Below are 144,179 nucleotides of genomic sequence, written 5' to 3' on the forward strand. Positions count from 1 at the left end.
AAAAATAGAGAAGCACATACTTACATAATTTTATAACGAGATTAGAATGTCTTATATAAATGTATTTAAGGAACTATTTAGTAGGACATAAGTTCAAATATTAATTAAACTCTTCTCACAACCTGTTGTAATGAAATGTAATTATTTTAAGGCGTCATTGCAGATTGATGATCACATTTTGCTGCAAGATGTGTTAATTATGACACATTACCATGAGGAGGCAAAATAAGGTCTGAAATTGATCTGCCATTCATTGTATTTGGTCTCTACTGTTTTTGTGTATTTGATAAAGGGACATCACCACAAGAAACAAATTTTATGTTCACCACAGAATATAGTAATGAGAAAATTTTTTAGTAACTACACGGTATTATTATTATTCAACAATTTTTAACATTATTAAATTAAAAATGCAGTCATAACTTGTTAGTTATCTTCTAAAAATATATGTATTTATTAGTATATAATAATTTAAATTCAAATCTTAAAAGATTAGTACATTAAATTTGTACACCTAATATTTTGTTTTAAATCCAACTATTTAAACAATATATCTGTGTTAGTAAGTACATATAAAAATTTCTTCTATTCTAGGTAAATTTACTTTTACAAATCACACATTACAAATTGTTAAAATAATTCTTCACAAGAAATGCCCTGGTTTTTCCATACTGATTATCAACTTCATTTATGTTGATGTCCACATGTTTATTGGCTATTGCTAGTTCCAGTTTAGCAGGAACTCCTTCATGAGGAGGTAGTTCTTCGTTGTTTTCGACACATATGTTGTGGAGAACGCAACATGCCACAATCACTGCCATGACTGTATCAACAGAAACACGCATGGCCACTGCAAGTACGGGGAATTTCCGCTTGAGCACCCCATACTGGCGTTCCACTGTATTTCTTGTCCTTATGTGCCTTTCATTGAACGTTACTTCACCATTGGTCCGGGGATTCAAAAGAGGAGTCAGAAGGTAATTCTGAAATAGAAAAAAAAAATTGATTTACAACAGAAATAGCACACTTTGGTCACCACAAACTTTGTAATGTACATAATATTTTCTTCAAAATAAATTTAGGTACATTCTAATTGTTTCCTGCTTTAAAACAATATGGCATACAATACGGTAGAAAAATGGCAATAACCTTTAGCGGGTATCCACTGTCTCCTAAGAGGAAAGCATCCCCATATTGACCAATTTCAAGCAATGCTCTTCTGTGGCTGTTGTGAAAAATGGCTGTGTCATGCGTGGATCCTGGCCAACGAGCAACAACATCTCTAACTTTCAGGCGTGCATCACTTATTGTCTGCACATTTATAGAAAAATACCCCTTTCTGTTCCGAAATATTTCGGCATCATCTCCACCTGCAAAAGAATGCAAAGTAATTAGATTTATTTTCCACTCGCTAACAATTTTTCAGACTGAATAACATCTTTGTCATTTCTTTCTTATTAGAAAGAAATGACATGCTTAGTTATATTAATAACCAAGCATTGTGCTATTATTAATTTAAATAAAATATATGTTTTTTTCTTTCAAATTACCTTACATTAACTTGTACCAAAACTTTGCATAACAAAAGAATTTTTGTTTTGCAATATAAGGTAATTACAGGATACCGAAACTACGTGATTATGTTTGTTTATGTTTTCAGCCACCATTGCCTAGCAACGCAACGTAAATATTTATTTTACTGGCAACAATAATGTGTTTGTTTACTGACAGTTTTATGTTTTATATAGATTTTTTAATTACAAAGATGTTGCGGCAACTGAATTAACTTTACTTACTTATTTACTAACAATTTTCAGCCCGTTAAGAACCTTTTGGTTTGATAACCAAAAACAAAAATAAAAATATGACCCAGTATGTACTTGTAGCACGTACAGACAGGCTTGCTGTAATGTAGATTTTAAATTATGGTCGTTGTGAATGCTGCTATCTTTGTTTCACAACGATATCGATGAACTAGTATTGATTATTCTGTGGACAGTAATATTTAAGTATTATCAAGTTGGCAACATGTATTCAGTATTTTATTTTCGTTTAGCCGAGTGTTTATGTTTTGGCATTTCAGAGTATTTGTGCAGTGTTAATAATTTTATATTATTTTGATTGAATTTTCATGTGGTAAATCACATTTCCTTTATAATGTTAACTAAGTATAACGCCTATACACATGTATGTAATTATTGGTGTAGCAGATCGCCATTAGAAAGTAAGTAATTTTGTTGTATCGTAACAATAAGTGTTGTAAGTTTTAAAATAACAATAGATTTGGAATTGTTTAAAAATTTTAGAAAAAAAAGAGGAGAGAACGCCAGAAAGTTACGAAAATGGCACGATGTATTATTTTGGCTGGTGCCAAATTAATTCAACTTGTTGTAGATTTTGCCGATATTTGTCTCGTTTATATACTAAAAGTGATTTCAACGAGTTTTGGCACAAAAGCAACATAAAATCTGGTTCTATTGTTTGACATTCTGGAAAATCGAGGAGATATTCCAGACTTGGCCAGTTTATTCTAATAAACATCCTCAGCTGGGAGGTAAGCGTCATATAAATACGCTATTGCCGTAATTCGAGGCAATTCACAAATAGTAACAGTGAAATATTAATATGAGAATATATTTGTTGAAAGATTTGCTTTGAAAACTTTGACTTTGAACAACTTGTACGGAATTTTCATGTTGAAACAAATTGTGTTTAATGTGTTAACAAAATGCATGATCTGAGAAAATTATTAATTGAATAGGCCACAGATGAACACATAGACCAATTTATCTTCCTTACTTTCACCTGAAAATATCCAGTGGTAGGGATCACAGATTTCTCGTTGCAGAGACTGAAGTTTAGCCGGAATAATAATTAAATGGAGAATACGTGATTTTGGTAATATGACGCATTTTATGTGCTGCGGTAATGTACATTCATACCCATAGAATTTGAACATTGAAATCAACATATGAAAGGATATACTGGAGTTTTGGTTAGCTTTTTACCAGTTGTTGAAAGTGCAAAACTGTTTGAGTCTTGTTTTTTGTTTAAATTTATAATATATCTACCAGATAAAGAGTCAAAATGTTATAGTCCGATGTATAATAACAAGCATGGTAATTGTAATATGGATAAATAATTGATTAAGGTTATGGATAAATCTTTTGTTAATTGGTGAGAAGTTATTTTATGTGTATGATGTTTCATAATTTACATGACTGAGATAAAATTCATAGAATCCTTCTTAGAGTGTTGTTCTGGTAGTCTTAGATCTAATGCCAGTTTTCTGTTATGTATTTATGAGAAAATTATTTCTATTAATTTGAGGTACTACTGTTAATCTATAACTGAGTGTAGTATCTCTGGCGCCCAGGACATTAAATGCACACCGCAGAGTAGTGATAATAATATTGCCCAAGATAAGTACAACACATATAGGTCTCATACTACACAAGAGTTAGTATTAATCCTGAAATAGGAATTTGAGTATGTCGCAGAGTGAGGCGTATTAGCAGTTACGTTAGTCGCAGCAGCGTCGTGCAGAGTTCGTAGACTGGTAACCCAGCCACGGGACCAAGGTCAACGACAACGCACAGTGCGCATCAAGTGCGCGTTCAGTTCAGAGTCGACTGAGACGACATAGAACTACAGAGTGGCGCCAGCAACGTGGTGGCCGAAGTCAGGAAAAGATAGGAGCCGTAGCAAATCCAGAGATCAGGACCGTATATTAGGGGAAAACATGTTACTCTCTATGGCAGACTTTGAGGAAAGGGAGGTACGTGCTGATAGCCTACCAGTGCTGCCCAACATTAACACAGTAGTGAGCTCGCAGTCAGAAGTACGTGAGGAAGATGCCTGCAGTGTTACCTATGTATTGGGAGGGCTCACATCACCACCACAAGATAGCCCTACTTCACCATCCCTAGTAGGATGAGCTGACATGCAGGAAATGTTCAGGGGTTTAACTGACATGATTAGACACATGCAGGAGAAGCAGGAAAATAGGGATGTAACATTACGTGAAAAGTTTGATATCATGCAAAGTAACATGACAGATATTAAAAACGAAATGCGCAAGGATCAGGTTGTTATGAGTGAAAAGTTCGATGGCGTGCAAAATAACATGGCAGATATTAGGAATGAGATGCGGCAGGACCGGTCAGCCATTAATGAGAGGTTAAATCAACTGAATGAGGTGATTAAGGATAACATGGCGGGAGTAGAGAAGTCAATCTCTGGCCTGGCTAGCCAAGTCCAATCCGTCAGCCTACGTGTCGATAGCTTGGAAACGGGCACTAGTCAACAAATAACACAGGTTAGGGAGGACTGTGAAAGTGCAGTGCAAGCCCTTAGTGAGCGTGTGTCCGGTCAGTTAAGTAGCTGGGATGACCGCACAACTCAACTGGAGTGTAATGTAGAGAACATGCAGGTTGTTTGTCGTAATGTGGCACTAGAGGTTGTGAATTATCAGACCAACCACATACAACGACAGGTGGAGGACAAATGTAGTTCCCTGGAACAAACCCAGAGGGCTATACAGGAAAAGGTAGGGCAGTTAGAGCTGCGCAGTCATTTGGCACCTGCAAATCACTCCCATCACACGACTCACGAACCACCTCCCATTGTTGAGAACACACCAGCCACGATACAGGACCATGTAGCAGTACCATCACCTTACACCATCTGTCAGGAGAGACACACCACCTCATCCCCGGAACACATTATAAGCCCAGTGACAGCTATGCATCACCCGTTGAGGCAGTGGGCAGAATCAATGCCCAAGTTTTCTGCCAACAGTAATGAGAATCCCATGCGTTTCCTTAAACGTTTTGAGGAATATGTACACAGGTTCAACTTGACCGAGGTTGAGAAACTCAAATGTTTAAACAGCGCGTTGAGGGACCACGCGTACTACTGGTGGGAGATTCAGAAAAACAATGTGAAGACATACACTGAATTCAGAGAATTATTTAAATCCCAATTTTGGAATATGAAGGTGCAGGGTAACTTGAGAGCGCAACTGCATTCTGAAAGGTTTGACACTAAAAGGGGGAGATCACTTGAAGCACACATGTCACAAATGTACGAGAAGACCCGCTATTTAGATTTAGAAATGAGTGACGAGGAATTTGTGGCCATGATGCTGGCCCAATTGCCGATCAAGTACCAAGTCCATCTCACCGGTAGGACTTTCCAAGGACTGACAGATTTTAGGGAGCAAATCTTAGCATTCGACCGCCTAGAGCGTCTGAACAGCAGCTCACCTAGGGAGGAAAATGAGAAACCACCTCAACACAAGAACCCTCCACTATACCCTGGATGGCAACGCAACACACGGGCTGAAAACCGCCAAGCCAATGTGAATGCCATTGCTTGGAAATTTAGGAATGGCAACGGCCAGCGTGAAAGGAACTATTCAGACGAATACCCCCGACAGAAGGACTACCAGAAGCGCAAATACCCTAACTACCGCCCGCAAAAGTCTCGCTATTGGTGGGGCAAGCGACATCAATCCGAAAACGAGGCAGGTAACCGATCGGATTCCGATTGCGACCCACGCGCTTATAAGATCCAACACTGCGCATCTTCGCAGGAACGGCCCCCCAGGTCACATCAGCACTATTATGACCAGCCAGCTCGTCATAGGGTTGAGGACCGACTGCCACCCTCAAATATTCCCGTTGGAAGAGAGACCAGCACCCAGGAGCTACGCAGCCAGCTGAGTCTGTCCAACACACACAACCCACCACCATTCCAAAAATCACATCACCACCTACCACCAGAAAGTTATTTTAATATGCAGCAGCCATTGCCTCCTAGTCTCAGCCCATCACGTCAAGGGAACCACCAAGCATCTACACCGCCTAACTGGGTCATAGACAAGGTTGGGGCAGCAGAGCAGGCCCGGGCATCATACAATCCGACAAACTAGCAAGGATTGATGGTGAATCGCCCCGACCATTAATCCACTTTCCAGACCAGGGGTCAAACCGGTTGGATAGGAATATCAGGCTGCCTAATTATGAATGTGTCAATTATCACAACTTATTATGTACTGTGTTATTACGTGACGACGAACGTGAGTTTTTATCCAGAGAAGAAACTGATGAGGTACTACCCAAACTTAGTGTCATTTGTCCGGAGATTTTGTTACATATTTGTGGTCAATCTGTCCCCACACTACTAGATAGTGGTGTGGAGATCTCTTGTGTCAATGAGGATTTCGTTAGACACTTGGAGAGGTTAGGTAAACACTTACCTATTATACCAGTACCTAGCATTAAAATAATTGGAGTAACGTCACGTGCCAGCCCACTGATTAATCGACAAGTCTTACTAAAGGTTACCGGGTAGGGTGAACCCAAAATGATAACCGCACTCATCATAAAAGGGTTAGCCAAGACTTTAATATTAGGAGCAGATTTTTTGACTCAATATGGTGTCATTTTGGATTTTAATGGTTTAACGTGTGGCCAACCCCCCTTATACCGGGGTAGTTGAACACGTCCGCACTTGCCACGCCAGTCCCGTATACGCGTCTCCACTGACATATTGATAATGAAAGCGTAGTAAAATTAACTTAAATAGAAGCGCATGGACTGACTTAAAATTTGACCAGTGCGCAAAAGAAATCATTAACGTACTAAATTGACCGACAGCCCTGCCAAACTTATTGTGATAGTTATAATATATATAATGAATTACAAGACATAAAATGACCCACATTAAGCAGCACATTAAGCTGTACCAGGTAAATTCAGAATCATAGGAGGGCAATAGCCACCAACGAGACGCATCCTGCGACTCTCGTTCCAACGGTACATTGCCTCAGCAGTCGTAAGTCCAACTTTCGCGACTAATCGTACAACCGCATCTTCCGCATCCGTATAGTAAACAAAACTCCTTGTATGTCTACTGATAGCCACCACAGCGTGCGGCTCGCTCTCGTACAGCTCCAACGCCTTGGTATTCATGCGAACAAGAACCACATTTTCGAAAGTCAAACCCTGCGCCTCATGGATGGTAAGGATGCGACTACCTGAAACTTTAGTCACATCCACGAGCGCCTGAAAATGTACAAGATACAAAGTATCGTCTGCCACAACGAGCTGCCGCATTGCGACGTCTCGCGCTCTTTTTGAATCATTCATTCCGCTGGCGGTAGACGCCTCATCCATCCCTCGCTCACGCGCACGATCATTCACATCAATCGCATTCATAAGTTTTGTGACAACATCATTCACACTCGGAAACCAGAGGAAGACGTATAGCTCAAGCGGAAAGCGTGCGTCCTCGGCAAACGGCGCGGCCCCGATAATGGACTGGTAGTCCTCACGCATTTGTTCACGATTCGCTTTGACATAATACGGCATGAAACGATGCTTAGCGACGAAGTCACGGAAGTCATCGAACGCGCAGTACTCATGTCGCCGCAAAAGGTGCTCCGATGCGTCCACGGGACGTACGCCATTTTAACGGGACACTCCGCTAAGTGTCGAAGAGATCTTTCAACCCCCTAGACACAACAGCATGTAGTAAGTACCCTGAGCAATTTCGTGATGTCAAAAATGCTTCCCCCGTACCGCTCATTCACACCAAAAGCCAACTTTTGCGCAATCAAGTCATTAAACATTCGCGCCATACTGTCCGTACAAGATGTCGCGTACTCTTCCAGGTGCTGCGGATCTTTGATGTCACTCCTGCCCAGTTTTGTAACAAACTTCAGCGGGTCGGGGATGAAGTGCAACCACCCTCCATCCACCACCAAAAACTTGGAACAAAAGTATGGTACATGGTACTTTCTCAACAACTTGGCTTCCAGGTTAAAAAGGTCCGCCATGCGTTGAGAGGGGTCGTACTGCACAAACACACCCCGTCTGAAATACAACACACTATCGTCGCCCGCGAAGATACCTAAGAGCACGTCGCTGAAATCGTAACATGCAGCCAAGACGCCCATAAGAAACACGGTATTCCCAAAGAAAGTACTCGCGTCCCCGGACCGCCGCTGGCATTCCACATCAAACTTCACACCATTCAACCGGTCAACAATCGTAGAGTGCAGATGCGCCTCCCTCCAAATAGCGACAAGTTCATCGCTCATGCAAAGCGCAGAAAAGAAACGACACTCAAACTCAAGTGCCGCCTGCGACTGCGACTTGTCATACTTGGACATATCAATCTCAATCTGTGCAACCATGTCCAAAAGCGCAGCGTCGAAACGGGCGTTGACCATGTCCTCGAACTCAGCGACAGAAAGGTCGCTAAATATAAGGACATGAGGAGCCAAAACCGCCATCAACCTCTCCCTCATGGCGCAAAAGATCGGACAAAAGATCACATTAATGTCCTTGCGTTGATAGGAAATGCACTGCACACTCGCATAGATGTTAGTTGCAGCTCGGTCCAAAGGCGGTTTCACATCACTCTTAATCATGAAGTCGTAAGACGAAAACCGTCGCTGACTCAGTGGTTCCGACGACTCGCAGGCAACCGCGAGTTAAGTCAGTCCATGCGCGTCTATTTAAGTTAATTTTACTACGCTTTCATTATCAATATGTCAGTGGAGACGCGTATACGGGACTGGCGTGGCAAGTGCGGACGTGTTCAACTACGCCGGTAAATAGACGCGCATGGACTGACTTAAAATTTGACCAGTGCGCAAAAGGAATCATTAACGTACTAAATTGACCGACAGCCCTGCCAAACTTATTGTGATAGTTATAATATATATAATGAATTACCAGACATAAAATGACCCACATTAAGTATTGTAAAAAAGGAAAGGATCCTATAAATTCAATTCGTGATACCATTTAAATTGATATAATTTAATTTAACGTACGTTGGTGACATTTGCATACAAACACTCTTACACTATACTTAAAATAAACCAAAGTCCCATAAAGTCTATTACGGAGGAGGGGAATGTGCAGAACGAAATACTGACGTCTAGATAGTTCTACCAGCAATTTCCATCGCCGCACTCTGTTCTTAAACACGTTGCCCGCAAGTCAAACCAGCTGAACCCAAAGTACAAATCCAGTTTTCGCACTTACTGGCTCTAGAAGCCTCTGCAGTCGATGTCCGCCGGGGTCGGATGTAAACCCCGCTCACCTTTTAGCGCCTCTAGCATCGTGTTACATTGATGGTCGGTGCACTAGGCTCACGATATCGCATTCTCCTATACCACCACTCGTGTTACTTCACCGAGGGTGTCGTGGCATTACCGTCATCTTCAATATTAATCACGTAACGTAACACTCGTAGCTCATCGCTGAAAAGCCAATTCTCGTCTACACCCGGATAGTTCCGCGTCCCGCGGTCAACACACACTCCTCGTCAAAACAGCTGGTTGCCGCCTCCCCTTCTTACGTCAGCTGACGTCACCCCCCTCCTCTACTGCTACCCCTCACCCCGCTCGATCGTTCTGGTTATTTCTAGCGGTTGCCACTACCGAATAAGAATAATAAACGTACAACAAAACAATAAATAAATAATTTACATACACCATTAACTAGTATAATATTATAAATAATATTATAAAACAATTTACTCATCTTAAAACAAACTTTACGCACCATAAAAGTTATAATAAAAATCAAGACGACTGAGGCCGCCACAAATGGCCTCAACCACCCTGACAAAAAAAATAAAAAAAAGAGATAACTTCCTTGAGCACTTTAACTATCAGGTCCGCGACATTTGGTGGTTGCTTAGCAAGCCACTCCTGAATGAGCCAAGGAATAACACTGAGCTCGTCGTCCCCAAATGACTCATACAACGTCCTGTCAACGATGTACGACTCCACAAAATTCTCATACAATAACTCACCAATCAGTTCCGGGTCCATGTCATTCGTGAGTACCGGAGCATTTGCATTCCTCTTGAGGATGCTAAGCACGGACTCCGTTTGTGATCTATCTCTACGTGCAGGCATCATCGAACGCAACACCGGGCGCATCGTCGTCTTATCTCTTTTTATGCTCGCAGCTTTCGCGACCGTCAACGAAATACGGTCGATAGACAGTTCCAAATCACTCATCTCGACCATCATCTGGTCGTGACGAGTGTTGACAAGAGACGCGCCAGGCAGTTTGTCGTCATACCAAACCTGAAGATATCCAACATCAAGATCGAACCTACTCGCTACAGATGGCCGGACGGTCCCGTCCGAAACGGCGTCATACAACTTAACGGGAACCTGCACACAGTGGCTCTGCGCCAGCAACGGTGCCACTATCCTCTGCACGCTGAGATCCACTGCGGCAGCAGTACCAGGTAAATTCAGAATCATAGGAGGGCAATAGCCACCAACGAGACGCATCCTGCGACTCTCGTTCCAACGGTACATTGCCTCAGCAGTCGTAAGTCCAACTTTCGCGACTAATCGTACAACCACATCTTCCGCATCCGTATAGTAAACAAAACTCCTTGTATGTCTACTGATAGCCACCACAGCGTGCGGCTCGCTCTCGTACAGCTCCAACGCCTTGGTATTCATGCGAACAAGAACCACATTTTCGAAAGTCAAACCCTGCGCCTCATGGATGGTAAGGATGCGACTACCTGAAACTTTAGTCACATCCACGAGCGTACGCATAACGTCCTTGTCAGCCTGAAAATGTACAAGATACAAAGTATCGTCTGCCACAACGAGCTGCCGCATTGCCACGTCTCGCGCTCTTTTTGAATCATTCATTCCGCTGGCGGTAGACGCCTCATCCATCCCTCGCTCACGCGCACGATCATTCACATCAATCGCATTCATAAGTTTTGTGACAACATCATTCACACTCGGAAACCATAGGAAGACGTATAGCTCAAGCGGAAAGCGTGCGTCCTCGGCAAACGGCGCGGCCCCGATAATGGACTGTTTGACATAATACGGCATGAAACGATGCTTAGCGACGAAGTCACGGAAGTCATTTAACGCGCAGTACTCATGTCGCCGCAAAAGGTGCTCACGATGCGTCCACGGGACGTACGCCATTTTAACGGGACACTCCTTTAAGTTTCGAAGAGATCTTTCAACCCCCTAGACACAACCGCATGTAGTAAGTACCCTGAGCAATTTCGTGATGTCAAAAATGCTTCCCCCGTACCGCTCATTCACACCAAAAGCCAACTTTTGCGCAATCAAGTCATAAAACATTCGCGCCATACTGTCCGTACAAGATGTCGCGTACTCTTCCAGGTGCTGCGGATCTTTGATGTCACACCTGCCCAGTTTTGTAACAAACTTCAGCGGGTCGGGGATGAAGTGCAACCACCCTCCATCCACCACCAAAAACTTGGAACAAAAGTATGGTACATGGTACCTTCTCAACAACTTGGCTTCCAGGTTAAAAGGGTCCGCCATGCGTTGAGAGGGGTCGTACTGCACAAACACACCCCGTCTGAAATACAACACACTATCGTCGCCCGCGAAGATACCAAAGAGCACGTCGCTGAAATCGTAACATGCAGCCAAGACGGCCATAAGAAACACGGTATTCCCAAAGAAAGTACTCGCGTCCCCGGACCGCCGCTGGCATTCCACATCAAACTTCACACCATTCAACCGGTCAACAATCGTAGAGTGCAGATGCGCCTCCCTCCAAATAGCGACAAGTTCATCACTCATGCCAAGCGCAGAAAAGAAACGACACTCAAACTCAAGTGCCGCCTGCGACTGCGACTTGTCATACTTGGACATATCAATCTCAATCTGTGCAACCATGTCCAAAAGCGCAGCGTCGAAACGGGCGTTGACCATGTCCTCGAACTCAGCGACAGAAAGGTCGCTAAATATAAGGACATGAGGAGCCAAAACCGCCATCAACCTCTCCCTCATGGCGCAAAAGATCGGACAAAAGATCACATTAATGTCCTTGCGTTGATAGGAAATGCACTGCACACTCGCATAGATGTTTGTTGCGGCTCGGTCCAAAGGCGGTTTCACATCACTCTTAATCATGAAGTCGTAAGACGAAAACCGTCGCTGACTCAGTGGTTCCGACGACTCGCAGGCAACCGCGAGTTAAGTCAGTCCATGCGCGTCTATTTAAGTTAATTTTACTACGCTTTCATTATCAATATGTCAGTGGAGACGCGTATACGGGACTGGCGTGGCAAGTGCGGACGTGTTCAACTACGCCGGTAAATAGACGCGCATGGACTGACTTAAAATTTGACCAGTGCGCAAAAGGAATCATTAACGTACTAAATTGACCGACAGCCCTGCCAAACTTATTGTGATAGTTATAATATATATAATGAATTACCAGACATAAAATGACCCACATTAAGTATTGTAAAAATGGAAAGGAACCTATAAATTAAATTCGTGATACCATTTAAATTGATATAATTAAATTTAACGTACGTTGGTGACATTTGCATACAAACACTCTTACACTATACTTAAAATAAACCAAAGTCCCATAAAGTCTATGACGGAGGAGGGGAGTGTGCAGAAACGAAAGTGACGTCTAGAAAGTTCTACCAGCAATTTCCATCGCCGCACTCTGTTCTTAAACACGTTGCCCGCAAGTCAAACCAGCTGAACCCAAAGTACAAATCCAGTTCTCGCACTTACTTGTTCTAGAGGCATACCTCTGCAGTCGATGTCCGCCGGGGTCGGATGTAAACCCCGCTCACCTTTTAGCGCCTCTAGCATCGTGTTACATTGATGGTCGGTGCACTAGGCTCACGATATCGCATTCTCCTATACCACCACTGGTGTTACTTCGCCGAGGGTGTCGTGGCATTACCGTCATCTTCAATATTAATCACGTAACGTAGCACTCGTAGCTCATCGCTGAAAAGCCAACTCGTCTACACCCGGACAGTTCCGCGTCCCGCGGTCAACACGCACTCCATGTAAAACAGCTGGTTGCCGCCTCCCCTTCTTACGTCAGCTGACGTCACCCCCCTCCTCTACTGCTACCCCTCACCACGCTCGATCGTTCTGGTTATTTCTAGCGGTTGCCACTACCGAATAAGAATAATAAACGTACAACAAAACAATAAATAAATAATTTACATACACCATTAACTAGTATAATATTATAAAACAATTTACTCATCTTAAAACAAACTTTACGCACCATAAAAGTTATAATAAAAATCAAGACGACTGAGGCCGCCACAAATGGCCTCAACCACCCCGACAAAAAAAATAAAAAAAAGAGATAACTTCCTTGAGCACTTTAACTATCAGGTCCGCGACATTTGGTGGTTGCTTAGCAAGCCACTCCTGAATGAGCCAAGGATTAACACTGAGCTCGTCGTCCCCAAATGACTCATACAACGTCCTGTCAACGACGTACGACTCCACAAAATTCTCATACAATAACTCACCAATCAGTTCCGGGTCCATGTCATTCGTGAGTACCGGAGCATTTGCATTCCTCTTGAGGATGCTAAGCACGGACTCCGTTTGTGATCTATCTCTACGTGCAGGCATCATCGTACGCAACACCGGGCGCATCGTCGTCTTATCTCTTTTTAAACTCGCAGCTTTCGTGCCCGTCAACGAAATACGGTCGATAGACAGTTCCAAATCACTCATCTCGACCATCATCTGGTCGTGACGAGTGTTGACAAGAGACGCGCCAGGCAGTTTGTCGTCATACCAAACCTGAAGATATCCAACATCAAGATCGAACCTACTCGCTACAGATGGCCGGACGGTCCCGTCCGAAACGGCGTCATACAACTTAACGGGAACCTGCACCCAGTGGCTCTGCGCCAGCAACGGTGCCACTATCCTCTGCACGCTGAGATCCACTGCAGCAGCAGTACCAGGTAAATTCAGAATCATAGGAGGGCAATAGCCACCAACGAGACGCATCCTGCGACTCTCGTTCCAACGGTACATTGCCTCAGCAGTCGTAAGTCCAACTTTCGCGACTAATCGTACAACCGCATCTTCCGCATCCGTATAGTAAACAAAACTCCTTGTATGTCTACTGATAGCCACCACAGCGTGCGGCTCGCTCTCGTACAGCTCCAACGCCTTGGTATTCATGCGAACAAGAACCACATTTTCGAAAGTCAAACCCTGCGCCTCATGGATGATAAGGATGCAACTACCTGAAACTTTAGTCACATCCACGAGCGTACGCATAACGTCCTTGTCAGCCTGAAAATGTACAAGATACAAAGTATCGTCTGCCACAACGAGCTGCCGCATTGCGACGTCTCGCGCTCTTTTTGAATCATTCATTCCGCTGGCGCTAGACGCCTCATCCATCCCTCGCTCACGCGCACGATCATTCACATCAATCGCATTCATAAGTTTTGTGACAACATCATTCACACTCGGAAACCAGAGGAAGACGTATAGCTCAAGCGGAAAGCGTGCGTCCTCGGCAAACGGCGCGGCCCCTATAATGGACTGGTAGTCCTCACGCATCTGTTCACGATTCGCTTTGACATAATACGGCATGAAACGATGCTTAGCGACGAAGTCACGGAAGTCATCAAACGCGCAGTACTCATGTCGCCGCAAAAGGTGCTCATGATGCGTCTACGGGACGTACGCCATTTTAACGGGACACTCCGCTAAGTGTCGAAGAGATCTTTCAACCCCATAGACACAACCGAATGTAGTAAGTACCCTGAGCAATTTCGTGATGTCAAAAATGCTTCCCCCGTACCGCTCATTCACACCAAAAGCCAAGTTTTGCGCAATCAAGTCATTAAACATTCGCGCCATACTGTCCGTACAAGATGTCGAGTACTCTTCCAGGTGCTGCGGATCTTTGATGTCACACCTGCCCAGTTTTGTAACAAACTTCAGGGGGTCGGGGATGAAGTGCAACCACCCTCCATCCACCACCAAAAACTTGGAACAAAAGTATGGTACATGGTACTTTCTCAACAACTAGGCTTCCAGGTTAAAAGGGTCCGCCATGCGTTGAGAGGGGTCGTACTGCACAAACACACCCCGTCTGAAATACAACACTCTATCGTCGCCCGCGAAGATACCAAAGAGCACGTCGCTGAAATCGTAACATGCAGCCAAGACGGCCATAAGAAACACGGTATTCCCAAAGAAAGTACTCGCGTCCCCGGACCGCCGCTGGCATTCCACATCAAACTTCACACCATTCAACCGGTCAACAATCGTAGAGTGCAGATGCGCCTCCCTCCAAATAGCGACAAGTTCATCGCTCATGCCAAGCGCAGAAAAGAAACGACACTCAAACTCAAGTGCCGCCTGCGACTGCGACTTGTCATACTTGGACATATTAATCTCAATCTGTGCAACCATGTCCAAAAGCGCAGCGTCGAAACGGGCGTTGACCATGTCCTCGAACTCAGCGACAGAAAGGTCGCTAAATATAAGGACATGAGGAGCCAAAACCGCCATCAACCTCTCCCTCATGGCGCAAAAGATCGGACAAAAGATCACATTAATGTCCTTGCGTTGATAGGAAATGCACTGCACACTCGCATAGATGTTTGTTGCGGCTCGGTCCAAAGGCGGTTTCACATCACTCTTAATCATGAAGTCGTAAGACGAAAACCGTCGCTGACTCAGTGGTTCCGACGACTCGCAGGCAACCGCGAGTTAAGTCAGTCCATGCGCGTCTATTTAAGTTAATTTTACTACGCTTTCATTATCAATATGTCAGTGGAGACGCGTATACGGGACTGGCGTGGCAAGTGCGGACGTGTTCAACTACGCCGGTAAATAGACGCGCATGGACTGACTTAAAATTTGACCTGTGCGCAAAAGGAATCATTAACGTACTAAATTGACCGACAGCCCTGCCAAACTTATTGTGATAGTTATAATATATATAATGAATTACCAGACATATATGACCCACATTAAGTATTGTAAAAAAGGAAAGGAACCTATAAATTCAATTCGTGATACCATTTAAATTGATATAATTAAATTTAACGTACGTTGGTGACATTTCCATACAAACACTCTTACACTACTATACTTAAAATAAACCAAAGTCCCATAAAGTCTATTACGGAGGAGGGGAGGGTGCAAAAACGAAATAGTGACGTCTAGATAGTTATACCAGCAATTTCCATCGCCGCACTCTGTTCTTAAACACGTTGCCCGCAAGTCAAACCAGCTGAACCCAAAGTACAAATCCAGTTCTCGCACTTACTTGTTCTAGAGGCATACCTCTGCAGTCGATGTCCGCCGGGGTCGGATGTAAACCCCGCTCACCTTTTAGCGCCTCTAGCATCGCACTACATTGATGGTCGGTGCACTAGGCTCACGATATCGCATTCTCCTATACCACCACTGGTGTTACTTCGCCGAGGGTGTAGTGGCATTACCGTCATCTTCAATATTAATTACGTAACGTAACACTCGTAGCTCATCGCTGAAAAGCCAACTCGTCTACACCCGGACAGTTCCGCGTCCCGCGGTCAACACGCACTCCATGTAAAACAGCTGGTTGCCGCCTCCCCTTCTTACGTCAGCTGACGTCACCCCCCTCCTCTACTGCTACCCCTCACCCCGCTCGATCGTTCTGGTTATTTCTAGCGGTTGCCACTACCGAATAAGAATAATAAACGTACAACAAAACAATAAATAAATAATTTACATACACCATTAACTAGTATAATATTATAAATAATATTATAAAACAATTTACTCATCTTAAAACAAACTTTACGCACCATAAAAGTTATAATAAAAATCAAGACGACTGAGGCCGCCACAAATGGCCACAACCACCCCGACAAAAAAAATAAAAAAAAGAGATAACTTCCTTGAGCACTTTAACTATCAGGTCTGCGACATTTGGTGGTTGCTTAGCAAGCCACTCCTGAATGAGCCAAGAATTAACACTGAGCTCGTCGTCCCCAAATGACTCATACAATGTCCTGTCAACGACGTACGACTCCACAAAATTCTCATTAAATAACTCACCAATCAGTTCCGGGTCCATGTCATTCGTGAGTACCGGAGCATTTGCATTCCTCTTGAGGATGCTAAGCACGGACTCTGTTTGTGATCTATCTCTACGTGCAGGCATCATCGTACGCAACACCGGGCACATCGTCGTCTTATCTCTTTTTATGCTCGCAGCTTTCGCGACCGTCAACGAAATACGGTCGATAGACAGTTCCAAATCACTCATCTCGACCATCATCTGGTCGTGACGAGTGTTGACAAGAGACGCGCCAGGCAGTTTGTCGTCATACCAAACCTGAAGATATCCAACATCAAGATCGAACTAACTCGATACAGATGGCCGGACGGTCCCGTCCGAAACGGCGTCTATACAACTTAACGGGAACCTGCACACAGTGGCTCTGCGCCAGCAACGGTGCCACTATCCTCTGCACGCTGAGATCCACTGCAGCAGCAGTACCAGGTAAATTCAGAATCATAGGAGGGCAATAGCCACCAACGAGACGCATCCTGCGACTCTCGTTCCAACGGTACATTGCCTCAGCAGTCGTAAGTCCAACTTTCGCGACTAATCGTACAACCGCATCTTCCGCATCCGTATAGTAAACAAAACTCCTTGTATGTCTACTGATAGCCACCACAGCGTGCGGCTCGCTCTCGTACAGCTCCAACGCCTTGGTATTCATGCGAACAAGAACCACATTTTCGAAAGTCAAACCCTGCGCCTCATGGATGATAAGGATGCGACTACCTGAAACTTTAGTCACATCCACGAGCGTACGCATAACGTCCTTGTCAGCCTGAAAATGTACAAGATAATAAGTATCGTCTGCCACAACGAGCTGCCGCATTGCGACGTCTCGCGCTCTTTTTGAATCATTCATTCCGCTGGCGGTAGACGCCTCATCGATCCCTCGCTCACGCGCACGATCATTCACATCAATCGCATTCATAAGTTTTGTGACAACATCATTCACACTCGGAAACCAGAGGAAGACGTATAGCTCAAGCGGAAAGCGTGCGTCCTCGGCAAACGGCGCGGCCCCGATAATGGACTGGTAGTCGTCACGCATTTGTTCACGATTCGCTTTGACATAATACGGCATGAAACGATGCTTAGCGACGAAGTCACGGAAGTCATCGAACGCGCAGTACTCATGTCGCCGCAAATGTGCTCACGATGCGTCCACGGGACGTACGCCATTTTAACGGGACACTCTGCTAAGTGTCGAAGAGATCTTTCAACCCCCTAGACACAACCGCATGTAGTAAGTACCCTGAGCAATTTCGTGATGTCAAAAATGCTTCCCCCGTACCGCTCATTCACACCAAAAGCCAACTTTTGCGCAATCAAGTCATTAAACATTCGCGCCATACTGTCCGTACAAGATGTCGCGTACTCTTCCAGGTGCTGCGGATCTTTGATGTCACACCTGCCCAGTTTTGTAACAAACTTCAGCGGGTCGGGGATGAAGTGCAACCACCCTCCATCCACCACCAAAAACTTGGAACAAAAGTATGGTACATGGTACTTTCTCAACAACTTGGCTTCCAGGTTAAAAGGGTCCGCCATGCGTTGAGAGGGGTCGTACTGCACAAACACACCCCGTCTGAAATACAACACTCTATCGTCGCCCGCGAAGATACCAAAGAGCACGTCGCTGAAATCGTAACATGCAGCCAAGACGGCCATAAGAAACACGGTATTCCCAAAGAAAGTACTCGCGTCCCCGGACCGCCGCTGGCATTCCACATCAAACTTCACACCATTCAACCGGTCAACAATCGTAGAGTGCAGATGCGCCTCCCTCCAAATTGCGACAAGTTCATCGCTCATGCCAAGCGCAGAAAAGAAACGACACTCAAACTCAAGTGCCGCCTGCGACTGCGACTTGTCATACTTGGACATATCAATCTCAATCTGTGCAACCATGTCCAAAAGCGCAGCGTCGAAACGGGCGTTGACCATGTCCTCGAACTCAGCGACAGAAAGGTCGCTAAATATAAGGACATGAGGAGCCAAAACCACCATCAACCTCTCCCTCATGGCGCAAAAGATCGGACAAAAGATCACATTAATGACCTTGCGTTGATAGGAAATGCACTGCACACTCGCATAGATGTTTGTTGCGGCTCGGTCCAAAGGCGGTTTCACATCACTCTTAATCATGAAGTCGTAAGACGAAAACCGTCGCTGACTCAGTGGTTCCGACGACTCGCAGGCAACCGCGAGTTAAGTCAGTCCATGCGCGTCTATTTAAGTTAATTTTACTACGCTTTCATTATCAATATGTCAGTGGAGACGCGTATACGGGACTGGCGTGGCAAGTGCGGACGTGTTCAACTACGCCGGTAAATAGACGCGCATGGACTGACTTAAAATTTGACCAGTGCGCAAAAGGAATCATTAACGTACTTAATTGACCGACAGCCCTGCCAAACTTATTGTGATAGTTATAATATATATAATGAATTACCAGACATAAAATGACCCACATTAAGTATTGTAAAAAAGGAAAGGAACGTATAAATTTAATTCGTGATACCATTTAAATTGATATAATTAAATTTAACGTACGTTGGTGACATTTGCATACAAACACTCTTACACTATACTTAAAATAAACCAAAGTCCCATAAAGTCTATTACGGAGGAGGGGAGTGTGCAGAAACGAAATAGTGACGTCTAGATAGTTCTACCAGCAATTTCCATCGCCGCACTCTGTTCTTAAACACGTTGCCCGCAAGTCAAACCAGCTGAACCCAAAGTACAAATCCAGTTCTCGCACTTACTTGTTCTAGAGGCATACCTCTGCAGTCGATGTCCGCCGGGGTCGGATGTAAACCCCGCTCACCTTTTAGCGCCTCTAGCATCGCGCTACATTGATGGTCGGTGCACTAGGCTCACGATATCGCATTCTCCTATACCACCACTGGTGTTACTTCGCCCAGGGTGTCGTGGCATTACCGTCATCTACAATATTAATCACGTAACGTATCACTCGTAGCTCATCGCTGAAAAGCCAATTCTCGTCTACACCCGGATAGTTCCGCGTCCTAGGTCAACACGCACTCCTCGTCAAAACAGCTGGTTGCCGCCTCCCCTTCTTAAGTCAGCTGACGTCACCCCCCTCCTCTACTGCTACCCCTCACCCCGCTCGATCGTTCTGGTTATTTCTAGCGGTTGCCACTACCGAATAAGAATAATAAACGTACAACAAAACAATAAATAATTTACATACACCATTAACTAGTATAATATTATAAATAATATTATAAAACATTTTACTCATCTTAAAACAAACTTTACGCACCATAAAAGTTACAATAAAAATCAAGACGACTGAGGCCGCCACAAATGGCCTCAAACGGTATCCACCAGAAACTGTAAATTGCCAACTAATATTACAGTAGACGCATGGACCATAAAGGGAGATTTTGTGGGGATGTTGAGGTTAGATGATCTAAGCAGACAAGTCATGAGTGTCCAATTAAATAATGAAGTAATAGCATCATCTGAGGACCTATTAACTGCCTTGCAGGACATACAGACTGTAGATGCAGATCAAGTTCACCAATTGTACGTCATGCTTAACCAGCATAGGGAAACATTTTCAGATAAGCCATTACCTAATAAGTTTTATCAAGCCAAGATCACGATACGGGACGACACCCCATTTCATCGCAAAACGTACCCTATCCCAGCGAAATACTTGGAGGAAGCTACAGCCTATTTACAGCTAATGTTGGAGTGGGATGTGATTAAGCGAGAGGCCAGCCCATATAGCAATCCAATGGTCTGCGTAAGAAAAAATGATGGCTCTGTACGTCTTTGCTTGGACGCTCGGGAGCTTAACAAAATTACAATCCGAGACAGAGAGAGTCCGTGTCAGACTAGTGACATCTTGAGGTTATATCAAGGAGTCCGTTACCTAACCACCCTTGATTTATCAGCCGGTTATTGGCAAATTCAACTTGAACCTTTTTCACGACACTACACCGCATTTTTATTTCGGAACCAGCAGTATACTTTTCAAGTCATGCCATTCGGTCTATGTAATGCCGTTGCCGAATTCACCCGATGCCTAGCCACTACTTTGGGACAGAAATGCAGTTCATTCACTAGAGCATACGTGGATGATATTCTTATCACCTCTAACACTTTTGAGGAACACGCACAACCACATCCACGTCGTGCTGGAGAAGCTACAACAAGCTGGCATGACTGTCGAACTGAAAAAGTCCATCTTCTGTCGTGAGGAATTGCCATTTTTAGGTCATATCCTAACACCTACAGGTATCCGAACCAGCCCAGACAAATTAAAGATTATTCAAGATTTTCCCACACCCAGGAACGTAAGACAGTTGAGAGCGTTCTTAGGAGTGGTGGGGTTTTACAGAAACTATTCAAACAGAATTGCAGCAATTGCTTTGCCACTATTTTTACTGCTAAAGAAGGACAACCCATGGAGTTGGGAGGAAGAACAGGAGAAGGCGTTCGTCGCTTTGAAGAGTATTTTCCTAGAAGAACATGTGATTCACCATCCAGTGCAGGGACAAGAGTTTCTTCTCTACACTGATGCTTCAAATTTAGCGCTTGGATGCAAGTTAGCTCAAAAGAACGAGCAGGATAAAGAGAAAGTGGTAGCAATGGCAAGTAGGACGCTAAGTTCAGCAGAGACGAACTACACCGTCACTGAGAAAGAGGCATTGGCTATCGTCTGGTCTCTCCAGAAATTTAGGGACCTTCTCCTAGGAGAAAAGATCAAGCTTCTGACCGACCATCAGGCGTTAACCTGTTTGAGAGCAGGAAAAGTTTTTGGCAGTCGACTCACCAGATGGTACTTATTACTGCAAGAGTACGACATCGTGATATACCATATAAAGGGAAAGGACAACGAGACGGCAGATTGTTTGAGCCGTATGCCAGAGTGGGAAAGAGAAGGGTTAACATCCGCATCTAACTCCAAAGAGTTTTTAGTGGCTGCCCTGAACTTGAATGAAGTCGCGGTAAACGAAAAATTAAAGGAAATCTTAGGAAGAGTGAAGACGGAGCAGGAGACGGACGAGTTCTGCCAGAAGATTCTTAGAAAATTAACAGAGAGCGAAGGCATGCATCATATACGTCAACACTATTGTTTGTCACCAGAGAGAGTTCTGTTTCGCCACGACAACAACAAGAAAGTCTTTGAAGATTACTGGAAGCCAATAATTCCAGCCAGCATGCAACTAGAAATATGCCACGAAGTCCATGTAACCCTAGGTCACATAGGATCAAGCAAATTAGTAGGAGCCTTGAGAAGACAACTCTATTGGCCTGGTATGCCTAAGACCACTGCCAAGGTAATTTCTGCATGCGACTTATGTCAGAAGTCAAAACAGCCTAAGGAGCATTTGCATGGCGAATTGCAAGCCATTGTTCCAAACCAACCCCTACAGTTAGTGTCCGTTGATTTGTTCGGACCATTACCTCCTTCCAAGGCGGGGGTTAAGTACATATTTGTTTTGATGGACGTATTTTCAAAATATACTAAATTGTACCCCATTGTTAACGCTAATGCGAATACAGTATTAAAGAAATTGAAAGAGTTCTGTGAAGTAGTGGGTAAGCCTAAATGTGTACTGTCAGATTTAGGTACACAATTCCAGAGCAGGGTGTGGCAAGAAGGAGCCCGGAAATTAGGCATAACACCAACTACATCCTCTCCCCGCCATCCACAAAGTAATCAGGTGGAGCGGCAGATGAAAACTTTAGGCAACATGCTACGACTATACTGCCATGACATTCAGCAGAGCTGGATGTGTAAACTTCCTTTCATCGAATGCGTGCTTAACCATACGATACACGCTTCAACCGGTTTGACACCCAACGAGACTCTGAGTCTGGAAAGGTCGGCGGCAATTCCACCAATATATTTACCGGAGTGTAACCACGATCCAGCCAGCAACGACGGATACCACATAAGTGCTGAGGACATCGAGGAACTCGTCAGGGAACGACTAACGTCAGAGGCGAGATTGCGGCAGCGCAGGAAACCGGCCTCTAAGATAAACCAGTTCCAGGTAGGAGACCTCGTCCTGAAGAAAACGGTACCTACAAGTAGAAAATGGGATCACATCACGAGCAAACTATTTTTGTTATATTCGGGACCGTACGTGATCGCCCAACAGCCCCATCCGAACTGTTACACCCTTATCGAACAGGGAACAGGCAAGACCGTAGGAAACTTCAACATCAACCAGTTACGGGCCTACAAACGTCCAGTTATGTGAAGAGTAGCAGCCTGCAAGAGATCCAGATAAGCGGAAATCTACCTACAGAACGAAGGATATCAGGAGATTATAGTTGAAATCTCTACGGAAAGTATAAATGGGTAATGTGGCATTTGAGCCAATTAATGCTCTGAGTTTTATGTCAGTTATGGGCCAATCAGAAAACGTCGTTATCAGCTGTTTATTGAATTGTGTCTTGTGACGAGGACAGGTTAGAAACCGCTCGCACTGGTACTTCTGCAGTATTATTGTTTCAGCGGAATTATTTTGTATTGGGGATACAGTATGTCTAATGAGTACACTGTGTGTCAGGGCTCTAGAGCCATGAAGGCTCTCGACTAGGTTGTTGTCCTAGTTTTATTATTGTTGTATTAATGTGTTTATTGTGTTTTATATATTGTATCGTCCCCAAAATTATGTAACGACACGAAGCTGTTTGGCTTAACTGAGTTCCGATCAGAAATAAGGCTCATGTCATGTTGGAAGTGTAATGTAAATGTCACTTGACTTACCGAATCACGTGAATATTCCTGAGATAGTAGTTCTGTACAGCTAAAATAAGATGTTGATCTTTAATAAGGATAGAAGCTGAAATCTGGATTGTATGTAAAGCAGTATTAAGCCCAGTAATGTTCCATAATAGATCACGAGTCCTACTGTTATGTAAAGTTTGCTATGAATAGAACTGTGAATTAATTATTAGGAGAGGTTTGTTCCGGTTTCTGTCCCCCATGCTATGTGCTGCACTTACTATAGAGCCTTGTCAATGATAGAACTTGGATACGTGTGAATATAATATGTTTTATCATGAAAGTAAAATGAATCTTATAATAGCCCTGAATGTGACAATTTTATCATCAAAGTGATAAAATTCGATTTAAGAGTATGTAATATGAACTATATATTTATATAAGAAAAAGAGGAGTCATATGATTTAGAGGGAAAAGACTCTAGCATTTTTTTTTATTATCCTTAAGGTAGATGATGATTAGATTTAGTTACTGAAGGCAAGGTATTCACACTAATTTGAAGCTATACTAGCTGAGGTATAGATATATATAATTGATGGTTTTAATTGAATGTTGAAATATATGAAAGTTTATATAAAGGAAGTATTAAATTAGGAATTGTCAGGTTATCGTCGATGTAGGATAATGTACTAGGGTAATCTGTGATAGAAATTGATGAAATGTTTTTTTTGTATGTTTGTTAAGTAATATAATAAACTGTTATGCCATCGTATTGATCATGTGGAACTTGTGAATATGTGATAACTATTGAAGTGTTATGTTTAAAAAAAAAAAAAAAAAATGCACATATGTCTTAAAGTAATGTAACAATGAACGCTGTATACTAATGTTTTGTGTAATTCAAAGGAATACTTATATAATCATGGGGAAGATAATTTTGAAATGATAAGTTTACATAGGGAATGACTTGACTCAAACAGTATTTTTTTTTGTTGGTTGGTTAGGGAAGAAAGAAACCAGAAGAATGGAAGAAAAGAACATCGGAGAGATATAATGAATAGGATGTGTACTTGCACTGTATTGAGTGACATGTGTTGAACACTTTATTAAGACTGCGGGAGTGGATTTACAGTGACTGCGGTAACAACTACGATGACTCGATTGGCGGTCATTGCTATGCAGTTTTGGCACTGTAGCATTCTGCAGCATTACGCAGTAGGGTAGCAGCACGTCGTCTGACACCGAGTGTGGCCAGAGTGTACGGCATCGACGGGGTCCATACCGTCATGGCGCAGCTGACACGCCTGTGGTCGAGCGAGTTGTACAAGGACTTCTTTGGTATGTACACAGCGCCCAAATTATTGTTGCTGGATGCAGGTTATGACAGTGTAAATCTTTGTGTCACACATGAACACTGGAAGGTTCAACATTCTATGGCCCTACGGTATAAGACTCTACGAGGAAGGTACAGGACTGGATCTACCGAGCAGGAGTCCCTAGCCACAGAGGAGGTGCGCCATCTGGAGCGGCGGGAGTGAGCAGCTCGACGCTAGCGGTCCAGCAAGCCTTCTCATTTGTTGAACATGCAACCACAGAATTTGTACAGGACAGATTTGGTGATTGAATGTGGAGCGGCTTTCTGTACTTGTAGCACGTACAGACAGGCTTGCTGTAATGTAGATTTTAAATTATGGTCGTTGTGAATGCTGCTATCTTTGTTTCACAACGATATCGATGAACTAGTATCGATTATTCGGTGGACAGTAATATTTAAGTATTATCAAGTTGGCAACATGTATTCAGTATTTTATTTTCGTTTAGCCGAGTGTTTATGTTTTGGCATTTTAGAGTATTTGTGCAGTGTTAATAATTTTATATTATTTTGATTGAATTTTCATGTGGTAAATCACATTTCCTTTATAATGTTAACTAAGTATAACGCCTATACACATGTATGTAATTATTGGTGAAGCAGATCGCCATTAGAAAGTAAGTAATTTTGTTGTATCGTAACAATAAGTGTTGTAAGTTTTAAAATAACAATAGATTTGGAATTGTTTAAAAATTTTAGAAAAAAAAGAGGAGAGAACGCCAGAAAGTTACGAAAATGGCACGATGTATTATTTTGGCTGGTGCCAAATTAATTCAACTTGTAGTAGATTTTGCCGATATTTGTCTAGTTTATATACTAAAAGTGATTTCAACGAGTTTTGGCACAAAAGCAACATAAAATCTGGTTCTATTGTTTGACATTCTGGAAAATCGAGGAGATATTCCAGACGTGGCCAGTTTATTCTAATAAACATCCTCAGCTGGGAGGTAAGCGTCATATAAATACGCTATTGCCGTAATTCGAGGCAATTCACAAATAGTAACAGTGAAATATTAATATGAGAATATATTTGTTGAAAGATTTGCTTTGAAAACTTTGACTTTGAACAACTTGTACGGAATTTTCATGTTGAAACAAATTGTGTTTAATGTGTTAACAAAATGCATGATCTGAGAAAATTATTAATTGAATAGGCCACAGATGAACACATAGACCAATTTATCTTCCTTACTTTCACCTGAAAATATCCAGTGGTAGGGATCACAGATTTCTCGTTGCAGAGACTGAAGTTTAGCCGGAATAATAATTAAATGGAGAATACGTGATTTTGGTAATATGACGCATTTTATGTGCTGTGGTAATGTACATTCATACCCATAGAATTTGAACATTGAAATCAACATATGAAAGGATATACTGGAGTTTTGGTTAGCTTTTTACCAGTTGTTGAAAGTGCAAAACTGTTTGAGTCTTGTTTTTTGTTTAAATTTATAATATATCTACCAGATAGAGTCAAAATGTTATAGTCCGATGTATAATAACAAGCATGGTAATTGTAATATGGATAAATAATTGATTAAGGTTATGGATATATCTTTTGTTAATTGGTGATAAGTTATTTTATGTGTATGATGTTTCATAATTTACACGACTGAGATAAAATTCATAGAATCCTTCTTAGAGTGTTGTTCTGGTAGTCTTAGATCTAATGCCAGTTTTCTGTTATGTATTTATGAGAAAATTATTTCTATTAATTTGAGGTACTACTGTTAATCTATAACTGAGTGTAGTATCTCTGGCGCCCAGGACATTAAATGCACACCGCAGAGTAGTGATAATAATATTGCCCAAGATAAGTACAACACATATAGGTCTCATACTACACAAGAGTTAGTATTAATCCTGAAATAGGAATTTGAGTATGTCGCAGAGTGAGGCGTATTAGCAGTTACGTTAGTCGCAGCAGCGTCGTGCAGAGTTCGTAGACTGGTAACCCAGCCACGGGACCAAGGTCAACGACAACGCACAGTGCGCATCAAGTGCGCGTTCAGTTCAGAGTCGACAGAGACGACATAGAACTACAAGTATAAGTTTTGTAACTTAGTAGCTCACAATGGAAGTAAAAGATTATTATAAATTAATGTTTGGTGGCTACTATACCAAATTATGAATTAAGGTTTTGGAAATGCCAAGTAAATCTAACTTCACCTAATGTAAAATACAAAAAGTTTTTTTTTTTCAATAACATACCTGGAGAGAAAATTTTCACATTGGTGCAGACAATGGTTCCAATCACATTAGGAAATTGAGCAATTTCATAAAAATCCCTGTGGACTTGCTCTATCTCTTCTGCACCTTCGGGAAATTTTATGAACAGTGGTTTTAAATTGGCAATCGCAGAAGATACCCTTTTAACAATTCTGCAGGCAGTACTTGTACTAACGCCTCCAAAATCACCAGCAACTATCAGGAAGCACCCAGCAGCATAAAATCTCAATGCTATGAGTAGTTGCTGCAGTGGGCTTGTAGGGTGATTCCTGGAAATAATAAGTAGGCAAATTTCACAAAAGAAATAAAATTATAATGACACAGTTCATTAAAGTTATACTACAAAATTGTTCTTTATATTAAGTTATAACTAAACAATATCATTGAATACAACACTAGTGTACTTAACTAATATTTTAACATTGCTGGCTTAATCACATAACGTGATTTATAATGATGTATTATATATATATATATATATATATGAAAAGTTGTGCTACGGTAGCAGCCTAGATTGGAACCTTAAAAACATTTAGCTAATGTAAAGCAGATACGTTCAGTTAAATAAGTTTGATTTTCAGGCAATTCACAATTATAATTAACTGAAGAGCTTAAAGTATTTTTTACAAATGAATTTAATTAACCTTTATAATATGCCAAATTCTGGTGTCGCAGCTTTTTGGACAAAAAAAATACATGAATACTAAAATTCGGAAAATATTTTTTTTAAACACCAAAGACGTTCCTCTACTTACCCTAAAGAATGCATTTTAACATTCCAACTGTGATAATATGCGGCCGCTGCTATTTTTTGCTTATCAGTGTGTGTATGTTTAGGAGAACTTAATTTTAATATTAAGAATTGTCAATTAGGTTAGCTAAATTATAAATGCTTTCAAATAAAAAATGTAGAGGGTTAGGTTAGTATGGCTACATTATCAATACTGTCAGCTGTCAATTATCTTGAATGGTTACTTAGGAATTGTCAGTTATACCTTCATTATGATGGCATGTTATTCAAGTATATTTAATGCAGCTGCACTAACCTCATACTGTGCTAAATCACAACAGCAAGCATCATGTACCACAGCATCAATATTTACAGGATCGTGTCCTCAGGATCAAGTGATCTCCTTGGATACACAATACGGAACTTTTACCAGCTATACTAACCTAATTAATAATTCACAATTTTTTTAGGTATTTTAATGTAGGTAGCTTATCTATTCTATAATTTATCTAGCACGTAAGACTATAAAAGAAGACATTGACATAATGCGCTGTTTTATTTCTTTAATGTGTGCTACGAGCATGCACAAAAGCGGCCTCGGAAAGGGATGTTTTAAATGTTAGTTTTGGTAGTGGTTGCATCAATTGCATAGGTATTGTTTATAAACTGTGATTTCTCAGAAACCAATTGGAATATAAAGACACTGTTTTCAGGGTAAACACAAGAACGTCTCTTGTTTAAAAAAAAAAATTATTTACAGAGTTTTAAAAATCTTTTACAGAAAAACAGCAACATAAGAAAATTAACAAATTCTTACCTCACATTAGCATTTTTTGACAGGCCTCCTGAACTTTTTCAGTCGTCTATTTTAGTTATTTATTTTCATTCTATATATCACTTAGGAGTGTTATTAGCTCAGGATGTAGAACAAGCTACACATTATTATGAGTTACAATCATAGTAAATGTTTAGTTCCGTAACATTGGCTATAATTGATGTATAATGTACAATTTATAGATCGTAATATTCACTTAGTATGTGAAATGTTTAAAAGGACGGATAGGTTTAATTTTATCTTGATCAGTGTAGTGCTTAATTTTCTTATCAAATTCTCAGGAATATTATACTGCGCTGGACACTAGATTAATTATTAATAGGCAAAACTAACCATATGTTCGGACAGAATTTCGAACAGTAAATATCAAAAAGTCCATGAAAAAAATTTAAACAACTTATATATATTTCAACTAAAAAACATAAGTCATTACCTGTCAGAAGGGAATTCCAAAACATGTTCAATGTTTAGCAAAATCTCATGAACAACACATTTCTTCATTCAAAATCTCATAAAGAAATCAGTTTCATCCAGTTCTTCATAAAAATCAGGCATACGTTGAAATACCCGCGGTCGTGGCAGATGTTCCACAACTTCAGCAATAACATTTATATCAAAAACATAATTTACATCTTCGGCTAGTTCTTCGTACTCCTCCACGGCATCCATTTTATTTTTCTTGATTTGGGACAGTTAGTGCGTCTTAAATAGTTAGGAGCCCGATTTCCACCATCTAAACTAAGGGATGCTTAAGATCACTTAAGAGTTCCTTAACCGTTGGTGAAACGATTCAATGTGCTAGGCAGCCCTTACACAAGCCTTAAGCAGCCGTTAAAAGTTAGGGAACATTGGTGAAACTGGCCATTAAAATCCTGAAGACATCTGTTATGTTCATGTAGCAACATCTGCATTAGATGAACTAATTCTGGATAAACGCCAGGATAAATTCCACAACGAATGTCTTTTTCATGATGTTCGTCACCAACAAAGTATGTTTGAAGAAAAGAAGGTTTCTGGGTAGGTTCAGACATCAAGCTGCCTATTCTGTGATAAACCTGTCCTTGAACTTTGAAAGTTGTGTAAGTTCTTCATTTTACATTTTTATATTATTTTACTTCTCTGTATCTTTTAATTTATTACTTAAAATTAAAAGATAATAATGAACACAATTAAGAATATCATGGATTTGGGCAACTTGTATTATAGTTAACCTAACCTGGTGATCATTAATGAAAAACAAAAATTGGTCGTTAGTCATAAAAATAAAAATAAATATTTATTTTATAATAAATAATTGACATGTGTAACATAAATGACATGAGTTACAGTTTTCTTGAGAAACCAAAGCAACAAAATAATTATGCCAAACCTCGGTTCTGTTACGGTGGGCACATGCACACAAAAGTTCATAAATTTGAAATGTCAACTTTTGTAATTATGTTTGTTAAATTGCTGCAGCTAGTCAGGCACGAAACCCTGACTCCCATGACCACTAGACCTGTGTGTGACAGTTTGTTGATATTGGCGTTTAAATTTAATAAAAATACTGAAAAGTATACACGTTACTCTCTAATTACGCGAGAGACTTTATGAATGTTTGCTGGGACGTAATTACCAACGTACGGCGTTAGTCACTAAATATTAATGCATTCGGCCATACCTGAATCCTGGTATTAGGCATAAAACTTCTAAGCCTTAAATTTCATGGTAAAGTTATTCCCGTGTGCTGCATTAATTTACCGACGCGAATGGTAATTAAATCTTGCGTTTAGCTACAGCTTGCTGAAAGTAGCAGAATTCCACACGGGAATTAATGCAGAATTACACCATCTTCCCGGCGTCAGATTACTTTCTTTTTTCATACATTCAAATTATGCATTGTCGGCACTCGCCAACCAATCCAAACATCGACGCTAAGCGTATTTGGCCCAATAGCCAATCAAAATGTAATTGTACACGGAATTTCGAACACAACGGAGCGTTGTTAATGTGATGTGTCCTCATGGCAACGTCTGAAGCTGATGGTGCTCGTGACCACGCCAAACAAAACACTGCCAAATCTGGGAAACGAAACGAAAAAAAAAAAAAAAACATTATAACAGTAAATACCGTAGTATTACAGTTGGCATAAAATCTCCTTCTCTTACCTCTTTGGGTCCAAAAGATGTCATTTGGAAACATCCATTATACTTACGGGCATTCTTCAGAAAATGTTCTGATAGTGGATCCTGATGAGTCAATAGACTGTGTAAAGGTCCAGCTTAAAAATTTGGACTTTACCACTACTGCAGTACATTCCTTAAGTCTTATCCTTCCATTTCAAAACATGACACCATGGGCAAGTTAAACGTGGACCAGGATTTACAATTTTGTTATTAGAATAATTTATTTTACTATTTTACTTAAAACCGGACAAATGTTTACAAGTCCAGGGCAGTAATTTAGTTTTTGATCTCTTTTCATGATATCTGGCAGTAGCTGCTAGATTAACGTGTGGATTTTATCTTTGTAAGCCTTTTTCATAGCTTTTTTCATAACTTCAGAGGCCACTCCAGAGGCCACTCCAGAGGCCACTCCAGTGTTTCAGGGGCACTAGGCAACCTGCGTTAACATCATAAGATTCAATGCTATTTTCATTTTGCTTAAACCTTATTAACTAATATAGATTTCGAAATGATGCTTGCTTGATATGTAAGACAAAAATGCTCTTATCAAAGCCCCTTTCTTCAAAAACGTGCATAAATTATGGTTTTATACTAATCTTTACCAATATGCATAAGTTTATTGTCTAGGTTTGAACCATAATTTATGCACATTTTTGAAGAAAGGGGCTTTGATAAGAGCATCGTTGTCTTACATATCAAGCAAGCATCATTTCGAAATCTATATTAGTTAATAAGTTATAAGCAAAATTAAAATAGCATTGAATCTTATGAGGTTAACGCGGGTTGCATAGTGCTCCTGAAACACTGGAGTGGCCTCTTCAGGATGAGTTTGATTATACTTCTGAACAGCTTGTTTTAAGATTTCAGGATGACTTTCATTATATTTTCTAACGACCTCTTTTTTTCTATGGCTTTAAGTATATCTTGAAGTAGCCTCTCTCAGTTGTTTAGTTCTGATTGCGCTAGAAAATAGTTTTCTTTGTTTTTTTCCGCTTTTTGATTGCATTAATCTTTCAGTTACAGAAGTATATTCATCACAATTCAATAGAGCTGTATCAGAATTTGATTGAGGGGGAGGCAAATTTGTTACAACTTCGATATCCGATTCAAGATTGTTATCAAAATTGTATTATGGTTTAGTAATATCACTATTTAAGGGTTCAAATAATGGAACTAAAGCATCATAATGACCATCGTTGAAGTTTCTCGTAAACCTGAGTCTTTTAATTCCATCTAATGCTTCGCCAAACGTAGCCCTGAGACAGCCATTTTGATATACTGAAACGTAAATGAACAAAAATTTTTTTGAGCTTGGGTAAGTATTATAATAAAATTTAATTGAAACAAATAGTTGAAAATTTATATTATAACCATAAATAAAATTTGATTAAATGTATTGATTATCAATAACTAGAGACATGCAAAAGGTGTGTTTATTTTGTGATGAAAAGTGATGTTATTTTACCTTAAAATCAGTGTTATTTTTACCTAAAAGTGGGTTTATTATTTTTATTTTTGATTTGAAGTGTACAAAATATGAAGTGAACATTGTAATATAATTGCACCATCAATTGAAACATAAATTAAAATTACACAAATATAGGTTAAAAAGACACAAGTTTAAGAACTCAGATTCTAAATGAAGTCAACCCAATAATTTCAGAACCAAAGTACTTTGACACAACATTTAACTTTCAAATGAAAAAATATCCATTGTAACTAAATTGCCTTGTTTCAAATTAGTTCTCTTGTCAGTGAGAACATTATTGTATTGTGACAAGAAGCGTTCCGAATCAACTTTGGCACACAATATCCACACTGCTTTCCTTCATTGGTTTCTCAACTATCTGTTTTAACTCTCCAAAACCTGTGGTCAGCTCCTGGCCATTTCTTTCAGAGTAGAAACTTTACACAACTTAGCAAGCAAAATAGGGCTCATGTCTGTAATCAAAATATTTTGTGGATCAAAGACAGTCAGTGTCACAAAGTCAAGTCTGCTTGGATCTGTAGCCATCAAGCTGGTAAGCTTCACTAGAGATTTTGTAGCCACTTGCACTAAACTTCTTTTCACAGCAGCTGCTTTCGTGATGTACATGTGGTCCAAAACTTTTTTTGTTTCGTCAAAAAAAATGCACTGCTTCATGTTTTCAAAGTCGCGCTGCACCTTGGTAAGCTTACCATGCAAAATATGAGTGTTTGGTGTAGCTCCAGCCTTCTAGCCTCGTTATTAAATTAACAAGAAACTTTCCGTGATCTTTCACAACAACCGCCGGCACTGAATCACACTTATTTCACTGTCACTTAAGAAAGAGGACAAGAACAGCACAGAATTATTTTGGGTAGCCTTCATTTCATCTGACTTGCAAAACTCTACAACCGAATGAAAGTAGTCAGCAAGGTAGAAAACCCTTCCAAACCAGGAATTCCACCTTGTGACTACAGGCATTGTAAACAACTGGCAGTTTTCACCTTTATTCTCTCTGAGGAACTGAGAATACAAGTGTTTCCTCTTCCTCGTGTTCAGAAACACATTCTTTGTTTTGAAAACTACTTCATTGAGATCTTTCAACTCCTGAGCCAAAATGTTGCCAACAAGACTTAGCTTGTGTGCCCAACATTGCACATGTTGAAGATCTTCCCAACTATAAATTTTAAGCCTTCAACACACTTTGTCATATATATAGCTGAATTTGTAGTTATGCTTTTCACATCTTCATATTTCACTTCATATGTTTTGAGTGAATCCAGAATAGCTCGAATGCAATGTGTGGCATTGGCACCACCAAGAAGTTCAGGACTAGAATCTGTCAAAATCCTAAAAAGCACAACTAACACGCACCTCCCCATTTTGTCTGTTGTCTCGTCGCAAAGAATGTCAATCTTACCTCTTCAAGACATGAACTAGCTAGCTCAGGAACATATTTTTCTCTAAGAGTTCTTGAGTGTGGTCAATTGCCAGCTCCTTCAATATATGTATCCAACGACTGATCAAGAGTTCTGACCGCCCTAGGCTAATTATGAGGACGCGCCCCCGCCAGGTGTATACTACCTATAAAAGTTTTCAGATCGATCTGCAAGTGAAACTAACGTTATCATTTAATCTGCACGACATTCAACCTTAGGGTGGCAAACCATTTTTTTAGCTGACCATACATAAAGGCAAAGCACCTCACGCATTATATGACCAAAATCATGACAAGTGACTGCAGGCTACCAAGTAGAAAACCAAATTCATGTCGTGTTTGGCCGCATGACTTGTATTGGCTTAGTTTCTATAGACAACTTAGTTGTTGCGGCCATTGACCATGAGCGTGGTCATCTAGTGTGTGAAGTTGCTTTGACTTCTACTATTTTTGAAATATTTACACTTCTGTTTTTATCTTTAAAAAAAAAAAGGGAGGCATCATACTAGTGAAACATTTTTGCAACTGATTATTGATTTTATTGAAAATTATAGTAATTAGGTAATTATTATTAGTTTCTACAAAAGGCCTTTTTCAGAGTTTAGCGTTTGCAAATCTTTCCACAGTTTTTTCAAATTTAATAGTTTGTAAAAAATCATTTTCTATGTACATTAGCGAGAGCGCTGCAAGTTTTTGCTGGCGGATTGTGGAGCGCAAGTAATTTTTTACACTTTTAAGTGCTGAAAAAGACCTTTCGCCGCTGCAGTTGTTAACACTCATTGTCAAAAAAATTCTTAATATTATCTCCACTAGGGGTGAGCCGATCACCACATTTGCCGATCATGCCGATGCCAGAAATGTGGTACCGATCATGCAGATTTTTTTGACCAATTAGTGCTTTTTTAAGTTGGTTGTAAAATATGCTCCAAATTACTTGAAAAGTATTGCATAAAGATACAAACGTGATCACTGTTGGTAAAAAAAAATATATGCACAGTATATATATGCACAATATATTGCACAGTCATGAAATGACATTAAATGTCTCGACAAATTTGTGGTGTTGAAGCCACGTGTCGAATTTCCACCACGTGAAATTTTGGCTTTGCAAAGGTTCCATCTTGCTTTCCCCTCAACGCCTACAACAACGGTAAATTGTTTCCAAACAAAGCTGCTTTTCTTTGACATTTACAATCAAAATGCAACATTTAACTGGAAAATATAAACTCCAATTTTTAACTCTGACTTTCAAAACATTAACAAAATTACTAAACGAAAATACTGTTGTAGCATGCCAGACAGTCGAGGTCAACTATCGCAGTTTGTTACACAATCGATTAGTAATGGATTGTTTTCAATCGAGTCGTCCATATTCATACCCGTGTTTTATCGCACAATCGTTGCACCATTAATTTAAGACTTCCAAATTTGGAGGGAAAAAAACGTCGCAATATTTTTTGGTCCCGCTGTTAGATTCTAACTGCTTTGTGTATGTAGTTTTCCCATATAAAACAATGTATTTTACAGTTGAAATCTATTATTCATTTGTATTTTACCGTTTACGTATTAAATTTACAGAAATACGAAGTTGTCTAATGTGTAAATTTTCCTTTAAAGATGTTTTCAAAAGTTTTAACCTTTATCTGTTTGTCTTCGTCACCGCTACGTATCGCATATAAAAATGTAGCTGGTTGACATTGTTCATGTTTAATTATGTTGATTCAGATGTAGAGCGAGAGCACGTCGTCGAATATCGATATTGATAGCTCGCCGTACGCATGCAACGTGCGTGCTCTTTCTCTTGTCGAGTTAACTAAATTTAATAACCCGCACTTTTTCATGATAAGTGTGTACTACAACGATAGTTCAGAAAACAAACCTAGACAACGTAGCAAACACAACGATGAAAATAAACAAGTAGTATGGACAACACGACGAATTGCATTTTCTTTTTTCTATTTTAAGTTGAACAAAATGTTTTTGTTGCATGACTTATTAAATGGTTTGGTATGCTTTTGTTTATTTTTTTTAAACAAACGTACTTTTCATGAATATGTTTATTTTTTTTAAGAATAACCTTACTTATTTTTTTCTGCAAAAAAGATTAAAACACGTAAGTAACGTAAATGTTACTTAAAAACGTCAAGCAACCGATTTAAAGCTAAAAATATGTCGGCGCTTTTGTGTTACGTAAAGAGATTTTTTTGTCTTCAGAAAGCGGTAATCAGCAAAAAGGCCTGGCATGCACGAAGCCGATCATGCAAATGACAAAATGACCAAAATCGGCCGATCTTAATAATCGGCAATCGGCATCGGCTCACTCCTAATCTCCACATTTGGTAATATGCATGAAATATTATAACTTTTTATAAACTGCAACAAACCCTTTGGGGTTCTGGCAGAAATAGAATGCTCGGCCTCGGTGTCAGATTTTAAAAACTGCGCTAAATGAACGCATTCTTCTGCAATGGTTTCTTCTAAATCAGTGGCATATAGTTGCTTTGCTTCTAATAAGTTCATGCAGTTTCCATAAGAAACCAAACTTTGTGGTTACTGTATTATAAATAATTTGCCGGTTTTTTAAGTGCACTTTAAGACAATCAATAGCTACATAATAATTATTAACGATGAAAGATTGTCTTCCTTCTAACTCAATATGCCCCATTTTAACTTCATCACAATGAAATTTTGGTTTCTTTCTTCTTCTTACATTTTTTTGTATGTGGTCACTTCGCATCTCTTGATTGCCTCTGATTCAAAATTTTCAAACTCTTTTTCGTCACCCAACGTATCAAGATGAGCATGTAATGTCTCATAAAGAGTAACAACGTTAGATGAATCAACAGAACTTGCTTGTAGCTGTGCACTAACGATTTTAAACTTTACGAGCACAGCATTATTGTAATTTCTAGAGTTTTATTTTTCTAATATTGCTTTTGCTTCTATTTTTCTATTTTGGTCTCTTTACTTTGATTTTCATCTCCGCAAATAGAGTTTAATGCTTCCAGAACTTGTTTATATGAACTGTATAAGGCTTTGCTTGCATCTGCTCGCGCACTCCATCGAGTTTTTGTATAGATGTTTTAGTACCGTCGATTCTGCATCCAATTCGGATAACAAAATTTGCCACTTGCTTGTAGATCCAGAAAAAAAATTGTATAGTTGTTGTTCCAGTGTAGAAAAAGCAGCTGACTCGTCACTACTTTTCACGGCAGCCGATCCCACGAGTTGCAGAGAATGCGCTGCACAAGGAACAAAAGTAGCCAGAGGATTTACAGCTTTAATTATTGACTGAAGACCTTTGTATTGACCAGACATATTGCTAGTATTATCTTAACTTTGGCCACGACAATCTTTAATATCAAGTTCCAAAGTTTTATCAATTGTCGCAAGAACAGCCTTCTCCATGTCTTCACCTTTATGACCGCAATTGGGTAAAAATGTGACAAAGCGTTCGACAGGTTCTCCGTTAGGCAAAATATAACGAATTATAAATGTCAACTGATCGGTGTGTGAAATATGTGGAGTAGAATCAATGCTAATCAAATAATATTTTGCTTTTTTTTATTTCTCCTATAATCGAAAGTCGATCTTCGTCAGCCAGAAGTAAAATTAATTCATCGATTATAGAGGATGACAAGTACGATTGAGAACCTCTGCCTTTTTGTCCAAATCTTACCAAATGCTCAGCCATGAAACGATAAAATTTAGATATAAGCTCAATACAGCCAAGAAAATTTAAGTTTAGTGCAGATCCAATAATTTCATTTTGACCGTGAAATGGAAGCCCACGCAGAGCTAAAAACGTAATTGTTTCTATTACACGTAGTAATACAATTTTCCAATAAGTTATTTCTTAATTATATTGTTTGACTATTTAGGTATCGAATCGTAAAAGTTTTCCTCTACATACATATTGTCCCAAAAATTTACGATGATCCGGAGAATTGTCATGATCGGTTATTAAGTTAGAATTTTTCCAGTCATTAAATTCACTTTTGGCAATTACGGATGTTCCTCTATATAATTTTCAAGGACCACAAAATACGTGACCTGTGGATTCTGAGTATACTAACCAGCTTCTCTTCACAATTTCGCCATTAACAAGCTTTATATCAAACTTATTTTTAGATAGAAATATTTTTTTATTTTTATTCTGCCTTTCTGATCTGGAAAAATCTTATTCTTCGTTTTGTTGCAGTCCTTTTTTAACAAAATAATCTCAAAATTCATCGTTTACTTGCCACAGTGCAGGGTCACCTGACGTAATAGATGGCTTTTCTTCTATTAGATTTTCGTCTTCATTGTAGATCGTCGGCGTCGTCGCTACTATAGGGCTGGTGTTGGACGGAGAAACGTAAGAACAGTCCGCGATAGAGGGACCAGGGCAAGAAATCGCTGGCGATAGTGCAGCATTTGTCACCGTTTTGTTCTTTTCTGCAGAGCTAAAAAAAATGTTTCTAGTTTACGAGTATGTTTTAAAATGTCTTCTATCTTCTTTTCCTTTTCTTTTGCTTTTTTTTCTCTATTCTGCTCCACTTGGCTTTTTCACTATTGAACTAATCTCATTACAACTCATAATTTTAAAAAAACACGGAAACACTAAGGAAAGGACAATAAATATCAATCACTAAAAACCAATATACTCGAGTGCGTGATATGACGGACGAACGATGATTAACGAATGAGATAAGACAAATGAAGCGCGGCAAAGTATACTAACTATTAACCACCGGGGAGTTGATTTGTTTCATCGTGTGGGGCGAGCTGCGCTGTTGCCAGCTCGCTTGACCACCGACCGATTCGAGTGACAAGTCAGTGTTTATCTTATGCACGCTTTTTAAAATTTCAAAATTGTTAAAATGAGGGAGTCCCAAGCTCTTTCAGATCACAGCGCATTTAGTTTTAGTGTTTTGTCTCGGTCTAGTTGAAATATGTAGGGTAGATGCAATGATGCTAGATTAATAGTTCATGCGAAGACACAATTTCAGCGCACCCCCCGATCCTCGCGCCCTAGGCTGCAGCCTAATTAGCCTAAAGGTTAATCAGGCCCTGATCCATCCAACTCCGAATGTTGGTATCATAAAGTTTTCCCAGTGGTATATTTGCTTTAAGGGGATTGGTGCACCAGCATCGTATTAAAAAAACAATATATTTGTTAATGATTCAGCTGCTAGAGAAAATTTGAACCATTCTGGTGTAAAATTTTTTTTTAATTTTTTTATTTTAATTTAGTTATTGCTGATTTTCGGGAATTTTTTAAATTCAAGCTTTATTAAAAAACTATAAACAATTCAGTGGTAAAACTTAGGCAGATAAATTTTCAGACACGGGAGATATGACTGTGACCATTATTTTATCTGTAATCATTATTATTTTAATGTATTTACAATTTGAATTTTAATAACTGAGCTGCTACGAAATTGCGTGATATTCATTTGCGAATTTAATAACATTCGCGTTTTCATTTTTAATTCAAACGCCAACATATCTGTCGGCTGAATGATTGCCTTTATTTTAGTCTTTAGTTTATTGCAGTCGGACCTAAAGTAAAAACGTAGCTGTAGAAGTTTGAGCAGCGTGCAAGCTCGGATACGAGAAATTATGGAGCGCGCTGGACAGTAGTGACACCTTGCGACTGTTTCCCCAACTTTTTGCAGCCAGCCCACCCTGCCACAGCTGTCTGCTGTTTACTAAGAGGAGACGGGATTTCGCGCGAAACTGATATGAAGGCCAACGTACTCATTTTCAGTAGATAAGAGAACGTGCTTGGTCTAGCTCGGCGTATAATTGAATGGTTATTCTCTGTTATTATTTAGCACAGTGATTTAGCCAGATGTTTTTTTGTTGTAAGCGTGAGATTTATTCAGGAATAAAATGCCGAAGAAACTCCACCAAGCAGAGTACACAAAAGAACAAAACTATCGAAAGCCATTAGAGCGCTTAGAAAAAAGAATAAAGAAAGATAAGAGATTATTTTATTATAGCTTTTTTTTACCATACATTTATTTTTCAGAGTTGCGTATGTACAACGCGATGGACGCGATGCGACAACAAAAAGATGTGTAAAATTGTAAACATGATTTTTTTTTTCCAGCAATGCGTGAACCGTTCATAAACTATATTCAACATGTATCCGTATAATTACGTTTGAATTTTTTTATGACAGGCATCAATGTTAACAAGTTTATTAAGCCACAATAGACTTTTTTCAGAAAAATAAGTGTAGCAGTAAACACTCAACATAGTCTCACACAAAATCAGTTTACATGAATGCAGTTTTAAGAAGTAAGCTACGTAAATAATATTTAAACATTATTTAATATCTGCTGGTAACGTTTCCAAAGTAACAGCTTCGCCTTCATTCACAAACAATTTTCGTGAGCTTATTAATTTATTTTGCTGGCGTTTCGTTGGTGACTGTTAGGACTGCAAAATTAGTAAACATTTTTCACCCTATCCTGAGTTAAATCTAAGTGTGCGCGGTTCGATGAGGACCTGTGTCTCATGCTTACGCCTTTACACTCTACTCATGCGGGGTATTAACCATGCGCGTAAGGGCGCGTTGCCAATGACTTGTACGATAGTCTCAACAATCCCCTACGGACTCGAAAAATGTCACCTGCTCATTGGCTACTTGACTTGTGACAACTGTTTGTTGTAATGCCTGTGATTCATCGTTGATTTTGTTGAGGAGTTTTCAGTGATTCAGAGCTTCCCATTTAACTGTGGCCGAATTGAAGAAGCAGTACAAATGTTACATGCTTGAATCCATAGCGAATGGAAACCACAAATATTTACTGATGTAGTGGTTAGTAAAAAAAATATATATTATTCGTTTCGCGTCCATCGCTTCGCGCCATGTTGGCTCCTATATTATATGGATTTACAAAATATAACGATTCATTTACGACACTTAAGATAAGGTGTGTAGGATTTTAAGAATTCACTTGAATTAATATTTAAGAACATATTTCAGGATAACTTGTGAAGACGCTCGTACAGACGGCACCGGTTGTGATGACTCATTGTTACCAGAGCAGGGGCCACGCATGTGAAACCTCAACACAACTCGAAAATCAGTAAGTGTTACATTGAAATGTGTCTGCTACAAATGTTCAGGAATTATAATTTTGAAATCGAGTAGAAATATTCCTGCAATTAGCATTAGGTATATTTTAATAGACATTGAAAGCGAATCATTAAGTAGCTTCAAAATCCAAATACCAGAATACAGATAGTCTGTAACAATACAGACCTCTCCGACTAGATATGGTCTAGATTGTTAATAGTAACACATTTGAAAAAAAACTGACTAGTTACTGAATATGTTGAAATTATGGTAAACCTGTTACTTTAGATGATTGGTGATGAAATAATGTCTCTTGGAAACTACATAAAATTTTAACTGCTTTTATTTCGCAAATCACCATGGCGGCCATTTTACGATCACGATTTAGTTCTTAAATTTTAAATTAGTTTATTTGTTGAGAGCCTGGTACAATGTGTCTGACCACTAAAGCGATCCGAGCCGCGTAGTGTATACTACTGCGAGGTTGCCGAAGTAGGCTCGGGTCGGGACGAATTTCACTGTGAAAAAACAAAGGTTTTTAATACATGGAAAATTATCCCAAAGCCGAAAATTTGTACAGCAGTAGAATGAACATTTCTTAGTAACACGTCAAAAGTTTAAGTACTGCCGCAAACCTTGTGCGTCACACCAAAAACGAGCAGTTAAGTCCAAAATGACATTTTTTTGCAACGATCCACAATAATGGATATTGCAAATGCAGTTTATGGATTAGACCGTCAGTATGGAACCCAAAATAATCTAGAAACATTGCCCTATCTGAGGATAGTGATAAAAAGCACAAAGTTTAAACATGTTTCTATAAAATAGACCATTTAAATCATTAAAGTTAACGAATTCACTTTCATTCAATTTTAAGGAAATATAAATACATCTTACATAAACTTAAAGATCCCAACGTGGAAATCGCTTAAAGTAAACGTTGTTGCATATTTATTCATCTTTAAATTGGTATATTTTTTAAGTGTCTCATACAATTAGTCTGACCACTAAAGCGATCCGAGCCGCGTAGTGTATACTACTGCGAGATAGCCGAAGTAGGCTCGGGTTGGGACGAATTTCGCTGTTAGGAAACAAAAAATTTTAATACATGGAAAATTATCCCAAAGCAAAAATTTTGTACATTAGTAGAATGAACATTTCTTAGTAACACGTCAAAAGTTTACCGATGAAACCTTGTGATCACACCAATAATGAGCAGTTGAGTCCTTAATGATAATTTCTACAATGATCCACAAAAATGTTTCGTAAATTTAATAACTTTAATACTTTTTTAAGTCGGTTCTCATTATGGCACCAAAGTAATATAAAAGAATGTCCTACATGGTAATTGTGATAAACACCTCAAAGTTTAAACGTCCTATTATTAAATTGGTAATTTTAATCATAAAAAGTAAGAAAAAAATATTTTTTTTATAGAAATTTGACTACATGTTACACAAATATGTTGTGCGTAGCGTCAAAATCACTTCATAAATATTGTCTGTTTTTTTTTTTTTTTTTTTTTTTTAAATGTGTATATTTTGAGTGTCTGGTACAATAGTCTGACCACTGATGTATTTCAAGCTGCGTAGTGTGTTTGCAGCAGTGTTAAAGTCGCTTGTGCTGGGACGTTTTTTGCTCCAGAAAACTAAGGTTTTTAATGTATGGTAATTACAGACTGAATTTTACTCTGAAAGAATAAACGTTTCCTAACTACAAGTGATTTTTTCTGCAAACGTAGATAAAAATCTTCCAGGATGCGATTTGCTTAGGTAAAAATGTTAGTATGATGGACTCTTTAATTTCTAAATTATAAATAAATCTATTGAACTTCCTAGAAAGTTGTGATAAACTGACGATATTGCGCGAGTAGCAGACCCGTACGTGACTACAGAGAAAGGCTATTTTCCTTGACCGTTAGGATTTATGGGACGAACACCCTCTCACAGCTAGAGTCATAAAATACGGTCAAACTCTTGCAAAAACATCCACCATCACTCTTTGCCACTAGCAATTCAACGAAGTCAGCTAGGTGCAGCACTCCAATAAATTAACTTAGAAAAAAATACTAAATATGTAATTCTATCAATACATTTTACAACACAACTTATGTTTTATTTATTTTCTGGGAAAAATAATATTATCATACGAATTATGTTATAAAAGTGACAAAACTCACATTTACGGTGTATCGTTTTCTTCAATTGTTATGTAGTAAACTAATTTTATACAATTAAATATATATATATTTTATAATATAGGCTACATTAAAATTTTGCGTAGTTCTGATCGAAAATAATATAATGTATTAGAAATAAAAAAATAATTATATTTTTTGGTATTAAAATAATTTTTAATAATTAAATTTTTATAACAAAATACGAACACACATATATAAAACCAGAGGTCCTCTAAAATTTTGATTTACAAGTTCCAAGCAGAAATTGTTTATTGTTAATTTTAATGTATCAAAAATCATTCATATAAGAAAAAAGAATATGTAGTATATCTCAATAGATGTAACATGAATACACCCTATCATATGCATTAAATATATTTTAAGTAATCCTTAAATAAGACCAAGTTTATTGAGTGTCGCAGTACGCAGCGTGTTTCTAAGCACGCCGGCCGCGAAAGATCAGTACGGCCGCAGTACACTGCAACGCTCGGGCAGCTTTCATGAGGCAACTAATTATGCTAGACTCTTTATAAATATACTATCTTAAAGCTAAAAGTATAATTATAACCATTTATTTAGACATTTTTTCGCATTGGGCTCTTCAAATCGGTGTAAATCGTATTTTTATCTGGGTGGCAAAGATAAAAAATATATATGTCGTGAATTAATCGCTTTATATCATATCTTAAATATTAAAAATTTAATTTTTTTTCTTACATTAATGGGTGTATTACAGTTTCTAGATTATTTTGGTAGGTTTACGGACAGTCAAAATTAAAAACTGTATACTTGGGTAGCATTTTAATGGACTGATGTAAGTTGCTGTCACCTAGGACTTAAATGCAAATTTTCGGTGATAACGCACAAGGTCTACAGCGGTAAACTTTCGGTATATTATTAAGCATAGTCAACTCTACCACAGTACAAAAATCCAGCTTTGGACAAATTTTTCGCAGGTTTGTGCCTTTTTAAGTCTTGGTTTCCTGGAGTAACACGAAAGTCTACGCGGGGAAGGGCGGCTACCTGATCCGAGAATGAAGGATAGGGCGAGATGGGAAGCGAAGATAAGATCTGGTTTCGTGGTTCGCTTTCCGTCCGTGTTGGAGAGAGAGAGAGAGAGAGAGAGAGAGAGAGAGAGAGAGAAAGGCGATATTGTGGAAGACCTTCGAAAGATTCCCGCTAGATGGCAGGCCTCAGAGCTGCAACCTCCGACAACCTCCCCTCACAGAAGCTCTCTCGCCACTAACTTGCCAAATCTAAGCCGCTAGCTTATATATGTGCTGGCTGGCCTTACAGTAGTAATAAACAAGCATTTATGAAACACTTAAGCTCATTTCCAACAAATTCTGACGAATGACTGTTTTTTGTCCTGCACCAATCCCCTTAACAAAAGCTTCCACCGTGTTTTCGCCTTTTTTCGTTTGCTGAATATTTTTTTTTCTTTTTTGCAGTTTGCAACACAGTTGAGAGATTATTGCTAGCAGCCAGTCTCTTGTGGTTATCACTTTCCACAAGTTTCGTGCAGGTGTCCTTTCTATCCTACGAGACAGTAACATTGCAGTGTTGACACATTAATGTTCTTTCATCACTCGCATAGAACCCACGATCACTAAATTCGCGCTCATGAAGTTTGGTGGTTGCTTGAGGTTTTGCAATATTTTACACTTTGACACTTCTGCTGGGAAATATGAAGACGTTTTCTATCACAAACTACAGTTTTTATAAAATAGTGGCACTGTAAACAACATTTTTAAAATAAAATTATAATTCTAAAACAGAAAACGTAATTGTTAAGATTGTTTACAGTACGAGAACAAATAAAAACAGTTTTCACAGTCCATAGTAGATGCAAGATGAACAGTTGTGCGTAATTCATAATTTGCTTTACGACACAAGCGCTGTAACGCACAAAATATCCAACTAAATGGCCGTACATTACTCTTTTACTCTGTAAACGTGCCTTCGAGAGTACGTGAGCATATTAGTACACGAGTGCAGTTCGCCAAGAATGTGTCGTATCAAATAAGGGGTGAGCCGATGCCGATTGCCGATTATTAAGATCGGCCGATTTTGGTCATTTTTGTCATTTTTGTCATTTGCATGATCTGCTTCATGCATGCCGATCCTTTTTGCCGATTACCGCTTTCTAAAGACAAAAAAAATCTCTACCTAACACAAAAGCGCCGACATATTTTTTTGCTTCAGAACTGTTGCTTGACGTTTTTAAGTAACAATTACGTTACTTACGTGTTTTAATCTTTTCTGCAGAAAAAAAATTAAGTAAAGTTATTCTTAAAAAATAAACATATTAATGAAAAGTAGGTTTGTTAAAAAAGAGTAAACAAAAGCACACCAAACCATTTAATAAGTCATGCATAGGGGCTTGTTCTTTTCGCGATCGTGATTAAACGACGATAAACGCGAAATCACCGTAAAATACAGTTTTTACGCGAAATCACCATAACACACCGTTTTTACATGAAATTTAGTATTAAAACGCGAATTCGCAGTGTTTTTAAGCGAAATTTAAATACTGGGTAAAATACTTGTCTCCTCACTGGTAAACAAACACCGCAACATGGCCGCCACTGAACATTAGTCATAAATGCACTAAAGCAAACAAAAGTTTACACACGCTCACGTCATAATATTAAACTCAAAAATATACTGTAAAGATACATAAAACTACGGTGTTTATTTTCCTTTCCGGCATAATGTTTGGATAGATGAGACAAACAGGCGAAGTTTTAAAGCCTACGCACACCGCTCGGGGCACTGACGTCAGCTTGGAACAGCGACACCCGATAAATACAAAAGCAAGCAGATGATTGGGCGAACGGTGGCTGTGTTTGGAACAGCCTTACGTGAGTGGCCATACCACGTCAGCCGGGGGCGCTGGCATATTGTTGGAACAGCGTCTTAATATCAAGCTGAAAGCATTTTAAATCGCACCAAAAAGCGGAAAAATGTAAACAAACATTCATTTTCGAATGGTGTGACGATGATGATTAGTTGGTCAACAGTATGTTAAAGATTTCGTTAAAGGGATTAATAAATTTTCAGATTAGTTTATGGGAACAACTAATAATCAGTGTCTAAATCAATAGTTTGTCATACAAATATGTAACCTATTTGTTTAGGGAATTCAGTAATGAGTAGTTTCAAGTAAAATTATTAACTTAAGTAATTTGGAGCATATTTTACAACCAACTTAAAAAAGCACTAATCGGTCTAAAAAATCGGCATGATCGGTACCACATTTCTGGCATCTGCATGATCGGCAAATGTGATCGGCTCACCCCTATATCAAATAAATAATAAAACGTAAACATTGGCAAGTGTAGTCTTTACGTTGGTGTTATCAATTGTGACAATGGCTGTTTATTTACTTTTTTGAAGTTACCAAACTGCAGGAAAGTGTGGTTATTCATGGTAAAAAGATGTATTTCACAAAAAATTTGCTTTATTGGGAATTATGTAAAAGTGTGGTTATTCGTGTTTAACTAACGAATTTCGCGTAAAAATACCTTTAATTGCAAATGCGAAATTTGCCTTTCCCTATCAATAACTTAACAAATGAAATAAAAAAAAAAATTATGTTTAAAAAACTTTAGAAATTAATGAACGGATGTCTTTAAATTTAATTAAGAATATAGTAATTACTATTAAATGGAGATGGAATGAATATTTCATTACTTTTTTTATAAGTTTAATTACACTGGCCAACAAAAAAATATTTTTTGTTATGTTTCCTTCACTTCGTGAGTAAATCTTACTAATTTTGGGTTGAAAAAAAATGAAAATGACAATGAAAAAATTTTATTAGCTCTAGTTTCTGTGATACACCATGGGTAAAAATATATAACGTTGACAAATTGTGGCAAATCTGTAAATTTTAAACCATAATTTTATCAACATTATAAATTAATTTGGATTTATTAAATAATGGTTAAATATTTTTAAGAGATGAAAATTAATGGCAGAATACTTGGCAGGTTGGATATTATTACCATCATGTGGATTTCATTTTTCTTTTGGCCTGTCTCTTGTAGGTGAGTTCTGGAGCATCCCTACACACGCACCAACAGTAATCTGCAAGCGTTGATTCATTCCAACGGCCTTGATATCTTTGTTCCATTACAGAAATATCCTGATGGAATCTCTCACCGTGTTCATCACTGACCGCACCACAAGTAGGAGGGAAAAAGTCTAGATGAGAGTGGAGAAAATGAATTTTGAGAGACATGTTGCATCCAAGTTCATGATATTTTTGTAGAAGTATCCTCACCAACTGGACATAGTTATCTTCTCTTTTGTTCCCCAAAAAACCTTTAATAACTCTTGAATGCATTCCAAGCTTCCTTTTCTTTCCCCTCCAAAACTCTGTCAAACGCAGGATCCTTCACAAGCTCCCGAATTTGTGGCCCAACAAAAACACCTTCCTTAACTTTTGCATCACTTAAGAAAGCAAATTTTTCCCTCAAATATCTAAAGGCCTCTCCTTCTTTGTTCATGCCTTTGACAAAGTTTTTCATCAAACCGAGTTTTATATGTAGTGGTGGAAGAAATATATCTTTCGGGTCGACGAGAGGCAGGGCAACAACATTTTTTTCACTAGGGCCAAGATTTCTTGCAGGCCAGTCTGTTTGAATGTAATGTGATTTCTTATCCCTTCTGTCCCACATACATAAAAAGTAGCAGTATTTAGTATACCCCAGTTGCATTCCTAAAAGTATAGCGATGTCCTTTAGATCACCACAGATTTTCCACTTGTGTTCAGCATATTTGATTGAGTGGAGGAGGGCTTTCATGTTTTCATAAGTCTCTTTCATGTGAACTGCATGTCCAAAAGGAATAGAAGGAAGACGGTTACCCTTGTGAAGTAATACAGCTTTCAAACTAAGCTTCTACGAATCTATGAATAGCCTCCATTCAGTAGGATCATGGTTCAAATTCAAACATTTCATCAAGCCATTAATGTTGCAGCATACTACAAGGTTGTTTTTCTTTTCAAAAAAAGGAAGGAGATCCTTCGAATGCTGTCTATACTGTGATACCCTGACATCATGCTGGAGAAGATTCCACTGCTGTAGTCTTGAGCCTAGAAGTTCTGCCTTATCCTTTGACAAATCAAGGTCTCGAATGAGATCACTTAATTCCGCTTGACTCAGTCTGTGTGGTTTATCATCTGTTTCCTTAAAATCAGGGTCGTGAGATGTGCTAGGCTGGCTGAGTTCTTCTGCACTATCTTCATTTTCCACTTCAAGTTCATAACTGTGGGGTGGGGTAGGTATTTGTAAACCATCTGAATGTGGAATTGGTCGAATAGCCAAAGGAATATTTGGGTATTGAACTGTTCTTTTTTTCTTTGTTGACAATCCCGACTTTATTGGTGGAGTCAAGCAGAAATAGCAGTCATTTATATGGTTTGTAGGCTCCCGCCAAACCATGGGCACAGCAAAAAGCATAGATCGTTTTTTTATTTTTCAGCCATTCTCTTAAAGTAACTTAACAAGAGTTACAACATATATGTGGAGCCCACGACTTATCTTGGTGACCTACCGTAACACCAAAATAATGCTGATAAGCAGTCTTAACAGCAAGAGTTAAGATTGCGTTTCTGTGACGAAAATGTTACTTCACCACAAATATAACAAAAGTTATTCACTGAATTCACACAACTTCGTGGCATTTTGGTTTAGTACACTTAAATATCACTCCAAAACATTAAATTCGAATAAGAAAACAACAGAAACCACATCAAGCACTATCTGAAGAACAGAAATCACGTATATAACCTCAAAATAGCTGAACAACGTTTGTTTTTGTCAGTTAACAGGTGTACCAACATCCAAAAACTAACTTTCTCAACAAAGTGAAAGTTGAGCATGTAAAAAGTGACATGTTACTGTATCTTGAAAACAAGAGCTAGTTTGTCATTTTCGAGGTGATTTTTGAACTCGGGGGGTTAAAATACATAATAACATATTCAGTGTTGGCCAGTGTTATTTAAAATTATGGTGATAAATTAAATATGGAAAATAGTTGAGTATATTAGAATTATATAGTTTTAAACAGACAATCTTTTTAAATAAAAACTCACTAAAACAGCAAGAATATGAAGAATAACTTCCTATGATTTCACTGACTTTAAATATCAATAAAATCACTTCTTAATTGAGTAACAATTAACTAAATTATCATCAACTACTTACTTTAACGAACATTATACTCAACTAAAAAAATCACCAAAACAAAAAAAAAATAACAAGAACATTTGAATCAGTTTTTCTAAAGGGGCTTATGTCAAATTCTGTAAACTTTCGGGAAAACACAAAAAACTGTGTTAACACTGAACCAGGTAAAACATAAGAGTTTTTTAACTAGTAGGTCGTAGACCAATAATAAACTGATGTAATCCCATGGAAAATGACACATTATAACGTACATGTACTTTGAATTGGGGAACAAAAAACGAAAAGTTACATGCATTGAAAATTATTTAAAATTCATCTAAATTACTTAATTTAATGGTCATAATGTGAATGATTACTGAAAAGCATGCAGAACCCTTTAAGAAAAGCTTACATTTAAGTACTGTGAATGCAGTTCACAAATAATGTTTTCTTTTGTTACAAATGCAAGATTACCAAAGAGGTTATACAATGTCATAATTACTGCTTGGCACTGAATATGGCAAAACAATAGCAATAAAACAAAAGAAAGTCAAGTGCTATATAGTACTATGATATCAGTGTTCATCATCTTGCTCACTGGCATTTACACTCGGCCAAGATAACAGCTGTGAGTAGTATTCCTTGTGCTCATGAGGAATGTAGGTTGTGATTTGCATTAGATCTTGTATTTTAGCTCTTTTAATAGGGATTTGTCCTGTCGGGTTTGAATGTGATGATGGATGAATTGGTGTCCCTGACGTTAGAGCAATGAAGAATGTATGGTCTATAAGACCATTCACTGAATACCCTTTCATGTAACTCTTTCGTTCATGGCAGTACACAAAGTAGAAAAGAGAACTGATTGAAAAGTTAAGTCGTTTGTTTCTAGGTTTACTCTTTGTTTTTTCAGAGATGACAATTCTTGTGTAGTAATATTGCCACCAGTTTTTGAAGTCGAGAATGTCATTCGCCATCACTTTCTTAACCACAAACTTTCCAGGAAAGCTACTTTGTATAATGTGACTAGTTAGTTCATGTGCTTTGAAGATTCTGTCATGTTTTCGATGTTTGCTGATAATAGTGAAATCTTTGTCGCATGGTAAAACGCTATGTCCCCTGACAGGAAAGTACTGTTGAATTGTCTCAAATCGACCCATATCCGTCAGCGACAGAAGAAAGCGAGAGACAGTTTGGTTTTTATTTTGTCCCGTACAATTATTAGAAAATACATAGAGCTCCGTTTTTTCATGTGGTATGTCTTTAAGAAAATCGGTTAAAAATGTACACACTTCATCTGGGGACTTTCTACCATTTCCTTCATGGTGCACGTACATGGTGCTCCTTTTTTATTTGATATTATTGATGCAGAATATGTTGACTGTAAGTTGTCTTAAATAGTATAGCTCCTGAACAGGAATCTTAGGTAAATTTACATTCTGCATGTAATCAATTGCTATAGTTAAAACATTGCTTTCTTTGTGCCCCTCTTATAAAACTTGCTGTTCTTTTTGCCACCTCATTAAGATGTGGAGATTTTATTTTGAGGTTAAGTTCTTCACATGTGCAACAGGTATCTGCCTGAGGTCTACCAAATCTATATTCAAAACGCTTGGTAAAATCACTCCAGTAGGTGTAGTATGAAACGTGACTGGACTGAGGGGTACTTTTCTTTGAATAGTTTCCACATTTTCTTTATTGAGATTTCAGAGCTCAAATAGTACACCTTTGCCCCCGTATAATGTGATTCGTGTAATGGAAAAGACCTGATATGTTCATGGATAGCCTCATGAACATCTGCAGATAGACTGTTACTAATACCTCTACCTCTTTTGTCTTAAGACTTTCCAGCCATTTTCAGTTCTCGGATTCTTCTTACTTGTTTTTCACTCACAGAAAATATACAAAGAAATGCTTGAATACATACCTTCATTCTAACTGTTCCCACCATTATATGATAACGAAATGTAGCACCTTTCAAAATTTTGGGATTATCTTTGTCTTGTGGTCGCCTCTGTTTAACTTGTTCAACGTCTATCAAGCCTTGCAGAAACAAATCTTGCACATTTTTACTTGGTAGATCGTAAAATCGTACAAACATATCCAGGCAGTTGTCTTCTCCCAAATCATCCAAGCATTTTTGTGTGCCTAAATGTAGGCCTATGTAAGAAGTTATCGACACCATGTAAAACTGAAAATAGCCAAAATGATGTTACACCCTTTAAAAAAAACAGATTCATTTATAGATTAATATTAACAGGCCATTTATTTCTAGCAATGGTACAAAAACTAAATTTTGGATTTAGTTTATGTTAAACAACTAAATTACATCAATATCAGGCACAAAAGATTTTCTTTACATTTTGTCTAATTTCTAATGGTGGGAAGTATAATTCCCATGGCCCACAGCAGGAACAAAAAATATGTAACATCATTACTTTGTCTTTCACTAGTCCTTCAAGCTTACGTCCTATGAAAAACTGTTTTCTTCCATAGTTACATAATGACAACCTGAGATGTCAAACACATGTTATTTTCCATGAAACATTCTGAAACATGGTTCAATACACAATTGTACACTGCATGTTTTGCAAATATACCTCGTTCTCTTGTCGTGCACTTTCGTACAGCAGAGACGGCACCTTCTGTATGTTTTTTCTCCAAAATAGGCATGTGGACACCTACTTTGTTATACCACACCCCTTTTGGAACAGTCTTCTTGTTGCTCAGGAAGCTTACTGGTGTTCATTTTCGTTTTTATTTGAGAAATAGCCATCAACTGTCTTGCTAGTAGTAGCCGAAAACTAAGGTGGTTATGAGATGCCCATTCTTTTCTGCTGATCTTCCACAAGATGTATTACCTCATTGACTTAGCAATCGTAAATGCATTTATGATTCTGTGCCACCATTTTCGAGAACGTCGTCCTATTGCATAACGTTCCCGCAGTTGTTCAAAGTGATCAACGCCTCCCATGATCTCATTGTATGTAGCAATACCAGTTGGGCAGCTCACATGACAACTTGTTCCATCCTTGTTCTTCCTTGAGACTGTCGTGGTGCACATAGAGTTGTTTTAGGTTGTAAGAATGGTTACCGGTTTCCTGTCCATCCATTTGATAGCTGCAATACCTTTTTTGCACTGGAACTGAAACTCTCCTAATAAACTTTTTGTTCACATTAGGCCCATCAAGAGAAACTTGTAATAATTTTTTTAGATCTAGATTCTTTAGACCTTTAAGAAAACCATTCAACAAATCTACAGCAGTTGAATGGCCCAGAAACACAGAATTCAAGTACCGTGTGCTCACCTCACCACTTTCTGTATTCCAAAAGCGAATCATTAGTCCATTTGCCCTTTTTGTGTCACAGTGTTTAGAGATTCATCTAATCCCACCACAAAATATGCACAGCTGTTACACAACTCAAAAAGCTGTGTCTGAAAATAAGGAGCCAAGCCATACAAGATAATATATTATGCTATTTTTGTTTTATGAAGCTGCATTTTTGATGCTATAGAGGAATCTGTAAACATTTTACTGAAGAGGGATATACTGTTTTCACTTCCCCTTAATGGCAAATGGTGCATAACTGTATTTATACACCAAATGACTTCTGCTTTGGTCAGATCATCATTTATCACAAAACCTATTTTAGGTGATTTACCTGAGCTTGTCATCTTAAGTGCAAAATTACCAATATTAGATTGTCGCAGTTATAGTGGTGTTCTCTCCTAGGTCTCCCTTTGGCCCCGGTAGGGTTGCATAGAGATGTTCCCTAGTGAGACGAGACTTCACTCTACATCCAAATTATAACCGAGACTGCCTACTCGGGTGGATGGGTCTGGTTGCTGAAGCTACTGGATGTTCCGCGGGGGTGTCGGAGGGAAGGGCCTAATTATTTCAGGTGCATATCCCCATCGGGGGATTCCCTTCAGATGGTCCTTGGTGGCTCGTGATGCCTCTTTCTGGGGCTATTGCCCTGGCCAGCAGGAGTGGGGTTACTTCCAACCGGGGTGTGGTGCGTAGGTACTGGCTGGAAGGGGGCTGCAATGCTCTGGCAGCGGGCCGCCGCTGCTCGGTCTCGAGCCTTCTCGTAGACCCAAGGTGCCTTGTCAGGGAGTCGCCCTCCACGGGAATGTACCTGGGGTAGAAAAGGGGTATCGAGCTATTCCCTGGGGTTTTCCGGGGGCTCTTCTGGTTTCCCCTGGGATGGTCCCTCTCCCCGAAAGCACAAGTTACTCGATTTGGAGAAACACCAGTTTATTCGTTATTCCTCTAAAAACTATCTCCTGTTTATCTGCAGCCTATATAGGCAGATCCTATCACTCTCGCCCTATATACACTCGACTCGTCTGGTTACGAACTCGCGAGCGACGCGGAAGACAGACTCCCGATGGCCGGCGCGGTTGCTCGGAGTTCTTGGTTAACGAGGTGAGCCGGAGCTAGATGACTGGAGTGGTGCGGTGCCTCCAGGACACCAACTGCCCTCCTGGGCCTTTTATACCCGGGGCGTGACGTAGGGAGGGCTGGGCGCTTCCAGGAATTCCAGCAGGGCCAACGTGACTTGGACGGCCTCGGAATGGAGGGAGAGGGGAAAGCGGGAGGAGGCGGCCGGGTAGGCGGTGGTGGGGGAGGAGGGGGAGGCGAGGGGTGGCGGCTGGTAGTAGTGTGTGCGCCCATTCGGGTGGTTGGCATGTCAACCAAGGACGCGGCGTGGTTGTCCTGGCAACGGCGATGCGGCGGTGTCGGCGGCGGCGGCTCGCACACGTGTTTAAGCAGATAGGGGCTGACGGCTTCGTGATTATTGACGTGCGCGGCACGTCGCACGTCAAGATGCTTTTTCAGAGCTCAATGAAGATGCTCCTGTTGTTGAAGTTAAAGTGGCTGGTTCTGCAACATTCTTCTCAGATTCACGAGGTGATGACAGTTTAAAAAATTTCTTAACACACTTGCTTCATCCACTGTCACGAACAGCATGTGAATGTTCCACACCTGCCATGTGGCTTCGTACAGCTCGCTTACCCATATAACTTAAGCAAAATGTTGTCTTACATTTAGAACAAAATGCCGAAAATCAGTCTTTCTCAACAGGTTGCAGCCACGAAGAAAAATCAAGAAAAATCGCTGTCAAGAAGCCATCGGTCGTTGAATGAAGTCTTTCTCATCTTCTACATTTTAGAGAGGGCCTATTACAAACTATATTGTGGTAAAGAAACCTATATCGTCCGTGAATACGTGAAGTTATACGACTTTTAAAACGCACCAAAGCCAACGCCACATTGCTATCACATTCACCACACAGCGGTCTCTATAAAGAAAGTACAGTAAGTCCTCTATTTACGTCGTTTCGGATTAACGTCGCTAATGTTTGAGTACTCATGTTTCAATTTAAGTTGTCGCCGATTCACAATAACGTCGTTTACAATGACTGTAAATCTTTATTTTAACCAAAACACCGTATATAATTCGTTTATAATTCTTTGTTTACTTCGGTAGTTAATTTATGCTATGTAGCGTAAGCTACACGTTCACCGCCTTATCTTATCATGCATCATGAGGGACGCTTCCTGCTCTCCGCTGCTCTCCGCGTGGTGATGCAATACTACCAGCCCGCCCGCTCGGCCACCCACGTATCTCGCACGTAGAAGTGTTATCTACTTCCCGCAACGACACAGCATTTTCTCCTACCCCTTTTCGTCCAACTCCTTGTCACTTCAGTCGCTATGATATCATTGAGTTGGCCGGAGTTTTAAACGTGCCGTTGTTACGTAAAATGATATAATTTATATTGTTTGCGACATAAATTTAAAGTAGTGTTTCTCATGAAAAATATTTTACATTGATTTTTATTAGAATTATTCCCGTACGTAAATTGTAAGAATTGCGCCGCGCTATTGTATAACCTCTTTTAGGTGTTTATTACTTCATGTGATTGTTTTAAATCAAGGGCTCTCAATGTTTGTCATACTTATAGTACTTTTATTGTATGTATGCATTTCTTTTGACTTTGTTCTTACCAGCCTCCTAAAGAAAACAGTTGTTTTCTCCCGCGAATGACTTAAAGTAAAATCTGTGTAGCGCTAAACCACTTTGTATCCTTACACTTTGAATGCATTATGCGTTTATATTACGTACAGTATGTACTATATATCTGTTTTTATATTTCAATCAATAAAGGTAATAAAGCAGCTGGTTAAATAACCATTCTATAAAGCTGAGAAGTACTAGTTGGACTTGTTTCCCACGCTGTGGGTTGTAATTTGCTGATAAAATTGCCCGTTGTCACGTCTGTATGCCAGCGCTTCCGGCCGACCTTGGGCCGTGGTCGGCCGGTGGCATGAAACATGGCTCATTTTGTGTAGTTTCTATTTCAGGAACGTAACCCCGACGTAAACCGAGGACTTACTGTACTCCTAAAGCTATGAACACGTGTGTGCTGGATCAGCATCTGTTATCACATCCTTTCTCTACGCTTCCGCATATCTCACTTCCTTTATCTTTGTTTGCTGCTTATGTATTTACAGGAGGGAAAGGAGTGAAGAAAAGTATTGATTCACATTACGTTGTAGCAAACAGCCTGCGTGATGCGTATCAACTGACAACCATATAACTGCAGTGTATGCTAGAGCCAGCCACGGCAAGCGAGACCAGAGTGCCGGCCGCGTCGAGACTGATGTGGCGGGCGGCACACGGCCAGTACAGCCTAGGCGGGCCTACCTGCGGCACTGATGAACCTTTCACAGCTTGTATTCAGCTCTCCTAACTCCCTCGTTGTTAGAAACATGCTGACTCCTCTTCTGGGTTTTAGACAATTTACTTGTGAGTGCTTAGGCCTATTTTACTTCAAATATCCTGCACTTTATTCGTCACCATCTTCTATTTTCTAGAGTGCGCTGGCTGTATTCTGTGCCAGTGACCATTCCTTAAAATAACGACTGTCTGCTCTTTTTTTTGTTTAAATAGGACTTTTTGAAAAAGAATTTATGATTTATAAATTATTCACAATAAGCACCGCAAATGAAAGCGAGATCATATGGTATCACAACCATGTAAATAGATGGCAGAAGGTAGCACAGGGTCATATGTAATTTTATCTACTTTATTTTCGTAACTAAATAAGTAAAGCAGATTATCCGAGGTATGATTCCCATTCATTAGTGCGGATAATCGTGAGTTAACTAATTGAAATAAAAGCGTTATTTTGCAACACAGGCAATGAAACTCACAATAAACATGGTTTTCCAATAATTGGGTGGAGGGGGGGTCGTTGAAAATCGGTAAATCGTTTTTGACGAAACATCGATTTAGCGTAAACATTTTCGGTAATCATAGCACTTCTTTAAATCGGGGCTGTACTGTAGATGTTTTGTGTCGCATTTCCACTTTTAGGGACAAGAATCGACAGTATCGATCGTATCGACTCGGCTAGCTTAGCGGAAGTTATAATTGCGCAATTTAAAAATTGTGGTAGAGTGACTACAGATGTAGTACGGATGTTCCCGTAACTACGGTATTATCGCTTACTTTATAGTTTACAACTTGATACCTAAGTTGAAAATACGATAAACGTACCATAAAACGATACTAAATTCTCTCATTACTAGCACGGCGCGGAAAATTATATGATTTCACAATGGCAAACAAAAAATCTGTAAGATTTTAGATGCTTCCGTAAAATTGTAATACCTCGTGATTTCCGTACAAATTACGGGAGAATCGTACAAGTTGGCAGGTATACATTCAAACATGTTTACACACCCAACTCAGAAAATTCCCTGACCATTAATGAATTCCCTGTTTTCCTGATGGGTGGACAACCTGTATATACATATATATAAAGTTATTTGTGTTATTGTTCAGTTGAAACACTCCTACGTGTTCTAACAGTCAGAGTTTTAAAACTTTTAACCAGACATGTCTCCCCAATCACAGAAGGGAGGCAGGCGGCACCAGCTTGCCACAACAACCACGTAGTTCTTTACACTTATTAAAAATTACTTGTGCCTAGTAAGTTACTAGTCACAAGTAACATACATAGCATATTGGATATTGACATAATGTAGACACAAGAGGTTTCATTAAAAAAAGTAATGAAGTTTTTATCTATATTAAAAAAAATATTCATAGTCTGGTTCTTGGCCTCTATCTCTAGAAGTTAAGCCACCTCATGTGAGCTGGTCAGCAAGGACACACGTGGTGGGGAAGGTAAGCGGTAGCTCTGGAGCTCTTCCAGGGTGAGGGGGCGTCCCTGAGGGCCCCGCCACCACCAGCAGCCCCTCGGGCAGGCTCGTGGTAGCCGTGGAGGAGGGCATATGCGACGGTCCCTCTTGCACCTCTTCAGCGAAGAAGGCCGCTGCAATGTCAGGAGGTATGCATTCCGCCACTTCTTCTGCGAAGAAGGCTGCCATGATGTCGGCCTGGATCTGCTCCATTTTTTGAGGGGGAGATCTGTAGAACATCACATAATTCAAGCATCGCGTTCGCTACTGTTACAACACCACATTTCATTCAAATCAGATCAGCATTTAAAAAAAGCTATCTAGCCTGAAATAATATATGTTAAGTTCAATCTAGCCTGAAAAAAAATATGTTAAGATCAAGCTATCATGTAACAGTTTACATCAGGGCAGAATATAAAAAAGGATTCTAGCCTTGCCTGAAAAAAATACATTAAGGTCAAGCCATCACGTAACAATTTGATTTAACTGCTGCAACAGGATAGATTGAATACCTCTATAGAAATTTTTTTTTAAACTTACCGACAGTTTATTCTCCACATGCATAATGAAGGGATCCAGTGGAGCAAATTGGACTCGACGGAGGGGGTGGGAGGTTCAGAGAGCGCTGTTGTATTCCTACAACCGTCCCTCGGGAGTCAGCTAGGGAGGCAGTATACAATGCTGTTATTTGCCTTTAACCCTCATTAGTCCTACGAGCAGGGGAGTAGGTGAGAGCGATGCTGTGTTCCTACAACCACTGCTCGGAGGAAACATCAGCAGTGTACCACTCTGTCCGACTACTGAACGTTAACGGGAAAAAAAAAATTAGAATGGATGAGGCGAGGCACGAGCTGGGAAAGGGTGTGGATGTTTATGCCCCCAAGGTAAAGTGCTAACACCGTCTTCAGAAAGCCAACGCTTATCGTCTCCTGAAGACAGTGCTACCTTGTTCACTCGCTCCATAAACACGGCATGGCCTCGCGATAGTAAATGATACTGAGTGCCGAAAATCCGAGAATTTTGAAGTAAACAATCCAGGTACTGAGGGAACAGGAGCGAACACAGTACATTGGCCTTAACACCCATGGCTTTACTCGTAGAAGAGCCATCCTCCATCTTAAATGCTTAAAGCTTCGGGCAAAGACCCACATACTCAGTGATTATCTTGCCAGCGACTTCATCTGTCATCACCCTTGTTGACTAAGGTGAAGCGTTGATCATTACCTGGTGCATAATTAGAAGTATCAAAACGGGAAGCTAAGTCAGGGCGAATCGAATCGTAAATGTTGTCACACACAACGTGGTAAATCAGAGTATCAGTATCCGAGTACAAGAGATGCAGAGACTGTGGAGGGAATTTTTTTTGCTTATAGTCATAAGAAATATCATATAAAATTAATTTTGACAAATCTAAAGTTGCGACGCCCGTGTACAAAGGCTTATCGAATGTTATCAAACCTTTCTGCAACTGTGAGGACTAAACTTTCATCGATGATTTGCCAAGCCTTGAATGTCAGACGAGCAATCAGCTCAGCTGCCTCATAAATAGTCATATACCTCAAAGCAATATGGATATCTCTGTGTTTGCGAGTATTCTTCAAACTTTTACCGTAGACACTGTTGGGAAGTAATTCAAAAAACTATTTTTCGAAGGGATTCGCAGCCTGGGCACGATGCTCAGCATTAAAGGCTATGTAATCCCTCATCCAGGCCGCCTGCTCAAACCGCAATACGCGGTGATCGTGGCCGATGACCGCCCCATACCTAAAGTAGTGCCGCAGTGTTTTAGCATGGACAAAATAGTTATTACGCTGTGCAAGCGTTAACAGTAATTTACTCATACACCCGTTTGGCGGTACACCATTCACAGGGGCCAGAGACAGATCTGATAGGCGATCATGACCTTCATCGGAAAAGGTCAAATCCACTTCCACGAAATAGGATGTATCACCATCAATGTCAATGGTGTTGAAATCGCAACTCGCGTACTATTCCCTGGGAACCCACTGGAAATTACCCACAGGCAGCTTGCCCAACATTGTGTAAGCATACCTTTTATGTTTTTCACTCGACACATGTTTCACCAAAGTATCGCTTCTTTCATGTTCGAGCCGGCAGTTGCAAAATTTACACATCAAATTACTTTCACACATGTAAAAACCTTCACCAACAAACTCCTTAACCCGGTCGTTTGCCGAGACTTTATTCTTCGGCATTATGAAATATTTGTGTTTCAGAATAATTTACATTGATTTGCCGTAGCAAAATTCACCAAACCTACGTTTCAAACCATTTAAAATCATACAATATAAACTGAAAACAGTACCGTTTGCTGGTTTCGTGAACTAAACAACAAACAAAACATTAGTTTTGAATAGTCTTAGATGTTCACTTAACTAAAACAAATAATTTCAACACAAATATAACATGCTACACTAGCGCTTCGCTGCGGGCTATTGCGTCAGATTGGTATCGCAACGTCCAAATATACGAAAATTGTTTAATGTGTTCACCACCATCACGCGTCAATCATGTAGTCTATGGTAAAACTTCTGAACTTGTAGCAGTACGCATCTCGTAAATTAAGGTTATGTTGCGGACTTCGTCATATTTCGCATTATTTCGCGGACTTCGACATATTTCGGTGTTATTTCGTTTTATCGCGATTCACCATAAAATCGTGCCTCTAGTAATGACTATAATATGTCAGCCAGCAAACAAGTATCCACCTTAAGATAACTAAATGTGTACTCTTTCAATGTGGCACAATGGAAGACGTCCCAAGCTATTTGAGCGTGAGTATAGTCCAGATCACTCACGTCCATGCCGCTCATTACTTATTGAACTCTTCCCATCTAGGTAGTGAAGTGCTCTGCAATTGAAGGGTTTCTGGCAAAAACAACCAATGTTGAAAAAATGAAATTTTCAGGAGAAACAAATAAATTTCTAAATGTGATTCTATGTTAAAATTACATCTGGGTACTTGTCCATACACGTGAATACAAGAAAAAAACAGTTTGTTGAAGTTTTTATTGTTGAAAGATTATAATTAGCCTTTTTAAAATTAAATAGTTTCTGACATTGGTTGTTTCTGCCTATAATTTTGATGGAAAAAACAATACATACCTTAAATTTATCAGATAATGCAGCAGAAATTCTACTTCTACATGCATATTTGAGACAGTGGCAATATCTCAGTTAACAAAAAATTGTTGATGGACAATGTTAATTTTATGTATTTCTGATAGTTTCCTTGCTTTTGGTTTTTACATCACACATGTTTGAAAACTGAATGAGAAATAGCACAGTAATGTGATGGTTCACTAAAATGTCTTCACTCGATGCATCCACCACTGTTGTCGTCTTCATCTATATCAATATCGCCACTAATACATTCTGGACTCTCTTCCAGCTGTGTGTAAAACACCATGCTTTCTGGCCTCTGAAGGAATGCACACAATCATTTTATGTCCTGCATCTTCCCTGGTGAAAGAGAAATTGGACCTCCATACAATGGAGTTAGTTCTATACTTTCAGGAAGCACAGTTTTGTTACGAATGTTGCACTTATCCCAGTGGCCAAAGTATGTATTCCTTTTCAAAACATAGCGGCAGTTATCTATGATTTCCATCAGGCGAAGATTTCTGAGAGCCAGGGATGGTCTTGGCATTTTTAAGAAGTAAGGAGCTTGTGCAAGTTTGAAATCATAAAGCATTTCCTGGGTCACAACGACGACATCAAATGGAGATGGTCTGCTGCGACAGCTACGGATAATTTCATTCCAGTCTTTGGTACTTTTGGTGAAGTAGTTCTCTTTTTCTTCTCAATCAGTGCAAAGTCTTGATCATTTGGAAGAAAGGAGTGGCCCCTCATCGGAAAAATGTGAGTCAATTTTTTGAAGAGATGGAGGTAGTGAACTAGTATGTATTGGAAATAGACCATTGTATGATTTTTATTCTGTCCAGAGCATCCATCACTCGGTAGAACTAGATGATCAGCATTTATTTTCATAAACATGCGTTGTAACATAGTTACATGACAATACAAATGCACAGAGATACACAAGTGGCAAGAGGAAACAACCAACATCCAGGGAGGTGGAGAAGCAGCTGGGCTCTCTTCTTCTCTTCTCGGGGTCGTCTTCCGGACTTGGTAAGGTCGTACTCTCTTCATACTTCATGCAGGAGCTCGATGCTGAAGTGGAACAGCTGGGCACTCTTCTTTTCTTCTTCCCATCATCTTCAGGACTTGTTGAAGCATCTTCTCTCATCTTCGGCATTGATAGGCTCTTCTTGCATAGTGGGACTTTCTCCAGATACATGACATAAAAGATTGATGTATCTTTACCCCATATAACAACATGTACGTGACTTCATTTGCTACCTTCCTTCTTACAGGGTGTCGACAAATCTGGAAAACAGGGAAATGTCAGGGAATTTTAACCTAGCCTCATAAAAGTCAGGGAAATTCTCTAGGCAATTAATAATTATTTTACTAAAATTTACAATTACTGCTTGCTTGCGCATCAATATTTTCTGTTGCGGTTTTTCTAGGACGTTTAACAAAATTAGTTGTGTAGTACCGTACTTTCCGGTAGGGTGTGCTAGTGTGTTCTTTTTGTTCTGTGCCAGAGGCAGTTTCTTGTTATGTTTTGGTAATGGCTGCCGGCCGGATTCGTGTGTGTGGATGTTATTACCCTCCAAAAATTGATAGTTTCAAAACTCTTTCTTCTGCTATTAAAGAAGCAAAGCTTGCATTCTTCATAACCGTGGCCAATCATGTTGAATCTTTTCTCACTGAATTCCAATCAGATCTACCTTTGGCCCCTTTTTTGCACAGTGCTCTCACATCTGTTTTGAACAACCTAATGACAAGGTTTGTAAAAGAAGAGGTACTTAAAACAGCAAGTAGTCCTAAATCTATAGATGTAAAAGATACTAAGAATCTAACATCATTTGAAAAAATTGATATAAGGTTTGCATGTCGTGCTGCACTAAAGACCTTCAGATTATGGAGTTCCATCGTGATTGTTGCAATGCATTAACGAAAATGGTGTCAAAGTTGTTGGAACGTAGTCCTTTAGCTTATCCACTGACAAGAGCAATTACATGCTTTGATCCTTCTGTCGCAGCTGATCCCAAACTTCGAGCACGGCGAATGACTTCTCTGCTTGACATTCTGACGGAAAATCGTTGGCTTTCTGGTTCAACCGCTGACAATGTTCTTACAGAATTTCAGCGCGTGTGTATTCTTCCTTCTGTAACAGTATCTCTTATGAAGTACACAAGAAGTTCATTTTGGAATAGCATTTTTCAAGAGAATGGTAGTAATCCATCAGTTCTAAGAGTAATGAAGATGATCATGATTCTGTCACATGGAAACTCGAATGTTGAACGGGGTTTTTCTGTAAATGCTGAATGTTTAATGACGAATCAGAAGGAGACCTCATTGATTGCACGGCATATCGTCTATGATGCTGTCCTATCCTATGGTGAAGTGAAAGATGTCCCTATCACCAAATCTCTTATTCATGCGGCCAGAAATTCTCGAGCGAAGTATGCAGAGGTGAAAGCTAAAGAGTCCATTGATGCTTTTTCCAAGGAAAAAGAAAGGTGGCAAAATAGGTATGCTGAAATTGCTGTGAAAGACTTGGAAAAAAAACAAAATTGCTGGAAGATGCTGCAAAGGAAGCAAGTTGTTTGGAAGCTGAAATAGACACACTGAGGAATGAGTAATTTTTCTGCGTAGTGCTGTGTTATTTCAGTGTGGTCATATGTTTGTGTGGATTAGTACAGATGTTGGGATTACATTTAAATGGTATTGTTTATCTATATGCATAATATTTTATTGCTTGAAATACTTAAACTTATTTTGAAAGTTAAAACATTTGTATTGCATGGTAAGTACACTATTGTTTACTTTGCCTTTAGTTTAAGTTTTTCATTATTTGCAAACATGTTACAATGCACCGAAGGTCTGTTCAGTTAAATATACATATAAGGTTTTTTATTTCCGTATAGATACTATTATGCAATCGCACGCACACACACACTTTCCCACACCAAAACTAGGGAAACAAAATTAAAATAATAATCTTACAATTTACAAGAAAGGTCAGGGAAAATCACAAATTTTGATCTGGAAAACAGGGAAAAGTCAGGGAATTTTGTAGAGCTGGTTTTGTAGACACCCTGTCCTACTACGAGGTATTAAAAATATATTTTAGAATTATTCATTATCAACAAGATAAAATATTTTACAAGAAAAACAAATGTTTTGATGAATAATTGAACATAGATGAGATGTCATATATATATATATATATATATATATATATATATATATATATATATATATATATATAGAGAGAGAGAGAGAGAGAGAGAGAGAGAGAGAGAGAGAGAGAGAGAGAGAGAGAGAGAGAGAGAGAGAGAGAGAGAGAGTTATTCATTTAAAGAATAAACGTCTATGGATAAATTTTAGAAGTTTTTAAATTATTTACAATAATCTAAACAAATACTATTATTACCTTCTTTTTTTTTTTTTTTTAATTTTGAGTGCTCCCAATTTTGTACAGTGTTGGAAGAGCTGGAAGTGATTTGCTTTTTAGATTTCATGAAATATATTACTCCTCAAAATAAAATTAATAGATTTCTGAGAATTTTATGACCTCAAAATCATAACTTGACATGTATCACCGTACACTACTATGCCAGTATTACAAATAAAAATGTTAACCAACTCAGTGGTGCTTCAATGAACTGTATTGGTGCGATCCAAAATACATGATAAGCGACTCTTCGTCCAAGTAACTTGCTTCTTTTTATTACTGCCTTCATATGTAACAAGACCATTGGATACATTAAAAATGTGTTATAATGGAGGGTGGCTTGCTGTAAATTTTTTGTAGTGACAGCTATTGCAGTATGGTATCTGGGTTTAAAATCTGGTATATGCACTAAAAAAAATTATTTTTTGTTGAAAGTTACATAGTCATACACTGGTTTTTTGATCTGATTCAGTTTTGAATACTTGGAAGTGATTCCAACAAGTACTTTACATGTGCTGGTTCATGATTTCTCTGACGTTTTATATGTAATGAGATGACGGGCTAGCGGTGCGCTTTATGTCTCCATGCCAGCTGGCTGCCTCGGCATTCTGCAAGATGGCAGATCTGGAGCAAGGGGTCAAAGTCTTTCTGAACCCGCTGGCACCTCGCTCGGTTTCTCTACAGTAGATTTAATTGCAACATTCTATAGTCTGGACTCAATGTAAGAAACATACGAAGGAAGTCTGACATACTGAAAACTATATCAAAAGAATTTTAAAATAATATAGCTAGCTGTTGCGTACTTGAAAAATCTTGCATATATAACCTCAAACCTACAAACTAATCCTTAAGTTAGCACCGTCTGCTTGTAACTAACCTAAATTTTACTTAAATGCTGACAAATGCTAAATATTTTAAAAACACTTATCCACTCAATGGACACACATTTTTAATTTGAAAAATATTCAAAGTCCATATAACCCCCGAGTTACAATAATGTTTAATTACAAAGAAGGGTCTAGCTAAAAATAAACAAAGTCAGATCACTACATTTTCACTCAAGAGGTTAAGTACACAGAAGTAGCTATCAGATAAAATGTTGAAAGTTGCTTCTATTCCTGCGGTATGTGTCGAACACATGGCCCTTAGCACACACCAAGTGCTAGTCACTCATGCGCTAACTCCTCTGACTAGCTGTTCCTTATGATAATTATGTTTTGTTTTTGAAGATGATGATAAAGAATATCTGGAGCTGAGAGTCCTTTTTCAGAAAATACTATATTTGGTAGTCGGTTTGGTCAATGAGATAATTTAAAAAATATGTAAATACCTGTGTACATGGGTTTTTTGCTGTCTAGTGAGAAAATTTTTTTAGAATGGATAATTAATTATCAGACACTTACATGGTAGTAAACTCTTGCATTGAAGAAATGTGACACAGTATTATGGAAGCAAAATTAATATGATGGGTTTCCTAACATTAAATAAATAGTACTTAGTTGTTTTTCCTATATAATTCACTGATTTAATTTTCTTGTGATGAGGGTGAAGATTTAAATAATACTGGAAACACTTGCTTTTACAAAAAATGGACTTGAAAACAATATTAAATATTGAACTTTTTATTACTAACTCCATATACAACAGGAATATTGGTCCATAAATAAAAATGTATTTTACCTAAAAAAGATGCAATGTATTTTTTGACTTATGTAATGTGAATGATTTGATTATATAAAACAAACACATAACCTGAATACCAAATTATATAAATCAAAGTGTTAATTTTTTTGGTATGGAGATGTCAGGAGTTTTTTGTAATAGAAAGATTAAGTAAAAAAACTTTTCATTAAAAAAAAACTGCAATGAAAATCATAACGTGTAAAAAATAACTCTACGTTATTGCATGTGAAATTTAAGGAATAAAACCTATGTCATTGGTATACTTAATTCATTTGCAACATATCCTGCACCAGCCATTTACAGAGGAAACAATATTTATAAACATTAGAAATATGGATTTTCATACAACCACTTTAATAACAATTGAGTGTTACAGTGGGCACAGTGCAAACCTGTATAAAATTTATCACATTTTTCAATTTGGTTTCCATACATCTTGATCAGTCTGCTGAAGGACGGACAGTTGCCTTGTTTATGTAAATCAATTATTTTGGCACTGAAAAGTTCACTCACGATACAATTTTGTTTATGTCCAAGAATGTAAACGTCGTCTTCCTCTGGGTCGACGAGGCCTCCTAGTACTGAGTTCACTTGGTCATAGTGCACATCACCTTCATTCCACGAGAGTCTGTGCACTTTGAAAGTCAGTTTACGATTATTGCTTTGTGATTGTCTGTCTAGATCAATCCAATCACACAGTGGCTTAAAGATGTATTCGTAAGTTTTGGTTTCGTCGCTACTGACGACAGGTGTCACTGTAAGTTGCTTACTTACTTACGTGGCCCTTTTGGGACATTAGGCACTGGAAGTTGCACAGAAACAGTGCCATCGTCGTACACACATATGAAGCTGGTGTGCTGGCTGGAGTGCTGACTCTGTGAGGCCGGGGAGCCGGCGTTTAGATGTTCGTAGTGGTTCCGCATTCAGGAACCATGCCTCTGTCGCTCTCGGTACATGGCAAACCGTATTTAATATCCCATAATCTTTTCTGGTTTATACACCGTGAATAAACCAGTCTCATCCACATTTAAATTCTGGATGCTAGGAAATGAAGTTTTTTTTGTATGGTTTCCATATTTTTGAATAAAAGTTGTACTCCGACCTTTTTGAACGCTGCAATTCTATTTAAGCTAATAAGTTCCAGTTTTTGCAGACTGACTGAAGGTTTCAGTTCAAGGATCCATAAACCCAATGTGGGTCAGCTAATTTAGTTTCCGTGTTGAAGGTGTGTTTAATGCCATTTGCCTTTGCTATATCAAATGCCAAAAGTTGAAGTTCAGTAATAGAAATACCAAAAAACAACCTTGATAGCAATAAAAACATGATCTGCAATTTCCTTTTCTTGTTCCGCTGTAAAAAGTGGCTTTCTTCTCAGGGTTGGATTTTCTGCTGAACTTGCTTTCAATAGGTCACTTAATGTTGACCTGGGAATGTAATATTTGTTTGCAGTACTTTTCACAGACTTACCCTTCATCACAGCATCAATAGCTTCCTTCAAACTTTCTTCTGACCATTTTGCTTTTTCAGTTCTCTTTTTCCTAGTCCGTGGCATCTGAAACACAATAACTTAAGATTGGTTGCTTGCAAATTTGTATAGGTGTAATATTGCCACCAAAGCTCCATTGACCCGTGTAGGAGTGGTGGTATTGCTCCATCTTGCATCAGTCGTTTCGTGCCATTCTTGTACATAACCTAACTAATTATTAAAACAAACAAATAGGCTAATATACTTAGTAATGTATAGTATTTAACAGTAAAATATAACTTCATGTGTCATATAATATCCAACACCACTTACCTTGCTACAAATTGAGTCCAGAAATTAGATTAAAATACAGAAAAAAAATTTTTGTTGGTAAAACCACCACGTAGCTAGAACCGCGCCGGAATAGAACACACCATGTTTTAAACTCCTTCCGCTAGATCTTGCACCAATTCACTTCACTCCATCAAGCTCATCTTGTTTGATCCTTCAGGGTGGCGGATACCCCCACTCTCCACTAGTTTAAAATAAATTTAAAAAAAAAATAGTTACAGGGAAGTAGTGATTTTGGTATTGGCATACTGTCCATGTACAATTAACTGAAAACTTAATAAAATGAACCCTTAAAACATCTCTGCCCAAAACTGAATATAATGTAATATTGTCTAGTAAACATCCAATTAAGTTGGCAATGAAAGCGCCAAAGTATAGTTCAGTGAATTAACGTCTTAGAAAAGGTGTCATTGTAAAAGGTGTCATTGGTTTATGTTTTCTTTATCTGAACTAGAGTAGTAATTATTATGTTGGCAGCATTTAGAAGTTTGTAATATTTTCACCTTTCTCCGTGATGTCTGAAATAAGTCACGTTTAGCCATTTAGCAGAATGATATAAAACAAGATAAAGAAGATAGTAAGCGGGGTTTACAAAGGTGTTCAGCTAAGGTGTAACACACAATTTTAAAATTATTACTAAGTAACTACAACAAAATACACAGAATGCCACACTAAGAAAATATTTTGTGGTCACAAAATTACTCTTATTACATTGTGTTTTTTTAACCCAAACTAAGTTATGGATATTCTATGTACATTTGTACATATTTGTAGGAAAGAAACTTGATAAAAAGATTTTTAGTTCTTAAAGTCTTTTCTGGTTTACAAATTTATTTTACCAATACTGAGGGCCATAATCTATAGCCAAAACACCCAAAACCAATAATTATGATGACTCACTAGATTCGTAGTTTCTAATGCATAGATGCTGTAGGAACAAGCAATGCTTATTCTTTGAGGTAATTAAAAAAAAAGAAGTTTATTTTCATATTTGATTACCAGCATTAATTTTATACTACATAATATAATTATGGGGTAAAAGATTAATTTAATGGCATATGAGCACAAACAGGGGAAAAAAATATACCAAAAATAGACAGCAGCTTGCATTTCTTGCCAACTTATTTTAATTTCATAAAATTAATTTTCGTGGTAAAATACTGAGGCAAGGAATAGCCTCAGAGATTTGAATACCTTGTAATTTTATCAAAAGCCCTAGAGGATACAATGCACCTTCACTAATGCCAGAAGTAATATCTTACAACTTTATGTGTGATATACCATACATATATTGTTTCAATGTGGTTCACCATCAATTGCATGTTGTGTGTCATTAAAACCGTTAACACTAGAACCGCTGAATTTTCAGCATACCTAGAATCGCTGCTGTGGTCAAATTGACCTCAACAATTATAAAATGGTTCAGATGCAAGAATAATTTTTATAATTTATATTTTATTTATAAAACATTCTTGCAAATTAGTACATAGTCAAATTATGCCTAACAGTAAATAAAAGTTTGTTTAATTAAATGTTTTTGGAATACAAGTAGTAACATAACATTATAAGTAAACACTTACTACATAGTTATATCATGTCTAAAAAGTAAAAGAAAAATGTGATTTTTAAATGTTTTATGATTTATGAATATTGGTATAAGCAACTACTTAGTATTCACATTACGTCTAAAAATTTGAATTGTAGAACCGCAAAAGTGTTTACATAATCATAGTTTACAGTAGATGGTATGCACAGTTTTCTGTCGTACATTTCATTACTCAAAAACATTCACTGCAGTATTTTAGGACTTTCTCAACACACTTGCCACATACAGATTTATGGCATTTGTCACACATGTCATAAGTTTTATTCTTACACTTGTGAAGTTGACACTGCCGACGCTGACGTTTAGCTGCTGGTTCAGAGTCCCATTCATTGCTTGACTTAACATAGGACATCTCACATCAGGCCTGTTTTGTCTTGACTGTACAGAGACAGAGCGTAACTCTACACTGTGCATTTGCAAGAAGACTCGCCTGCTAATGTCCCCGTGTGGTGTACGGGTTCGAATATCACCACAGCCGACCCGTGCTTGTCGTACGAGGCGACTAATCGGGATGCGTTCGGGACCTGCAATGTATTCGGACCTTCACCTCATGTTTCCTTTTTCTTCTTCTCTATCTCGTCATCTTTCTCTTTTCACCTCACCAGGTCCCGTCGTAACTTTTCTTTCCTCGACATCGTCTCAGACCAGGGCGATGTATTCCTTCCTAATGAGGGCCTCTCCTCGCAATTGAGTGCTGCCTTCAACTTGGGTGACCACACGTGGTGCCTTTGCTAGTGACGGTTTAGTGAACCCTTCTCACTGTCCCAGCAGGCAAGTTTAGGTGCGGAGCCCGTATCCATGCACATGTACACCCACGTAGCACCACTGGTGCCGCCCTGGCGGGGCGGTCTGTGGGGCCGACCTGCCCCCACAGCCATACCTGCTGGGGCGACGTGTTACCGCTGTGCAGGGGAGGCCGGTGTAATCAACCACAAGTCCCCTGAAATGGCACCTAGGGTGACCTCTATAGTGGGGAGCCTGGGAGTTTTTCCCAGGTAAGGGAATAAAACCGGCCTCGCCCAGGATGTACGACTTGTCCCTGGTTTGGCCCCGTGCACATGTTAATGTGCTACTGGGCCAGTGATTTACAGTGAATAGCGGTGAAGGGTAGCTGCTCCTATGTACTGATTGGCCTGTGGGAGGTTGGTCCCCCTCCCAACGGCACAAACAGTGGGGTATTCCAACTGCTGGCTTCTATTCTTCTTCCCCCCGAACGGCAGACTGACGCCGACAGTCCTATTAGGGGGGACTCTCACCATGGCTTATAAAAGCATCCAGGGTGGCACCTTAAACAGCCACAACTAAAGCTTACGGAAAGCCGACACAAGCGATTCTTCGGACAGCGACACGGGCAAATCCACCTCGACCGCTGTAAAGCTACCCACCCCTCGTTTTTTTGGTTATCCAGGGTCTAGAGGGGCACACCTTTCAAAAGGTGTCCCCCTTTGAACTGCAGGGAGTGGTTGATGGTGCAGCTGGTGGTTCCGTCAAAGACTGCAAAAAGATTAATGACCGAAAGGACATCCTGTTGGAGACATCAAATGCCGACCAGACGCGTGGGCTGCTTGCGATGAAAATGTTCAACGGGGCGACCGTCAAGTTCCCCATTGAGGTCCAGCCCCACGTGTCGCTGAACACGTGCAAGGGCATCATTTGGTGTCCAGACCTGCTCGATGTACCTGATACAGAACTCTTGAACGAATTGACACCCCAGTATGTAGACCATGTTCGCAGAGTATTTAAAAAATCTGATGGTGTTCTGTCTCCAACGGCTACTCTTATCCTTACATTCGGTATCCGGGACATCCCTCCTACCTTAAAGGTAGGCTACCTGAATCTGAGGGTTAAACAGTTTGTTCCGTCTCCGCTACGCTGCTACAACTGCCAGAAATACGGTCACATTTCCGCCCATTGCAAGAACCCTGCGGTTTGCCCGAAGTGCTCTGAACCACAGCATCCTTCTGATTCGCCTCAATGCAGCAAACCACTGAGTTGTGTCAACTGCCATCACGGACACCCAGTATGGTCTAAGGAATGCCCAGTCTTCCAAGACGAACAGGCCATCCAAAAGCTGCGAGTGGAAGAAAAGATCACTTTTTTCGATGCGCGTAAAAAGTTTGTCACTTCGTGGCCCCCGGCCATCAGTGCCGTTTAACAAGGTAGTGGCCTCCCGCCCACTGACGAAAGTCGCGTTCACCCAGACTTCCGACGTGGGAACACAGACCGATCCACTGACAGTTTCACCAAAGACTACTCCTCCCCCGAACGCCAGGACAGCAACAGTCAGCACACAGTGCGACCTGTCTACTAATCAGGAAAAGCGGAAAGCGGACCATCACAAAGGCTACAACAGGAAAGTCTACACCGAAGCGGGTTGGAAACGCAAAGTATTCAACTCCTCCCACTTCAGCCGGTACCAGTGCAGGTGAACGGAAGGCGACCCGCTGCTCGCCATCCCACCAACCTACCCCTTCGACTTCTGAAGTTGAGACAGCGATGGTATCTGACGACATCCCTTTTGAGGAGACAGACACTGAATCAAATGCATTTAAACCAGTACTCAACAGACATAAGGGGAAAATGAAATCAAATAAGTAACCTCCCACCCCCCTTCAATACGTTTATGACTCTTCTCCAATGGAATTGCAGAGAGTACTTCTGCAACCTCACTGAACTGCACTTGCTTCTCGCCTCGCGCACACCTTTGCTTACCTGCTTGCAGGAGACTCATTTCCGTCCTACTGACTCACCCTCTATTAGAGGGCATACATTCTATCGCGCGGAGTACCTGCAGGCTGACCAAGCATGCGGTGGCGTGAGTATCATTGCACGGGACACAACATTTCATGAAGCAATTCCTCTCCGTTCCCCAATTCAGGCAGTGGCGGTTCGCAGCTACATCGGCATCTTGATCAAGGTGTGCTGCGTGTACATACCCAAAGCTTACGTGGTGCCGAATTTGAAGCTCTTCTCTCGCAGCTACCACTACCGTTCATTGTTGTTGGTGATTTCAATGCACACCATGAGCTGTGGGGCTCCTCGCGTCGGGACAGCAGAGGCCGTGTGATCGAGGGGATCTTGACAGGTGGCAACCTGGGCCTGTTAAACACCGGTTCTGTTACTCATTTTACCTCTCACACTGGCTCTTCCTGCAGTCCTGCTTTAATCACCCATTTTGATTGGTCTGTTCACAACGACCTCTGTGGAAGTGATCACTACCCAATCTTTCTGGAGACCCTGACGAATCACTCACCACACCTTCCGTCTCGATGGGTGATTAAGAAAGCGGACTGGGTAAAATTCCGCGATAACCTCCATGTGCCCACCACCCTCAATCCAGATGTGGACATGGCGGTGGAGCAATTCACCACAATGTTGGTATCTGCGGGAGAGATATCCATCCCTAAATCTTCGCCCACCGGTCGGCGTCGCACACCCTGATGGAATGACCAGTGTCGTGATGCTATCCGTGCCAGACGGCGAGCACTACGACGGTTTACGGCCCGGCCGACACAACAGCGCTTGGAAGAATTCAGCATTTGCAGGGCACGAGCACGACGTACCATTCGTGAGAGCAGACGCAATTCCTGGAGAGAGTTTATTTGACAATTAAATGTATATTCCACAAGTCAGCACATTTGGGCCACTATTCGGAAGCTAAATGGACACAATACCTCCACCTACGTCCCTTATCTCCGAATACATGGTACCCTTGTGCTAAATGAAATGGACGTAGCCAACCAACTCGACCACGCCTTTTCCGAAGTCTCGAGCAGTGCCCGGTATCCTCCCGCCTTCCAAAAACTCAAAGCGCGTCACGAGGGTGCCGGAGTGGACTTCCGCTCCTCTAGCGAGGAAGACTATAACCGCCCATTCACGCTCACAGAGCTGGAAAAGGCACTGTCTCACTCGAGGCAGTCATCCGCCGGCCCAGACGGCGTACATTACTCAATGTTGAAGAATATGTCGGAGACAGGAAAGGCTGCTTTATTACAATTATTTAATAACATATGGATATCCAGGACTTTCCCCTCCGCCTGGTGTACATCGATTTTGGTACCTATTTTAAAGCCAGGGAAGGACAAATCTGAGGCATCCAACTACCGCCCAATCTCACTGACCAGTTGCATATGCAAGACCATGGAGAGAATGGTGAATTCCCGCCTGGTGTATTACCTTGAGGCATGGCGTCTCCTCTCACCTCTCCAATGTTGCTTCAGGCGTAATCGCTCGACTGTCGACTACCTTGTGGGCTTGGAAGCACTGGTACAGGATGTCTTCCTTCACAGACAGCACGTTATCACTGTCTTCTTTGACCTTGAAACATGGCGGTTTAGTATTCTTCAACAACTGTATGACTGGGGCCTTCGAGGCTATCTCCCTCTTTTTATCTCACATTTTATGCAACACCGTTTCTTTCAGGTTCGTATTGGCACTACTCTTTCCCGTGTGTACGTACAGGAGAACGGTGTCCCACAGGGAAGTGTACTGAGCGTCACCCTCTTTGCAGTGGCCATCAACAGCATTGTATCTGCCGTCCGCTCTCCAGTGCAATGTGCTTTGTACGTGGATGATTTGGCCATCTTTTGCCGCTCAGCTACGTTCGCCATGGCTGAGCGACAAATCCAGCGGCTGGAGAGCTGGGCGGACTCTAAAGGCTACAGGTTTTCCCATGCCAAGACTCAGGTGATGCATTTCTCCCGAAAGCGCAGTCTCTTCCCTGCCCCTGCGATTCAACTATATGGATCAGTACTACCGGTCTCTAGTACGGTAAAATTTCTGGGGCTCATGTTTGATCCCAAACTGACTTGGTTGCCTCACAGTAAAGACCTGAAAGTTCGTTGTGGCAAAGGGCTCAACCTTCTTAAATTGGTGAGTAGTCGAGACTGGGGCGCGGACCGAATGACCCTGCTTCGTTTATATCACGCTCTGATCGGAGTAAGCTCGACTACGGATGTGTGGCATACTCCTCGGCACATCCGTCTGTGTTGAAGTAGTTGGCGAGAGTTCACCATGCTGGTCTCCGCATCGCTACCTGTGCATTCCGCACCATGCGGAAGCTGGTGAACTGCCACTGCTGTATAGGCGAGACCTCCTACTACTCTCGTATGGAGCGCGTGTCCGTTCAGACCCCTCACATCCCCACCATATGTTGTTTCTGCACCCCTCTTGTTTAGCGCTGTATGCAGCGAAACCACGTGTTACCAGGCCGGCGTGTGTTCGAGCACACGCCGCTTGGGCAAACGCAGCGCTTCCGCATAACATGCTACCTGTCCAACATGAGCAAAACTGGGTGCAACGGGAGCCTGTGGTACACCTCGACCTGGCGAGATGGGCAAAGCCGTCTACACCACCCTTTGTGTACAGAGCAATTTTTCAAGACCTTCTGTGTGACAACTTTACTGCCTGTACACAGACGGGTCCTGCTCGGATAGAAATGTCGGGTGTTCTTTTATTTACGGCCAGGAGAGTTATTTGTTTGGGCTACACCCTATTTGTAGTGTCCTAACATCCGAACTCTACGCCATTTTAAAGGCCCTGGGTTATATCGGTGGAGGCACACACCGTCGGTATCTGGTGTGCTCCGACTCTATGAGCGCAATGTCGGCCCTCCAGTCTGGCTCGACTTCGCACCCTGTTCTTCCCCTGGTTCGCCAGAAACTGCGCGATGTGGAACTCAGGGGTACTCGAGTTGAGTTCCTGTGGGTACCTGGGCATGTAGGCATACCTGGCAACGAAGCCGCAGATCGAGCAGCAAAGGAAGCTTGTGGACTTCCGCCTAGCATACACCGTGTCCTTGTATGCGATGTTTTGCTGGCTGCCCGGGAGATTGTTTGGACTGCCTGGCAGAGGGAGTGGCATTCCCTCCCTCTGACCAACAAGCTCCGCTCCATCTGCGAGACACCACGCCGCCATTGCTTTGCCGACCATCTTACTCGCAGGGAGGACACGATCATGACCAGACTGCGAATAGGCCACACCAGCCTTACTCACCAGTACCTACTGCAGGGGGAACCACCACCAGAGTGTGATCACTGCGGCATTCCCCTGACTGTACGCCACATCCTTCTGGAGTGCCCGCATTATCACCAGGCCTGCTCTACTTTTAACATTCCTGTTACGCTTTCAGGATTGCTCGGTGAGGGGAGCTCACTATTGAGCGGTGTACTCCGCTTCTTACGTACTGTGGGCCTTTTTAATGTGTTGTTATGTCTATGTAATTTTACTTCTAGTTGCCTTTTATTCTGAACATACTGCTTGTGTAGCTATGTCTCTGTTTTTCATTGTTTTTACTTGATTGCTGCTTTTCCCCTGTGGGAAAGGTTACTCTGTTTTAACGTGTTTGTTGACATTTCCCCTGTGTGGTCTTTTAACTGGTTTTATTTTATCGAACTGTGGTGACTTTTTTTTTTTAACCTTTTTATTGGTCGTTGTTACTCCCTCTGTGGGGGCATTTTAAGGTTTTTATTTGCTTGTTTTTCTTACCCCTGTCGGGACTTTTTACCCTTTTGAATTTGATCGTCTTTCCCCTGGTGGGACTTTTTAACTGTTTTTATTTTAATGCTGTTTATTCCCCTGTGGGGACTTTTTACCAGTTTTTATCTGTTTCCCTGGTCGTTGTCATTTTCCCTGTGGGGCAATTTTAACTGTTGTTCTTTGTTCTGCTTACAATATACAAATCTGTGGGTGCTAATGGCCTTAGCTGCCTACGCGCCCCCAAAATCTCACTCACTCACTCACTCACTCACTCACTCACTCACTCGCCTGCTAATGTTTCTTAGGGTAATTTGCTTGAAAAGAATCCAAGCATTTATTCCTGAAAGGTCGAGTATGTTGTAAAAAACCTGTACTGGCCAATGCCGAGATGCTGCTTTCACAGAATATTTTCTGGTCATTTGGTCAAGTTCGTTGACTCCATACTTCGTTGCATTATAAAATGACACTGTTTCTGGAAGATTCTTCTGATCATTCCCAATGGAAACATTTGGATGAAAGGTGCTAAGCAATAGAACGTTCTTGTTTTTCTTTCCCTCATACACAGTCAAGGTTGTTTCATTGTTTTTCATCACTATGGTGTCATAGAGTGGAGCTTTTCTGGTTTTTACTAATTGAGGTATCTCCCGTCGAGCACGATTTATAGTACCTACCAATATAGTGCTTTGCATTTTCAATTTCTCCGCTAGTGACACAGATGTGAAAAAATTGTCCGTTGTCACATTTCTATCTTTTCCAAGGTATGGGGCCATTAGTTTCAAGACAACGTGTTCTGGCAGACTTTGGTTTGGTGGTCGGTTGTCGTCCTTCCCCAAATATGGAAAACCATTTACAAGATATTTTGTATCCACATCTGCTGCCAGCCAAAATTTAATTCTAATTTGTCAGGCTTATTAGCCATATATTGTGTGAATTTGCATCTTGCCTTTGTGGGAAACAGTTGTTCGTCAACTGTGATGTTGGCTCCAGGAACAAAAAAGAGGAAACGATTTTCAATGAAACTGTTCCAAAGTTCAGACACTAAAGCAAACTTGTCTTTTTCCAACCTTGCAGACCTCTGATACTTCAAATCAAATCGAATAAACCTTACGATTTCTCTAAATCGGTCTCTTGACATAGTGTCTCGAAATACTGTGGACCCCATTCAGTTGACCATAAGCTGTTGACTTCCAGTCCCTTGGCACAATAAAAGCCACGTGCATACAAGCATGCTATGAAAGCATATATTTCCATAAGTGAAATACACCAAGTGTTGTCCCCGAGTTGCTTGCGAGCTTCTGATTCTGTCCAAAGTTTTATGTGTTTGATCATTCGCTCATTGATGAAAAGCCGCCACGAACTTGCTACACGATTGGCTGTTACACTTCTCATAGCATATGGTGTAGGTCCTGGTGCCTGTCGTAATACGTTTTGTTGTGGTAGCCTTCCAGGAGTTCTTGTGGTTGTGCTTGCAATTTCCCATTTTGTCCCATCTTTCCTACCATATGTGAATAGTTCACTTGTGCTGTATTGTATGTACACTTGCCTCTTATTTGTTGTCTTGTGTGAAAATTTCCTTTGCTTCCTCCATGGCGGATGGATGTCGATAGCAATACATGCTGCACGGGGTTATTCTTTGAAGAGGTTTCAGGCAAAGTTTCATTTTCACAAGCAAAACTTCTCTCTCCTGCACTTGATTGGAGGTTAGAAACTGTTCTCTTACCACTGTCATTGTTGCCCATTGCAGTACATTTACCTCTTCTGTTTGATTTTTCATTTCTTTTTTCTTGGCGTGTAGACACTGAAGGAAAAACGTCATTGGCAGCTGATACGTTCTCTAGTGGTAAATTATGTACAAATGTGTTAGAAGAAATTTCATCTGAAACTGAATCACTTGTATCACTTAACTGAACACTACTTGGAATATATTCATCACTTTCTACTGTTTCAACTACTGTATCCAGTTCACTTCCTTCTGATTCTTGCTCCGAAACTCGACGTAAGTGATCCAAATAACTGAGAGCTTCATCTGGTGCCAAACGACGACGCGCCATTATCGACACATCACTGTAAGACAGTTCCGACACTACTGCTATCTACTGAAAATAGAGTGAACTCCGTACATGTTTACACCTTCCATGTAAGATAGCAACATGCACACTATTGATAAAACCACACAATTATCTAGAATTAGTTGAGAGTTTTGAAACAAGTTAAAATTATGAGCAAAATAAATAAATATAAACATTATAGTGTACTGCTGCTAAACTTGTTGGTGTCAGTACCATTAATAGTACTCGTTGATTTATAAATAGACCCTTTTGTTGTGTGTGTGTTGTCGGGACGATATACACTGGCTGTCACTATTTTTCAAAAAATATATATATATGTGTCAATGGTACTGTTATGCTCTTGTACTCTGACCCTTAGAAGCATGCATAAAATGTTATTATCATGAAACACACACTCTTGGACACAGGTAGCTAGGTAACATATATCAACACATAGGTTTTTATTGTTAAGAATAAAATTGCTATTCATCAGGGACAACTAACATAGGTGTAGAGATAAAAATCAATATTAATATAATTAGATAAAAATCACAGAAAAACAATCCTAACGATACTTAACATGACTCGTGGATACGCGCTTATGTAAATTAAACATCAGGAAAATACGTAGCACACATGAATCGTTCACAAAAGTTCGTTAGTGTAAGTTCAGAAAATCAATCAAATTATGTTTTTACGGACACATTCTTACATAACAGAAAAGGAATGTTTGAAATCTCAGCACAATCAATTAGTATGATTATTATTGATGTTTATATTTGGGTTCGTATTTGCCTTGGCTTAACTCAGTTTATATGGTAGAGACACGAAACTTGTACTCCCATTTCACCTCTGGGTATCACAAAATAAAATAATAATTTAAATCTTGGAAATATCAATTCATGCCGTAGTTCAGGATAATTGACACCTTTTACGTGAAAAACTAATCAGGTTGTAGTCAAATCGGAGTGATTCACGAAGAAATTACATACAGCTGGGTATGTCTATGGGCGATACAAAATGCAAGATCTTTACTTACAGATTTTCACTCCTAATAACATATCCGTCAGAATATGCCCTTATAATCTTACACATTATTTACTTATACGTCGTTTAAGCTCATCCTGAGTGTCGGATGGCATAATTTAGCTAGCTATCTTTCAAATTGAAAATAGGCCTCGCGCCTTTGCGTCGGTATCAGACGCCTTCATACAACCATTCTTTTTATTAATTAAGACGTTCTAGACGCCTCACATCTAAAACACGGCCTCTCATTGGCCGAAACCAAAATCGGTTAACGTAATTTACAATATAAATACCGTAGATAACACTTATTAATACAATTGAAAACACAGAAATGCGGTAAATTTAAAACAAAAATTTCGAACAATGAAAATTTCTTTAAGTAACACCCCGAATAAAATCATTGTTTATTCGTTAAGTTCATTAGTCCTTAGAGGGGTATACTCAATTGACTGTCCATATAAGTCCATTTCAGGTCATAGAGCATAGTTCTCGTAGATATACATAATTAATAAAAATATATTTAAATAACTTTTGCGGGCGAACAATATACAAATTAAATAATAAAATTTCATAATAATAATAACAGTCAATATAATAAGTTTTTATAAATAATAATATCATTAAAATAAGTCATAACTTTCTGTGCATTCTGAAAATAGTAACAGCACAACATAATAAAAAAATTAAATAAAACTCCAGCGGTCAATATGACGGAGCCTGCAGTTTTAGGTATACACACATGTATCTTTACAGAAATAGTTGCTATTATTTCAGTCACTAGAGCGCATAGTGTAACACTAAATAATAAATGTTTAAAAGGCCCATTTTGCTACGTTAGTTTATGTGGTTGTGATCGTTGACGAAACTTTGAAAATGGTTATTTTGACCTCTGCCGCGGTTCTAGTGTTAAGCTTCGTTGGGTGACCAAACATGAAATGTAATTGTTGAGCATGTAAATAAAGTCCCTCTGAAAATTGTTATGTTATGGTTATGTGAAGAATTACCAATTTCATAAAGAATAAACAAAATTCCAGAAATGAATAGTAATAAAATTTAGAAAAAATACAATATACCATGTTTTTATAACAGACTAAAAAGTATAAAATAATTTATCTAATCCTTATGAAGGATAAAACCATATACAGATTTCCAACTTTTTCTAAATTCTCCTGAAAATTCATACTGGCATCTTTTGATAACTACTAAAATACTTGTTGGATTAGAAACGAAAAACAGGGGGCAAATAATGTTGTATGTCCTTTGAAACCGTATTGACCAAATCTACCTAGAAATGTTATCACTTTGAGATACGGAATCATGCGCTGAAGAAAACGTCGTTCTGGTTCAATTAACGCTGCAAATTCACAAGGAATATCACCTGGAATCAAGTTATTCCAATACGCCTTTGATGGAGCATGACTGAGTTTTTCAAATACATATTACATTGATGACAAACAAGCAAATCACTTTTAGCAACAAGTTCCTGTGGCAAGTATGGTTTGGCAAATTCTAACGATAATTTACTACCTGATTAGGATAGCATATTTTTTGGCATATATCACAACACTTGTCGCAAACAGTGTTTATCGTTGAGTGCAAATCTGACTCAACAGCTAACCATTGTGCATAAGCCTCATGTAGACCTCGTAGTCTTGCTTCATGCTCTTGATTTGGAAATCGATTAGATATCAGTCGAGAGATACGCTGATCAACTGTTTCATTTGCTCGTGCTTGAGCATGTCGTCCGTCATTAGCAAGTCGAGAAGAATGTGCGCACGAGTTCTCGATAGATCTTGCATGAGCCTTACGTTCCTTATCATTATGGCGTTCAACATTATGCTGATTTTCAGGAACACGCTCATCACTGACTCACTGACACTGTAACGCCAAAGAGGTATGGATACCTTGGAGACATGCGTATCATGAAGCAAAAATATTAGCCTACTCCATAGAGATGTGTATAAAATTTAAAATGGCAGTGTTAACAATAGAGTAACATGTGAAATACATCTACATAAGTGGTACATACTTTAATGATTAAATTAAAGTGTTTGTTATATTCATCATTTTCATCATTCTTTCATCTTTATTTCATTTTCGTTTTTCTTCTTTTTTTTTAAAATTTTCATGCATTGTCATACACTTTTGAGCTGTAATCCAAATTTCAATTATCTAGCTCATCGGGAAGTTAGTTTAAATTCAATTACAAAATTCCACCCGGACAAACATATAAGAAAGCGAGTTAATAAAATAAAAACATGGTAAAAATGTAAGGTTTTCATTATTGAATTGATTAAAATGGAGTGAAATCTTTTTTTCTATTTGTTTCCATGTAAAATTAGTTTTTGAATAACATTTACCTTAAGCAATTTTCTGGTATCATTGTATCTAAAACAAATATTTCGTATCAAACACTGTTTACACATGAATTATTTATTTAGTAAGTCTCAGCATTGAGTTAACAGGTTTTGAAATAAATCTTTATGATTATGAAAATTCATTTCACATTACCCCATAAATTCAGAAAAACACAGGGTCTCATACAAAAACATTGTTTATCTCTATTGCGCAATTGCAGTGGTCACGTCTGACCAGTATTAAAACTACACATGTCAAATTAAAATTTTGCAATATTATTTACTCAGGGCATAAAACCACATTTAAACACCTATCAGACAACTACAAGGTATACCTACTCCAGCGGTTTCTTCCTCGTGATTGGCAGCCATCTGCGAGAGAAGTCATTGGCTTATTTGACTGAGCCATGCGGACGAGTTTGCCTTCGCACTGGATTACTTTGTTTGGTATTGCAACAGACATGTACCGTAAGTACCACATATACAATATGAATTCCCCTACTCATTATTAACAAACAATTAAGTACAAAACATAGGTCAGCTGTTCTTAATCATGTCAGGAAAGAGGTTATTTTGTAGGAGATTCCATTTGACAACATTCGGCAACCTAAGGTGCACAATAGACAGAAATATATCGCCCCAACAAAAAGATTTTAACATAGCTGAAGTCTTTATTTAGTGCATTTCATAATGAGGATAAAGTTGTGCCAACAATAATTATAAGACATATAAAACACATCCTTTCACGTTGTCTGTGTAAATATATTGTGTAGGAGCTTCAGAAGTAAGCCAACAAATTATTTTGTGGAAGCTCCAAAGTATTCAAAAAACTGTTTTGTAGTAATAACAAAATTCAGCTAGTAACCAACTATTAGATAGTGGTAACCACACAACATTTATTTTATGGCAATCACGGTAACAACAATATTTACTACTAAATTAAATTAGACTATAATACAATTTAAAATAATGCCTATGTAGAATTAAACATAAATTAAATAAAGTAATGTTATCTTAATTCTTAGTTCCAGCTATCAGCTGTAATGTTTACTACATGATGTTAAAGTAAACTTTACGTTTCGGATCCCGCGTATGAATCGCCACCTTATTCTGTATCAGTAGGTTATGGGACAAAGCTACCAATGTATATGATCGCTAATCAGAGTAATAGTATTTAACTGTGATGTATATTAATTGTGTACGTATCTGTAGCGGCTTTATTAAAGAAGAGAGGCGTGTACGATCATGGAATTGGGTCCCTAATGGCAATCAATATATTTTTACCCTTCTTGATTATTCTTCAAAGCTGTTAACAGAATCACACACACAGAAATCTGGCTTATTAACTTGCAACAGAAAAAAAAACAAACCGAAATACTTTCCAAGCACACCAAAGTAATTGCAGAACTCACTTTGAAAATTACATTCTTAATCAAAAACAGTCCATATTTAAGAAAAGTATTACAGAATCTGTCACTCAATTTTGAAACAAATTAATAAATTGACATTGATGGTAATTATTTTATTTAACTTATAAATATAATGCACATAATATGTTAAAATGTTTTGTGATTTTGCCAAGTTTTTACTGTCCCTCTTAAAAGGATGGAACATTTAAGATTTTTCAAAATTATGTTTTATTCCCTTGGCCTTATTTTAATGATCAGAAACAATATTGCTTCTCTGAAATTTTTAAGCATTCCATTAGTTGCAAAATGATATACACCCATAGTTGGTGTGTTGCATTTCAGTATAGTGAACAAGTCCCCTAATGAACTTATCCATGTAATACAATTAACCAAGTGCTTTAACGTATAAAAAGTAAGATTGTTAAATTAATAAAGTAACATAATTACCAAATATAAAATTATTTTAAGAGAAAAATATTCAACAAATCAGCCTTAGCATTACAATATAAAATGTTATAAGTTTGTAAAATGTAAGCAATAAATGTTTTTATTATTATTATTATTTGAGGAAAAAGAGCAAAAAGAACATATATTAATAAAATAACACACAAATACAGTTCCAGAAAAAAAAATGGCTCTTTAGATTTTTTACTACAACCTGACCATTCTTCAGTTGAAACTAGTGATTTCATTCCATGTTCACACCGAGATGAGATAAATTAAAAAAAATAGTCTAGGCTGAAGTCTCACATTGTAGTTCACAATTCGTTTCAGTAGTTTAGTGGCACAGATTGAGCCTTATACTAATATTGTTGTTAGTGTACCCATGTTGGAAAGGTAAACCAGACAACAGTACGATAAACATAATTGTACGGTTTATACGTATGTGTCATACACTATGTATGTTTAATTTCTTAACCTGTTGTATCAGAAATTTTAAAATTTTTATGCGCTGTTAGTAAAAAGCATAAAGTTTTCTGTATGGTACAAAAATACTACCCTTCCATTGTAAAGATTATTACAACATAATTAATAACATGACTCCTATCCCGTAGTTATTTGTTCAAAGTACAATGAGCTCTTAGGAATTACATTGCAGCAAAATAATATTTATGAAATAAACTGATATGTTTGAATAATTCAACCAGGTTTTGATTATATATTGGTTGATATACAAGTTATATAACAATATTCACTCGTATATGAATATACAATACATCTTTAAAAATAAATAGGAGATAAAGTAGAAAACTATTTTTATTAAGTTCCTCTGTTCGCTTTTCCAGCACACATTGAAGATTATGTTGAGGCTTATCGTTTTTTCGCCTGTCAAGCTCTGTTATGTAGGGTGGGTTTCTGACTCTCATGCCTCTGGGTATGTTAGCATCAGCCGGCTCCAGTAACATGCACTCCATGAAGAATTGTTTCAATTTAGGAACCATAATGTTCTTCCATAAGAATTCATATTTCTGAATGCAATCAACTGAGATAGCACTTCCTGTGTAACAACAAAGTCACAATATTAAGTTGTCCTTGTACTTGATAATAGTACTTATGTGTTCTGCGCAGTCTTGGTACATCATCAACTTTTACCATACAAATATTTCGGTTGTTTGCGGAAAGTCCTTCGGCTAGTTGAACACTCTTAAGTAAATAGAAACATTCAACCTCAAGCAAGCCATCATTCCCTATAAGACCATCAGGACTAGCACCAAGGAATGGATGTTTTACATCGATAAAGAAACCACATTTCCTCACATCACACCCTGTCTAAGCTATGTAAATCTCAATGGCAACAGTAACATGTACCCTTCCATACTGTTTTGCAGCTGTGTTAACTTCCTTCTTGTAAATAATGTCTTTTATTAAGTTGTGGTATGGTGTGGCTTGTCGTCGACACATTACATGGCCGAATACAGATGTGGTGATGCGATTCATGTGTATTTCCTGCCAGTTGCTATTATTGTGTTGACCACAGTACCACACTTGACTTCAATTAGTTGATCGGTCTCCACTTCAGCACTCAATTTAACAAAAAAAAGGAGAAAGTATTAGTCAAGTTCTGGCTCGGGCAAATCTGGCTACGCTGCATTGGGTCCGTACTCAATGTCTTGTTTACTCTAAGTACCCATTTCTCGAGGAGTAGCTTTTTTTTCCTACCATACAATAAGCGGCAACTTACCATGGCATTGTGGCAAACATTGCATGCATGGGGCAATATTTACCAGGACTTCGTACTGACATCTGTTTCCATGGGCTTAGATGCCACAATGGACCCAACACAGCACCTCCAGTACCATCCTTGTTGAGCATAACTAGTTTATCACCTGTGAATTTGGCTACTAGTCCCATGTACCTGTAAAAACATACTTTGCATTATTTCATATATATAAATAACTATGCATCTTAATTACATGTCACTTTAACCTTTCTACCTCTTTGGTGATTTCATTGAATGCAACTCGGTCTGCTATTCTGACAATGCAGTCAATGTATTTTATTAATTCATCAAAGAGATCATCTTCTTTGACAGTAAACAATAAATGTTCTTCCGAACCTTTCTTTTGTTTGATGACAGTTGTCACGGTTATCCAAAACATGTGGTTTGTTCAGCAAGTCTTTTTGTAGTTGCTCTACAGAAGTGTGGTACCTGCTTCTTTGATGGCTGAGTGGACACCGGCAACCATTCAATGTGACTGGTTCATTCGTAACGTTTTCTTTGCTAATTGCCTGTTTGCACTGCTTTCTGTAGCACTGTAGCACACTCTGCTAGAGAACTTGCTACGGTCCTTATAAAGTCAGCAAAATGTAAGCGACTGTTCTGTGCCTGTAGTCTTTTGTAAACAAGATAAGCATTGGCTGCTGACATGATGAGGTAGTGAAAAAATAGTTTCTTCCACCATTTTAGAGTGCGTCGTGCAAATGGGTAATAACCCTGCAGCTGATCTCCACGATCCACCCCACATTTGTAGAGATTGTAGTCAACTACAACGTTTGGCTTTGCTTTCAACACATGACCTCCTTTTGCTTTGGTTTGAAGTACAGTGGCACCATTCTTGTGCAATGAAGATAACATGAATACATCACGTGTATCCTTCCACTTAAAAAAAAGAATTCTTTGGAACGTCGAAAAGAAAACTCTCCTTTCTTCAAGGGTGTTTTCACTAACTGCTTACATAGTCCTTTCCTGTTCTTCATTACGGTCCCAACACCCAAAGTATCATCGTGCCGGAGCTTCCTCAAGAGAGAAGGACTCATGTAAAATCTGTCCATGTATATAACATATCCCTTTCCCAAATAATTATCACACAATCTGTAAATGAGAGGCTCAACTGCATTGCTGTGTCCTGCAGCTGCTCCAGAATACAGAATACAGCTCTGTGTTCAAGACATTACCAGATTTTGCTTCAGCCAGTATGTACAGTTTGTCCATATTTGTGTGGTTTATTTTTTATGTACTCTTAATCCAATCCTTCCTCGAAATGGACACATCCCCTCATCAACTGTAAGTTCTTTGTCTGGAGACAATGATGCTTTACTTTGCTTGTTGAAAAACTCTAGTATTGGCCTAATTTTGAACACAGGGTCATGATTGGGGTCATTTTTTGGAGCATACTGGTTGTTGTCATTCAGGTGCAGCATACTCAGAATAGAAAGAAATCGGTCTCTGCTGATGAGCTTGCCTGCAAAAGATGAGTGAAGGACCGGGTAGGTGCTCCAGTAATCACTTATGTTCGGCTTTTTCAACAAACAAACACATGTAAAAAACAATCGCGAAAAAACACTTTATTTCGTGAAGCTTCGCAGGAACCCACTTATTCCACATTGAATGTGGTTTCAACATTTGCTGATGTCTGAGTGCACCAATTACAGTTGCAGCATAACGATTTGTCTCTTTCCTTATGAATTTGAACAAATTTTCATCAAAGAAAAGAGAGAAACATTCCAACACTGTACAGTCACTGGTGAGATCAGCTAAGACACCACAGTTTTCCTCAATTATTGGCAGCACTGGTTGATTATTATCTTCACGCCAATCAAAATCATGCCTTGGCTGAGCGGAGGTTTTTTGTTGACTGCTTGACCGTGAAGGTCTTTTTTTAGCCGAAGTGGAAGGCGTGTCATGTGATATTTCATCGACTAAAGTGTCAGAAATATCGTCATCATTGCTGTTATCACCTAAAAGCAATATAAACATATATATTTTTTTGTAAATAAGTAATTTTTCAATGAATAAGATTATTGATTTCAAAATCCACATAAGGTTCTTGTGTAGAGCAGCAATTCACTGTAGAAATATGAAATATTCAGCCAAAGTTGTTGGATAATATAAGAAACAATTATTACTTTAGCTAGTGTTTTTACTAGGGGTAATTTTCAATATTGAAACAACCATCCATTTTACATAAATGAAAAGTATGTAAAATATATTTTTATTTGCAAATTCGAATGTTATTTTTTACATTCAACCTACAAAAAATGTCAGTACATTTATACAGCACTGCTCAGTAATATTATATAAAGAGGCAATAAAAAAGTATGTACAACAATAAACAAGGAAAAATATAACATTGTATGTTTTCCTCATATTACCTTTCCTACAGAAATAATAAATATTGCCCGAATGCAATCAGTGGTAGCGTGATAAAAGAAGCCACATACATGGCGAAGAGGTAAGCGCGCAGCCGGTTTCAATGCTACTCACCGACGCGACGTGACTAGGAAAACATTCTGAGCTGCTAACCAATTCGTATGAAGCGCAATAATAGCAGCAAGTGCCAGTCTTTTAGCCTTCCCATAAATATCTACGTGATAAGAAACACAATCTAGCTCACAAACATTACAACATTTGTACTCATGTAATTTGTAAGTTTGTAATTGTTTATTAATTAATCGGCAGAATGTTTGGGAAGAAAATTTTACAATCAGTATGGTTCTTGAATAAACAGTGCCAGAAGTATTTTTGAGCCATTATTTTCCTTTAATCAAGTGTCTACGTGTTTTGTATGTGGATAAATTGCAGTGAATTGCATTTAAAAAGCTGCTCTACTGAAATTAATACACAATTTAGTTATACCACCTAGATCATATGTCGTTTGCTCCCATAAGGAGTGTAAATTTAGATATAAAAGTTGTAATTACAGTTCTTCGTTAAAGCCCTTGAATGGTCATAGCTAACCCTTTGTTAAAGCCACAATAACATTTTAGAACGTGTTTTCGTAATGATCGTAAAATTTTAGATAGATATGTTCTGAATTTCACTTGTAACAGCAAATAGTTAATGATAAACTGGTGTAGTGTTGTGCTGTTTCATCATGCACATTTGTTCACTGTAGGAGAAATATTTTTTTTAAAAATGACTACCCTAATAAAATATTTTACAAAAAAGAAAATTGTTACGTTTAACATTGTGTTATCAATAAATAATTAAATCAAAATCAAAATGAATGTTCTCGAACACAATTACAGATGTTCTTTGAATATTTACTGCAAATTTAATCAATAACAAATTCGCTAGTTCACGTGGAAATTACACATTTGTTGTCGTTTACCATTAATTGACCCAGGAAGGGACTGCAGTGTGTGTCAAGAGGCGTTAAATCAAGCAAAACTACTGCGTATTGTCTTTACTGGACCAATAACAATGTACAGGATGTGTGATGAGAGAGAGCGAATGCTGTTAAGAACCTTAGCGAAGAAGAACCTTGATTTTGTGTTATATCTCCATTCTGCAGAACAGGGTGAGAATAGTTGTTACGACAGTGGACCTAACCTTAAAATACACATGAGCCATTCAATTCAGCATGGCACACCGTCACATTTATTGGCGAAAACCATTCATTAAGGAAACTAATCATAACCCTAAATACCTGTTAAACAACAACTTTAACGTAAACTTAATCAGTAATGAAGACTTGTAAAAGATGTTAATCACAAGTTTTTTGTTAGCTTAATAGTTAACGTTAAGACACACTTTAATAGAGAGTTGCAAAAGTTGCCCTAAGTGACCTATATGTTCTGATCACACTGTATTGTTATACTGTTTTGAACAGCCTATTTGTTTGGTATTGTGAGTTCATTATAAATCCTCCAGAAATGTATTGTTTACCGTTTCCCAAAAGGAACAATGCTGTTCATGGAAAATTGTTTATGAATTAAATTAAAAAAAAGATAATATTGTTAAAATTATTTTCTCCACTGAATTTCAGGGAAAACAAGTTTTCAAAACAGTTGGTTCAATCATCCATTCTGGTTTCAGGGTGAAAGATTTTCATAATTACAAGCCCACACAAGTAGATTCACTCCTAAAATCAACACATGTGTCAAGATTATATGTTTCTTAAAGTTTCCTATGAAAGTAAAGAATAAAATATTTGAGTTGGAATTCTTATGAAATATGTTTGTTTGCTTAAACAACTTTCCAGTATAACTGAATGTCATGCAACAGCTTTAGCGCTAATGTAGGATACATTTCAATATACAAATGTCCTTAAAATTACAAATAAAAAAAAAGTTGGCAATCAGAAGTGAAGAAAATTTGTAATATTGTAATCACATGCAGGATGATGGGAGTTTTGTAGGGGCTTGTATTAATTTTGTGTAATCAATTTATGTTTACAACATATGGTGTTGACAAAAAATTAAATAAAGCCACAGAATTAGTCACTAATCTGATAATCATGATAAACATTAAAAATCTAAGAAAGATGCTCAGCGTTAACAATAAGTAGATGTTCACTTCTGAAAAAGTAGTAAAGCAACTTACCACTACTATTTCATGTGAGAGAGATATGATAGATAAGATAAGATAGAGAGAGATAGAGATAGAGATAGAGAGTGATAGATACATAAAGTGATAAAGAGAGTGATGGAGATAGAGGGAGAGTGATGGAGATAATGAGAGTGATAGAGATATAGAGAGAGTGATAGAGATATAGAGAGAGTGATAGAGATATAGAGAGAATGATAGAGATATAGAGAGAATGATAGAGATATAGAGAGAATGATAGAGATATAGAGAGAATGATAGAGATATAGAGAGAGTGATAGAGATATAGAGAGAGTGATAGAGATATAGAGAGAGTGATAGAGATATAGAGAGAGTGATAGAGATATAGAGAGAGTGATAGAGATATAGAGAGAGTGATAGAGATATAGAGAGAGTGATAGAGATATAGAGAGAGTGATAGAGATATAGAGAGAGTGATAGAGATATAGAGAGAGTGATAGAGATATAGAGAGAGTGATAGAGATATAGAGAGAGTGATAGAGATATAGAGAGAGTGATAGAGATATAGAGAGAGTGATAGAGATATAGAGAGAGTGATAGAGATATAGAGAGAGTGATAGAGATATAGAGAGAGTGATAGAGATATAGAGAGAGTGATAGAGATATAGAGAGAGTGATATAGTTAGAGAGAGAAAACTAAAAACTATATTATAGACCTATTCCCTTCATTGTGCGCCCTGCAACGGAGTCGCAACAAAGCTTCACCATCTCGCCGCCCGCAGCGCTCCTTTCCCCGCTTCCTCCCCTCCATTTTTTGTTCAGCTCCCCTCCACTTCACCCTCATACCCCTCCTCTCGTCCCTCCCCTCTTGTCCGCCGCGACTTCAGCGCCTCTATCGGCGCACCTTTTTCGGGCTATATAAACCCCGGGTTTTCGAGTTTTGATCGCTGTCTGAGCTCACTACGAGTGATGACGGTCCACCGGGCAGCATTAGGATAATTCTGGAGACACTCGGCAAAGCTATGCCCGAATTCATAGCGATAGTTTTCAGGTTTCGGTATTTATTACGATTCAATCTTGTTAGGTGTCTTTAACGTAAGTCTGTTTCTATTACCCTCTTCGAGTGTCTCGCAGTTGTAATTTTTTATAATTAAGCTTAACTTAGGTTCTCTTATGTTCTATGCGCGTGGCTCGACGACCATAGTAGATGTTTGTTAAACTGATGTTGATATTCTGTGTTACATGTTTTTGTTAGCTTATTCAGAGCCATCTGCTCACTATGCTCGAGGACTTTACCTTTTTAGCTTTTCTTGATTGCTGCCTGGTGTTTGTTACCTAATTTTCAGTTATGCGTCGTGGCGCGCCGCAGTTAACTACATGTTTAAATACTTACATACGTTGTACTTGGGTTCGTTCGGGCGCTATTACCTCGGTAGCTACCCAGGAATTGGACTTAGTAAATGTTCAAACCAGTGAGACCACCAATGCGACTAACAAATTATTTTTATGCATTACTGTACGACTCACTTACATCCGTTGGCTTTTTATTAATTCTATTTAGCTATTAAATGCTGTTGACACAAATCTTGACGTAAATGTTACTTAAGGTGCTAACACGTAAAGTACTTATTTAATAACTGTAGTAATATGTGATTGAACTTTCGTTGAACATTTGTTATTTGTATTTGAGCGAGCTTATAAACATGTACCTATCTATTCAGACTATACGCACATTTATTGTGAATTGTTATGATGTTTACCCACAGTTATGTATAATAAAAAATTCTATTTTTTCTTAAGTTCTTATATCATTACACATCGAGACACCTCTCTTTCGCCATTGGTAATCTCAGAGTACGTTTCTTAATTTGTTTTTATAATTAACAGGAATTTCTTTCTCGATTATTCTTATTCTGAGAGTTTTTATTGGAGTGAGGTTGGGAGTACAGTAGGCTTGCTCCAACCTCGCTTCAGCCCCAATTAGGTATTTAATTAATTGATACTGTTTAGATATCAACAACAAAAACATTCTAGAGGGCAGCAATGTAAAAATGAAGACTTTCTTAACTTGAACTTTTTTACCTTTATTGCTGTCAACTTGGGTTCGCTAGTATGCAAGTACATTACAATATATGGGAGATAGAGCCAGGGTGTTTTTTAAACAATTGATTTGCTAAGTATTTGGATAACAGTGAATGGCTTAAGTTACTACTCCCAAAGCAACTGTTGAAATAGCATTCATGCACTTTTATTGGTTTTATCAGTATTCTGATTTTACAAGTGTTTGCAAGGTCTATGATCATAGCATGAAATTGTATCTGCTGCAATTCAAAAGCATTGTATTATCAATAAAAACTCGTATCAAAATAAAGTAGGGGTGGTAATGACGCAAGTGACGCCATCTTGGTGATGTCATTAATATTGTTATGGTATCGCACAGTAGAATAGTCCCGTGATTGCATACAATAAACTTTTCACGCAAGCTTCATCTTTACGCAGTATTACAGTACTTTACTTCATGTACTATAAACTCAAATACCATAATACAGACGTAAAAATTTAACAAATTGTATCACCACGTGCAGATTTGGCTACTGTACAATATATTCATGCACCTTACTAAGCCCAGAAGGATATTCAATCTTCAATTAATTTTTTTTAATACAGTAGTGTTCTTACTTTACTGATATCTGCTCTAGATACGATGATACAAATGTATGTAATCTTAAAAATAACACAACACATTTTAGCTACCATCATTCAAGAATCACAACCAAAGAAAACAAAAGAACAGCGTGATCTGAGCCATAGAATATCCTCCATGGATTTCTGTGGGATATCTCTTGTAGAAAAACATTGGAAGGATAAAATTTCAAAAATAAAAATTACAGCAATAATGAGATTTTACTTATGAAATACTTAATTAAATAATTTCCATTAAAGTACGAACAAAATATTTACCCTAAAAAAACAATAGTTTCTGATTATTTGTAACAGATTTGTTATGGATATCCATAGAATATCCACAGGCTATCAAGAATGTGCAGGACATATCGCACATAATACGGATATCTGTAGGATATCCTGTGCTGTGTGGATCTGTGATGAAGGAATCATCACTTCCTCCATTGCTTCACAGTATCTGGTACTATTCATCGTTACCTTTCACCACCTTACACTCTCCAGGACCCTCGGAGGTGATGCATCCCCAGATCATGATTACATCGCCTCCGCTTTGCACTGCTGGGGCAAGACAAGCTGGCAGAAATTTTTCAGTTTTGTTCTGAGAACCTGAACCTTACATCGGGGGGGATAGTTAAAAACAGCATTCATCAGAAAACTTTACTCTCTCCCAAGCTTCTTTGCACATTGGTAAACGCTGTCTACAAAACTCGCGTCGCTTCCTTTTGTGACAGTAATTGAGAAGTGGTTTCCTGAACGCAAAAAATTATCTTAGGCCTGCCTTATTTAATCTGTTGCTTACAGTACGATCTGTTATGGAAACATTGTCACAGGAGGCCCTTAGATCTCTCAGAAAATCACTACAACTAGCATATCTGTCTTTCCTACACAGTTACAATAACTTATGGTCTTGTGTAGGTGATGTTTTCCTCTGGCAGCCTGACCTTAGCCTTTCAACAACTGTTCCAAACTCATTGTATCACTTAATTGTTTGTTGCACACAACTCTTTGACACTTGCAAATCCTCTGCAATTTTTTTTCTGTGTTTTTGCAACCTTCAGTAAACCAATAATTTGCCATTTGGTCGCTCCAGTCACAGATGTTTTCCCCATAATGAACTTTTTGTCTCCAACTCTGTTAAACAAACATAACCTCCAAATAATGAAGAAAGAAACATCTGAATGGCTGGAACTGACAAAGCAGGTGTGTCAGCCTGCACCCTACTTTAGATCTCATTAAAAAGAACACATGTTGTCAACCTAAGGACAAGTGTGTTGCCAACATCAGGTGACCATAAAATTAAAACAGAAACTCAATTTTTTCTTTGTTTTTCCTTCTTCATGTTTTTTTAAGTTGATAATTTTTTTAATATTTTCCAAGACTTGCATACATTTTCCCTTGATATATTCGCTTTGGTGAAACAAACTAATTTCTGTATCTTAACCCATTTCGAAAGTATGATTTTTTTTTCATTAAAGTATTTTGGAATTTCTTGTCATTTCATAAAATTTAAAAAATTCTGTAACTTCTTAATCATTTTAGCTACATTGTATGCATTGATACCAAAATCTTGTACTTTTCAAATAGCTTAAGAAGGTATCAACACAAATGAAAGGTTACTAAAAATAAAAAACCAAATTACACATTTTTAGACCTAACTTTAAAATGATAAAGCAACAAATTTTTAAGTTTATAATATTTTTTTAATCTTTTCCAAGACTTGCTCTCAATTCTCCTTGGAATTTTCTCTTCGGTGAAACAAAATCATATCCATATCTTAACCCTTTTTTTCACTATGAATTTTTTATCTTAAAGAATTGCTAAAATTTAGGTCATTTTATAAAACTTTTAAAAATCTGTAACTATTGAACCATTACAAAAACATTAACTCCAGATATACAAAAAGATTCCATTTTTTATGTTTATTTAAGGAGAATTAACACAATGGCATGATAGAAAATAATTTAAGTCCCACAACATTTAAACTTTTTTTAGGAGTGGTCTTAAACATTTTTCTGAAACTGTATATTATAGATATTATATACATATATCATATAATCATAATCTATATAAATTATTTGCATATAAAATTTTTTAATAAATAGACTATTTGTCATTTAATAAGCTCATACTCAATTACACATTTATAAATATATAAAATGTATACTCATTTAAACATTGCCCTTTACAGAAAAGGATGAAAGAAACAAATCCTCTCCTGAATGAGCATGAAAAAGGGAGAAATAGAAATAAAAATAAATAATTATTACATAATAATAAAATGTTTTGTTTCTGATTCACCGAACTTATCCATTATATAACATAAATGTACACATATTAAATTGGAAAATCAGAAATTTTCACATCTATGGTGTGATCATAAGCACACACTCAGTTTTTTTTACTGTCCGTTATGGCCACCATGGTGCACTATTAAATCACCAAAAAAGACAACAGAAGCATCTATCAGTGCCTTATACGACACATTAAAATGTTTTGAAAACAATTATGTAAAAATTTGTTTTTATTAATAACCACAATCATAATTTCTTTAGTACTCTTTGCCTTTTTTACCTCCAAAATTGATGCAAACAAACATCCAGCTTCTTTATTCCTATTTCTAGGTCACTGATATGGAGTTTCATGACGCCAATTTCTCTTCCAGTGTTGGGTGTCCTCTCTTCCACCAAGCTGGATGTACTTGTGTTCTATAACAATGCATTAATCACACTAATGTTGTGAAGTTTCTCACACAAAAAATAGAAAATAAATTTGAATATGTTACAAACAACACAGTTAAACATTGATATTTAAAGCAAAAAAACTTAAATGTCTAATTATATTTTTCATTATATATTGTATTCTTTAACTCTTTGAAGGGCAGAAATTTTGATCGAAAAAATACCTGTGAAGGGCGGAAATGGCGAGCAAAAAAATACCTGACAGGGGCAGAGAAAAAAAAATTCACGAATTAATTTCAACTGACTTATATTTAAATATTTATTACTTTTTATGTATACTACTGTGAAACATTCTTAAAATAACTTGTAAACAATCATAATCTATGATCATGAAAAGTGGTTAGACAACTAACCACAGCCCCACTAGGCAATCAAATGTAACAAACAGTACAGTAATGTTTTGTTTATAACCAACACTTTTCCAAGTAACTTTATCCTTCCATAACAGTTAAGCTATTTACTGTGATAACTTCTAAAACATTCCTTTCCTGCTCTAAGGCATAGGGGCACTTTACATACAGTGCACATCCACACAGTACGTACTGGTTTCTTCCTAGAACTGCAGACTGCACATCTCCTTGATGTTGAATGAACCGGTTGGTGCCCGCTGCTTTCATGGCGAATACTCTTGTCTACAAATGGTTTATGTGTCTTGATTGCGACTGGAGACATTCCTTTGCTTCCAGATGGAGTGGATGCTATCACAGCAACTATTCTTGGAGCTAGCAACCCTTTGTAAACCTCCCGACGAAAATCTTTGTTTGTAAATTGTTCTACAGGAAGTTCCTTGTGCATTATAAATGCGTTCGTAACACAACAGTCGATGAAATGAAAAAACAACCTCATCCACCACTTCTTACTTTTCCTGTTGATCGCATAATCTGATTTGAGTCTATCAAAGTTATCGACAAAATTCATGTGTGAGTTGTAGTCTTTCAAAACCTGAGGGCACTTGATGGTTGTTACAGTTCCATCTTTCATTTTGCGGTTGACAGAAGAAACATCCAGTGGATCATGGCATGTTGAAATCAAGTTCACTGCCTTGTTGTCCTTCCATCTGTACACAGCCACTCCATCTTCACTAACACGACAATCAAATTCACCCCTTTCAAGTTGTTTCTCATCCTTCAGTGCAGGTAGGTGTTTTCTTCTAGGGTTTATTGTTCCACACGCATATATTTCACTTTTTGACTTCAGGTTGCTGAACAGATCATAAGAAGAAAAATAATTGTCCATGAAAACAATGTGATGACAACCTTCGAGACCACTTAACAAATTTTGAACAACTTTTGCACCTAACCCTACTTCTGTTGCCCCTAATGTCTTTCCTGTGTAAATGTCAAACTTCAAATTGTAGGATGACTCATCGCACAACATCCATGACTTATAGCCCCGTTTTATAGGCTTATCTCGCATATACTGCTTGAGGGACGACCGCCCCTTGAACTTTACCATCGACTCATCAACTGCCAGTTTCTGGTGAGGTTGGTAACATTCAAAAAATTTTTTCGAAAGATGATCCAGCAAAGGCCGAAGCTTGTATAATTTGTCATAGCTTACACTATTTCTGTCTGGAGCTACGGTGTTGTCATTTAGATGCAGATGGCTCAAAAGGAAGCTAAATCTTTTCACAGTCATTAGTTTAGAAATGTAATTCTCACCGAGGTCAGGTTCAGAACTCCAATAGTCTCTATAGCTTGGTTTTTTGGTTATGCCCATGTATAAATTTATCCCAATAAATGTCCTGATTTCACATGCATCAGTAGGGACAAATTGTTTTCCTGTTTGGGTAGCATAAAGGTTTGTCTGAAATACAATATGGTTGATAAGCGTTTCATCAAAATACTCACAAAAGAGGTCCAATGGCTTGATATTTGCTTTGTTCTTTATTCTTGCTGCTACACCACTTTCTTTTGTGAAGGGAGGCACTGGAAGAACACGAGTATCTTGGGTCCATGTAACTGCGAAGCTGGATGAAGCTGTACGAGAGAGTACTTTAGAAACATTTGGCACATCACTGTCACTTTGTTCAGATTCACTGCTGCTTGACACTGTGTTGAAAACTTTTTCTTTGTTCAAATTCTTATTTATTTAAGTAGGATCAGATGAACTGTCATCGGAGTCTATGACACTATCTTCTTCTGAAGGTATTTCTTCAAACAGTAAACGGTAAATTTCATCCTCCGATAAACCTTTTTGCCGAGGCATATTAGATCTGTTATTTATGCTGAAGTTCTGGGAGGGCAGTGGTTAGCAGCACTAACCACATGCAAATACGCTGTCTGGAATAGAAACGAACATTTGTAAGTGCCCAAATACTATTAAAACATTTATATAAACACATTAAATATAAAAGCAAACACTTACCACACATATAATAGTAAAATTCCTAGTAAAAAGCACTATAATACGTAGCAACGCAAGAAACAATGGCGAGTCTGAGTAAAGTGGTGGCTCGAGTAATAAACAGGACATATAAATGTGGCGCGGTACTGTTCCTGCCATCTGTTGGGTCGCAGGACAACTACAACGTGTGGTTAGAGAGAATCGCCGCGACCCGTAAAAGGGAGCACACGAAAATAATGTGGTTAGAGGAAGTAACCACCGCCCACATAACGACTTTATTTTTGTGGTTAGCTACAGTAACCACCACCCATAAAACAGTATCATATTGGTGGTTAGTTGAGGTGACCCGCACCCTTCAAAGAGTTAACACTTAACTGAGAAAAATACAAATTTCAAACTAGTCTTCCATGATTGCAAAATTTTAATGCCCACTCTCTAGTGTCAGAGCGGATGGCTATTGCCATTCCCAGTTGTTGGGCGTGTTGATAAATTGCCTTAGAACATACATAATACTGGTATTACCATCTGGCTCTGTAATTCAATGCAATATAAGTAGTATAGTTTGGGGGCTCCTGCGCCTGGGTCCTGGGTGTGGAGCCTGTGGAGCCGACCGTCATATTGGATTGTGACGTCACGGTGGCCATCTTGGATGGTTGTGACCTTGACCTTTGACCTTGACCCCGGCGGCCATTTTGGATCCGCCATCTTGGATCCACCATTTTGGATGACGTAAGTGTGTGTTCTCGAAAATTCCGGTGATGTGTTTTCCGCCATTATGGATGATGTCACCGTTGCAATTTTCGTTACGGCCGCCATCTTTAACTTTTTTATTTATTATCCAATTTTAATGAAATTTTTTTTAAAATTTATAAAAAAATTCAAATAATAAAAATTTAATAAAAAATATTTAAAAATTGTACTTTTACGACACGGAGTTCGGAGTCCTCGGTTCAAACCCGGTGAGGGCAAATAAAATGGCGACCGATCCTTCCCCCGTGGTGGGTGCTGGCAGACTGACCCCCACCACTTGTACCAATGCATATACGAACTTACACCCCTCCCCTCCCCCCCTCTCCTAAAAAATTATTTTTTTCACACACACGACAATCCACCCCTCCCCCACCGCCCCATTTAATTTTCATCATAATAACCACCCCTCCACCACTACTCTAGTTTTTTTCCCTCCCTCACTTTACCGTCATTCCCACCCCTACCCTCCTCCTCACCCCTATTCTATCTTTTAAAGTATAAATACCGGTTGCAGGACCCGGGAGCCGTCAGTTTTGCAGTAGCTCCCAGCCTGAAGGAAAGACGATGTGTACGTGTTGTGCAAGCGGAGCAAAGACCTTGACGGCCATCTTAGCATATGGTATAGTGCGCACGCTTGCGGCACTGGATAAGGAGACGGAGTTACCATATCTACCAAAGGAGTTTCTCCTGGTCTACGCCCCTCACGAGATAAGATACGTGTACAAGTTCCTATCGGTGTACCTGCAGCTAGATGAAGACATTCAAGATTGTTTGCCGTGCACCGAGTGCGACAGAGGAAGCTCCAGCGTCCCTGACACACCGCACATGAAATCGTGGTGCAAGATGCGACGAGATGTGTGGCGGCGGCAGCAGCAGCCTAGATCCTGAGCGCGGTGCCACAGTCAGCATCTAGGTACCACTCCAGCATTTCTGCAGAGCCAGCATCTTAGCCACGTCACTCCAGCCTCGTCGTATGTGTAACTGTGAGTAATGACAATATGACACTCTTTCTTGTCAACGTCCAGTGTCTTACGTCCCAAAAGGGCCCTGTAGTGACGCAACTGTCAGTGATGTTCATCATTGGCGGTGAAGAAACCAGGACTTATGAATACATCTTTAAACCGCCGTGTGACTGGACTAATCTAGACAGATTCTATCAACGTGAGAACCGTTGTCTGACCTATGAAGTGAACGGACTCTCGTGGAATGAAGGTGATGTGGACTATGAACAACTTACATCTGTGCTACGTGATCTCGTCGAGCCGGAAGACGACGTTGTTTACGTCCGTGGTAACGAACAGAAACGTATTGTGAGTGATTTGTGTAGTGCCAATGTAATTGACCTACGTAAACAAGGCAACTGTCCTTCCTTCAAAACACTGTTAAAGATGTACGGAAACCAAATTGAAAAGTGTGATAAATTTTATAATGGTTTCCACTGTGCACATTGTAATAGCCAGTTACTGAAGCTGTGGCTCTATGAACACCCTTATTACTACAGTGAAGTTTAATTTTTTTATTCCTTTTTGCAATTGTAAATATTGTTTCCAATGTCATCGACTGATGTGAGGGGTGATGGAATTATGTAAATAAAATATATATATATAAACCAATGTAATTGTATATTTTCTTTTCACCTTTATTTCATTAGAGACTGTTTTTTTTTGTAAAGTCTAATAATTATACTCTTTCGAAAAAAAATTAAAATATATTAACCATTTTACATTATTCTCAGCAATTTAATTCCAAGCATCCATTATAAAAGAAAAAATAAATTAGCAAATAAAAAAACAAGGGTAGTAGTATTATAGAAATAAAACTCAAAGTTCAAAAATTTTACAGATATATTTTCGTTAACATATACAATTGAATATATCCATATTTTATTTGACATTTGTGAGAGTGTAGATGCGCAGGTCTCCTCCTCTCTCTCTCCCAGCAGACCATTCTCGTCCCGCCGTCTCTCCATCTCACCAGCTCTCTCTCTCCTCCTCACGCTGAATCTCGCTCTCTCTCTCCTCCTCACGCTGAATCTCTCTCTCTCTCCATCCCAGCAACCGCTCACCTGCTAAAATACTTAAACAGAATATTAGTCATTTAAACAAAAAGCTTGCATCGCAGCTCTCTGTGTTTGGAACGGGCTGGAGACCGACACCGCTAAACAGGCAGGTCACGCACAAGCCCCTTGCCTCCATATGTAATATACGTCACATATGTAGCCAAGTACTTATGAACAACGTCTCTATTTAGCCGTGGCCCATTACAACGATGCAAGCCTACCAGAAAGAACTAGCATATGATACATTGACACAAAGCACGTGCTTAAACTATCAAATGTCACATACAAACGCTGAAATAGACCAGTAACAACAAAGTATCAACGCCGAAATCTTGCATGCCAACGAATGTGGAACCCAGCGGCGTAACAGTGCAGCGTTGACACCATCGACATGACACCATCGATGTAAGGAGCCCAACGTCATGACTCCATCGATGATAGGAGCCCATCGTAGTGACCCCATCATCATGACACCATCGATGTTAGGAGCCCATCGTCTTGACACCATCGACGTAAGGAGCCCATCGATGCATAAAAAATCGCATTGGAGTAAAAAAAAAAACGCATCGGTGTAAAAAAACGCATGAGTGTAAAACGCATGAGTGTAAAAAAAAAATATGTATTGCACCAAAATCAACATAGGTGCAAAACACCACCACCTCAATCCCAACCAACCAACCAAAAAAACGCAGCACCACAAATCAACGTAGGTGCAAAACACCACCACTTCCATCCCAACCAACCAACCAACCAAGAGAGTGCAGCACCACAAATCAACGTAAGAGCAAAACACCACCACTTCCATCCCAACCAACCAACCAAGAGAGCGCAGCATCGCAAACAACGAGGATGCAAAACACCACCACTTCCATCCCAGCCAACCAAACAAGAGAGCGCAGCACCACAAATCAACGTAGGTGCAAAACACCACCACTTCCATCCCATCCAACTAACCAAGAGAGCGCAGCATCGCAAAGAACGAGGATGCAAAAAACCACCACTTCCATCCCAACCAACCAACCAAGAGAGCGCAGCACCGCAAACAATGAGGATGCATAAAACCACCACTTCCATCCCAACCAACCAACCAAGAGAGCGCAGCATCAAACAACGAGGATGCAATAAACCACCACTTCCATCCCAACCAACCAACCAAGAGAGCGCAGCATCGCGAACAACGAGGATGCAAAACACCACCACTTCCATCCCAACAAACCAACCAAGAGAGCGCAGCATCGCAAAACAACGAGGATGCAAAACACCACCACTTCCATCCCAACCAACCAACCAAGAGAGCGCAGCATCGCAAACAACGAGGATGCAAGACACCACCACTTCCATCCCAACCAACCAAGAGAGCGCAGCATCGCAAACAACGAGGATGCAAAACACCACCACTTCCATCCCAACCAACCAACCAAAAAATTCTTGCATCGCAAACAACGAGGATGCAAACACCACCACTCCCATCCCAACCAACCAACCAAAAAATTCTTGCATCGCAAAACAACGAGGATGCAAAACACCACCACTGCCATCCCAACCAACCAACCAAAAAAATGCAATCTTCGTCGTTGACCACAAATGCTATATCGCAGCGAAGCTGACACATTCTAGAGACGTCAGTCGTCTAGTGAGCAGACGAGGATGCAATAAACCACCACTTCCATCCAACCAAATCGCACCACGAAACAGTGTGGGTGCAAAAAATTAAGGTAAAATAGCACCAGAAAACCATAAAAAAGTAGGAGCAAAAAAAATCAATGAAAAAGATAGCACCACGAAACAGTGTGTGTGTGGGTGCATGAACAAAACAAGAAAAAGATAGCACCAGAAAACCAAAAAATCGAGGTGCAAAAAAATTAAAAAAAAAGAGCAACACGAAACAGTGTGGGTGCAACATAATTACAACGAGCGGACTTAGGAAACCAACGATGAAAAATCCAACGGTGAAGGCTATGTACAACATCATCAACAGGTATATGAGTGGCTAGCAAGTGGCAAACACCGGCTCTGTGCTCGCACAATCCGGTTCAGATTCCCTTCAAGGTCTTTTTCTCGGCTCCCACAGCAGAAGCCTGGGACCCCGACAGAGAATCCTGCGCGAAACGAACGGGCAGACGCAAGTTTCAACATTTCATGTTATAAGGTTTTTTATGTGAAGACAAAAATTCATTAAAAACCATTCAGTCTTTATAGCATTCTCTTTCTTTCACGTATGTATATATTTCTATTCAGTCCATATATCCGTACGGTAATGTATGAATTCCATCTTCGCAAATAATTCTTTTGTCATCGTGCCATGATAGTGCTAATTTATTAATACATTCTGTATATAATATCATATTATGTGAACGTATGGACCGGATGTTTGCGCGCTTCTCCGTGTGCTGCTCCAGGACCTCGAGAAAATCTTCAAACGATATTTTATTTCTCACCATGCACTTCTGTATACCTTTGGCTCTTTTCGTTATATTATTATTGTATTTGTAGGTGTACAGCTTTGCCCTTAGGCCGACGAACTCCTCCAATGCCACTCCACCGCACTCGTCTTTGAACTTGCCTACTACCTTCTTGTTCGTAGGTGAGTAGCAGGGGTGGGCAATGGGATAGCTGCTGGTGTCGAACTCGTCCAGGAGCGCGGCGTCGTCGGCCAGGTCCTGGTAGAAGTCACGCATCTTCATCTCGTATATGAAGCTGTCCGTGTCCATGTACGCCAGCGTGATGTCATCCTTATATTTTTCTTTCATTATGTCATAATGGAACCCATACATTAACGTCTTGGATAGGTCCAGGACCGCGAACCCCGCATAATTTGGGCGGTCAAGAAAGATTGTTTCTTGCTGTAGTCTCACCAGTGTCAGAGACTCATCAGGGATGGTTCGGTCCTGGAACGCTGGCTTTGCCACAACTTTACGTAGCCTGCCTTCACTACATACAAGTTCCATACGCTGCCAACGAAATTTGTTCTCACAGAGTTTTCCAAAAGAAGAGTTGTTGGCAAGCTTAAAAAACTCCTTTTCAAAATCATTTGTAGCTGCCTGTCGTTTCAACGTATTTTTCGTAATAAATGGCTCCATCCAGGCACGCTGCTCGAATTCAAGGACTCTATGAATTTTCTTGAGTCTCAGTCCGTGCTGGATGGCCTGTTTCAGGTTTCTAAAATGAATTATATAATTTTCTTTCGATTCCAGTGTTGTGATTAATTTTGACTGACGCGATCCGGGTGGGCACTGGCTGACGGGGAGGAACGGTAGATCTTTGTGGTCCTCGTGGAGGGCAGACGGGTACTCCACATCGACTTCAAGGATGTAGCCTGTCTGCCCCTCGCCAGGTATCGACATCACGTCAATATCAGCGCCCACCCACTTAAAGCCGCTGACTGGAAGAGGCAACGACATGGTCCACCCATACAGATTGTTGGCGTCCAGGTACGCAACATGAGTTGATGGTTGGCTGGGATCGTAGGTATGGGGCAGGCAGATGTTGTTCGCCTTGCAGTGTCTCTTTATCACTTGCGCGACCCCACACCTGATCCCAGCTTCGACGAACATGTACATATCGTAATCGCTCATCAACTCAAGTCGTACCCCCGTCTGCCTCAACATTGCGTCGAACGCGAACCCTGGTGCGCTGACGTAATGGCTGCAGTCAAGGCCGTACGTCTGTAGGCACAAGTTATTCTGGGCAAAAGCCTCACCACCTCCTCCACCTGGAACTAAACCCCAGTAGGGGTGTACCAAGTGCACTACTTTAATTTCCCAATTTTTGGCCTATATTCCCATGTTTCCATTGAGTGACTTGATTTTCGTCACTCGAGGGCCATTAACCAGAATAACCTATCCAACCTGTTTTCACCGCCGGCGCTGCAGCCAGGTTATAGCTTTGTCAAATTTTCAAATATATATGCATTTCTTGTGTCCACAATTATATAAACCGGCGGTGGATATATAAAAACTTTTACCTCATCAATCCACGTGGAATCACCCCGCATGTCCCCGGTGACAGGACGATTACTAGTACCCGGCACCGAACCCATGCAGGGGCGCCGATTCCACAGCCAACAAGTGTTTCTCTTCTTTTCCTTCCATATTTTTATCATAAAATGCCAATCCAGTCCATCTGTTGCATCCGCAACCCTCTCCAACACCTGCTTCCAATTCTCTTACTTAATCATTCTAGTTCCATCAACAGTTGTCACTTTAGTGAGTTAATAAAATGCCAAATCCGAGCATGGGCTATGTCTTGATATTCTTCAACTATTGTCTCTTGTCTAACTATTCTCCACTATTGCAGATGTTATTCTCCTTCTTGATATTCTAGAAGGTCCATTGCTGCCATCCAGCTATCGAACTCTTCTAATCTCTTGCCAATCTCATTGCAATAATTTTTCCATATCCTTTGACCCTCTGGATCAGCCAACAAACCAGAAATGTTCCAGAGGGACAATTGTAAATTTGATGCAAGGTCTTCATAACGTTGCCGAATGTCATGCACCTTAGAACATTCCAACATAACATGAATGGCAGTATCTGGAAGCCCGCAGACTGCACACATTGGGTCGTCCACCAAGTTCATGGTGTACAATTTAGCCTTGAAATTTCCGTGACCCGTAAGATACTGAGTGCAGTAATGGTCCACTGGAATAGTCCGTCTCTCGAGGCGTTCTCTAATATTCGGAAGTATCCGATACGTATATCTGCCATTGTTGGAAGAATCCCAACGTTGTTGCCATGCATCAAGAGTGAGTTCTCTGGCGATCCGCTTGTCTCCTTTTGAGACTGGGCCACCGGTAGCAAGCAATGACAATTCTCCTCGTTCCTTCAGGAGTAAGTCAATAGGGATTGCTCCCGTGACTACTTGCAAAGCCTCAGTGGATGTTGTCCGATACGCCTTAGCCACAGTTAACAATGCAGTTCTTTGTGCAGTAAGCAATTTTCTCTTGATGTGAACTTGTAGTGCTGCGTGGTACCAGACCACTGCAGCATAACAAACTACTGCAATAAAGGTGGCTTCATAAATCCTCATCATGGTATTATACACTAGTCCCCATCCAGCCGGAGCCACTGAACGCATTTCATGAAAGAGGATAGTTGACTTGCAGCTCGTTTCTTTGGCATGTGTGTTAAATTGACCACATTGATCCAACCAAACCCCTAGGTACTTCAGAGATGACACAGCTTTCACTGGTCTTCCGTCGTACCTGATCACCGGGGGTCTATTTGAGCTAAGTCTTCCCTTTAGCATAACAGACTCCATTTTATCCGGGGCTATCTTAAGCTTGCACCGCATGGTCCAGTCTCGGACAATGGTAAGAGCCTCCTCCGCCTTTTCTTCGAGGAGCCGTCTTGAATTGCCTGGGATGATAAGCAGGCCATCATCGGCATATCCGAAGATGTCACACCCGTACGGGAGTTCCAATCTGAGCAGTTCATCAAACAAGACATTCCACAAGAGAGGACCCAAGACGGATCCTTGGGGGCATCCCTTCGTAAGTACCTTAATGCAGGAGACATATCCCATAGTGCACACACATGTTCTGTCATGAAAAAAGGAAAGAACCAGTTTGTATAGGTTCCTTGGACAGTTGAGCTCCTTCAACCTCCACATAATCTGCGGCCACCAGGCATTATCAAAGGCCCCTGCAATATCCAGTGTAATAGCCATGACGTACTGTGCGTTGATGGTGTTAACTTTTTGCATCATTCGCAGAATTGCCTTTTCCGTGCTCCTACCCTTCCGAAATCCATACTGCAAATCACTCAGTCCATTATGGACATCCAGGAATTGAGTGATGCGTAAGGTTATAAGCTTTTCCAAGATTTTTCCAAAGAGAGGAAGCATGGTCAAGGGTCTATATGATTTGACATGGCCAGGATCCTTACCATTGCCCTTATACAAAATCTTCAATATTCCCTTTTTCCAGTCACTTGGGAATGTCCCCGTCAACAATGCACTGTTCGTCTGTAGGCACAGCCGACGAAAGTTCTTAACCCAGATAAGACTGAGATAATTTTTTCTCTTTTAAAACATTTTTTCCTTCAAAATGGGATCAATACACTACAAAAATGATGTTCATACTATATAACAATTTTTTTCCGAACACAAAGCCACAAAAACTGCAGTACTATATTTAGGACGCCAGTCCAATCAATACACAAAATGTCCTATATATAGGACACCAGTCCAATCAATGTCAATTATTTATTTTACTATCAATATTATTTACTTATACTAATATGACAAAACTATTTATTTTACTGTGTGAAAATCTTTGAAACATTTCACATGAACGCCAACATAACATTTGAAACATCTTGTTGTTGTTTTCGCATGACACATTCTGCAGCGAGTTTGCTTATCTTGTGGTACAATCCAGTGGTCCTTTCTATCAAATCTTGAATCTCGATGCTCATTCTTTGATGGTCTGCCCTTTGACTTCCGTGGAGTGGCATTTTGTTCGAGAACTGAAATGGCCAGTCTTCTACGGAATGATAAGTGGTCCAGTTCGCCGTAGCTTTGTCTATGAAGTTGCCAGGCATTTTGTTCAGCAACATCGATGCAATGAGCTATCAAACTGAAATACCACTTTTTGCCACGAATTGAAGTTCTGTACAAGCTAATGTTCTGATCGGCTGTCGACACCGCCCATGTATTGGTTGTAAACATGAATGTTGTGTGGTTGGGTGATACGGATCCTCTTTTTTTTGCTTTTGAGAATACCTGCTAACATGGTGTACTGGAGATGCTGGAACACTGTTTGAAGCAACAGTCACAACCCTGTTATCGTTCCACTTGGTCAAGACGATATTGTTAGTTTTCTGTACTTTTGTTTCACTTGTTCCTCGAGCAGTTTTCTTGAGTGCTTCAGAACGTGTCAAAGGACAGCCCCCTACTCTATTTTCTCTTATGGTGCCCGTTCCTTTTATGTTCCTTTCACGAAGTTTGGCAAGTAATGGCAAGGAAGTGAAGAAATTGTCAGTGAACACGTGGTATTTGAAAGGACCAATGTTTGATAGTACATCGACATACTGCAGGACAACACTAGCACCTAAACCCAAGTCTTTATATTCTGGAACTGCGACAGTGTTAGCACCTTGGTATGGGTCTGTCCAAACAATGTAGCCACTGCTAGTCGCACCTGTCCACAACTTATATCCATAGCGAATGGGCTTTCCTTTTATGAACTGCTTGCATCCATGTTTTCCAAAATATGGCACCATGGTCTCATCAATACTGTGGTTTTCACAATGAGGGGTATGAAGAAGTAAACGTTTATTGAGTTCTGTAAACAATGGACGAACTTTAGCAAATTTATCACTTTTGTCAAGATTGTCATTGTTGCAGACATGTATGTTCCCCATAATAAATTTGAACCTATCTCTTGAAATAGCATTTGATACCAATGGATTGTGAGTGTCCGGACTACATTCCCAGAACATATTCTTTCGTGGAAGATCTACATAACCACTCAGCAATAAAACAGCAATAAAACATCTCATTTCAGTTTCAGTTATGTCACCCGACTGATTTTTCTTTGCTGCGTACTGGTTAGTATACGTTGTCATCAATGAAACAACTTCATCATCAAAAAAAAGATAAAACAATTGTTCAGGTGTAAGAGAGTTTTTAGCCATCTGCAACAATGGCCATTCTGAATCATCTTGTACAATATCGCCTTCTGACCAGTGATAACTTTTCTTCTGCTTCGAAGGGTTTTTGGAAACACTGTGTGAAATTTGTTTACCTGATACCTCAACATTCGAACATAACTGACTACCAGGGAGATTATCCAGTAATGGATTTTCCTCTCCACCGGAATCTTCGTCTGTTACTGGATCACATGCAGTTGCAGGCGGAAGAGCAGTGATTTCAATTTCTCCAGTTTCTTCATCCGTATCAGATGCTGCTAGCATTTCCAGTGCTTCATTTAGTGAGAATCCTCTGAAACAAAAATAAACAAAAAAAAAAGACTTTATATGAAACCAATGTTTTACCAAAAATAATTAACATGTTTAGAAAAGTTGCATACAAGAAAGCGAATTTGATGATTCATAGTTATGAAGTGTGTACGGTATATATATCTATACATACAATATACAGATTTATTCAGCAAGACACATATAAATAATTTTTTTATATATAATTAGTAACTGTGTATGATTTTATATGTTTGTATTTTTTTGTAACCTATACATAAATTATATATTTATAAATAGTTATTTACATACATAGTTATGTGTTGCACAGATACATACGGTCATTTTGTTCATTGAAGTAAACGAAGTAATACCATTTTGAAATGTGACAATACATACCTTTCAAATGTTATGAATGGATCTTCAGCCATCGTTGATTCTTTCTAACAATCTTCTAAAATAAATAAATAATCACAGAAAACAAGATAAAGTAAAATTTTGCTCCCATTGATAGCTAAAAGCAGCACTACAGAAAAGAGCAGCACACTTCTGTGTGTACTTCTGAAACACTGTAAATGCCAGTGCTGCCATCTGTGAACATTTGTAGACACTCCACAAAAAAGTTACACGGGGTGAATTCACAAATAAAAAAGAACTGAAAGATGGAAAATAGTTTGGTTCTTATTTTATATAGATATAAAAATGCCAGACACTTGCTTTCTTATAAAAATAAACAACATTGTTGTGCCATGTAATATTACCCTGATGGACTGGCGTCCTATATTTAGTACACTGAAGTAAAAGTTTCCATAAATTTGATAAGAAATATTTTTTTAGTGTAATAATAAATACATAATATAAATTGATACATACTTCACTTATTCTGAGAACCACATAAAATTCCAAACGGATACAGAAAAACTATAACGTCATTCGCATTGTCAAATGTAAAATTTTCCAACTAAATTATCATTGATGATATCATTCACCTTCAAATATACGTGTATTGGATATTGCTAGGCAAATTAATTAATGCAACAACCAGAAACATTAAGGATGACAGAGAATTTATTTCAACACCAAAATAATAAACAGAACAAAAAGGAAAAATATATCAATAACTTAAGTACACGTGTTCTACACAAAGGACGCCAGTCTTATCTGGGTTAAACACGTCAGTTAGCAGCAGCACGTCCGTCTTGAGGTAGACGTCGCTGTAGTCGCCCAGGGTCATGCAGCCGAATGTTTCCCACACTGCCTTTGCATGTTCGTAGTCATCAATAGTTATGTGCGAGTCATTCAATATATTATAAAAGTTATCTTGTGGTGGCAGTTGCGGCTCGTCCAGTTTCTTCCAGCTGGAAACATAGTCATACGGAAACACACCCTTCCTCGTGACGAGGGCCATTTCGTCACGAGTAAAAAATTTCATGGTGTCCGTGAATTGGTCGGCTGGCAGGTACGAGGCAAGGGACGCCAAAATGTGAGCCATTAACCTGAAACTATCGACAAACTGTATGGAGAATTTGTTGCCCAGACTTTTCGAGAAGGTAATCATTTTTTCCTGCGTGTGGGGGATGATGAATATTTTTTTATTGTCGTAGCCCAGTTTCTTGATGATGAAATTCTCATCGTAGGCCGGATTGTGGAAGTAAACAACGAGTTTCTTGGGCCGCCTGTGCAGATTGCAGCTGTTGCAGGCGTCGCCAAGGTACTTCCCACAGAAGTGGTCATGGTCTCGCACCTTGTAATTATCCATTGTTAATACCGCATTGCAGTAGCAGCACTGATGGGCTGTGGCGAAGCTGGCATACTCCTGTGCCGTCAGCATCGTCATGGGTATGCTGGTCTCATAAATGTTTTTTACTTGGTTTCCGATATCAACAATCGTCTCCCCGAATTTCTTCTCAGCATCGGGGCCCCTATATAGAATTGGTTCTTGCGGCAGCGAGGAAGTGAGCGTGGCTGGGATCACGCTATTGTCGACCTTTACATAGATACAATAGCTGTATGCTTCATCTTTTTGGTACGCATGAGTGCTTGATTGCTGGGGGTCTGGCTGGCATGATGAGATGGGCACGAGCATGGCCTCAAGGTCTGCGTATGCAACAATGGGCATCTTGGACATGTGGTGATAGTTTTTGAATTCCAGGACTGGGGGCTGGCCGTTCTTGTCAGCTTTAGGCATCTCGACGCGCACGGGAGCATGGGTTTTGCAGAATGTTTTGTGCGCGTCGAGACACTGCTGCCCTGACAGTCCCGAAACATGAGGCCTCTCATCGTAGTACGTGAAGCACCTCTTGCAGACATGTATTTTCTCTTTGTGGGCTGTGATCTGAGGCCGGACAAGTCTTGAGAAATTTTTTATAAAGCAGAAATGAGAGTTGTTTTCTTCGTTAGACAGCAGCAGGAGGTCGAAATGATTACGATTTTCCTCCTTCCCCACACGCACTGGCGCGATATTGTTGTCCTCGTCAATACTGTAGACGTTGACAGACACTTCTTTGTTGTTTTGCTCAAATACTTTGATATGGTGGAGGGGGTAGGGAACTCGAGTCCTGAAAAATCAAATTTTCCCTCCAGGTCAACCTCTTGTCAACTCGGTTGACATGTTCCCCCTCCACATATTGCGCCAGTATGGCCCACTTGAAGCACTCGTTATCTTCCAGGTTCATGGGATTTATTACTGCTTTCCGGTTCTTGATGGCGGCAGGCAGATCGATGTAGAAGGAGACTCTAAGAGGGAGAAGCTTGTTGAAGCGGAGCTGGATTCGCTTCACGACAGACAAGGTCCACCCGGATCCCTTGCTGACGTAGTCCTCCTCCTCCTTGCATATTTTCAGGATACTGTCATCAATTGCTTCCTCGATTTCGCTTACCTCATATATGGGAATATTTTTTGTCTTGAATGCTCTCTTGTCAACACCTTCATCGAAGGGAGCAGGCTTTGCATAGTCGTACTCGAGCCAGATATTGAATTTTACTGGACCATTTTCATTGACTTCATTGGTTATCTGATTTATTAGGTTATTCTTCACTTGGGCCATGTACGTGCAAATATCTTTTGTCGCACCATTGTTTTCTGCGACATACGTCTTCAGGTTGCGGCGGAACGCAGTCTCCGCCTCAACGAACCCGGTACCGCCTGCCTCCAAGTCTACCTGACCCTGGTCAGGCGCTTGCGCCTCCAAGTCTACTCGAGCCTGGTCGGGCACACTCGCCACGTATTGCGGACGAGTGCTGGGGCCGGGCTGTTGCAGGCCAGAGGTCGCGTCTACGCACCGTCTCTTGGGAGCCAGGCCCTTGCACGTCTTGCTGTGCACAAACAGCGTATCTTTATGCATAAATTCGCCCTGGCACTGTACGCATGTAAATGATATGCGCTCAGGGTTGAATTGGCACTGGCTCTGCTCGTGGCGTCAGGCATGACGACTATGTTCAAATACTTGACCACAGAATTTACACCTCGAGCCTGAGCTGTGCTCGGTGGTGCCCCCACAAGTTCGCATATGGTGGGTCAAACTATCTTTGCGGCTTAGTGTCATACCGCAGACATGACATTGGCTTGCTGTATTACAGCCAGGATTAGCTGCACAGATGCGCTTATGCCGTCTGGCATTACGAGTAGCAGTAAAAACTTTGCCACAGAAAGCACACCCAAGCCCTGGTGGTGGTGCACATACCTGTGGCGCAGCTGCAAGGCTGCTGGTCCCCGATGTCGAGGGCTGGCCGATGGCGAACACCCCGGAACACCAACGGAAAAATTATAGCAACAAGAACATCATAATTATCACACGCAAACACACACACACAAGCAAACACACACGCAAACACACACACAAGCAAACACACACACACGCAAACATACACAAACACACACACACACGCACGCACACACACACACACACAGAAACAACTACACACGCATTAATAAAATTCAATTCAACTCACCAGAAGAACACAGGGACGACTCTGTGTGTACTGCACGCACGCACGAGGAGGACCAGAACGTCGTACAGCACACAGGAACCTGTAACACAGAAAAGAGACCACCTGGCTTAGCACTCGAAATTTGTTTCTGGGCCAGGCGAGGGGGCAGGCAGGACGACTTGAGCGCTCCATGCGGCGGTGCGCGGTAAATAGTCAGACGTAAGCCGCACGGCACGGCGGAAACATCGCTCCGTGCACGGGATGGCCAGGGAGCGCGGGGGGTCAGTAGGGTCCTCACGCGCCGTGGATGAGGGGTGGCAGTCTGTCCAGGAGGAGGGAGGGGACGCTGTGCGCACCACAGGTGGGGGCTGGAGCAGGGAGGGCACGCTCTGCGCGCGCTGCCCCGTCGGTAGGACACGGGTGTGCACGGCATCCTTCTTGTTTCAAGCTATGTCGTTCATGCATGGATAATAATAACTAACATGTATGCCAGGGGAAAAAAATATTATTTCAAGATGAAATATACTTCTACTTATGACTCTAATAATTTCGACTAGAAAAAAAAAATTATCACGACTGTAAAATATTAATACTGAACCTAACGCAGACGTAACATCTAAAACAGTTCCACTCGCACACATCATCTAAACAGTACCAATCTTGGACGTGAAAAAAGAATATAAACACACACAAAAAATTACGAGACGGAAATTGTAATAATTTCTTAAAAATTTTTGGAAAACAGACTGACTACTCCTCGTGCGTACGCCTTGCTTCTTTTGTATTATTATTATTTCTACTCTCTCTCTGCTGGCTGGCCGGCTGGCCGGGGAGCCGGCGGGCGTCGCGTCAGCTGTGCGCGCTCGCTCGGGTGTTATCACCACGTCACGTACTAGCTGGCTCAGCAGCGGCCTTCACCCAGTGGCCAGCTGTTAGGCTTGCTGACTGAGTGAAGGACGCAGCGGAGGCATACACACACGCGAGACCGTAATGTTAAAATAAAAAAAATTACAGTTCAAAAAATTTTCAAAGTTGAAAACGTTCGGAAAAATTTCAAAGTTGAAAACGTTCGGAAAAATTTCAAAGTTGAAAACGTTCAAAAAAATTTCGAAAAAAAAATTTACGTCAAAATTTTCAAAGTTAAAATTTACGGAGAAATTGTACTTACCAAGCTGCTGGAGTTGTAGAAACGGAAGGAGTCGCAACGAAGCTCGAACACGATCATACGGTGACGGCGGCAAGACCAAAAGTGAAGCCCCCGACGTCTCACACGGCAAATTCCCACCTTGGTCACAGGCTCAAGCCAATCAGGATGCGTGGGAGCCGCTGCTATGTCAGCGCGATTTTTGCAATCAGGGGAATGGACGAGGGGGGAGAATCGAGGGGAAAGTGGGAAGGGATTTGCGTGCTATGGTTAGTGCGATTTGAAATTTACGGGAGGGGGACAGAAGGGAAAAATTGGGAGGGATGTAGGGGAAATCGGGAGGGAGGCTGACAATCCCCGCCTACTGTCGACTGCATGGTGGGGATATCCACTAGCCAATCAGATTCAATCAGCTCCTGGCAGCTGGAAGATTCACCACGATACTCACTTTGCTCCAAAGGAAAAAAAAATATTAAGTTATTGAAAAATATATATAATTCAAGTTAATTTATTTTATACGAATTTTTTTCAACAGTGTCATATTTAAATAACTGACTGTAAACTATCATCATTTATTATTTGTTTAGTTTTATGATTACCTTTTCAATCCCACATTATTATTTTTTAAACGGAAGGAGAAATAAAAAAAAAGTCATTACAATAGTTTTACATTTTTTTTATTACTTCAAAACATCTAACAAGGCAGAGAGTACAGAACACAGGGCGGTACGAATGGTTTTTACAGTATCGAATTCGTAACAGTCCGTAGCATTATCACTGTATATCTGCGGCGTATCGACGCTCAATCCACGTTTCTTGATGCTGCGGCGACGAGTTGTCGGTTCGAGTCTGGGAGAGGGTCGACGTCGAGTCCTAGTCTTGAGTTCAGGTCTGGACAGGTCGCTGCGCTTTGTAACCTCGAGTTTGGACAGGCTGCTGCGCTTCGTAGCGACGAGTTTGGACAGGTAACTGCGTCTCGTAGACACGAGTTTGGGCTGCTCACTGCAGCCCGGGGTGCCGGTGTCAATACCGCTACAGTCGGATGCGTGTAGAGTTGTACCGAGAATTTCTTCCTTGGTGCATGGAAGAACGGTTGTTGGTCTGAGGTTAAACACGACGCACTTTTCCGCTCCGCAACAGTTAATTTGTTGTTGTGATGGCTCATAACTGCGTGGCGAATGAGCCATCAGGAAATGTAATACTCCACCGTAACATATATGTGCGTAAATTTTCTTCTTCGTCCAGGAAACTGTATTCAATACAGCTGTAGTCTGGTTTAGCGCTCAGGTACTAGGTTTCCGGCTGGAATGACGTCATCGTGTCCGAACGTCAACTGATTGATAGAGCTCGATTTTCGAGCTATTTATAGTAAAAATATAATTCAGGTGTGCTACTATTTGAAAAAAAAAAAAAAAATCGGGTATGCCAATATTTAAAAAAATTTATTCCTCCTGCGCGTGCCATTTCTGCATTAGCTGTGAGTTTGTGCAGGCACAGACACGTTCAAACTTGTTGTTTGGATGCTTAGCTTCGTACATTGAACAGAGTTTGCGCAGGGAAGGACAGCCGAAGTCGGTCTGTATATCTACGATTTCAGCTGCGCCGTCGTCACACTGTTCTCGTAGCCATTTCTTTTGTTCGGGTCCGGCGACGTATATTATACCATGTGGATTTTGCAGTAGTAAATCTTGAAGTGTGTTTTTGACTTGGTGGTACGGAATTTTTCCTTTGTCCCACTCCAGACCATGGTAGTATTTACATAGCCATTCTTTCGACCGTTTACTTTTTTCGTCTAGTATTTTCCACGGATACAGGGGGCGGAAGTTGCGGGTTCAAGTCCGGCCGTCGTGAGTGACGGCAATTTCCTTGAGCACGAATCCATTTTGGCTCTGGAACTTCTGCAGGTTGCAGTACATCCTGAGACCAACTGATGATGTAATGATACATGCAGTCGTATTTATATGTTTTTTTTATCTAGTTCAATAATTTCACGAGGCCTGAAAAGGCGTTGTAATTAATTACTCTGTCGTGTAGGATTAGACAGAACGCCGTTGTGAGTGGCGGTACGTCATCTTTCATGGAAATTTCCAATCGACAATCAATCATAGAACTGCGAATCGATTCGTCTTGTTTGCTCACGTCAAATACGATTAGCGGAGCCAATGTTTTGTATGTGTCTGGACTCAGGATCGGGTGCGATTCTCGTCCGTGGTACGAAGATTGGAACTGCGTGTACATGTGGTACGGCAAGGAAATACCGCCATTTTCAAAATCAATGTTCATGTCCACGTACGGGTAACTTTCGCTGTTTAAAAATAATTTTACATTTTCCATAAAACAGTGGTCAAACACCGATCTGTCAGTCTTGAGGTTTATTTGTCTGTCCGTCTACAAAGCTAATATTATATATCTAGGTTTTTCCGTACTGCTCGACGTCTTGACGACCCATAGATTGCGTCTATTCTGGGTCAGTAAGGGGCACGTTACGAGATTCCAGCTCCTGAACGCAATTTTGACGTAACTTAAAAGACTGACTCTTTCCTTCGTGCTGACGGTATTGTGCGGAACAAACCACTCGGTGCTCGTGACGGTGACTGCAACTGGCTGGGGTTCGTTCCCGAGTGCTCCCACGACAGCATTCAGGTGCGATGTCGCTAGAATTAACACGAGTTCTTGGCGGGCTTGAATTAATATTTTCTTGTAATCCTCCGCGAAGCCGAGAAGCATCGAAAGCGGTATGCTAACATCGAATTTTCCAGATTCATAGATTTGAATTTTGAAATCGGGTTCCATTCCAAAACCTGCGATTTTGGTAGTGCTCAGGTCGTTCGGTGTTAGAGACAGGTAATTTTTCATCGTGGCAGTAATGCCCAGGTCCCACGATTGTCGATCGCAATATTATTCAATTCGAAAATAACTCGTTCGAATAAATTCAATATTCCGTTTCGTCCGAAGTATGCAGTTGTGGGATATGATCCGTCCGCCTTTGTCAGCGTGCCTCTTATACGAATAAACGACTGGCAGGGTAGAGTATAAACGTCTTGTTTCTGTACCGGGATGCGTATTTTCCTACCGGGCATGTACGGCCCTTGGAGGTAGGGTGCGTAGCAGTGATATTCAAATTTATTTACATCGTCGCTAAACTGAGCTTTTTCTGACATGCATAAATAATCTTCCATGCTTGTGAACTATGTAGCCTAAACTGCGGAGATACTTAACGTTAAGAGGTGTTAGCGCGCCGCGGCTTCGCAACAGACTGGTCCTGGGTTCGTGTCGCTTCTTTGATTTATAGGTCTTGAAAATCAGTCCCATCGCTTCAAGTGTAAACGTAGTGTAATTTCTTCGTTTCTAAAATTTACTAGTTTATCGTTTTGATCGACAATGTCGACTACCACTTCGTGTACTGTTTTGGCGAGCACAGGGGCGTAAATGATACTTTGCGGTACTTCGACCAGTTTATATCCTGGCGGAACCGTTGGCGAAAACTCGTGTAGCATGTTGTTTAGTCTTCCGTTGAGGTACGTTCCACTTGCCAAATTACAGTTTATGCGTATTACATTTGTCGACATGATATTTACAGGTCGCGGCTGCGTATATTTTCGGTTCGAATCCGAGCATGGTACCTATGGCCCTGGGTTTCGTAAAGTCAACATTTTCACTGCAGTAAAGTTCGCACTGTAGCGTGTTTGGGTTATCTCGCAATTCGAAAATTGTGTTTGGAGTCAACGCTTGCTTGATGTAATTTGTAATATCGCTCAACTCGTATGCGCTGGTAGGTATGGCAACTTCTCGAGCTGATATTCCATCACTTTTCAAGAGGCACATTTTGCAGTTTTCTTCGTCAATGTTCGGTATGGCATTATAAGTTTGAAAATCTACGAGTCCGATGCTCCATTCTCCGTTCAAGTCCAGCGGCAGGTAGAATGTGGCTCGTAGCTGCGAGCTACGACCTGTCAATATGAGTGTTACGGACATGACTGATTGATTTTCGCTACTGTACGTTTATTTTATATAAGAAAAAATATACTTGTTTTTCATACTTCATATTTGGTCAGAAATCTCAAGCACAAGTGTCCGCAATTTGTTTGATTAGGCCTCTGTTCCGTTTTGTAATTGTAAAACATTGTAGTGGTCTGACCCAGGTACTGTCGCAGTTCGGGCGGAGGTCACAAATTACCGAAACTGTCGTAGTAAGTAGCTTTTTTTCCCGTCTTTACATAGGCCACCCAGTGCGTGCCGCGATCCGCCGACGTGTCTAAATTAATTATGACGCGTTCGTACATTTTTGGCTTGCTGGGCAAAGTGTCTCGCATAATCACGCCGCAGAAATTTGGTATTTTAAGTTTTCGAGCGTACTTTATTAAATCTACGTTGGTGAGCGGTCGTTTCGGTAGGGAACTTAGGATTTTCTCTTTACACTTTTCTTTTTTATGCCTCGGCCTGTCTTGTGAGGCCGTAGGTACAGTCCTGCGCCGTTTTTTTTACCGATGGCAATGGCTTCCATGCTTGAATTATGTCTACGTGCTTCCTCCAACTGCTTTCGCTGGTTCTTGCTAGTGTTGACTGCTCGAGCGATATTTGCCGCGGCTGCTGCACCTATAGCAGGCACCAGCAGCGGTAAAAATCTGCCCTTTTTCTTATTGGATCTTTGTATCTTGCGCTTCTTGGTCTTGCGAGACCTGGTCCGGCGATGAGCAGCAATCCTAATTTCGTCTTTGCCTTCATGATTTTAGATACGTCCCACGCTGCGATTTTCTGTCCTAGTCCCGCGTCCGGCGATTTGCTTATTTCCTCGGCTTCCTGTGCCAATATCTGATCTGCTCTGTGCCTAGATTCCAGATCCTTGCTTAATGAATATGTGATATCGTGCTGCTTGCACTTTTCGTCCAGAGAATTAATGCCCACGTCACACGAGCTAACCTTTTCGCTAGTTTCGTGCCGGGGCCACAAATTCTGTAGCCGGGAATGTGTAGCTCGAATGGTAGATTGTTTATCAGAGAGTTTACGAGTTCCGCGCCGATGTGTTGTTTGTTACTTGCAACTGACCTAAAATCAATAAATACGATTGCTCTTATAGAATTCACGTCAGTACGGTGGAGGTAGTCAAGCAAGATGTTTGTTTGCCCGTGTGCATTGCGCAAGACGATGAAACTATCGGTCGTGAATCACGACATGGTATATTATTACCGTCCACCATACGTTGCATCATAGCAGGACCATCAAACTGCGGTAAAACGTGCGTTTTACTGAGTTTACTGGAGGAGCCAAACGGTCTTCGATTCGAGAACGTTTACTTGTATTCCAAGTCGTTGCAACAGCCAAAGTACCGGATCTTGGCCGCTGTTCTACGCTCGGTGGATGGTCTGGAGTATTTTCGGTTTAGCGATAACACCGCTGTGGTGTATACCGACGAAGCAAAGCCTAATTCCGTGTTTGTGTTCGATGATGTGGCTTGTGAAAAGCAAAGCATAATACAAGAGTACTTTTCCATGGGCAGACATGCCAAGGTAGACTGCGTATACCTGTGTCAGACGTATGGTAGAATACCCAAACATTTGCTGCGTGATAATGCGAATGTTATAGTTTTGTTTCGAATGGACGAACTTCATTTACGCCACGCTTACGACGATCAAGTAAACACCGACATGTCTTTTCAGGAATTCAAAGACATGTGTACCTTGTGTTGGAAAGACGAACACGGATTTCTAGACATTGTAAAGGACTGGCCTCTATATAAGGGCAGGTACAGACAGGGTTTCGATCAGTTTATCGTGAAACATGAATCATAGCATTTCTAAATTTAGACGTAGCAGTCGAGCTCCGCGTACCGAACTATGCACCGTGAAACACGATGCTGAAATACGTAAATAAATTTCGCTACTTGGCCAAGAAATAAAACCCGCAAAAGACGAAATAATAGTGTACCTCGTAGCCATAGACCAGCGCGTGGAAGCTTCGGATTCTCGAATTCGCGACATGATCGAAGTTTCGAATGCACAAAGACGCGACGACCTAAAGTCGCTTCTGTCAAAACCTAATTCACATCTGGTGTCTAAAGGTGCTTCGAAATAAGAAAAAAATTATGGATGTTAATGCCGATTTGGCTAAGCAACTGCACGATGTCATCGAGACCATACGAACAAAGTACTTGCTCGCCAAGCAACACAGATTAAGCGACGAGGTTCGAAGAGAGGAAAAATTGAAGCCCTTGAGTGCCCGTCTCGATAGCTTCATATCCAGGCGAGGGGGCGTCGAAAACGAGAAACCGACTAAAATCGAAGTAAAAGAAGAGCCGTCAACTACGTCCACGGGCAAACGAAAGCGAAGTCCACAATTAACAGACGATACCAACGTATCTACTAGCGAAGACGAAGTTCGTGTCGGTCGAACTCTTAGGAAGAAACCTCGAAATAAAAAAGGTTTCGAAGTCGGTCCTCTCGCTAGCGAGTACCTGGCCTCCTCTGTGCCTCGAAACAGCGACGCGACGTATGGCGTGCATAAACGAGGTAGTAAATGGGTCCTTGGTTCGAAGGAAGTACATTTCGTGTCCGGCGATAATATTGAATGTGGCAAAGAGGTGATAAAACTTACTCGTGGATTATGCGAACTTTTGTTTCGTAAAAAACCGCGGCGATATTCAGAGGTGGATTTGCGTAAATATAGAAGATTGCTAGATGCTTCCAACGCCGTTTACGCGAAAAATGACCCGAAAACGGGTTGATTCAAAGATTATGAACATGAGAAATATCTTTTGATAGCTAGTCTTTTCTTAGACATCGAGGGGGCCGGACTTTATAAACTCGACACTGGTAGAAAATTGGACTATGTATATTGGGACGAACCGGACGAGTTGGTTGATCGTCTTAGACTTTTACAGGCATCTCAGAGCGTGGGAAATAATTCACACAGCAACGAAATCACTTCCATACTTGAGGAATTACGGGAAGCGGGATATATTGAATAGTGATCATGTCAAAGTTTGCCATTGCGGGCGAGTTGCATAAACCCGCAAGACGTAATTATCCACGTCGAAAAATAAAAATCAAAGGATTGGACAACAATTGGCAGTCTGATCTGCTCGAAATGTGTGAATATTCGCGTGTGAACAAGGGCTACAGGTACATTCTCATAGTCATAGACACCTATTCAAAGTTCCTGTGGGCTAGACCCTTAAAACGGAAAACCGCCGTGGAAGTTACGAGTGCCATGGCGAATATTTTGAAACATAAACGAAGACCTTCGTTACTGCAGACGGACGACGGGAAAGAATTCTACAATGCATCATTCAAGGCATTGATGAAAAAGTTTGACATTACGTATTATTCTACGTTTAGCGGTGTCAAAGCATCAATGGCGGAACGTGTGATTCGTACGATGAAGAATAAACTGTATAGGAATTTTACAGCGAACGGTAATTACAAGTGGCTGAGTTTACTTCCTAAACTAGTACGAGAATACAATTATACTGTGCATTCTACAACGAAACTCAAGCCGAAGGACGTAAAGGATAATCAACTGCTTCGAACTGTGTACTCCAAGACGAATATACTAGATTCGCGAAAGAAAAAAAGCGAATGTCGGCGACATTGTGCGGATTTAGAAAAATCGTGGAATTTTTCACTGGTCTTACAAGGGGAATTGGACTGGAGAATTATTTCGTGTATGTAGAATAAAAAATACGTATCCACGTACTTATTTTCTCGAGGATCTGAAAGGAAAACGTATAACAGGGGCGTATTATGGAGAAGAGATTATGAAAACTAAATTTCCAGATACTTTTCTCGTTGAAAAAGTGTTACGGCGTAAGAAGGGTAAGGTCTTAATACGATGGTTGCATCATGGACCAGAGTTTGACTCGTGGATTGATGAGAAGGATATTTTAAAACAATGAGTTTCTTTTAAATTAAATACTTGTGTGTGTAAAACATATTTTGTGTGTAAATAATTCTTTGTATGTAATAAATTGTATTTTTTTTTATTTCTGTACGTGTATATATGCATCATGCAGGGAGCGTGCAAGAAGCGCGACCGCTCCGTTACGCGGTCGACGGGGCAGTGAGGCGACTTTAAGCCCCTCCACAGCGCCCGTGGCGGTGGTGGGGGCCTGGCGTCCCCTGGCCGCAGCGGTGGTGGCAGGGTGGAGGTGGAGGTGGAGGTGGTGGAAATTTTACTTTGCAAAAATATACCCTCCTCTCCCCTGGTCCATGCAGGTGCATCTTCCCCCTCCATGTCGCTTGCCGGAGTGTGGGACACGGCGCTGAGGGCACAGACCTGATGTCCCTTCAAGGTCACGTGTGCTGGTCGCCACGTGCTAACAATATATTACAAAATTATTTTATAAAGAATAACTTTTAATTTTCTTTACAGGTATAGGTCATAAAGAATTAATTTTCTTTACAAGTATAAAGATGAAAAGAATTAATTTTTTTTTACAAGTATAAAGATGTATAATTTTTTTCCAAGTATAAAGATGATGTACTGTTATAAATTACCAAGTATAAAGGTAAACTGCTCTGTTTTTTCAAGCATAATGATGAACTGATAATTTTTTTTTTCCACGTATAGACATGAGGAAATATTTTTAAATTTTTTTTTTTAAAAATGTGTGTGTGTGTATAGTGACTTGGGGGATTTATTATTATGATAAAACACAAACATTAAATTTTTTTTTCCATTTTATTTTCTCTGCATTTTCATACATTCATATATATACATCACTCATACATTAGTTTTTTGCCCCAATTCCCCTTCCCCCCTACCGAGTACCTTCTTCGTGCCGTTTAGACGTAAATTTGTTTTTTTATATTCATTTGTTTAACAAGTTTTTTTAATACATACTTTAACATCAAAAAAATTATAAGAATTTTAATTTAGTTTTGTAGACATACATTTATAAAAAAATTTCTTGATTACAAAGTTTTTTACAAAGATACAAAAAACAAAATAATAATAATGATAAAGAACATGGCTATTTTTTTTCGTTCACATTTTGATTAAAAAGATACACTGCATCAACTATACAACATCAAAATAATATTTATAAAGTATATGATGGTTGATTTTTGCATTGCCTATGAATATGCATTGCTGCGTTAAAGTTAGCGTCACACAATAGTTTTGATCTGGCCACGGGGCACAGTTCACGACAGCAAGGTGTCTCAAACTTTGAACAATAACCTAAATCATCGTGGTACATGTACCTACAATGTTTTAGTCCACCGCACTGTTCACTGTAGCGATATTTACGATTACCGATTTTCAATGTCTTTAGTTCATCAATCGAACACGGAAAATACGCTTGCGGATGGCATAGTTTGATTACACAATTTGGGTTCGTACAGTCATATGCAATTATAGGTTTCACGGTACCGAAGGAATCCTTGGAATCCCATTTAAGCCTAAAGTGCATGTCGTCACGACACGATTCAAAATACGTAATGTTCGTGGCGAACACGTCGGTAGTGGAACCGTGATAAAACATTTGATATTGAACGCACTGCTGTCCTGATTGTACGAAAGAATAGTTTTCTTGGCTGATGTCGAACAAGGCACACTTTTCAGTCTCGTGAGGGCGTGGGTCCGGACAGAGGTCCCAGCACCACGTGATGACATCTTCGTCGTCGTCGCCGACGTCGTCGACGTCGCCGACGTGGTCGACAAAGTCTGGGTACCTGATAGAAGATGTCCTCTGGGCGAACCACGTTGACGATCTCCGGGGCAGCTGTCGCGTCACGACGGCTGAGACGTCCTCGTTTGGGACGTGCGGCTGCCACGGCCCCTCTGCGAAAGATGTCCAAAACGTGTCGGATGATGGCGACACCGATGGGCTCCGACGATGACCCTTGTCGACGCGGTCACCCGCCGCCGCCTCCGTCGTCGACATGTTGATGTTGCTGGATTTGTTACGAGGATGCCGCGACGATGGTGCCTCACTCTTCGATGCCGGAGTCTTGTGCATCTTGCTGCTGGAGCTCTATAGCCGCCTCCACCGTACACAGGATGCGGTGGTGTAGATACAGGATGAATTCCTCGCATCCGGGAAATGCTTCAAGGGTACTTATGATGGTTGCAGTTAGCGATTAACGAATTTGATCGAACTACATACCTTCATATCCTGTGATTATTTCAGCAATGAATTCATGCATTTCGGCAAGTGAAACCATGATTATATTTATTACGTGAAAAAACAAAAATCCGTCTCCGCGGCACGAAGTAAGTACTTGGCGTAGACGGAGGAGGAACTGAGGCAAAAACTGACGGCTCCCGGGTCCTGCGGCCGGTATTTATACTTTAAAAGGTAGAATAGTGGTGAGGAGTAGGGTAGGGGTGCGAATGACGGTAAAGTGAGGGAGGGAGGGAAAAAACTAGAGTAGTGGTGGAGGGTGGTTATTACGATAAAAAATAAAAAAATAAAAAAGGGGAGGGGTGGATTGTCATGTGCGAGAAATAATAATTTTTTCAGGAGAGTACGTGAGGGGGATTGGGGGATGGGTGGTGGGGGGTTTGTAAGTTCGTATATGCATTGGTACAAGTGGTGGGGGTCAGTCTGCCAGCACCCACCACGGGGGAAGGATCGGTCGCCATTTTTGTTTTTTTGCCCTCACCGGGTTTAAACCGAGGACTCCGAACTCCGTGTCGTAAAAGTATATTTTTTATAAATAATTTATTAAAATTTTATTAAGTGAATTTTTTTATCATTTTTAAAAAAAATTTTCGTTAAATTTTATAATAAATAAAAAAGTTAAAGATGGCGACCGTAACGAAAATTGCAACGGTGAAGTCATAATTAAAAATGGCGGAAAACACATCGCCGGAATTTTCGAGAACACACAATTACGTCGTCCAAGATGGCGGATCCAAGATGGCGGATCCAAAATGGCCGTCGGGGTCAAGGTCAAGGGTCAAGGTCACAACCATCCAAGATGGCCGCAGTGACGTCACAATCCAATATGGCGGTCAACACCACCACACACCACGCCCCGGACCCAGGCGCAGGACCGGCTATCCTATACTACTAATATAACACACATATATTGACTAAACATATAAACGCAAACACACATACTGAAATTTAAAAAAAAAATTAAAAAGACTTCAGTTTCCAAGCCAGAAAGCAAACCAATTTAAAGTTGTTGCAGTTTTTCATTCAAGATATAGTGCTTTATGCTGGTGACAAATAATTACTTAGGTAAGTCGTTGCAGCTACACGTGAAGTTACTATATAAAGGTTTTTTCAAGTTACTTAATTTTTTAAAAAGGATCACCTTTTTGTAACAATGAGTAGAGAAAAATACTCCACATGACAGACTACACAGTTGATCCATACGAAAAAAATAAAATGTACCTGGCCTATTTTTTTAAACAACCATATGTCAGAATTAGGCCAAAGGTTTAAAAGACCATGGGACACCTGATATACTTTGCTACAGTCTCTATGGTCATAAATTATTTATTATATCGTCGGTGGAAAGGTAAAAAGGTTGTAACCCTCAAAAGTACAATTTTACAGTATTAAATAAAATTGCATTACACTCATTAATTCACTTAAAATAATACATTTTTGGTATATTAAATATTTCGATTATATAACATATAGTTACCGACCCTAAGTTTTGTGATATTATCTTTTAATAATTTTTGGTTAATTAATTTTTTTCAGAAATGTGGCTTACATCAATTTACTGGTAAGCTTCAAAACATTATCAAGGGATACAACAATTAAGAGGACACAGATGTATGTGTTATTATTTTTTTATTATTTTAAATTAAAAAAAATGTTTGATTGCTCGAAGTCACAATAAAAACATACAAGAGAAAGAAGTAAAAAAGATAATTATCTCCACAAATCAATGGAGAAAAAACATAATCTGAACAAAAGTGTAACTTAATCTACAACACTTTTATTCACTAATCAGTCTTTCACAGAATTAGGTACATTGAATTTTTTTTGTCAAAATTGTTTATCCCATGAAATTATAACATCCTAAAATTACTTTTCAGAAAAGTCTCTATCCCCAGATTTGTCAATCGTGAAAACTACACAGCAGTAGGCACTTTGAAGAACCAATTTATGTTGGGATGATAAACTTACTCTGCAGAAAAGTCTTCAACCTCGAATTTGTCTTCTACACCATTACTTGCAGGTAAATTCAAGAACTCACTGTGGTATCGGGCCGGAATCACATTTTTCGTGCATAGTGCAATCAGGTCCTTTTTCTTAGCTGCACTCACTGGCAACCGTGATGTGTACACGGTTTTTGAGAGCTTTGTCTGAGATGATGGTATTTTTCTAAGATATTGCACACATATATTTTGTGGTGGTTGTGAATCATCGTAGCTGCTGAACAGTGCAATGTGGTTTTCTTTCCTCCAGATAGTAGCCTGTCGTACACTGCGCATTCGAGATGCACAACTTAGTGACAATCCTTGAATTTATTTCCAGTCTTAGAAATCCTTGTATGTCCTTATGTTCACTTCATACGGTCTTGGGTTTATTCTGCTATTAGTTATGATAGTTGGCCATTCACTAGGTGCCCAAATGATCTTCTTCCTGTAGTTTGATTTTATAACAGAGTGCATAGAATCTGCAGGCATGTATGTATGTCCTGGTAAAAAGTAAGTTATCCTTATTTCTTGCACAGACTTTGATTGCTGTACAAAATGATGCAGCATCACAAGCATTTGCCTGTTTTATTTTGCCCAGGGCAACTGTCACAGAATAGTGAGACCACTTTTACTTCAGGCATTCGAATCTGTAAGTCACACAGGTACGCATACACATTGGAACAGATTTCATTAGCACCCCGTTTTCCATCGGATTCGCCCCACAGGTAACAAGATCCATTACGTGTTCCACTTTCATACAGAGTAAAATAGAAGACAGAATACTTCCTAGAGTAATAGAGTAACATATTGTCCCCGTGTGGAGTGTTTAATACTCTTTGAATATCAAAAGATACGCACAGAAATTCTGGCTCTTGCTTGGACCTCATTTGGTGTGCTTTGAAAAGTGAAGATGATAGTTTCTTTTCATGAATATGTGCTGCGATGATAGTTTCTTTTCATGAATATGTGCTGCGTAACTTTGTGTTTTGGTGTCATATTCTCTACTTCCCTCACAAATTATGCACTTATCTTTCTTCGGTTTTTCTTGGTCTTACTAATATAAGCTTGACCTATTTGTATTTTAATTTTCATTGATCAGCTTTATTTCCTTTCCATTTTCTCTTATTACTTCTTTTCAACATCACTTTTTCAGGTTGTTCATCATTTTCAATAACAGCAACCTCTGAATCTGATTCAGAATCTGGTCTGAAGGAATCATCTTTGTTTGCTACAAAATCTGGGTCATCCACAAGCTCCTGATGAATACTGCTGCTATCATCCTGGACGATCATCGGCTCATGCAGGTCATTCGCCATTCCTTGTAGGTGCACATCAAGTACTTCTTGATTATAGTTGCTATCTGTGTGATCATCATCGAAGGAAGTCTCAACCTCCACTTCTGAATCCATAAATATTACCTCAGCATTGGCAATATCAATGAACTCATGTTCTTTTTCAGCAGAATGAGGTGTGTTCCCACCTATAAAATGAATTACCTGTCAGTACATGTCACAGAAACAGCCAATGTTTAATTTCACAAATTTTGTTATCATGTAAAAGAAACAAAAAATCATACTTTTGTCTAAGACTTCAATATCCATACAGGTTTTTAGTGAGTGTAGCACATCATTGCACTCTAAACTATTGATCTTTGGGGAATAACCTGCTTGAATGTTCAGTTCAGCCATCACTGAAGAGATTGAAGATGACTCTACAGCAAAATCTGTGTATATGCATTTCATCAAGATTATTAATTTTACATTTGTATAAGTTAAATTTCACAAAATGCACAATGAGTTATATTTAGTCTTATTTTTATTCATAAATAACCAAGTTATAACTAGTGTGATAAGACTCCATTGCTAATATTATGGCACTAAATCCGTTTAAGGTAACATGACACTACTTAATGGTAATTATACCCCTAAAGATAATTCACACTGACTAACCTGGAACTATTTCAGATGTTGTCATGGCATTGTCAATGGTTTTGGCTGACATAGCTGGTTTTAAAATTCTTGCAGCTCTAGAACTTGAATCCATTACTTCTAAATTTCAATGAAGTTGAAACAAAACGACTAATATTGTGAAGATGACCATGTCACACAATGTAAACACAAAATTCAACTTTGTTGTAACCTCCAAATCACATCATCCATGTACTGCCAACTACTGCTGGTAAAAGGTTGTAAGTCAGTTACAACGTTTGACCATTTCTATACAACAACCAAGGTGGGTTACAACAATAAATAATTTAAAAATAAAGTGTTTCACGCCGTTTTCAGATTACAACCTTTTACTGAATAAACCTGAACAGAGGCACAAAAACATTTTTGCTGTAGCCTTAATTTTAAGAAAAGTGAGGGTTACAACCATTTACCTTTCCACCGACGATATTATAACGAGAGTATGAGTTGAAACCCACACCCTGTGTTAAATTAATGTGACACCTCAGAACTAGTAGTTTTAAATAGTATTGCATTGCCCAAACCCTCAAATGGTCATGATTGCATACATTAAGTTAAGAGTTTCTTCGCAAGTAGTATCCAAATCATCAAGTATTCGATCTCCACTTACTTAAGCTATTATTGTTTTGTGCCAGTTTTCTCGTAGAATTTATACTCCGTGCATTTATCTTATTTATGGTTGTTGTATACATTAATATTAAAATTGAAATGTAAATTAATTGCATGGAATTTTACCTGGGCATAGTGAAACCAGCATCCTTTCACTGATATGTCCAGAAAAACACATTTAAAGTCGCACATTAACGATGTTGGTTGTAATGTTGGCACTTCTTCAACCAAAGCACGCAAAATGGCTTCATAAGTTTCATTTGTGCGTCTGTTCATTAATGCATATGCTGTAGGGTATATCTGAAGTGATAAATTTACATAGTAAAACAAGTTATTCTCTTAATGATAGCTTAAGTATAAATACAAAATAAACTATATTTCCTTAAATGTAAATTTATCATATAAGCTTGTGTTTCTAAATATTTTACATTGTTTTTGGATGAAATTTATGATGGAGCAGAAAGTTCCATTTTTAATTTAATAAATTTAAATAAATTAAATGTTAAGTCTTGAGTAAACATATTTCAAAATGTTAATTTATATGATGCAAAGGCAATTTTGCAGGGCTTGTTATTTATTACCAAATGTCGTTCCATTATAATTTAATTTCGCCATGGTAAAATGAGGTGGAAGACAGTTTCTATATAGATATGTATATATTAAAACACAAATATTATTATTGGAAATTTGTGCGAGTATTTGCATTTATTGTAATACAGCGAAACCCCTTATTTACGTTAACGTTATTTACGTTTTACCGTTATTTGCACTATATTCTTCAGGTCCCGTTTGGTTCCCATTTAGTCCAATACAATACTTTCACGCGAATTACGTCTCAAAAACAGAAACCCATCCCGCTATTTACGTCACGTAACAACCATAGTAGTCCTAAAAACATTGTGAAAAACGTAACGTTTATAGTCGGCAATGAACATTTTAAATCGCCTAAATGGGGAGTTGACTATTTTTTATCCTTCTGCTGCCAAGGCGCAGTAAGCCTCGGGAGATGTTACGTCACATGACCTTGGCCTTAACCCAGCTGCACGCCGGTGTCTGAGAAGCTTGACAAGACCTTCCGGGATTTTAATCGCTAGTCCATGAAATTCGGTAATCCGTGTTTATCTCGGTCCTAACCATCACGTATTAACGAGGTTCTACTGTAGCTCAATAGGATGTGTTCCAAGGAAAACATAAACAGGCCAAGTAAATTGTAAGCATTTAAATTTTTAAAGTACTACATTTACATCAATATTTTTCCTCAAATCCCGAATCTTTTCCCTCGAATTTAGAATCTTTCGAATACTAGAGATTCGGTGCGATTCGAGGATTCGGGGATTCGACCGGCCCATCCCTACTAACAATTTATTTCTGGGGATCATAAATAATTAATTATTGGTATCAAAACATCAAGATGAACGTAAACTTGAACAAATCACGGCAGCGAGTAAACTGGTGCGTATACCAATATACTGGTATTATAACTGGACAAAACTGGTACACGGGAGGTGGAGCTTATAATTTTTTTCCGCTTAGCTCGCATCTATTGGCTGGCTGCTGATGGAAGGTCACGAGTCTGGGCGGAGCGTTGAGTGGGTTATACTGCGCATGCGCAGATCAGAGAACGGAGAGAGCCAGCCGGCGGCTACGCCGCGCCGTAACAACAGCTGATTGGGTACAATGACCTTTCTCTGCGTACGGTGCGTTATTGACGGTAAATTTCCAATTTGCGGCCCTTTTTTTAAATTTTTTTACTGTTGGTGCAATGCGTATGTGTAATGTAGTCCGTATTTGTTATGAACACTGCAGGATGCGACTGTATTTTAATTAACTTTAACGTATTTCTTACTTTTCCCTTTATTTACACTTTCCCGCTTTTTACGCTTTTTTACTTTGTCCCCATGAAAAGTGCAAATATGGGGTTTTGCTGTATATAATTTGCATCTTTGCTTGTAAAATAATATCATATTACAGGTGTAGATTAGGCATCATTGATATACTTATAGAGAAGTGCATTTAAATCCACAGAGATCATAGAGGTAATCTAAACAAATGTATTATATTTGATAGTTTATTTGCTTAACCTATTACAAATATGTTTAGACCCTATTTGACAAGCAAAGTACTAAAATGTTAAATAAAAAAAACAAAAAAAAATGGTAGTGCTTTCTTTTTCAGGGTCCCCACACTCTGACTTCAGTGAATTTCCCAATTTTCCTTTTTTCATCTAAACATTTTCCTATGTAATCGATACATATGGAGAGATAACAGGTATGGTACAGTAGAAATTATTATTGAATCGCATGTCAGCAAATGTTCATAACGTGCAGAATTAACTTTAAAATGTTTTCCTACACAATTTAAAGTTTGCGCTGTTATTATTTCCATCAAAATTATAAACATCTCTGCCAATCTTTAAAAGAAAACAAATGTGTATGTTTGATACAATGATGTTTCCCTGTTTTACAGATCTGTATGAATCCAGTCTTTCTATGAAGTACAACTTAGCAGTGCACAAATGGTGATGACTTTAATGTGGTACATAGAAATGTTAAATCACATGTTTTCAATATTATATTTAAGTAGGTATATATAGCACATATGACGATGTTCAGGACATTACTTGTTTTAGTAGCAGCACAGAGTATGGATACTCATTAGTCATTGGCAATGAATGACTAGCCCTCATTGTAGTGCGTCTCTTGGCAGTAGATGCATTGACCTCAGCTTTGAAGTCTCCTGAATGCTGATCTGGATAGCGAATGATCATGTATATGTGTCGCTGCCTTGTATGAAGTTACACAACGTCGGTTGGGGTTGTTCCATGCAAAGTCTTTGTGTCGGACTAGTTCAAGTAGCTGCTACAATCAAATAAGTTTATGAGTGAATCAAAGATACTTATTTCAATAAATATATTTCATCTTCGGTAGCTGAATAACATTAATCAGTCATTATTTAATCATTTATTGATGAATTACCGACAACTTGTAACTGGAGAAGCTGTTAACAGGTGTACTCACGTAAGAAATTGTCTTGTATTTTTTCTTGAAATTGTGTGGCACTTTCATTAATCACGATTACCTATCATTCTGCACAACCTGCTAGTAATCTTTGTGAGAGGCTCAGTGAAATAAAAAAGTTAAAGACGAGAGTGAGTATATGAATAATATGACTTCTTATGTGTGCGTAGTTAGCCCCACCCCCCGCCCCCAAGTTTGAAATTATATAATTTATAAATAGGATTGTTTGATCATCTTTTGATCACATTTGAACACTTATATTTTAATTTGATTAAATTCATTTATTTAATTACAGCACGTCCAAAATTAGTTCGAAGTTAGCCCCCCCCCCCCCATATTAAAAAATTACAGATTTTTATATTGGTTATGAAAGAGCATCACTTTATTAAGTTTGATCAATCATAGTCACATAGATATATCTGTTTAAAAAAAATTATAATAAGTTAGCCTCCCCCCCCACATAAGTTAATAAATGTCAAATGTTGATATTGGATATGATAGAGTATCATTTGATAAAGTTTGATCAACCATACGTTCTATTTTGATCAATCATAGTTTCAAAAATATATCGGTTGAAAAAATAACAATGCAAAGTTAGCCCCCCTCCCCCTCCCTCCACATATTTATATAAATGACAAATGTTAATATTGGCTATGATAAAATAAAATTTAATCATGTTTTACAACCCAAAATTACTATTTGATCAATCATAGTTTCAAAAATATATCGGTTGAAAAAATAACAATGCAAAGTTAGCCCCCCACAGTCCAACATATGCATATAAAAAACAAATATTAATATTGTATATGATAGAGTATTTTTTGATCAACCAAAAGTACTATTTGATGAATTATAGTTTCAAACACACATATATACAGGTTGTATCAAAATTCATATTACAACACTTGAGGGTAGAAAGTTCTTATTATTTGCAACAATTTTTGCCAATAAACATGTTGCCGGAAACGCATAGTTAAGCCCCTGTAGCCCCAGAAAGAGTCAGCGTAGGCAACCCGTTGTAGAGTGTTATGTTGTGGATGTGCGGGCGTTCGAGTAGAGAAATAACCTTTTTAATCGTGGCACAGATTTTAATTTCATTCTGAAATCATTCACAGCTTCGGCTATGTTCTACAACTTTGAAATTGTTGCATACATTTTAACAACGTGACAGCCTGAAGCAACGGCTCAAAAACACGCCCACCTTGAGCGACACAGAGGTGGCAATGGCGAATCATGTTTTCACGGATACGCTGGAGCAAGTGTGGAGTCGACCTTATGATTTTGAACGCAATGATTCGCTATGTAAGCTCTTCTACTGTTTCTATTGGCGTAGCGTAGCGTAGATAAGCCCTTTTACGTAACCCTACAGAAAGAAATCTAACGGGGTTAGGTCCGGTAACCTTGGCGGCCATGCGACAGGGCCCGCTCATCCAATCCATCGGTTTGGAAATGTTTGATTTAAATACTGTCGCACTTGCAGGGAAAAATGAGGTGGTGCCCCGTCATGTTGGTACCACATCAGACATGCAATGGAACCTCTTCAAGAAGACCTGGTAGTTCGTTCTGAAGGAAGTGGAGGTATCCGGCGCCGGTAAGTCGTGGCGGAAGAAAAAAAAAACCCGATGAGTACGCCTTCAACAATACCGGCCCGCGGATTGACATGATTCCAAACTTGACTGTTGTGCGAATTGAGAATAGCGTCTTGAGTGAACTTGTCTTCATCGCTGAATAAAACCGCTAACTCGGGGTTCCTCAATACTCTTCGAATGTACCAACGAGAAAAGGTCATGCGAAGAGGATAGTCCGCCAGACCCATGTGTGGCACTTTTTGAAGGTGGTACGGGTACAAGAGTTTCTCATGAAGAACTCGCCAAACAGCCATTTTGTCAGCGTCCATATCGGAACCTTCTGTGCTTGTATCCGGACTCTCCTCAAATCTCTGAAGTACATCTTCAAAACTGGGAGTACGAACCCTGCGTGGAGCACCATTATTTGGTCTTGTGAAGGCACATGTACCAGTATCACGCATTCGCTGAGTAAGTCTTGCAAACATGGTGTGAGCAGGAATCCTACGACCCGGATATCGTTCTTCGTACAGACGACGGGCGGCTCGTCCATTTTGTCTAGCTTCCTCGTAAACAAGCAGCATGTCCGTGTACTCACTAAACGTGTACTCCATTGAGCTCCACTAAAACGTCGCCCTTTTCAGAACCACAGCAAAAGAAATGACACCACAAGTTTTCTTGTACGACAGAACAGTCAACGACAGACCACCAGTGTGATATCAAAACACACTGCGACACTGCGATGTCACGCTGCGCAGTGCTATGGCACGGCACGAACGGAAGAAAAGATGTGAGGGCACCACCAACGGAAGTAAAAGGGGCGGGGGTCAGCATTCAACATCGTACAGTCCTCTCGAGCACTGCCCGGCATCGTAAACACGTAATTCACCACAGCATCGTTCTTCTCGTCTGTTTCTGGGGCTACAGGGGCGTAACTACGTGTTTCCGGCAACATGTTTACTGGCAAAAATGGTTGCAAATAATAACAGCTTTCTATCCTCAAGTGTTGTAACATTAATTTTGATACATTCTGTATGTATGAGCCTGTTAAAGCCAAAGTGGTGTAAGTTACATTAACCTGCAATTGAGATATAAAGACGTTTAATAGAGTTGTCACAGAAAATTCCAGAACACTAACATCTCCAATAAATCTAAGTAAATGTACTTAATATTCAATGCTTTAACTATTTATTAAGTTTTTAATATGTTACTAACATGCAAATAAAAATTGTTAGACCCAAAATTAGTTACACCACTTTGGCTTTTAACAATTTAAAGATACCAAAAATTAAAAAATTACAACCACAACAGAATTATTATGAAAATGACTTTGCGTTTCAATCCAATACTAAAAGTATTTATTATAAACACACTGAACACACTTAAACAACTTTACAAGTTTCCAACAAATCATATTTGGTTACTCAACATAAGTATTTTCACCAGCATCCAGTGACCTGATGTATATTGAAGAGACTGCTGTAACATCCAGAATATTATTTTGCAACACTAAGAATACCTTAATTTGCATAAATAAAATAATGCTAACAGCGCCTTATTACACCTCATCACTAGTGCTTGTCACAAACTCAACATTTCTGTTTTTACTCATACGTGCTTGCGTCATCTGCATCAAGAGTTCCAAAATCTTCAGCCGAGTCTGTACTACAAAGATTATGGTAGTACTCGTGGTTGATAAGGGGTATATAAGGCAAAAGTGCTTGCATATCTTTTTGTTTTTCTTTTGTTACAGGCCTTGCTCCATTGTAGAGTTGTTTTAGAGGTATATTGGCCAGAGATATAGGCCGTCCCCGTTTTGATGATTGCTTGATGTCTAAGGTGTAAAAGTCAATTACATCACACATGTTCTCTTTAAAAAAAATTTGTATGGGACAGTTTTCTTGTACCGAATCCACTGCATCTTGAGCCACTTTTCTCTTGGTGATTGATTTCTCTAGGTTTTCTGTGGATACAAATTCTTCACTAGACATCACGGTAAGATGGAACGGATGTTTTGTTCTAGCTTTGGTGATAACTCTATACCAGTCAGAAGGGCAAAATATCTGTTGGCTCTTACTATAAAGTTCAATTGATCCAAAGTCAGAGTCATTGGGAAGATAGGAATGACCACTTTGCATGAACTTGTGGTCAATAACTTCAATACTGTTGTTTTCACTTAAGACTAGCCTTATCAGTAGTAATGCAAGTTTCCAATTTCTGTTTTGTCCTGTACATGTATCACTGTACATGACCACACGTTTAGCTGTTGATGCCCTGCTTTCTATGTGTTTGATAACACATGCTCCAATTTCTTGTGAGCCTCGAGATTCAATGGTTTCGTCAAAACAATGTATGTAACCTAATCCTGTTGAGAGCTCATGACAACCTAAATTATAAACGTACAAATTACGTTATAATATGCTATTTGGCATGTCAATTTAGGGAAAGCTAAAGATTTTTCCAAATCAAATGTAAAGGAGTAATAAGAGCTATCAGAAGCAGAACGTTCAGAGTCTGTTTGCATAGACACCCTTACTTTATCAGCTTTTCGTAGATGAAGCTCATGTTGCTGGAGAAGGGATTTCTTTTCATGTTCATCTGTAGAACAGTCAAGCTTTATTTTAAATGAATCACACTTCATACAGGTATCTTTGTGTGGTGCGTGAAAGTGTAAATTGAACTCTGTATTAAACGTTCTCCGGTAAATGTGTTCTTTGACCGGTTCTTTACCTTCATCAGCACAGTCATCAGTGTATAGTTTGTATGAGGCGAATATTAAGGTTTTCTGACAAATATTTCCTGTTCGGGTTGTGCGATCTTGTGTAATGTGATTGGTATGAAGGGAAACCTGAAATGTGTTTTCGAACTATTTCCATTTGTTCGTCAGTTGTTTTATTTACTGGGATTCTCTTTCCCCGGTTGTCCGAACCTGGTGATCGGCCACTTCGTACCTTTCTTATGGCCGTACTGATCCTACCATCGGAAACTTGATATGTTTCTAGAAAATATCGTTTGCACACATTTACACTTGTTCCATCATTTTGGGGTATGTAATATTGGTTTGTAGAATGCTTTGGTGACCGAATACTTACTGTTGGCCGACGGCGCTGTGGTGTTACCTGTTTTATTGAACCACATAAAAATGCATTTTGAGCAGAGAAAGTACCTATTTTCCAGAATGATTCAAATGCATTTTTTCTCTCTTCTTCTGAAAATGGTTTGAAACACTTTTTTCTACATGTACAATTAGAGTTCTTAAAGGTTTTCTCCTCTACTGATTTACCTTTTGCAGTTCTGTAGGATTTTCCCCAATTTTGCATTCTCTTCCTTGCTTGTTTTTTGCTTTCCATTTTTTTTGCATACCTTTTCTTTCTTCATTTTCAAACTTTTTTGTTGGATTATCTACTTCGTTCTCTTCCTCGACTCCATCTTCATCTGAAACAATAAATACATAGTTTATTAGCAAGAAAAATTGTCTAGAAATTGTATTTCCAACAGTACAAACACTGTGTGAAGTCCATTTTGAAAATACATAACTTGTGACAGTACTTCCTTCTTGTGAAACAATTTCATCTCTCATAGTATGTCCATAAGGAGTTTCAAAGTTAAAATATGCATTTTTCCATTTTATTCATTCGTAAGAAATTACCACACCAAGCAGAATGAAGAAATTCCCAGTGAAGTACAATGTCATGGCCTACAACGTTAACTATATTATAAAAATGGGCCGCAATTATTTTTGTATTAAAACAATTTTGCAAATATTGTTTTACATTTCAAAAAATTTTAAAAGATAAAAATAATTTTTTTTTACAATTTTATGTACCTAAATTACATTGTAGCCCATGACATCGTACTTCACTGTCAATGTTTTCATTCCGTTTAGTGTGATGGTTTTTATAAAGGCTTATACTGAAAAATGCAGTTTTTGACTTTCATATGCCATGACACGAAAACTACAAAAGCAATCAAATTGTAACTGTAGCAAAATATAGTCACAATATATACCTACACAACACACACTATCCCAAACATCTACAAAACAAATTTAAACTACGGGTTTCTTTGACGAACTTCCCCCTTTAACAGACATTTAAAATAGAATACTGAGATAACATAACCTCAAAATGGCCTACATAGCTAGTTTTAATGAAATTATAAAAATACTGTGACGCTGTGACAGGCAACAACTTGTTAACTCTTAGCAGTATAAACTGGTTTGTAGCAAACTAACTTAAAACCGCAACTACATGAATGTTAAAAAATAACCCAAAACAGCTATTTCACTTGTATTAAAAAATAGCACAAAAACAACAATTTTCACTTACCGGAGAGTTCTGATGCACTGGGAAAATACTCATCACTTGAACCATTATCAAGAAGAATACTTGGTTTGCTAGCACTCTCATCTTTCTTCATTCATTTTGTATATTCAAATAGGACCAATAATACCTACATTTACTTTTAAAGAACATGAAAATTAGTCTCATTGATCCCAACGTTAGGATGTACTAGGTTCTCTAATAAAAGTATTTCATATAAATTGCAATTTGTTTTACAGTTTTCAGGTAGTGACTTATTTTAATGTATATTTTGAAGAAAAAACTACCTATATAAGCCATAACCATAGTGTGACTTCCGTAAAATTGTTTCATGGTCTATAACCCCAAAATCATTGCCATTTTAAAGATTATTATATACATTTATTGTATACATTTGTCATTTCAGTTGGTGCGAGGGGAGGGGGGCGGCACTAACTCACATTTGCTTTTTTAAAATCTATATATATATATATGTGTATATATATATATACATATATACATACATATATACATATATCTACATACAAATATACATACATATATACATATATCTACATACAAATATACATACAAATATACATATATCTACATATATATACATACATATATACGTATATATACATATACGTATATATACATATATATACATATATATACATATATATATATATACATACAAATATACATATATATACATACAAATACATATGTATACATATATACATATATATACATATATATACATATATGAGCCTGTTAAAGCCAAAGTGGTGTAACTCCATTTTTGGGAAATAGCACATGTTGAAAACTATTAACTGGAAAGGTGGTGTAAGTACTAGTTCATCTAGTAGCTGCATAGATTGCAGCACAAGTTTAAGCAGTAAGTGGAGCCATCTATGGATTTACAGGCAAAGTGGTGTAACTGGGAGTTACACCACTATTCCAGTCATTGCCGTACTTACATTGTGATCACAATGCTATTTTAAGTTTGACATGTGGTTTTATTGACATACCGTAATTGGCCCAAAATAGTTCCATACTTTCAGTATTGGAACCTAAATATTAATACTTTATTTTGTTATTTTAAGTAGTATTGTTGTATCTTAAAGTACACTTGTTTTTGGATATGAAAACCAGTAAATAGACTTGTATTTCCTATAAGTAAGAATTCTGTGGCTTATCAATGTTATGGGTCAAAGTTACCCAGTCTTGGGGTTACATTAGCCCATCTAAATTTTTACATTCACAACAATGTATTCTGGCAAGTAAGCTTCATTTTGGGGTTACTTTAACCAAGTAACTTAACAGTACTGTCAATTCCCAACTTAAACGTTCTTGTAATTATTTTAGAGTCAAAATTGAGTTTAAAATTATCACACACTCCAATAAAATCATTTAATAATCACTTAAGTTTCATGCAAATGTTCCCTTATGACAAGCATTATTATGTCACTTTAATGAAAAGTCATAAATAACTGTTGAGTTCAGGCACTGAATACTGTCCTCTTTTATTTAACAATTTTAGGGGACGTTTTAGCTCTCATGTTGCACCACTTGTAAAGTAAAACATCCTTCTTTTCCGGCCATGACCAACATTTACTTCTCTTGAACATGCAGTCTACTGTAGAACCTTCTTCATCTTCTGATGGAAGTTTGACTATCACCCCTGGATAATAATTTCTATCATAGGAAACAATGACGAAATCCCCTTCCTTCAAACTCAACTTTTCTTCAATTGAGATTCTTTCACCAGGAACATTATCCTCTTAACTGTCTTCAGACAAGACATTACCATATGAACAGCTGTCATCATAGACACTGTAATCAGAACTTGAATCTGAGTCCGAAAAAACAGTAGCTACCATGGCTTTGGCTTGTTTTATAGTGGATACTGATACTGGTCCTTTTGAAGTTGTTGGTTCTTGAGTAATGTGCTCAATTTCTTCAACACTGATGCTTTTACCTGGAGTAATAGTCAGTTTCTTTCGCTTTTTCTTCACAAAATTTTCACCAATAAGTTTATCTCGCTTTTTTGAAATGTGTTCTATGAAGCTGTCACAAACCAGGTTTTGAACTGAGGATAAGTTAGATTCGAATCTGAAAACGTACCATAATTACAGTACCGTACTATAAAAACGTACAAAAGCTAACTAATGGCTTAGTGCAAGAAAGACATATGTAAATATTTAATAATTATGTACAACTTTATAGGGAAAAATATTAAAATAAATTAAATTAGTATAGAGCACTTATAAAAAAGGTTTATATACAAGTACCTCTTCTTAAAGGGCACCCACTTGAGTACCACAGGGCACATCAGATTTGTTTTTACACAGGTTTCTGCTACATGTACAGTCCTGTTAACTTAGCAATTTTAACTTCCGAAATGTCGAATTCGCTAAGTTAAAAAAGATATTTAAGAAGACTGGAATTATAAATCCTAAAGAGAAGTACCTCACCTTAAAGGGCACACACTTGAGTACCACAGGGCACATTAGATTTGTTTTTACAAAGGTTTCTGATTCATAAACAGTCCTGTTAACTTAGCAATTTTAACTTCCGAAATGTCGAATTCGCTAAGTTAAAAAAGATATTTAAGAAGACTGGAATTATAAATCCTAAAGAGAAGTACCTCACCTTAAAGGGCACCCACTGAGTACCACAGGGCACATCACATTCGTTTTTACACAGGTTTCTGCTCCATAAACAGTCCTGTTAACTTAGCAATTTTGATTTCCGAAATATCGAAATCACCAAGTTAAAGACGATATTTTGGAGACTCGAATTATAAAACCTATAAAGAGTTACCTCACCTCAAAGTGCACCCACTTGAGTACATATGGGTACATCAGATTCTTTTACACACTGGTTTCTGCTCCATGTACAGTCAAGTTAACTTACCAATTTGGACTTCCGAAATGGCAACTGATGTACCTACCTACTTAAAAAAATATAATAATTACAAATGTGCAGGTAGCTCAATCCGGATTGTTAGGTATGTTACGAAAACCCTCCTGTATGTCACATATGTGTCACATGCGGGCTATATGACACCAGATTTTTACAGGAGCCAGCCTAAACGGAGAAAATGTGACTTCTTGGCACCTGTTGTACCTACCTTCTTAAAAAAATATAATAATTACAAATGTGCAGGTAGCTCAATCCGGATAGGTAGGTATGTTAAAAACCCTCATCTATGTCACACATGTGTCACATACAGGCTATATGACACTAGCTTTTCACAGGAGCAGGCCCAAACGGGGAAAATGTGTCATTCTTGGCAACTGTACCTACCTTCTTAAAAAAGTATAATAATTACAAATGTACAGGTAGCTCAATCCAGGATCGTAGGTGCTACGAAAAACCTCATCTATGTCATACATGTGTCACATCCGAGCTATATGACACCAGATTTTTGCAGGAGCTAGCTCAAACGGAGAAAATTGTCATTCTTGGCAACTGATGTACCTACCTTCTTAAAAAAGTATAATAATTACAAATGTACAGGTAGCTCAATCCAGTATCGTAGGTGTTACGAAAACCCTCATCTATGTCATACATGTGTCACAACCGAGCTATATGACACCAGATTTTTGCATGAGCCAGCCCAAACGGAGAAAATGTGTCATTCTTGGCAACTAATGTACCTACCCTCTTAAAAAAATATAATAATTACAAATGAGCAGGTAGCTGAATCCGGATAGGTAGGTATGTTATAAACCCTCATCTATGTCACACATGTGTCACAACCGAGCTATATGACACCAGATTTTTGCAGGAGCTAGCTCAAACGGAGAAAATTGTCATTCTTGGCAACTGATGTACCTACCTTCTTAAAAAAGTATAATAATTAAAAATGTACAGGTAGCTCAATCCAGGTTCGTAGGTATGTTACGAAAACCATCCTGTATGTCACACATGTGTCACATCCGAGCTATATGACACCAGATTTTTACAGGAGCCAGCTGAAACGGAGAAAATGTGTCATTCTTGGCAACTAATGTACCTACCTACTTAAAACAGTATAATAATTACAAATGTACAGGTAGCACAATCTGGATTGGTAGTTATGTTAAGAGAACCCTGCTGTATGTCACACATGTGTCAGCATTTTGACGATTTTCATCTGTTTGTTTCTTCCCTATCACAAAACATAGACGTAGTGAATGGTGTTTGAAGGACATCGGTCAGAGTTTGAGTGGGTAGTTATATGCTTTCAAAATACAGGATTAGTTTTGAAAGGACATGAGCCAATGACTCAATGCTCATGCCGGTTCCTCTCCGGAATGCATTTTCAATGGGTGATGAAAGCTGCTGGCATGCCCCGTTGCGTGCCTGTCTACAGACGGATCGTGATGAAGTTAGGGTATCTACACAGTGAAAGGCAAAAAAATGTGAAAGGAAGATGGGAGATCTTTAGAGGGATAGGTTGCAGGGATATATACTTGGCTTTTTAGATTCGCTAGGGACTTGCTGATGGATAAGTGTTTGCTACTGACATCTTTGTTGTAGCAGCAGGAAAATTAGAATGCCTAATTAATCGCCTGCAACTTCAACTTACTTAGGCTGCTATATCTACACAAGCTGACCTTCAATTTTTGTAACCAAAGTGGAGTCAGGTAATTTGTCTTATTATAAATTGAATGTTCAAATTCAGGATTTTATATTTCAGTACACCTTTGATGTAACTAAATTGGCAACTAACATCACTTGACAACATAGATAGATAGAATGAATATATCTTGATCACAAAAAAAAATTATCTACATAGATGCATAAATTTTTTTGCAATCTAAATAATTGTTCATAAGTAGGTATGGTACTTTTTTTTTTTCATTTGTAACTGTAACAAGTGTTTTAAAAGGCATTGGGTTTGTTTTATATGAATATTTGGCCAAAATCTAAACTAAACAATATGCTATTGCAGGATTATTCACGATGTCCGGTAAATGTGTTAGAAAAACTCTCAAAAGCAAAGAAAACTGGTCATTTTAAGATGCTACGATGCGTACTTGGGTACCCAAGTATATTGCTAATGAACTTAAGTTAAATATTAATAATTTTTTTTAGCATTTCCTACTTTATACATATTCCTGCATTTTACGTATTTTTTTCGGGCCCCTTGAAATATGTAAAAAAAAGGTTCAACTGTATATATAATAATAAATTACGTACATATTATAAATTATAAACAGTAGTTATGCTTATGTACTTATGTGTAACATAGACTGCAAACTATAGACAATCATGTACAATAGGTTCAATGTAGACACCGTTATACTAAACTGTACGCTGTGACAAAATAATCTGAAAATAATTAAAATGTGCAGATGAATATATGACCATCATATAGAGCAGAAGTATATAGCAACACTAACAAATAATCATGTTCACTACGTACTAAATAAGGTACCCGCGCCAAATACTGCCTGTTTCCCTAATATGCGTTAGTGACTATAGCACACTTTACAGTAGATACTATCTAATGTTTCCCGGAAAACTATCTTATTTACTAACACAACATAACAACTAATTGTTCCACACATGTAAGTGATATAATATTAAACTTTACTTTATAATGTTAACAATTTTATTCTATCATTGACTGCAGTGTATCCTAATATGGTCTGTGTAGACAATATTATGAACATTAAATTAGTGTTTCAAGTTTTTCAAAATATTTTGATTTTGAAATTGTTGAAGTGGGTAAGCAGTATTATATATCTAATCCGTTTTGCCTTCCAGCAAACATTCTAGCCTCTTAATAAGTTGATGTTTAGAGCCTTTGAGCAGTATTGGAATAAAAGTGTTGTTATACTACATACAAAGTGTTGAATCTGTGACTAGAGGAGTAGCAGTCAAGATGGCCGTACGGCTGGTCTATCTCAGGTACATCATGTGCACGCGGGTTATTGTTTAATGAGTTGTACTTGATTACTGTTACAGAGAGACGATGCAACACAAAGTACAGCAACCACAGCAACCATCTTGTAATTGGCTGCACAAGGGTACCATGTGTTGCTTCAGCACCAATGCCTGAAAATAGTTACATTAATTATCATTCAAAGGCTAAGATATATCATTAACATTTGTCATTCTTTCTTGATTTAACAACTTTCACTGAAAATTTATCCATTGAAGAATTACTGTCAAAACAAATTTATGTAATGAAATTTATGTTTACATTTCGTAGCCTTGACATACGTTTCATTGTCCTTCAACTTGTGTTAACTTCAAAAGTACAAGATAAATTGTACATGTATAGAATATAAACAATATCTTATAAAATGCAACAGCACAAAAATAATTACCTTGTCATTGGTTGCTGCTTCAAAATCCACTTCAACTGCCTCAACCCCGTTTTGTTGAAATGGAGACCATCCCTGTTAAACAAAATAATAATCACATTACCTACACATATTTCACTTCATACTCAATTAATGTGATTTGTGAAATCATAGTCTACATTTGCATTTGTTATACTAACAAAAGTGTATTGTCAACTAACTACAAAGGTTTTAATTCCTTTACATTTTCGAATATCGTGGTTGTGTCTGTCCACTAGTTAACCCCAACATTTTTTTACTGCATTTTAATATGGTATTTTTTACTGATTATGACTACATACACTACAGCCATAACTTCGCCACAACGGTTGGTAATTCATTTCAATAACGTCAAACCTGTAAACAGGAGGTACCAAAACACGTACCACAAAATTAACATTTCCGGGGGGCACCGATGTCATTCGGGGCTACGCCTCTGAGCTCTACATGACACCACCCCTCCTTCCCCTCTAATCCTTATGTCATTAAAAACTTCAGGCCACAGCCACACACTCATACAGCGCACCCCGGACAAAGATGCCAAGTTGTGTGTTTGATAGTAAATTTGTTGAGTGTCAATTTATTAATATATAATTGTTTCTTACTGTGATCGTAATGAGTGTGTGTTCCTTTCCCCGCCAGCGCCACATGGATTTTGGCAGTGGACACCCAAAAGGTGCCAATATATGTCACGGGCCGTTTCAGCACCGAGGCTTTGTATAATGTTGAGTTGTAATATTTTAAAGCCAGAACTTATGTAACATGTCCTATTTTTAAATGTCATGCCTTGCGGAAGAGTCTCTTAGCCGGATCTGTGCCCCTCTGTACGGTGACGCCCAACTACGCCTATATTATTCAAATCCATCCGAATTACCCACCTCATCAGCACACACTAAGGTTTATTGCACAATAAAGCAAACAATTACAGTTTACCATTTACTAATAATAGCAAATAAATGTAACCCTAATGTATTTTGTATTGTATCTGTTTACACTTTTAGAATATGTAAGTACTAACTTACACATCAACAAAGCCTGCAGAAGGTAAGCTGATATTCCAAATTGCTCTTGACCCCAATGTCTTTCACACTTAAAGGAACTACAGAACATGCTCACTTCACTATTATCCCCCACTCTAAGCATGCTATTTAGAATGTTTTCTCTATTTTTATTTTCCAATTGCCACCATGCAAAACTTATGAAATTTTAAAAATGTAAGGTAACAAATGGTTAATGTTTAAAAGTTTAAGGTTAGTATGCCTTTTTTAAATTAGAGCTGGAATAATTTTTTAATTTAAAACTCTAATTGCCATTAGTCTCAACCATGTGCATGTTAGAGTTCAGTGAATTCCATGTTATGAAAAAAAAAACCTATTTGATTAAGCTTATTTTATAGATCCAGGCTCTGAAAATAAGTACATACTTGACATTTAAAAGCCTTAGCATGGTACCTACATTGTTATTGTAACAGCTAAAAAAAAGGCCGTA

Source organism: Bacillus rossius, chromosome 3, assembly GCF_032445375.1.
Source record: "Bacillus rossius redtenbacheri isolate Brsri chromosome 3, Brsri_v3, whole genome shotgun sequence".
In the NCBI taxonomy this organism is placed as follows: Eukaryota; Metazoa; Arthropoda; class Insecta; order Phasmatodea; family Bacillidae; genus Bacillus; species Bacillus rossius.